Source organism: Python bivittatus, unplaced genomic scaffold (genome assembly GCF_059951505.1).
Source record: "Python bivittatus isolate LINGU-HERP-01145 unplaced genomic scaffold, Pbiv_v1 ctg000470_np1212, whole genome shotgun sequence".
Classification (NCBI taxonomy): Eukaryota; Metazoa; Chordata; class Lepidosauria; order Squamata; family Pythonidae; genus Python; species Python bivittatus.
The window spans coordinates 676,724-820,902 of record NW_028277065.1 but is presented as its reverse complement, the minus strand read 5'-3'; the positions used below and the strand labels follow the sequence as shown (position 1 = coordinate 820,902).

Sequence of the window (144,179 nt, the reverse complement as noted above, 5' to 3'; positions counted from 1 at the left end):
AGGACAAAACAAACAAACAAAAAATAATTATTCTGAGTAGTTCCCGTACTTCTGACTATATTTCCCACAGCTATCTTTATTGACAAAATGACTCTGGTAAACAGAAATTATGTAAAGGATGGAAGCTATTCAATCTGATTTGGCATCAGCATAGGCACTGGGAGCAACGGTGCTGAGAACAAAGATATGGAATACCTTGAAATAAAGAGTGGGGGAAATATTGGGAGATAAAGGATGAGTCCTATTGCCCTTATGACTAAATTTTAATTGTTGCTTCTTGACAGCATTTAGAAAGGTAGATAAAGGAATGTAAAGTGGATTTTTTCCAATCTGTACCAGTTGTGGCATCTTCTATCGATACACCAATTCTTAATCTAAACAGTGTAAAGAGGACAAATAAATATTTCAATCATTGCGGAATTATAGTGCCCATTATGGAACATGTCTATTCACCAAAAATGGTCTGAAACAGGTTTTACTACATAAATTAAGTGCATTATATTTATAATACACAAGTCTAAGGACAACTATTTTATTCGAGAATATTTGTCACTGGGTAACTTAAAAATAGGAGAGCCACTTTGGTGTAGTGGTTAAGGCACCAGGCTAGAAACCAGGAGACCATGACTTCTAGTCCCACTTTAGGTACAAAGCCAGCTGGGTGACCTTGAGCCAGTCATTCTCTCTCAGCCCTAGAACGGATGCAATGGCAAACCATATCTGAAAACCTTGCCAAGAAAACTGCAGGGAATTGTCCAGGCAGTCGTCAGGAGTCAAAAATAAGACATCCCTCCTGCCTCCCCCCTCAAAAAACGTAAAAATATAAACAAGCAACTTATTTTTGGTTGAGGAAATAAAACTTTGGGGGAAAAAATGTAACTTTTAAATAATGTATTACTTTGTGACGTTTTAATTTTAAAGTACTTTTTGGGCCATATACACATGGTGATTGAGGAGAACTTTGTGTTCTGTTTTGCTGCTGTTGTTGTTTTTTTATCCTGTGAGATACAACATATCCAGTTGTTAGACAATTGCTATTAGCAGATACTGTATATAGACCAGAAAGCAAACTTTTCTGTCTGTGCTCTCATCATTCATTTGTATTAGCTTTCTGAATGAGTCCTCCAGGAATAAAGTTTTTGGTCTCTGTTGAACTTCTGAGAACAAGTCTGACAAACATAAAACATATATTCATAATGCTCCCTGTGTCCCATAGTAACCACTTGATATATAAGTGCAGACAAACCTTTTGATTGTCTGAAGGAGAAAAAGAGAAGAAGGGATTATATATAGCATGTATGCCTTCATGAGTGGTCTAAAAAAAGCACATTGCTTTGAAGGAGCACAAACTTGGAGAAGAAATTCCATCTGGAAGTAAAGAACATGAAGAGAGAAAGTAAGACTTACATTTCATAATTTTACTGATAAACTGGACATTGCTCTTAGAACAGAATGAAAATAACTTGGTACTCTGCAGTTTTTTTAGAATATTTAAATAATGTATTTATGGATCATCAACACCAAACAGACTTCTGTAAAGTATTTTATTATCTCTGCTGAGCCTATATAATATTCCTAATCTACTCATGCAAGACTTATCGTGACAAATAAAACCCACCAGAGAAATATTATCTCCTGTCCAATGTCTATAAAATAACTGGGAGCTTGTGCTGGACACTCTGTGTATGTAATTTTGGACAAAGTAAGAATATGTTGCCCTGAAATGCCATAATATATTACCAGTAGAGTACATTCAACTGAGGAGATTGTTCTTCTGAATGGATCTCAGTGATTTTCCTTTCCTTTCCTTTCCTTTCCTTTCCTTTCCTTTCCTTTCCTTTCCTTTCCTTTCCTTTCCTTTCCTTTCCTTTCCTTTCCTTTCCTTTCCTTTCCTTTCCTTTCCTTTCCTTTCCTTTCCTTTCCACAAAATGACCAAGAGAACAACTTAAATAACAACGAAAGAGAAATGAACAAAGAACAATGCCTAAACTAAATTAAAAAAGAGAATGTAAATTTATGATTATGCATACATACAGTCGTGTGAAAAAGATGTACACCCTATTTGAGTTCTATGGTTTTACTTAGGCTACTTAGCCTCTTCATACCTATGGAAGCAGTAAGGGTGTACTTAGTTTTTCACACATGGCTTCTCCATTTTGGCTTTCTTTTTGTAAAATAAATGGTGACATGGTGTAATATGTCACGTGTTGTTGTTCATCTGAGGCTGTATTTACCTACTTTTGAGAACTGTTAAGGACCAGATGATTTTTATTATGTCCTGATACGTAAAACCATAGAACTCAAAGAGGGTGTACTTTCTTTTTCACACGACTGTATATACGCTAGCATTTGCATTCAGATAAGTATCTACCTACCTACCTACACACTATACTGTATATACGCTAGCATTTGCATTCAGATAAGTATCTACCTACCTACCTACACACATACATATATATATATATATATATGCATATATAGCTTCAGAATGGTAATTCTTATCTTTTTATAGTTTTCTTTGATATTCTTTATTCCAGTTAATTTATTTCTCTTATGTTCTCCTTTAAAAATGGAAAGAGATCTTATATACTATACACTATTCAATCATTAGTGTAGTTGAAAGAATACTTCCCAACAAGATTCTATTAGACCAATGATGTTATGGATTCTAGTGTTTTCTGCATTTTCTTCTTAATAACATGTAACATCTGTTCAAGAAAACACGATTAATTAATCTGTCATTCATTTACAGGGATCATATATCTGGATTTAATTATTTTCACTTTTATTAAATGCAAAATAACAGCTTGTTTGTTTGTTTGTTTATTTATTTTTAAAAGTTCCTTGTGGACTATTCACTTTGTGACTGTTTGGTATAATGCAGAGAGTTATTTCATGAGAAGGAACATCTTTATAAAAGAAAGAGAATGGTAGAATCATGGAGTTGCAATGGGCTTTTAGATCTTCCAACTCCTTATTCAGTGCAGGAATCCAAACTGAAACAGGGCCGAGTGATATCGGTCTTGCTCCAGTTTGAACACTTTCATATGAAAATAACTCACTGCCTTTCTGGATAATTGGTTTCACTGTTGAATTTTTCTTAATGTTAGGAAGGATTATTTGCTTGTTTGTTTGTTTTCCCTTAACTTTCAACTGGAGTCTGCTTGCCTAGACCTTAAATTGTTTTGAGCTCTGGAAATGTAAAAGACAGTTCTTTAGAGCAGGTGATGGAAATGATAGTCTTCATCAAAGTTGAGTTTCAGCAACCATGTAAAGCTTTCTAAGACCTTTGGGCTAAGCCTTTCGCCAGTTATGCACTATTCTTCTCACAGATATGGACAACAGGAATTGTTATATTTCGTAACAAGGGACTACTTGCTCCAGACATTATGGAATAAAGGTTAGGGCTTTAGAGTTAGCCTGCAACTCCATGATTCTTCTGTAAGTTTGTTTTTTGTTTACTTATGTCCTACTGATATCAGTGGGAGAATATGCATATATTTAATCCTCTCACAAATACTCTCTGACAAAATATTCAGTTAGCTCCCAAATAAAAAATGGTATATTTGGGAAAATGGACATCCAAATATGAAGAATCACTAGAGGTAGAATTCAAGCATAGATAAATTTCTATTTAAAGAGATGTAAATGAGAGGGAGATGATGGCAGCATACACAACTTAATGATCTTTTAAAATGTTTAGTATGTTGGGCAATCAAAGGAAGTGAGTGTAGTGCGACTAGAGGAGGGGGAAAATTCCTCTACCTATCTGTTTTGCTGAGATTTGTTTGTTCGTTATTTTCTTCTTCCAAATATTTCTTTTTTCACTCTTCATTTGTTCATTCAAGTCTGTGACATTTTCACTGGAAATCATCCCCCTTCTTTTCTTACTCTCAAAACACTTACTGTTTTGTATTGGAAGGTAGAGTGCTATGTATACCTTTGAGTTTGCAATGATATGTAGGAAAGACCTTGGGAGATGGGGCAAAGAGATGCTGCCTCGGGAATGTTCAGATAAGAGACACCATAGCCCAGAACAGCATAGTGGATTAAGCAAGAGGCTCAGAAGGGACCCTCCCTAAATTCTCAGGTTGTAAAGGTGAAGGCGGGAGAATTGTACTTTCAGATTTGCAAGATTCTGTTAATGCAACATACAATAAAGTAGAATTAGTTTATCTGGTCAGGTTTCCTATCTCATCTACCTGGTAAGGCTGACAGAGCTCTTGGAAAAAAAGATGGGACATAATACACCAAAAGGGTTTTTAATCTAATTGGTCTTCCTGATTTTTCTGGAAAACCTGTGCAGATTTTGTTATAACAAGACCCATGCCTTGTCTCACCTCCCATGGATGTCACTAGAACCAAGTTCAGATACTTAAGAGAAAAGAACTGATCAGCTATTAGTATTCAGATGTTTGTATTCCTACAACTTCTCTATATTTTTCTTTTTAAAAACTTTCTTAAGAGACATGAATGTGTTATACAATCTATTCTGTGATGCATGAATACAGCCTCAGACCATGTTTCCTTAAAGGTATAATCCATAATGTTTTTAGGATACAAGAATTACCATTCATGCATACACTTGTAAGGAAACATGGTCTTAGATTACAAACACACATCACAAAATAGGTATGATACAGTCAGCCCTTAAGCTGGTTAACTTTACTATCTGCAGTATCTTTTTAATAATCTTGACTAAAGTTGACTAAAGTTAATCTAGCCATAATTCTGACTAAAGTTAATGCCTCTTATATTTAATATAGGACCAAAGAGGAACCACTGATCATTGTTAAAGAGCTTCAGGATATCACAGTAAAATTTTACAGTGAAAAAGCAAGAAATATGCTGAAGTTAAGGTTTCAGATAAGTAAAATTTTATTTGACCAATATCTGATTTCCTTTACTTCCTTTTTACAAGCAACTGCTTGCACCCATAATCCAGTTTAGGAGAGGCAATGTGTAAATTATCGACATATCATTGAATTTTGATATTATATAAAAAAAGTACAGTGAAATGCTACCCAATACTGGCCACATCCATTCCCCCCCCCCCATTTTCATAAACCTTGGCATCATTTTTTAAAGGTTCAAAAATAAGAAAGTTAATTATTTATATATTTAAACGTGTCGACATTTGAAGCACTATGAGGACTTTGAGGACTAAGCGGGCAAATTGGCAATAGGATGCCTATTCTCATTATAGCTAACACCCAAACCACAACTCATTACTGAAAAGTCTACAATATTTTATATGTTATTTGTGTCTCCTTCTACCCTGAAAAAAAACAACAACCACCACCTTTGATAGGCATTCAGTGGCAGGATTTTTTCTTCTGAACCTTGCAAAGCTGTGGGAATTACAGATTCAAAAAAATGCTGGGATACTGGTAGCAACTATGAGAAAGGTAGATATTGTTTAATCATACAGTTCTCTGCACACTTGAATAAACTTGTTGAAAACATTCTTTAATAAGCAACCTCCAACACACAGTGTATAAGTTTTTCATGTCCCACCTCCATCACCAAGTGTTCTTATTTAAATAAAAGTGTTAAATATGTTATAAGAGGCTATGATGTTAATATTTATCTTTCTGTTTACTTGCAGCTGGGACATTCCATTTTAATAATTAATTTTAAGAAATGGAGAATCAATCTTCTGTCTCTGAATTTCTGCTCCTTGAATTTTCAGCAATCCGAGAACTGCAACTCACACACTTCTGTTTATTTCTAGTTTTATACTTAGTGACCCTAACAGGGAATCTCCTCATCATCTCTGCAGTGGTTTTTGATTGCCACCTGCACACACCCATGTACTTCTTTCTCAGCAATTTGGCCATCCAAGACATTGCTTCTGTCTCAGTTCTTCTCCCAAAATTCATGATTAACTATCTGTTGAATAGCAGACATATTTCTTACGGTGGATGTGTGGCTCAAGTCCTTTTCTTTATCTCTTTTGTAGGATGTGATGTTGCCATTCTCACAGTCATGGCCTATGATCGCTATGTTGCCATTTGCAATCCTTTGCAATATGAACTGATAATGAATAGGAGAACTTGCATGCAAATGGTTGGAAGTGCTTGGATTGCTGGTTTCCTCTATGGAGGGTTACACACTGGTGGGACTTTTGCAACTCCTTTCTGCTCCAATGTTGTCAATCAGTTCTTCTGTGAAATCCCACAGTTACTTAAGCTTGCCTGCTCTGATTTATTCCTAGCTGAAATTGGAGCTCTAATTTTTAGTGTTCCAGTTCTGCTTGGCATCTTTACCTTCATTATGGTTACCTATGTGCGTGTCTTCTCTGCTGTCCTGAGAATCCCTTCTGTTCAAGGGAGGAAAAAGGCATTGTCCACTTGCCTCCCTCATGTCACTGTTTTGTCTCTATTTTTCATTATTGTAAGTTTTGCCTATCTCAGGTCCCCACCTCAGAAACCTTCGCACCTGGATTTGGCAATTACTGTAATGTACTCCATTATTCCACCCATGGTAAATCCATTGATCTATAGCATGAGAAATCAAGAAATTAAAAATGGTTTGTCAAAGCTGTTAAGTTTCTGAGGTTGTTCTAATCATATTTTATTCATTTATATTATGGAAAGGTAACAGGTATAGCTATGACTCTGTGTAGCAATGATAGTTTTAGGAAATCAATGTGAAATGTTAATTTCAGCAATAACTGCCACATATATGTAGAAAAACCATGCATAAAACCCAATGAAGATGTTCATAAAATCTTACTAATTTACAGGGGTGGGGATGCATGATGGAAACACACAGTTCTCTGTTTAAGAAATCCTTGACTGAAACTATTATATATGCATTTCAATAAATACATAAATAAATATTTTTTAAAGTTTAAACCCTCAGTCAGTTTCTTGCGTAGATCCAGTGAAACACTATTTTCTAAGCAATTCTCTTGGCCTGTCTGTTGTAAATCCATTTTCAATACCATCTCTATCTTGTTAGATAAAATTTGTTCTACATCTATCATTTCTTCAATAACATCTTTTGGACATAGTCTATCCATAGAAGGAGACATCATTACTGACACTGTTGATATTGTGGCTACTATTTTCTGATTCCTTTCTTCAAAAGTCTCCTTCAGTATGTTTATTGTTATAAGGTTTTGCAACATTTTCAGGCTTGTAAATCTTTAGTTAAAAACTTTAATCTCTCTCTTTTTCTTTTTTTCTTGCACTTTTTATTCTTTCTATTCTCTTTTCTTTTTTCAAGTTTAGTTTGTATTAAATTGTACTATTATAATAAAATTTCTTAATAAAATTATACATATATATTTGTTGTTGTTTAGTCATTAAGTCGTGTCCGACTCTTCGTGACCCCATGAACCATATTGCGCCAGGCCTTCCTGTCCTTCACTGCCTCCCTGAGTTTGCTCAGTTTCATGCTCATTGCTTCAGTGATGCTATCTAACCATCTCATCCTCTGCCGTCCTCTTCTCCTTTTGCCTTCAATCTTTCCCAGCATCAGGGTCTTCTCCAAAGAGATCTCTCTTCGCATTAGGTGACCAAAATATCTGAGCTTGAGCTTCATTATTGATCCTTCCAATGAGCAATCAGGGTTGATTTCCTTTAAGATTGACTGGTTTGACCTCCTAGCAGTCCAGGGGACTCTCAAGAGTCTTCTCCAGCACCACAGTTCAAAGGCATCAATTCTTCGGCGCTCGGCCTTTTTATGGTCCAGCTCTCACAGCCATACATTACTACTGGAAAAACCATAGCTTTGACTATGCGGATCTTTGTCGGCAAGGTGACGTCTCTGCTTTTTAATATGCTATCTAGGCTTGCCATAGCTTTCCTCCCAAAGAGCAAGCGTCTTTTAATTTCATGGCTGCAGTCTCCATCTGCGGTGATCTTGGAGCCCAAATAAATGAAGTCTGTTACTGCTTCCATTTCTACCCCTTCTATTTGCCAGGAATTGATGGGTCCAGATGCCATGATCTTAGTTTTTTTAATGTTGAGTTTCAAGCCAGCTTTTGCACTCTCCTCTTTCACCCTCATCAAGAGGCTCTTTAGTTCTTCTTCACTTTCTGCCATTAGGGTGGTATCGTCCGCATATCTGAGGTTGTTGATGATTCTCCCTGCAATCTTAATTCCGGCTTGTGATTCTTCCAGCCTGGCATTTCTCATGATGTACTCTGCATATAGGTTAAATAAGCAGGGTGACAGTATACAGCCTTGTCGTACACCTTTCCCTATTTTGAACCAATCGGTTGTTCCATGACCGGTTCTAACTGTTGCTTCTTGGCCCGCATACAGATTTCTCAGGAGACAGGTAAGGTGGTCTGGTATTCCCATCTCTTTAAGAATTTGCCACAGTTTGTTGTGATCCACACAATCAAAGGCTTTTGCATAGTCAATGAAGCAGAAGTAGATATTTTTCTGGAACTCTCGTGCTTTCTCCATGATCCAGCGAATGTTGGCGATTTGATCTCCAGTTCCTCTGCCTCTTCGAAACCCAGCTTGTACATCCGGTAGTTCTCGGTTCATGTATTGCTGAAGCCTAGCTTGTAGGATTTTGAGCATAACCTTGCTAGCATGTGAAATGAGTGCAATTGTGCGATAGTTTGAGCATTCTTTGGCGTTGCCCTTCTTTGGAATTGGAACGTAAACTGACCTTTTCCAATCCCGTGGCCACTGTTGCGTTTTCCAAACTTGCTGGCATATTGAGTGCAGCACTTTAACACCATCATCTTTTAGTATTTTAAATAACTCAGCTGGAATACTGTCATCTCCACTAGCTTTGTTGTTAGCAATGCTTCCTAAGGCCCACTTGACTTCACTCTCTAGGATGTCTGGCTCAAGGTCAGTGATCACACCAGCGTGGACATCAGGGACATTAAGATCTTTCTTGTATAGTTCTTCTGTGTATTCTTGCCACCTCTTCTTAATCTCTTCTGCTTCTGTTAGGTCCCTGCCTTTTTGTCCTTTATCATGCACATCTTTGCACTAAAGGTTCCTTTCATATCTCCAATTTTCTTGTAGAGATCTCTAGTCTTCCCCATTCTATTGTTTTCCTCAATTTCTTTGCATTGTTCATTTAAGAAGGCCTTCTTATCTCTCCTGGCTATTCTCTGGAAATCTGCATTCAGTTGCTTATATCTTTCCCTTTCACCCTTGCTTTTCGCATTCCTTCTTTCCACAGCTATTTGTAAAGCCTCATCAGACAGCCATTTTGCTTTCTTGCATTTCTTTTTCTTTGGGATGGTTTTAGTTGCTGCCTCCTGTACAATGTTACGGACCTCCGTCCATAGTTCTTCAGGCACTCTGTCTACCAAATCTAATCCTCTAAATCTATTCATCACCTTCACTGTGTACTCACAAGGAATATGATCTAAGTCATACCTGAGTGGTCTAGTGGTTTTCCCTACATTCTTCAATTTAAGCCTAAATTTTGCAGTAAGAAGCTCATGATCTGAGCCACAGTCAGCTCCTGGTCTTGTTTTTGCTGTCTGTATAGAGCTTCTCCATCTTTGGCTGCAAAGTATATAATCAATCTGGTTTCGGTACTGACCATCTGGTGATGTCCATGTGTAGAGTCGTCTCTTGTGTTGTTGGAAAAGAGTGTTTGCTATGACTAGCTTGTTCTCTTGACAGAACTCTATTAGCCTTTGCCCTGCTTCATTTTGTACTCCAAGGCCAAATTTGCCTGTTATTCCGATTACTCCTTGACTTCCTACTTTAGCATTCCAATCCCCTATGATGAAAAGGACATCTTTTTGGTGCTAGTTCTAGAAGGTGTTGTAGGTCTTCATAGAAGCGGTCAACGTCAGCTTCTTCAGCATCAGTGGTTGGGGCATAGACTTGGATGACTGTGATATTGAATGGTTTGCCTTGGATACACACTGAGATCATTCTGTCGTTTTTGAGGTTGTACCCCATTACTGCCTTTCCCACTCTCTTATTCACTATGAGTGCAACTCCATTTCTTCTAAGGGTTTCTTGCCCACAGTAGTAGATATAATGGTCACCCGAATTAAATTCACCCATTCCCGTCCATTTCAGTTCGCTGATTCCCAAGATGTCGACGTTCAATCTTGTCATCTCATGTTTGACCACATCCAGCTTGCCTTGGTTCATAGATCTTACATTCCAGGTACCTATACAATATTGTTCTTTACAGCATCGGACCTTCTTTTCGCTTCCAGATACATCCACAGCTGAACGTCCTTTCGGCTTTGGCCCAGCCGCTTCACTCTTTCTGGAGCTACTTGGAAATGCCCTCCGCTCTTCCCCAGTAGCATATTGGACACCTTCCGACCTGAGGGGCTCATCTTCCGGCGTCATATCTTTTAGCCTTTTAACATTGTCCATGGGGTTTTCTTGGCAAGGATACTGGAGTGGGTTGCCATTTCCTTCTCCAGTGGACCACATTTTGTCAGAACTCTCTGTCATGACCTGTCCGTCTTGGGTGGCCCTGCACGGTATAGCTCATGGCTTCACTGAGTTACGCAAGCCCCTTCGCCACGACAAGGCAGTGATCCATGAAGGGGATACATATATATATATATATATATATATATATATATATACACACACACACACACACATACATATATGTTTCTATGTGTGTGTGTGTGTGTGTGTGTGTATAATCAGTATCTCTTCATATTTTTCCCTAAAAAGATGGAGGTTTTTCAGAGAGGAAATAACTCAATGTCCCCATTTCCCCTCAGTGAACAGGTTGTTTCAACCCTTAAGAGAACTAAAATATTCCATTCCTAAAACCCCATTGACTCATACCATTGATTGGATTAATAGCCTAACATTCCAGTAAGAAGTCTCTTTTCCCACCATCCAGGAAGCAAGATAAAAAATAAATAATCAGAAAATAAATCAGAAATTGTATCATGCCTACTTGCCTAACCTCCTCCTGGTGACAAAGAAAGCCAGAACAGGGCACATTCTATTCTGCCAGTTGAAATGAAATAATCTGTGATTGTGGGTTGGACAATGTGAGCTCTCTTACAAAGATAATCTTGCTTGGTTCCTTTGTCTTTCAGCCCATTATAGAAACTAGACCTCTTTCCCCCCCACCCCCTCCCCCAAATTCTGTATTGGCTTTGATTTTAATCCAAACCTTTAGCTTTTCTACCTCTTCCTGTGGAAAAGGCTTTCCTAATTAAAAAAAAAAAAAAGCCATACATTTTTACTTGTTTGAACTATTTCATGGAAAATTTATCTGGCTACATGTGTTATCCTACCTTAACTTTTATGCTGTGATCTCTCTGTAGAAACCAAAGTGATGGAATAGTGTGTGACAAACCTGTGACAGAGTATTTAACTTTGGTTGGAGGCGGTGGAAGTAATAACCAAAGTCCATTACACTGATGGTTCTTGATTAAAATCAGAGAATGAATTTATTGGAGAGGGGGAGGCAGCAATGAAACCCATTTTCCCCAAAAGGCTGAAGATTCTCTTTCTGCAGTTCTGTCTCCACATATACATACACACTCCTGTTGAGATCCGTAAGACCCTGACTCTTTTATCATTTTGGCAGGCTGAAAAAAACTGACTCTTTCAGTAGGCCCTGTAACGGGATGCAGTGATCCCCCCCTTAATAGTACATTTGGCATTTTTATAATTTTGACTGAGTTAGTTTCCTCCCCAACAAACAGGTCAGGTTTCATATCCTCAGCAATTATGTCTGAAGATTTCTACAAATATGGCCAACAAATAAAATAAAGTTATTCTTATCCCTTTTAACCACATACACACAGAGAGACACACTTTAAAGTGTGCAGTGCAAAAACATCTTCATATATCCTGGCCTACAGTTTAACAGCCTTCTATCCATTTCTGTGAAGGCACTCTAAACCAAATTCTGACAACACTTCTTTTTTAAAAAAATGTTTCATCTCAATGTTCCCTTGTCAGTGCTTCAAAGGTTTCATAAGCATGTTTTTGATTCAGTGTGAAAGAGGAATGCCAGAAGTGCACTGGTGAAAAACAGAAATGAAGTACAAAAAATTGTTAGCTTTGGTGGGCTTTCTTCTACATCATAGCTAGAATTTGAATTGAGGGTCCCCGTATACTATATGATTATCAATAACCATTTCTGTGGGTGACTTGACTGATATAGTGACCGAATCAAAGTCTGAAACATGTTTATACCTAATTTATCAAATGTAATTCTATTCCTACTAGTGGTTTACCACTCATAAAAAAGAAAGGAGAGGCCTGTTATTGAATACACATTAGTTATAATCAATAATCAATTAATCAAAATACAAGGGAAGAAACCAAGATTTTCTCTGTTGGCTAGACAAAAAGCAGAGTCCTCCCAAAGTAAAGGTGCTGGAAGCTCAGCTTAGTTCTGTTCTTATGCTGTTTTTCATTTATTTTATGAGGTAGTATTATTGTACATCATTGTACATTATCCTGGGGAATGCAAATATGTTGAGTAACCCATAATATACTGTAGAAATGAATGAATGAATGAATCAATCAATCAATCAATGACTCAATGACTCAATGAATGAATCAATGAAGCAAGCCCTGCATAAGAAAAATTCTCCCTGAGTTGAAAATTAGAGGTTCATAGAAGCCCTTTAACTATATGCCTTGTTAACCCAAAGAAAAGGAAGAAGAAACATGGGATATGATGCAATCCTTCTATTCAGAAAGCCTTCCTTTTTATGAAGGTTATGGAATGGGAGCCTCTTTACTATCTTCAGTATTTATCTAAAATATTAATAGACTGAGTATCATTTCATGCAGTTCCATGTGCAACATTTGGGCATTTCACAGCATTGAAATACTTCCATTGCAATAGAAAATATAATAAACAGTGCAATAGAATGACAAAACTTTAAACACAGTATGTTGGATACAAACATATGGTACTTCGTGTAGTAAAAGATGGATTTAATGAATTTCATTTAATGTTCTCTTCAGGATAGTACATATAAAGTATTGTTTCTTTGCATAATCAACAGGAAGTAAAATTAAATATTTTGCCATTGTTTATAGCATTATTATTAGTAGTAGTAATAGTAGTAGTAATAGTAGCAGTACTAATTGTATTTCCATCCAATAGTTTTAATTTGTAGGGCAGCTTATGATATAGTTAGATGATAGATGATAGATAGATAGATAGATAGATAGATAGATAGATAGATAGATAGACAGACAGACAGACAGACAGACAGACAGACAGACAGACAGACTTTAATAAAAAACGGAGGGAAGGAAGGAAGGAAGGAAGGAAGGAAGGAAGGAAGGAAGGAAGGAAGGAAGGAAGGAAGGAAGGGAGGGAGGGAAGGAGGGAGGGAGGGAGGGAGGGAGGGAGGAAACATTTGATATTAAGTTTGCAGTAATTGAGAAGAGTTCATTATGACTGCGTGACTGTACAATTTAGGGAGGTCAATGACACAGATGATGAAGGTTATATGAATACTTAAGATAGATTTTACCCTCTCCATTCTTTCAGGAGGATATATAGGTGCATTAATCTACTCCAAAGTGAATTATCATAATAATAATAGTCTAAACATCTGGCTGACTGTGGGAATAATAATAATAATAATAATAATAATAATAATAATAATACATTTGATAGGTGGATAAAAATGCCAAATCCAGTCTAAACAACTGGCTGATTGTGTGACCAACAACAACAATATATTCTTAGAACAATATTATTAATATTATAGTTAATTAATAATTAATATAATATTATTAATATTCCTATATTCTCAGGCACTACCTTAATAATTCTTAGGTTCTTGGTTAGGACTTGAATTATTAAGTTTCCCCAGTCTTAGACTGTGAATGTAAATGTAGATTACCCACATATCATAATGGAGGGATAGACAATGTTGATGTTTAATAGTCACAATCATGGTAAGAATGGCACAGTAGTAGACACTGGATAGGGTGATGAGGCAAAGTTCTGGGGATTCATCTTATGTGCCTGGACTGAAATTTCCCTCCCACCCCCCACCCCCCAACACATACTTTGGTTGCTTGGAGAAAAGTAGGGATTTTTGTTATGTATTTATTTTTTTTAAAAAAAACGGTATTGTCTCCATAATAGGATTACCTTTCCTATATTCCTTGCCACAAAATAAAACTCAATAACTTCAGGGAGACATGAAAAGGGCTGCTATAGGCAAAACTTGTCATTCCCTCCTCCCTCTCCAAAATTTACAGCACAAAAGAGCGTCTTTCAGCAATTTTCATCCGCTGTTCCCTTTTTCTGCCTAATTCTTCTCTTCATAGTACTGCTATTCAATACATTGCATACAGCCCAAAGTCCCCAAAAGCTTTACCATAAAAAACAGAAGATTATGCATTAAGGAAAGCAACTTTACTTCTTTCTTCCTGTGCATGCAGGACCATGTATTTCTTTTTTGTTTTTGGTTTTTTTTCTCTAATAATATCTCTAGACAGATATACAAATACTATGCAAAATGGCTAAAAATCTTAAAGCATTTATACATATAACTGAGGAAATTTCCATAAGGTATTGGGGGAAATATTGAGGATCAGCTTCCAGAATGCCACTTTGAGTTCTTTGTTCCTCATGCTGTAGATCAGTGGATTCATGACTGGTGGCAACACACAGTAGAACAGAGAAATCAGGATATCTGATGCTGACAGGGAGCTGGATGTGGGTCTCAGGTATGCAAAATTACCACTTACCATAAACAGACAAGTGACAAAGAGATGGGGTAAACAGGTAGAGAAGACTTTTTGCTTCCCTTGGGTAGATGGGATTTGCAAAACTGCTCTGAAGATCTGAACATAAGAAAAAACAATTAGAGAAAAATAGAGAAAACCTAAACAAGAAGCAAAGATAAGAGCCCAGACTACTGGAAGGTATGAGTCTGAGCAAGCGATCTTGAGCAACTGAGGGATTTCACAGAAGAACTGATGGATGATTCTGGAGCAGAACTCCACTGTGAATACATTTCCCGTATAGAGCGTTGAATAAAACAGGCCACCAATCCATGCACTGGCTGCCATTCGGATGCAGGTTTTCTTGTTCAGTACCGTCTCATAATGCAAAGGATTGCAGATGGCTACATAATGATCATATGCCATGACACCAAGGAGAAAGAAATGAGAGAGAATGAAGAAAACAAGAGACATCCAGAGTAAGAAATGGTTTTAGTGTTCATCAAGGAATTCAGCATGGACTTTGGAACTGTAACAGAGATGGAGCCAAGATCTTGCAAGGATAGGTTGACTAGAAAGAAATACATGGGTGAATGGAGCTGATGACTATAAACAATGACAGTGATGATGATGAGATTTTCAGTGAAGGCTACCAAATAAATTATTAAAAAAACAAGGATGTGGACTATCTGTAGCTCCTCAGTATAAGGGAATCCACACAGGAGGAATTCACTAACTCTTGACTTATTTTCCATTCTGCTTTGTAGACTTCAGAATTTGTAACAGGAAGTCAAACCTCAGACCCTTTACTCATGTACCTGTGGCAATACTCATGATAGAGTGAAATGTTCTTTAAAAAAAATTTCTTTGATGTGAGAGTGCTAGATAAAAGCAGAGGTTTCTCTATGGGATGTTTGTAATTATGCTCGAGGGGCCCATTTCTCAGGAGCCTAGTTAACTTTAGCAGCCCTAAGTCCATGTAGATGTGGGAAAATGTGCTTTGAGCTTTTCTTAAATGGCTTTTAATCTATGCAGCAAGTACTTTACTGGCCTTTCAGACTGTTTTGATTGGTGCACACGATATTTTCCATGTTCATCTCAATTTCAAAACTAGTCTCTGAGACAAATGCGTACATCCCCCCCCCACTGCAAGCCTTCCTGTTCATTATCAACCCCCAACTTGGCTAAATACATGCATGAGAAGAGGTGTAGTAAAGGTTGTGCAAATAGCTTGGATTAAAAGAAAGAGAGAGAGACAGGAATGTTTAAGAAGGAATTCCAAATAATACTCCAGATCACACCTATCCAATCTTGGCTTATTTTAAAAAAGCTAAGCATGCCTTAATAATGGTTAGTACTTGGTTGCTACAGATCAATTACATACTCGAATTTAGTTCTATTTTATTATCTGTATTGTTTATGCTTGAATGAAGTACAACCAAGTTATACCAAAGATGTAGACTAGGATAGAGGAGGAGGAGGAGGAGGAGGAGGAGGAGGAGGAGGAGGAGGAGGAGGAGGAATACGCCAATACAAATTTATTTATTTATTTATTTATTTATTTATTTATTTATTTATTTATTTATTTATCATGTTTGGATGGCCACCTATCTTGCCAAAAGCGACTCTGGGCGGTGTACAACAATTGAATAAAACAATAAATACTTAAAAAACAACCATATAAAATATTTAAAAATATTATTAAAAAAGAATATATTATAAAAAATTTAAAATATACAAACCATGGAGAGAGTAAAAAAATATCAATGATAGTAAGGCTATCTAAAAATGTCTCCTGTTCCCAGGGACTCCCAGGCCTGGTGGCATAACGAGGTCTTGAGGGACTTCTGGAATGGGAGCAGGGATGGAGTTTTCCTGACTGGGAGTGGGGAGAATGTTCCACAAGGGAGGCATCATGGCAGAGAAGGTCCATCTCCTGAGACCCAAATGTAAGTCCTTGGCAGATGGTACTCACAACATGCCTCCTTTGCCAGATCTAAGGGGATGAGCTGATGTAATCAGGGAGAGGCGGTCCCTCAGATAAACTGGCCCCATGGCATGGAGCGCTTTAAAGGTTAAAACCATCACCTTGAATTGGACCCTGAAGCAGACTGGTAGCCAATGCAGCTTGAGGAACAGAGGTGTAATATGTACTCTTCTGGGAGGATACATAACTGCCTGGAGCACTGCATTCTGCACCAGCTGAAGCTTCCAGATACTGTTCAAGGGCAGTCCATGTAAAACCCATTCCAATAGTCCTATCTGGAAGTGTCTAGGACATGAGTGACTGTGAGCAGAGCCTCTGGATCCAGGAAAGGGTGCAACTGGTGCACAACATCTTTTATATTTTTTGAAGCAAACTACCTGGATGCATCATGTCCCCGGAAGTCAAACCAGGGACACCCAGATGGGACTCAGAAACATCAAGATAGTGTTTGCAACACACATGCAAAGAGTGTAGGGATTTGATTTCATGGGCAAATCTGCTACCTTGACTTTTTTGGTCCACTGTCCTACCCCTGAAGGATTTCAAATAACTATCTATCTATCTATCTATCTATCTATCTATCTATCTATCTATCTATCTATCTATCTATCTATCATCTCTCTCTGTGTGTGTGTGTGTATGTGTGTATGTGTGCATGTACCTTAGTGTATTTGGATGATGTGGATTTTTCAGAAATGAGTAGTCATGTCATATGGATATTTTCTAAAGTATTTTTTCACATTATTATATGAAATGAGGCAGGATGCTGATTCTTTTCAAAGAAAGGAGTTTCTATAATACACCAGATGAATACAAATCCTTGGCTTAACTGGTATATTCACAAAACCAGAATACTAGAAAGGTAAAAAAGGCATTTAATTAAAAATAGCACAGTGTGCACTATGTTTCAAATATTTAATGCTAAATTTAGTAGCACTGAGATTTGTTAATATGGAGATGACCTGTACAACAGTGTCAAATTTGCTTTTTTTCAGAGACACAGACATTTGTAGCTGGCTGAAAATATTTAGCATTTTAGATTAAACATCTAATTAAGAAGGAGGTAGGAAAGCCTATTATTATTTTTATGGGGAACAGGGGGGTGGAACAAAACTCTTATCTTCAGTGTTAAAACAAAAGAGTGTCCTATGACAGACAGACAGACAGACAGACAGACAGACAGACAGACAGACAGACAGACAGATAGATAGATAGATAGATAGATAGATAGATAGATAGATAGATAGATAGATAGATAGATATTCTCCACAATGGAGAAAAGAGGAGAGTTTTCTTGGGGCTGTGATTCCTAAGCTGGGAGAGTGGCTCCAACAGATCCCAGGAACATCACAGCTCTCTGTCCAGAAGAGTGCAGTGCTAGGAACAGCTAAGATACTGCCTAAAACCCTCAAACTCCCAGGCCTCTGATACAGGACCTGAGATTGAAGAAGACACATACCACCCATAGCAGGTTCTCTGGTCTCATCCATGTATGGTTTGTTCCAGTAACCCACTTATTGTCAGATTGTCCGGGTTCCCCAACATCTGGCATGGACCTTGTTAATCTGAGTGACATCCAAGCCAGCATGACTCTCTTAGTTCATGTCACTGTCATATTTGAGGTGGGCAGGTAAAGCATTAGGGGGTCTATTAAGGTAGGTACCAGCCAGGATTTGAACCTCTGTCTCCCATGTCAAAGGGTGGTGCTCTAACCACTACGCACTAGTAATCCATCTTTCTTTCCATTTTTTTTTTCCACAAATAATATAAAGTCTGTTATAGAGTGGCAGCCATTTTGGTAAAGGCCTTCCTCTACATTACTATTGCAATATGTGCATTGGTACTTTTATATTCTTTCCCTATGTCCTACTGAGGAAAAACTAAGGGGTAGTTACACCACCTGGCACCTTTTTGTTCAGGCTTTGAGTCTCTTTGACTGGTAGAATGTGGTTTCACCAGTCTCTGTCTTCAGCTTCTGACAAGCCATTTGCGATTAGTCAAAAGGTCTCATTGTGCCTCCTTCTTTCGGGGCAGTTGGGTCACTCTTAAACCAGCAATCTTCTAGTAATGTTCTCTGGAATTCACTCTGGAACACTTCAGGTGACTTGAGGTTCCTTCCAACCAAACCCCTTTAAGCAGCTTAAAACTGCCCATTCTTTTTCAGGATCACCAGCCAAGGTTCCTTTTTCCTAATTTCCAAATTTTCAAGAACCAATGCTGTCTAGATCCATCTTGGGTTGGTAGCTCTTACATTTCCATTTCTCTTCTTCCCATTCTTGTTCCCCAAAGCTTCTGTTTTATTTTGTTTTCAGTCTCCATCTTCTTTGTCAACTCTGCATAACACCATCTCCTTTCTTTACAAGAAAATACAGGCTAGGGGAAATTTATGATTATCCATTGTACTCACAGGCATCTGCTGTCAGTTTAAAAGAACAGAGTATTTCCCCCATAAGGTTCAATGTAAATACGGTGAAACAGTTCTGAAACATATGCATTTTATTTTTAAACCTCAAAAACCTTCTAAACGCCACAAAAACCTTCCAAACGCCACAAAAGACCCCACAAGCCTCACCGAATGTCTCCTTGCTACCGCGATCTCACCCACAGGAAACCGCGACCGCGTGGCAGCAGGGAAAATGGCCGCGTATCCTGTTCATAAGTAGAGGCGGAGTTCACATGTCGAGGTAAATTTTTGGGGCCGGAGCTGGTGGTATCTTGAAAAATTTGTAAGGAGGGGCATTCGTAACTAGAGGTACCACTGTAGTTCCCGTACTTCTGACTATATTTCCACAGCTATCTTTATTGACAAAATGACTCTGGTAAACAGAAATTATATAAAGGATGGAAGCTATTCAATCTGCTTTGGCATCAGCATAGGCACTGGGAGCAACGGTGCTGAGAACAAAGATATGGAATACCTTGAAATAAAGAGTGGGGGAAATATTGGGAGATAAAGGATAAGTCCTATTGCCCTCATGACTGAATTTTAATTGTTGCTTCTTGACAGCATTTAGAAAGGTAGATAAAAGAATGTAAAGTGGATTTTTTCCAATCTGTACCAGTTGTGGCATCTTCTATCGATACACCAATTCTTAATCTAAACAGTGTAAAGAGGACAAATATTTCAATCATTGCGGAATTATAGTGCCCATTATGGAACATGTCTATTCACCAAAAATGGTCTGAAACAGGTTTTACTACATAAATTAAGTGCATTATATTTATAATACACAAGTCTAAGGACAACTATTTTATTCGAGAATATTTGTCACTGGGTAACTTAAAAATAGGAGAGCCACTTTGGTGTAGTGGTTAAGGCACCAGGCTAGAAACCAGGAGACCATGACTTCTAGTCCCACTTTAGGTACAAAGCCAGCTGGGTGACCTTGAGCCAGTCACCCTTTCTCAGCCCTAGGAAGAAGACAATGGCAAATCACTTCTGAAATCTTGCCAAGAAAAATGCAGGGAATTGTCCAGGCAGTCGTCAGGAGTCAAAAATAACACATCCCTCCTGCCTCCTCCGCCAAAAAACGTAAAAATATAAACAAACAACATACTTTTAGTTGAGGAAATAAAACTTTGGGGAAAAAAATGTAACTTTTAAATAATGTATTACTTTGTGACATTTTAATTTTAAAGTACTTTTTGGGCCATATACACATGGTGATTGAGGAGAACTTTGTGTTCTGTTTTGCTGCTGTTGTTGTTTTTTTATCCTGTGAGATACAACATATCCAGTTGTTTGACAATTGCTATTAGCAGATACTGTATATAGACCAGAAAGCAAACTTTTCTGTCTGTGCTCTCATCATTCATTTGTATTAGCTTTCTGAATGGGTCCTCCAGGAATAAAGTTTTTGGTCTCTGTTGAACTTCTGAGACAAGTCTGACAAACATAAAACATATATTCATAATGCTCCCTGTGTCCCATAGTAACCACTTGATATATAAGTGCAGACAAACCTTTTGATTGTCTGAAGGAGAAAAAGAGAAGAAGGGATTATATATAGCATGTATGCCTTCATGAGTGGTCTAAAAGAAGCACATTGCTTTGAAGGAGCACAAACTTGGAGAAGAAATTCCGTCTGGAAGTAAAGAACATGAAGAGAGAAAGTAAGACTTACATTTTCATAATTTTACTGATAAACTGGACATTGCTCTTAGAGCAGAATGAAAATAACTTGGTACTCTGCAGTTTTTTAGAATATTTAAATAATGTATTTATGGATCATCAACACCAAACAGACTTCTGTAAAGTATTTTATTATCTCTGCTGAGCCTATATAATATTCCTAATCTACTCATGCAAGACTTATCGTGACAAATAAAACCCACCAGAGAAATATTATCTCCTGTCCAATGTCTATAAAATAACTGGGAGCTTGTGCTGGACACTCTGTGTATGTAATTTTGGACAAAGTAAGAATATGTTGCCCTGAAATGCCATAATATATTACCAGTAGAGTACATTCAACTGAGGAGATTGTTCTTCTGAATGGATCTCAGTGATTTTCCTTTCCTTTCCTTTCCTTTCCTTTCCTTTCCTTTCCTTTCCTTTCCTTTCCTTTCCTTTCCTTTCCTTTCCTTTCCTTTCCTTTCCTTTCCTTTCCTTTCCTTTCCACAAAATGACCAAGAGAACAACTTAAATAACAAAGAAAGAGAAATGAACAAAGAACAATGCCTAAACTAAATTAAAAAAGAGAATGTAAATTTATGATTATGCATACATACAGTCGTGTGAAAAAGATGTACACCCTATTTGAGTTCTATGGTTTTACTTAGGCTACTTAGCCTCTTCATACCTATGGAAGCAGTAAGGGTGTACTTAGTTTTCACACATGGCTTCTCCATTTTGGCTTTCTTTTTGTAAAATAAATGGTGACATGGTGTAATATGCCACGTCTTGTTGTTCATCTGAGGTTGTATTTACCTACTTTTGAGAACTGTTAAGGACCAGATGATTTGTATTATGTCCTGATACGTAAAACCATAGAACTCAAAGAGGGTGTACCTTCTTTTTCACACGACTGTATATACGCTAGCATTTGCATTCAGATAAGTATCTACCTACCTACCTACACACATACATATATATATATATATGCATATATAGCTTCAGAATGGTAATTCTTATCTTTTTATAGATTTCTTTGACATTCTTTTATTCCAGTTAATTTATTTCTCTTATGTTCTCCTTTAAAAATGGAAAGAGATCCTATATACTATACACTATTCAATCATTAGTGTAGTTGAAAGAATACTTCCCAACAAGATTCTATTAGACCAATGATGTTATGGATTCTAGTGTTTTCTGCATTTTCTTCTTAATAACATGTAACATCTGTTCAAGAAAACACGGTAAATTATTCTGTCATTCATTTACAGGGATCATATATCTGGATTTAATTATTTTCACTTTTATTAAATGCAAAATAACTGCTTGCTTGCTTGCTTATTTATTTATTTATTTTTAAAAGTTCTTTGTGGACTTTTCAGCTTGTGACTGTTTGATATAATGCAGAGAGTTATTTCATGAGAAGGAACATCTTTATAAAAGAAAGAGAATGATATAATCATGGAGTTGCAAAGGGCTTTTAGATCTTCCAACTCCTTATTCAGTGCAGGAATCCAAACTGAAACAGGGCCGAGAGCTATCGGTCTTGCTCCAGTTTGAACACTTCCATATGAAAATAACTCACTGCCTTTCTGGGTAATTGGTTTCACTGCTGAATTCTTCTTAATGTTAGGAAGGATTATTTGCTTGTTTGTTTCTTTTCCCTTAACTTTCAACTGGAGTCTGCTTTCCTAGACCTTAAATTGTTTTGAGCCCTGCACCCTGGAAATGTAAAAGACAGTTCTCTATAGCAGGTGATGGAAATGATAGTCTTCATCAAAGCTGAGTTTCAGCAACAATGTAAGCTTTCTAAGACCTTTGGGTTAACCCTTTCACCAATTATACACTATTCTTCTCACAGATATGGACAACAGGAATTGTTATATTTCATAACAAGCAACTACTTGCTCCAGACATTATGGAATAAAGGTTAGGGCTTTAGTTTTAGCCTGCAACTCTATGATTCTTCTTTAAGTTTGTTATTTGTTTACTTATGTCCTATTGATATCAGTGGGACAATATGCATATATTTAATCCTCTCACAAATACTCTCTGACAAAATATTCAGTTAGCTTCCAAATAATAAATGGTGATAAAATGGGCATCCAAATATGAAGAATGACTAGAGGTAGAATTCAGCATAGATAAATCTCTATTTAAAGAGATGTAAATGAGAGGGAGATGATGACAGCACACACGATATTAATCATCTTTTAAACTGCTTAATATGTTACACAATCCAAGGAAGTGAGTGTAGTGAGACCAAAGTAGGGGGGGAAATTCCTCCACCTCTATCTTTTGCTGAGATTGGTTTATTCTTTATTTTCTCCTTCCAACTATTACTTTTTTCAGTCTTCATTTCTTCATTCAAGTCTGTGACATTTTCACTGGCAATCATCCCCCTTCTTTTCTCACTGCATAAGTCACCTCTCTCAATACACTTACTGTTTTGTATTGGAAGGTAGAATGCTATGTATACCTTTGAGCTTGCAAAGATACGTAGGAAAGACCTTGGGAGATGGGGCAAAGAGATGCTGCCTAGGGAATGGTCAGATTAGAGACAGCATAGCCCACAATAGCATAGTGGATGGAACAAGAGGCTCAGAAGGGACCCTCCCTAAGTTCTTGGGTGTAAAGGTGAAGGCGGGAGAATTGTACTTTCAGATTAGCAAGAATCTGTTAATGCAGCTTTACAATTAAGTAGAATTAGTTTATCTGGTCAGGTTTCCTATCTGGTCTACCTGGTAAGGCTGACAGAACTCTTGGAAAAAAAGTTGGGACAAAATAAACCAAAAGGGTTTTTAATCTAATTGGTCTTCCTGATTTTTCTGGAAAACCTGTGCAGATTTTGTTATAGCAAGACCCATGCCTTGGCTCACCTCCCATGGATGTCACTAGAACCAAGTTCAGATACTAAGAGAAAAGAGCTGATTAGATATTAGTATTCAGATGTTTGTATTCCTACAACTTCTCTCTCTCTATATATTTTTAAACATTCTTACAGGACATGAATGTGTTATACAATCCATTCTGTGATGCATGAATACAGCCTTAGACCATGTTTCCTTAAAGGTATAATCTATAATGTTTTTAGGATAGGAGAATTACCATTCATGCATGCACTTGTGAGGAAACATGGTCATAGATTACAAACACACATCACAAAACAGCCAAATCATAACTCGTTACTGAAAAGTCTACAATAGTTTATATGTTATTTGTTTCTCCTTCTACCCTGAAAAAAAACAACAACAACAACCTTTGATAGACATTCAGTGGCAGGATTTTTTCTTCTGAACCTTGCAAAGCTGTGGGAATTACAGATTCAAAAAAATGCTGGGATACTGGTAGCAACTATGAGAAAGGTAGATATTGTTTAATCATACAATTCTCTGCACACTTGAATAAACTTGTTGAAAACATTCTTTAATAAGCAACCTCCAACACACATTGTATATGTTTTTCATGTCCCACCTCCATCACCAAGTGTTCTTATTTAAATAAAAGTGTTAAATATGTTATAAGAGGCTATGATGTTAATATTTATCTTTCTGTTTACTTGCAGCTGGGACATTCCATTTTAATAATTAATTTTAAGAAATGGAGAATCAATCTTCTGTCTCTGAATTTCTGCTCCTTGAATTCTCAGCAATCCGAGAACTGCAACTCGCACACTTCTGTTTATTTCTGGTTTTATACTTAGTGACCCTAACAGGGAATCTCCTCATCATCTCTGCAGTAGTTTTTGATTACCGCCTGCACACACCCATGTATTTCTTTCTCATCAATTTGGCCATCCAAGACATTGCTTCTGTCTCAGTTCTTATCCCAAAATTCATGATCAACTATTTGTTGAATAGCAGACATATTTCTTATGGTGGATGTGTGGCTCAAGTCCTTTTCTTTATCTCCTTTGTAGTATGTGATATTGCCATTCTCACAGTCATGGCCTATGATCGCTATGTTGCCATTTGCAATCCTTTGCAATATGAACTGATAATGAATAGGAGAACTTGCATGCAAATGGTTGGAAGTGCTTGGATTGCTGGTTTCCTCTATGGAGGGTTACACACTGGTGGGACTTTTGCAACTCCTTTCTGCTCCAATGTTGTCAATCAGTTCTTCTGTGAAATCCCACAGTTACTTAAGCTTGCCTGCTCTGATTTATTCCTAGCTGAAATTGGAGCTCTAATTTTTAGTGTTCCAATTCTGCTTGGCATCTTTACCTTCATTATTGTAACCTATGTGCGTGTCTTCTCTGCCGTCCTGAGAATCCCTTCTGTTCAAGGGAGGAAAAAGGCGCTGTCCACTTGCCTCCCTCATGTCACTGTTTTGTCTCTATTTCTCATTATTGCAGGTTTTGCCTACCTTAGGTCCCCACCTCAGAAACCTTCCCACCTGGATTTGGCAATTACTGTAATGTACTCCATTATTCCACCCATGGTAAATCCATTGATCTATAGCATGAGAAATCAAGAAATTAAAAATGGTTTATCAAAGCTGTTAAGTTTCTGAGGTTGTTCTAATCATATCTTATTCATTTATATTATGGAAAGGTAACATGTATAGCTATGACTCTGTCTTTGTCTAGCAATGATAGTTTTAGGAAATCGATGTCAAATGTTAATTTCAGCAATAACTGCCAGACATATGTAAAAAAACCATGCAAGAACCCAATGAAGATGTTCATAAAATCTTACTAATTTACAGGGGTGGGGATGCATGATGGAAACACACAGTTCTCTATTTAAGAAATCCTTGGCTGAAACTATTATACATACATTTCAATAAATACATCAATAAATATTTTTTAAAGTTTAAAGCCTCAGTCAGTTTCTTGTGTACATCCAGTGAAACTTTCTTTTCTAAGTAATTGTCTTGGCCTATCCGTTGTAACCCCTTCATGGATCACTGCCTTGTCGTGGCGAAGGGGCTTGCGTAACTCAGTGAAGCCATGAGCTATACCGTGCAGGGCCACCCAAGACGGACAGGTCATGACAGAGAGTTCTGACAAAATGTGGTCCACTGGAGAAGGAAATGGCAACCCACTCCAGTATCCTTGCCAAGAAAACCCCATGGACAATGTTAAAAGACTAAAAGATATGATGCCGGAAGATGAGCCCCTCAGGTCGGAAGGTGTCCAATATGCTACTGGGGAAGAGCGGAGGGCAATTCCAAGTAGCTCCAGAAAGAGTGAAGCGGCTGGGCCAAAGCCGAAAGGACGTTCAGCTGTGGATGTATCTGGAAGCAAAAAGAAGGTCCGATGCTGTAAAGAACAATATTGTATAGGTACCTGGAATGTAAGATCTATGAACCAAGGCAAGCTGGATGTGGTCAAACATGAGATGACAAGATTGAACATCGACATCTTGGGAATCAGCGAATTGAAATGGACGGGAATGGGTGAATTTAATTCGGGTGACCATTATATCTACTACTGTGGGCAAGAAACCCATAGAAGAAATGGAGTTGCACTCATAGTCAATAAGAGAGTGGGAAAGGCAGTAATGGGGTACAACCTCAAAAACAACAGAATGATCTCAGTGCGTATCCAAGGCAAACCATTCAATATCACAGTCATCCAAGTCTATGCCCCAACCACTAATAGAGTTCTGTCAAGAGAACAAGCTAGTCATAGCAAACACTCTTTTCCAACAACACAAGAGACGACTCTACACATGGACATCACCAGATGGTCAATACCGAAACCAGATTGATTATATACTTTGCAGCCAAAGATGGAGAAGTTCTATACAGACAGCAAAAACAAGACCAGGAGCTGACTGTGGCTCAGATCATGAGCTTCTTACTGCAAAATTTAGGCTTAAATTGAAGAATGTAGGGAAAACCGCTAGACCACTCAGGTATGACTTAGATCATATTCCTTGTGAGTACACAGTGAAGGTGATGAATAGATTTAGAGGATTAGATTAGATTTGGTAGACAGAGTGCCTGAAGAACTATAGACGGAGGTCTGTAACATTGTACAGGAGGCAGCAACTAAAACCATCCCAAGGAAAAAGAAATGCAAGAAAGCAAAATGGCTGTCTGATGAGGCTTTACAAATAGCTGTGGAAAGAAGGAATGTGAAAAGTAAGGGTGAAAGGGAAAGATATAAGCAACTGAATGAAGATTTCCAGAGAATAGCAAGGAGAGATAAGAAGGCCTTCTTAAATGAACAATGCAAAGAAATTGAGGAAAACAATAGAATGGGGAAGACTAGAGATCTCTTCAAGAAAATTGGAGATATCAAAGGAACGTTTAGAGCAAAGATGGGCATGATAAAGGACAAAAAAGGCAGGGACCTAACAGAAGCAGAAGAGATTAAGAAGAGGTGGCAAGAATACACAGAAGACCTATACAAGAAAGATCTTAATGTCCCTGATGTCCATGCTGGTGTGATCACTGACCTTGAGCCAGACATCCTAAAGAGTGAAGTCAAGTGGGCCTTAGGAAGCATTGCTAACAACAAAGCTAGTGGAGATGACAGTATTACAGCTGAGTTATTTAAAATACTAAAAGACGATGGTGTTAAAGTGCTGCACTCAATATGCCAGCAAGTTTGGAAAATGCAACAGTGGCCACAGGATTGGAAAAGGTCAGTTTATGTTCCAATTCCAAAGAAGGGCAATGCCAAAGAATGCTCAGACTATCACACAATTGCACTCATTTCACATGCTAGCAAGGTTATGCTCAAAATCCTACAAGCTAGGCTTCAGCAATACATGAACCGAGAACTACCGGATGTACAAGCTGGGTTTCGAAGAGGCAGAGGAACTAGAGATCAAATTGCCAACATTTGCTGGATCATGGAGAAAGCACGAGAGTTCCAGAAAAATATCTACTTCTGCTTCATTGACTATGCGCAAGCTTTTGATTGTGTGGATCACAACAAACTGTGGCAAATTCTTAAAGAGATGGGAGTTATAGACCACCTTACCTGTCTCCTGAGAAATCTGTATGCAGGCCAAGAAGCAACAGTTAGAACCGGTCATGGAACAACCGATTGGTTCAAAATAGGGAAAGGTGTACGACAAGGCTGTATACTGTCACCCTGCTTATTTAACGTATATGCAGAGTACATCATGAGAAATGCCAGGCTGGAAGAATCACAAACCGGAATTAAGATTGCAGGGACAATCATCAATAACCTCAGATATGCAGACGATAGCACCCTAATGGCAGAAACTGAAGAAGAACTAAAGAGCCTCTTGATGAGGGTGAAAGAGGAGAGTGCGAAAGCTGGATTGAACCTGAACATTAAAAAAATCCAGATGGGCATCTGGACCCATCAATTCCTGGCAAATAGAAGGGGTAGAAATGGAAGCAGTAACCGACTTCATTTGTTTGGGCTCCAAGATAACTGCAGACGGAGACTGCAGCCATGAAATTAAAAGACACTTGCTCCTTGGGAGGAAAGCTGTGGCAAACCTAGATAGCATATTAAAAAGCAGAGACATCACCTTGCCGACAAAGATCCGCATAGTCAAAGCTATGTTTTTTTCAGTAGTAATGTATGGCTGTGAGAGCTGGACCATAAAGAAGGCTGAGCGCCGAAGAATTGACGCCTTTGAACTGAGGTGTTGGAGAAGACTCTTGAGAGTCCCCTGGACTGCTAGGAGGTCAAACCAGTCAATCTTAAAGGAAATCAACCCTGATTGCTCATTGGAAGGTTCGATAATGAAGCTCAAGCTCAGATACTTTGGTCACCTAATGCAAAGAGAGATCTCTTTGGAGAAGACCCTGATGCTGGGAAAGATTGAAGGCAAAAGGAGAAGAGGACGGCAGAGGATGAGATGGTTAGATAGCATCACTGAAGCAATGAGCATGAAACTGAGCAAACTCAGGGAGGCAGTGAAGGCCAGGAAGGCCTGGCGCAATATGGTTCATGGGGTCACGAAGAGTCGGACACGACTTAACGACTAAACAACAAATCCGTTGTAAATCCACTTTCAATACCATCTCTATCTTGTTAGATAAAATTTGTTCTACATCTATCATTTCTTCAATAACATCTTTTGGACATAGTCTATCCATAGAAGGAGACATCATTACTGACACTGTTAATATTATGGCTACTATTTTCTGATTCCTTTCTTCAAAAGTCTCCTTCAGTATGTTTATTGTTATAAGGTTTTGCAACATTTTACACGCTTATAAATCTTTACTTAAAAACTTTAATCTCTCTCTTTTTTCCTTTTTCCTTGCACTTTTTATTCCTTCTTTCTATTTTCTTTTCTTTTTTCAAGTTTAGTTTGTATTAATTTTACTATTATAATAAAATTTCTTAATAAAATTATATACAGTATCTATCTATCTATCTATCTATCTATCTATCTATCTATCTATCTATCTATCTATCTATCTAGATATATATAGATATGTGTGTGTGTGTGTGTGTGTGTGTGTGTATACATAATCAGTATCTCTTCATATTTTTCCCCCAAAAAACGGAGGTTATTCAGAGAGGAAATAACTCAATGCCCCATTTCCCCTCAGTGAACAGGTTGTTTGAATCCTTAAGAGAACTAAAATATTGCTTATCTCACATGAGCTATCCCATTCCTATAACCCCATTGACTCATACCATTGATTGGATTAATAGCCTAACACTGAGGTAAGAAGTCTCTTTTCCCACCATCCAGGAAGCAAGATAAAAAATAAATAATCAGAAAACTAAATCAGAAATTGTATCATGCCTACTTGCCTAACCTCCTCCTGGTGACAAAGAAAGCCAGAACAGGGCACATTCTATTCTGCCAGTTGAAATGAAACAATCTGTGATTGTGGGTTGGACAATGTGAGCTCTCTTACAAAGATATTCTTGCTTGGTTCCTTTGTCTTTCAGCCCATTATAGAAACTAGACCTCTTTCCCCCCCACCCCCTCCCCCAAATTCTGTATTGGCTTTGATTTTCATCCAGACCTTTAGCTTTTCTACCTCTTCCTGTGGAAAAGGCTTAACTAATTAAAAAAAAAAAAGCCATACATTTTTACTTGTTTGAACTATTTCATGGAAAATTTATCTGGCTACATGTGTTATCCTACCTTAACTTTTATGCTGTGATCTCTCTGTAGAAACCAAAGTGATGGAATAGTGTGTGACAAACCTGTGACAGAGTATTTAACTTTGGTTGGAGGTGGTGGAAGTAATAACCAAAGTCCATTACACTGATGGTTCTTGATTAAAATCAGAGAATGAATTTATTGGAGAGGGGGAGGCAGCAATGAAACCCATTTTCCCCAAAAGGCTGAAGATTCCCTTTCTGCAGTTCTGTCTCCACATATACATACACACTCCTGTTGAGATCCGTAAGACCCTGACTCTTTTATCATTTTGGCAGGCTGAGAAAACCTGACTCTTTCAGTAGGCCCTGTAATGGGATGCAGTGATCCCCCCTTAATAGTACATTTGCCATTTTTATAATTTTGACTGAGTTAGTTTCCTCCCCAACAAACAAGTCAGGTTTCATATCCTCTGCAATTATGTCTGAAGATTTCTACAAATATGGCCAACAAATAAAATAAAGTTATTCTTATCCCTTTTAACCACCTACACACAGAGAGACACACTTTAAAGTGTGCAGTGCAAAAACATCTTTATATATCCTGGCCTACAGTTTAACAGCCTTCTATCCATTTCTGTGAAAGCACTCTAAACCAAATTCTGACAACACTTCTTTTTTTAAAAAAATGTTTCATCTCAATGTTCCCTTGTCAGTGCTTCAAAAGTTTCATAAGCACATTTTTGATTCTTTGTGAAAGAGGAATGCCAGAAGTGCACTGGTGAAAAACAGAAATGAAGTAACAAAAAAATGTTAGCTTTGGTGGGCTTTCTTCTACAACATAGTTACAATTTGAATTGAGGGTCCCCATAAACTGCATGATTATCAACAACCATTTCTGTGGGTGATTTGATTGACATAGTGACAGAATCAAAGTCTAAAAGATGTTTATTCCTAATTTATCAAACGTAATTCTATTCCGACTAGTGGTTTACCAGTCATAAAAAAGAAAGGAGAGGCACATTATTGAATACACCTTAGTTATAATCAATAATAAATTAATCAAAATACAAGGGAAGAAACAAAGATTTTCTCTGTTGGCTAGACAAAAAGCTGAATCCTCCCAAAGTAAAGGTGCTGGAAGCTCAGCTTAGTTCTGTTCTTATGCTGTTTTTCATTTCTTTTATGAGATAGTATTATTGTACTTCATTGTACATTATCCTGGAGAATGCAGATAAGTTGAGTAGCCCATAATATACTGTAGAAATAAATAAATAAATAAGTATAAATTAATAAATAAATAAAGCAAGCCCTGCATAAGAAAAATTCTCCCTGAGTCAAAAATCATAGAAGCCCTTTAACTATTTGCCTTGTTAACCCAAAGAAAAGGAAGAAGAAACATGGGATCTGACACAATCCTTCTGTTCAGAAAAGCCTTCCTTTGTATGAGGGTTATGGAATGGGAGGGTCTTTATTATCTACAGTATTTATCTAAAATATTAATAGACTGAGTATCATGTCATGCACTTCCACATACAACATCTGGGCATTACACAGCATTGAAATACTTCCATTACAATAGAAAATATAATAAACAGTGCAATAGAATGACAAAACTTTAAACACAGTATGTTCGATACAAACATATGGTACTTCGTGTAGTAAAAGATGGATTTAATGAATTTCATTTAATGTTCTCTTCAGGATAGTACATATAAAGTATTGTTTCTTTGCATAATCAACAGGAAGTAAAATTAAATGTTTTGCCACTGTTTATAGCAGTATTATTATTATTAGTAGTAGTACTAATAGTAGTAGTAATAGTAGCAGTACTAATTGTATTTCCATCCAATAGTTTTAATTTGTAGGGCAGCTTATGATAGATATAGTTAGATGACAAATAGACAGACAGACAGACAGACAGACAGACAGACAGAGAGACTTCAATAAAAAACCGGAAGGTAGGGAGGGAGGAAACCTTTTATATTAAGTTTGCAGTAATTGAGAAGAGTTCATTATGACTGTGTGACTGTACAATTTAGGGAGGTCAATGACACAGATGATGAAGGTTATATGAATACTTAAGATAGATTTTACCCTCTCCATTCTTTCAGGAGGATATATAGGTGCATTAATCTACTCCAAAGTGAATTATCAGAACAATAATAGTCTAAACATCTGGCTGACTGTGGGAATAATAATAATAATAATAATAATAATAATAATAATAATAATAGATTTGATAGGTGGATAAAAATGCCAAATCCAGTCTAAACAACTGGCTGATTGTGTGACCAACAACAACAATATATTCTTAGAACAATATTATTAATACAATAGTTAATTAATAATTAATATAATATTATTAATATTCCTATATTCTCAGGCACTACCTTAATAATTCTTAGGTTCTTGGTTAGGACTTGAATTATTAAGTTTCCCCAGTCTTAGAATGTGAATGTAACTGTAGATTACCCACATATCATAATGGAGGGATAGACAATGTTGATGTTTAATAGTCACAATCATGGTAAGCATGGCACAGTAGTAGACACTGGATAGGGTGATGAGGCAAAGTTCTGGGGATTCATCTTATGTGTCTGGACTGAAATTTCCCTCCCACCCCCCACCCCCCAACACATACTTTGGTTGCTTGGAGAAAAGTAGGGACTTTTGTTATGTATTTATTTTTTTTAAAAAAACAGTATTGTCTCCATAATAGGATTACCTTTCCTATATTCCTTGCCACAAAATAAAACTCAATAACTTCAGGGAGACATGAAAAGGGCTGCTATAGGCAAAACTTGTCATTCCCTCCTCCCTCTCCAAAATTTACAGCACAAAAGAGCGTCTTTCAGCAATTTTCATCCGCTGTTCTCTTTTTCTGCCTAATTCTTCTCTTCATAGTACTGCTATTCAATACATTGCATACAGCCCAAAGTCCCCAAAAGCTTTACCATAAAAAACAGAAGATTATGCATTAAGGAAAGCAACTTTGCTTCTTGCTTCCTGTGCATACATTCCTGTGTATTTCTTTTTTGTTTTTGGTTTTTTTTCTCTAATAATATCTCTAGACAGATATACAAATTTAATTAATGTGATAGAATCAGTAAAATTGCATAGTTCCTGAAAAAAAATGCAATAAGAAAGCCAGTATAAAAATTATATTTAAAGAAATGCATATATAAAGAAGCATAATCTGAAATATATTTCTATATGTTTGTTCTAGCTTTGCAAGAAAATATAAGTAATATAAATAATAATGAATGGATTCATTTCTCCTTTACAGGAAAAGGTATATGAAATTTAACAGCACAGTTAGCATTCAGCTATCTTTATTTATGTTGTATCACAAAGATATAACGCTAGATGTTGGCCTGTGACAACAATAATCTTTGACTGGATTAAGGCTCATTGGTTGTAGGCCACCCAGGGTTGTTTTAAGGTGGGTGGCTCTACAAATGTTTTGAATAAATAAATAAAGCTACATAAAAGCATTGTACTTTCATCAATTTCACAAGGAGAAAGCCTAACCCACTGATACCATCTTTATTTATCAATTGATATCCACAGGACAACATGGTTGAGTATATGTCCAACTCACCCATTCAAGATTAAATACTATGCAAAATGGCCAAAAAATTTAAAGCATTTATACACATAACTGAGGAAATTTCCATAAGGTATTGGGGGAAATATTGAGGATCAGCTTCCAGAATGCCATTTTGAGTTCTTTGTTCCTCATACTGTAGAACAGTGGATTCATAACTGGTGGCAACACAGAGTAGAACAGAGAAATCAGGATATCTGATGCTGACAGGGAGCTGGATATGCGTCTCAGGTATGCAAAATTGCCACTTACCAGAAACAGACAAGTGACAAAGAGATGGGGTAAACACGTAGAGAAGGCCTTTTGCTTCCCTTGGGTAGATGGGATTTGCAAAACTGCTCTGAAGATCTGAACATAAGAAAAAACAGTTATAGCAAAATAGAGAAAACCTAAACAAGAAGCAATGATAAGAGCACACACGACTGGAAGATATGAGTCTGAGCAAGAGATCTTGAGTAACTGAGGGATTTCACAGAAGAACTGGTGGATGATTCTGGAGCAGAACTCCACTGTGAATACATTTCCCGTATAGAGTGTTGAATAAAACAGGCCACCCATCCATGCAGTGGTTGCCATTCAGATGCAGGCTTTCTTGATCAGTACGGTCTCATAACGCAAAGGATTGCAGATGGCTACATAATGATCATATGCCATGACACCGAGGAGAAAGAAGTGGGATCGCATGAAGAAAACAAGGAAGAAAACTTGGCAGAGACATCCAGAGTAAGAAATGGTTTCAGTGTTCATCAAGGAATTCAGCATGGACTTTGGAACTGTGACAGAGACAGAGCCAAGATGTTGCAAGGACAGGTTGACTAGAAAAAAATGGGTGAATGCAGCTGATGGCTACAAACAATGACAGTGATGATGATGAGGTTTTCAGTGAGGGCTATCAAATAAATTATTAAAAAAACAATGATGTGGACTATCCGTAGTTCCTCAGTATCAGGAAATCCATGAAGGAGGAATTCACTAACTCTTGACTTATTTTCCATTCTGCTTTGTAGACTTCAGAGCTTGTAATAGGAGGTCAAACCTCAGCCCGTTTTCTGTTGTACCTGTGGCAGTACTCATGATAGAGTGGAATGCTATTCAAACAATTTTCTTTGTTGTGAGAGTGCTAGATAAAATCAGAAGTTTCTCTATGGGATATTTGTAATTATGCTCAAGGGGCCCATTTCTCAGGAGCCTAGTTTACTTTAGCAGCCCTAAGTCCATGTAGATGTGGGAAAATGTGCTTTGAGCTTTTCTCTGTGGCCTTTAATCTATACAGCAGGTACTATACTGGCCTTTCAGACTGCTTTGATTGGAGCACAATTTTAATGCTCACCTCAGTTTCAAAGCTAAAGTCTCTGTGACAAATGCATTTTTTTTTCTTGGTTGAATACTTGCATGTGAAGTGCTGAAGTAGAGACTGGGCAAATAGCTTGGATTAAAAAAAAGGGGGAGGGAATGTTTAAGAAGTTCTAAATAGTACTCCTGGTTACCCCCATCCAATCTTGGCTTATCTTAAAAAAGCTAAGCACTTGTTAATAATGGTTAGTACTTGGTTGTTACAAATACATTACATAGTCAAATTTAGTTGTTTATTTTTTTTAATCTATATTGTTTATACTTGTAACTGTTTATGATTGGATGAAGTACAACCAAGCATAACATGAAAATAAAGAAGTCTGTAGACTTTGAGAGAAAAGGAGGAGGAGGAGGAGGAGGAGGAGGAGGAGGAGGAGGAGGAGGAGGAGGAGGAGGAGGAGGAGGAGGAGGAATGTGGCATTAAAAAAAAATAACTTCTTATATTTTTTGAAGGAAACTACCTGCACGTATCATGTTGTCACCGGAAGTTAAACCAGGGACATGCACAAGGGACTCAGAAACGTCAACGTAGTGCTTGCAACACACATATAAACAGTATAGAGGTTAGATTACATGGGTACATTCTCTACCTTAATGTTTTTGGCCCCTATCCTACTCTTGAAGTATTTAAAGTGTTTATATTTTATTTTATTTTATTATTTTATTTTATTTTTGTACCTTAGTGTATTTGGATGATGTGCATTTTTCAGAAGTGAATAGTCATGTCATATAGACAATTCTTAAGCATTTTTTCAAATTATTATATGACAGGAGGCAGGATGATGATTCTTTTCAAAGAAAAGGTTTCTGTATTACGACGGATGAATATAAATCCTTGGCTGCGCCAACATTTTCTTGGATCCTAGGTTGGCCCTACACTAGCACTCTTTCATAAATGGTGTTTATCCAGATCAAGTATTTTTTATATTAAATGGTTATGTCACATTATCAAAAGCAGTACATCTGTATCCAGTCTTTATTATTATCTGGCTGAGGGGGTTCAAGCCTGTGCAGAACAGCAGCAGGGACAGTGCATCGCCTTGATATACGCTGCACTTGATGGCCACCTGAGCTGACTTCCACTGTTGTCTTCCACAGTCCCATTGAGTTCTTGAGGAAAGTCCTTAGTGTCCTGTTGACTTTGTTTAGTGCCAGGCCTTCATAGATCCATGTGTGTGGCGTTGAGTCATAGGCTTTCCTGTAGTCAATTAAGGCTGTGCTCAGGTTGATCTTTTAGAACTTGAGTCTCGCGTGACTGTTCTATCTCTGAACAACTGGTGTTTTGAGCCTTTGGTGTTGTTCCAATGCCCTTCTGAACTGTGCCATATGGTCCGGTAGCTTGGCAGCTATGATGCCTGATAAAACTTTCCATGTTGTGGGGAGGCAGATTATTGGCCAGTAGTTGGACGGTGCTGTTCCCTTGTGGGGATCTTTCTTGATCAGCACTGTCCTTGCTTGTGTTACCCAATCTGGGTGGGAGCCTGCTGCTGGCAGATGGTTCATCTGTGCTGCTAAGGATTCATGCACTGCTGTTAGTTTCTTTAGCCAGTAGGTGTGGATCATGTCTGAGCCAGGTGTTGTCCAGCTCTTCATGTTCTTGACCCGCTATTGGATGTGTGCTACTGTGATGGTGACTGGTTCCTGTTCTGGGGGATTGCTGTGGTCTGCTCTCAAGACCTGCAGCCACTTTGTACTGGAATTATGTGCCTTCTCTTTCTCCCATATGTTCTTCCAATACTGTTCAGTTTCTGCTGTTGGTGGCTCTGCTGTTACTGTGTTGTTGCACTGCAGTTGGGAGTACACCTTTGGAGAACAGGGCATTTATCTTCTGGACCTCTGCTTCTCTAGTGTATTTCTTTAACCTGGTAGCCAGTGCTGTGAGCCGTTCTTTAGGAATCTTTAGGGCTTCAAGTGGGGTCAGGCCCTTGTATTTTTTCAGTAGCTGAGTCTTATCTTTAATCTCCACACCATTCTGTAGTTCCACCAGCTGACTAATGTCTCTCCGAGTTACCTAGATCTTAGCCTCCAACCTCATTTTCTGGGGGGGGGGGGTATGTATTGCTGTTCTTCTTGATCATGCAGCCAAACATCTCCAGGATTACAGTGGCTGTAATGAATATCAGTTTATTGGTTTGAATTCTGGTGGTAGTAGGGATTGCCGTGAGGGCTCTATTGGCAACTTCTAGCATACTATCTGATGGTGCTTCTCCACTGAGCCTTGGTAATTGGTCAATCACTACAGCGAACACTACAAAACTTGCCAAGTTTCCAGCAATAGCTATGGCTGTTGGTTTTTACCCTTTTCATTATTAATTGCATTAGGTTTGTTTCTTTCTGCATTTTAAAATTCAATGAAAAAAATGTTATTTATTATTTTCATGCACTTTCTCTTATTTGCAAGAGAAACAAAAAGATCATTTCCCTGTGCATAGAATTTTTCTGCTATGCCTGCAGTGACAATTCTTTATTTCCAGCAGAGATAGAGTTTATACTGTCTGTTGACCAAAAAAAGAAGAAGAAGAAGAAAAAAAGAAAAAAAGAAAAAAATTCTAATGATATATAGAGATGATGGAGAATAAATGAAAATAAATATGTATAAATAAATATAGTAACTCATTTGTTTTATTGTGAAACACTAGGGTTTTTTTTTCATCCCGAACTTTCCCCAATAAATATTAATCATAGACTTTCCCACTTTCTTCTTAACTGAATATAAAGTCTGAAGAGTAATGCACAGAAACAGGTGTTCCTGGGTAACAATGTCCAGTAGTGTAGCATCAGACAGATATAAATTTCGGTGCTCAGAGAAAAAAGCACATTTTACACTAAGCTCTGTGTCGTCACTGTGCTAACAACTCTCAGTACAACTGACTTTATGCTTAAATAAATAAAACATAGCCCACACTGAGATGTACATGTTAAATGACATTTGACTTTGTTAGTGCTCTGTTTTTATGAATATACCAATTTCCAAAACAGGTAAATTATTTAATTTTTCTAAAGTATTTTATTAATATGCGCACACACTTATGAAGTGGATAGTATCATTCTATGAGGAAGGCAAATTAGAAGAATACATTCAGAACATAAAATATGTCTTATATCCATTAATAAATTGATAATTTTTGGATGCAGAATCAGTGGATCAGGTTCAGGTTCTTTAAAGAACACACTGTAATGGAAAGAAAGAAAAAGTTCCAATAGAGTTTAGTTCAGCATTGTGAACTCTGGCCATCCATATAAAATAATTTGGATACAAATACTCCCATTCATTAGTCATTCATCCCCAGCATAACGAGGGACTTTTGTAGCAAAGGGATATTCTGTCACTCTGCCATTCCAGATATACTGGTACTGCAGTAGTGGACAGAATGCAGAACATAGATATTGTACATGAAACATTTCTAATCTGAAATGGGCATGGCTCTTCGTACACTGCAATCTTTGTCAAAGTCAAATGTCACTTAACATGTACAAAATTGGATGGGTGCCGAGTATAAAAGCAGTGCACTGTGAATGTGTATAATTCCCCCAGTAATTTAGAGGTATCTGTTAATGGCCTGGGTGGTGGGAGGGGAGAGAGGACAAAAACAGCATTCTGATAGCATGATGGAAGCTTCACCACTTCTGAGTTTGCATTGTTACATCATGCATTCCTACATGAAGTCATGTCATGATGGAGTCACACTGCTTTAATCATTTTGATGAAAGCGTTGGATCCTGTGGATGGCTTTGCTCCATTTCATTGCATATCCTGCTGCATTTTCAATAACAGGCCAGCAAATGATGCACTGGACATCTAAAGATGATTTAGAAAACTAGAGTCTTCCAATCTTCATTTTTCCTTCTTATAAAAATCAGGGACTTGGAAGAAATTTAGTATTGAAGTTACTTGAAATTATAATTCTGTAAATTTGCCTTCTGCCATTTGATAAGGAAAGAAAAAAAATCCTTAAATAAACCTTTTTTCCATATGACATGACTAGTTACTTCATAACTAAATAGATCATCCAAATTACTCAGGGGCAAAATATTTGATTATCTTTTGAATAGTGACTCTAAAACTTTCAGAGGCAAAGAGAGCTTGACTCAAGGGGATCTGCAGGAGGAGGGCAAAAAACCAAGATGCCAGCTGTTACCAGCGATCAAACCCCACCTTCTCTTATGTGTGTTGCAATCATCATCTGGAATTTTTGGGCCCCCTGCAAATGCCTTGGTTGAAGTTCTGTGACCACATATCTCACCCATGCAGTTTCCTTTGAACAAATATAAAAGCAGTTTTCATTACTGCCTTCTCTCTTATTCTTTCACACTATGCAGTCTCACTTACATCTTGAGTATTGCCTGGTGATCTTCCATCTGAGCACTAAACAGTGCTTATACTGAATTGGGACAGTGAATCATATATTGATAAACTCAATTTCAGCCCTAACTGTTCTGCCTCATGTGTACCTTTCTTTCTTGTTAGAAGGGCATTTTTATTATAATATTTAGGTTTGTATTTAATAATTTAATGGAAATAAATGGTGATATTCATTTGTATTGGTTTACTCATGTATGTCATTTGTGTAGATTGGGCTATTTATGGTACTATAAGTTAAATAAGTAAGTTACTGAATGGAATGGATTTTTATCATCTATGTACTCAACTAGTAATAGCAAGACATTAGCTTTTTAAAGATACACTAAAATTGGATGGGTACTACCTGGAGCATTATTTGCAATTTCTTGTTAAAAAAGATATGATAGTAAGCCTATTGTGGATTTAAAGAAAGAAACAAATAAATGGCAAGCCGATTGTGGGCTTAAGAGTTTTGAAAATAACAACAGCAAAAAGTCTACCTTCCCCCTAATAACCAAGATATGTATGGGGAAAGGAAGGAGAAAATTTGGGTCAAGACACATACTTGATGTTTCCCAGGGACCTTGCATTATCACCCCTTCCATTACTCTGCTGGGGCTATTGGCCACCATGATTATGGTGGCCATTATGAAGATTACTTACCAACACTTTAAAGGATAGGAGGTAATCTGACTATAATATAAACTTAATAATAGTTTAAGACCACCTGCAAATAAAGTAATGCACCTGTATGAATCCTCCTAGAAAAAATGGGAAGAGCAAAAATATAACTGTAAACGTTCATATAACCTTCATCATCTAAGTCATTGCCCTGCCTAAATTATCCTTTGACACAGACATGGTGAGCTTGTCTCATATATTATGGAAATAGTATTAAATATTTCCTTCCTTCCTTCCTTCCTTCCTTCCTTCCTTCCTTCCTTCCTTCCTTCCTTCCTTCCTGCCTGCCTGCCTGCCTGCATATAATATCTAAAATAATATATTTTTATCATAAATTCTGTACAAAGTGGAAGCATCCAATGGAAATAATCATAGTAATTGTAATCACAACAACAGCACTTAGTATGTGCAAATGGGCAGATTGTGCAGATGGAGTATTTGAAAGCACAATAAAGGTATCACTTCATTGGAATCTTCATAAGAATTATCATTTATCAGCTACACAAAGAATGATTGAATCACATAAATGAAAAGGTGGTCAAGAATGAAGAGATTAAGACCCTGTGGGACTTCAAAATGCACATTGATAAACGTTTAACCTATAATAGTCCAGATATGACTATGTATGTGTGTGCCTTCAAGTCCCTCCAGTTTTCTTGGCAAGGTTTTTCAGAAGTGATATCCTGTATCTCATGGACTCATTAATGGATTCAGTATGAGTGAAATAATGCAATATATTATTGCAATTATGAAGTCAGGGTGGGATGGGCTGTCAGATACGCTCCTTATATAAGCAAAGCGAGCAGTAAACAAAAATATGAAGAAGTGTGGAAGGCAAATGGAGAAGGCCTTTTTCCTTCCCTGAACAGAAGGAATTCTGAGAACCACAGAGATCTCCACATAACTATAATGGGGAAGCAGAAAAATGCCTGCAGCTCCAAAAAGTGAAAATGCACAAGAGAAAAATGTGCAAAACGCCAGTTATAAATTAAATCTGATTAAAGTTGAATTGAAATCAAATCAATATAGTGTTTAGTCCATATCTGTATATCAATAAACACTCCAAAAGTACACCTCAACAAAGAACATATACACACAAACTATGTAATTTCAATAGCTTTATGCCAAATTTATCCCAAATGAAACAGACTTTTCTTTTCAATATGTAAACCATTATTGAAAAATACTGTTCTCTTAACTATTTTGGATTTTCCAATTTAATTTATCCAACATACTTCCTAAAATGCTACTAGACACTGAGGGAAATATTCTATGGTTTCTAGGCAGTAAAATATACAGTGTGTACCATAAACCAGATTCCATACACAATGTATTAATTTCCTTACCTAGCTGGGTAATGAAACATTTGCAAGAAAACAACCAAGCTCAGAGAACCCCAAGGACTCCACAATTTCTTATGTAAATTGCATTAAGCACATTTCAAATTGGTTACCATTTTCTCTAAACACTTCCTTACTTGTTTGATGCATGACCTTCAAACATTTCTAAATACAGCAACATTTCCTCTGATGCTCACTAATTTTAATGTAATGGTCTCCGTTAGATCATCTATTTGACCTATTGGGCCTCATTTTGGCACACCCTGTATATATGAAATTCTCTACTCTTAAATTCTTGTCAGTCTCAACCCCTTTGAAATGAAATGAAGACTTTGGTCAGATCTACCTGCCTTGACTTACCTGGATTAGGAACCATCCTTAATGATACCAAGAATAAGCAGTAGACATGGAGTAAAGGTGGTGACATAGTGCAAGTGGGAATGAGAGACAGGACTTCTTTATTGGAATAATTACAGGCTATATACAAATTCTCTACTGCTCCCATATACATGATGACAATTACCAGCGGTAATTAGAAGAGGGATAATAACCTGTTAAAGCAAGTTGTTCATAAACTATAAGTGAAGAAGCATCTCTGAAATCCTGCAAAGTGTAATGATTATTCATCATTTTTAGTAAGGATGAGGCAATCTGTACAGACTCAAAGTCCTTTTTTTTTTTTATCAGACTGATCATTCAAACTGTTTGTATTCTAATTTTTGTCATGGTTTAATATTTAAATTGGTCAAATGATAATCAATTATTAATATAAGGTTCCATAAAAGGAGATGTATACATAGCATACATATTTGTTCTGTAATAATTTTGTGATTGAAAAAATGTCCACCTAAATTCTCATATGTATTTTCTTGTATATTTCTCACAGTCATCCCTGTTACATGCATTTTCCAAGCAATCTTTCCTAAAAATCCAGCATGTTTATAATATTTTACACTACATTTTTTCTGTGTTTTTCCTAATATACCCATTCTTTACACATTTTCCTAATAGATGCAAGTAAAAAAAGCTTACAGATTCATTCAACCACATTTTACCATCTTTACTTCATTTTAAAGTTGTTTCTTGAGGATTATCACTGAATATGAAACGTTTGATAAGACCTAATTTTAGGTCATAAAAACATTGACAACCTCCAAATTAAAACAACCTATCTCCATTAAATAAGTGCCTTAAAGTGGGGGATGCATTTCACCAAAGTCATTGTTGTTTACTGTGAATGTTTTTATTCCTTTTCCCATTGAAATAGAAAAGCAAGTAGATACAGAGTTCACACATATTTAAAAAGAAATAACCTCAAACCGGGAAGTCTTGAAAGAGCAGCTTTGATGTCCTTGTTTCTCATACTGTAGATTAATGGATTCATGATAGGTGGAATAATGGAATACATTACTGTAATGGCAAAATCAAGGTGTGATGGTTTGTCAGATATGGGCCTCAGATAAGCAAACCAAGCAGTAAACAAAAAAATGGAGAAGACAATGAGGTGTGGTAGGCAAGTGGAGAAAGCCTTTTGCCTTCCATGGACAGAAGGAATTCTCAGAACAATGAAGAAGATCTGCACATATGTAACAACAATAAATATGAAACAACCAAATCCTAATGTAGCACTGAACAATACAACTCCAATTTCAGTTACGTATGAACCAGTGCAGGCAATCTTAAGTAAATGTGGGACTTCGCAATAAAACTGATTGATAATATTAGAGCAGAAAGGAGTAGTGAATGCTTCAGTGGCATGCAGTACCGCATTAAGAACACTTGCAATCCACACACTACTAATCATTTTGGTGCAGGCTGTCCTGTTCATGATCACTTCATATTGTAAAGGCTTGCAAATAGCCACATACCGATCATAGGCCATGACAGTCAGGAGGGCAACATCAGAGCCAAAGAAGAAAACAAATAAAAGGACTTGGGCAACACATCCAGAAAAAGAAATAGTCCTTATCTTTGTAAGACAATTAAAAAGAGCTTTGGGGATAATGACTGAAACTGAACCAATGTCTTGCATGGCTAAATTCATCACAAAGAAGTACATGGGAGTGTGAAGGTAGTGAGAAGAAATAATTGCAATGAGGATGAGAAGGTTCCCTATGACTGTTATTAAATAAAGTATCAGGAATAAAGCTACATACATTGACGTTTTTTCCCAAGTTTTTGAGAATTCCAAGAGAAGAAACTCAGATGTGTGATTATCCATTAATAATCATGATTCATGGTATTCCCTAGAAAAGAAATGAAGGCAATTAAATATTTACTATCCAGTGCATTGGAAAGATACAAATAGCATCGGTTCAATGTTCACTAAACTTCCAATGAATCTTTTGGGAAATGAAAGTGAAACCGACAGATCTTTTTAGCAACACAGATTGCATTCAACCTTCTCCTGCCCAAAATTTGGATTTAAATTGCTATGTATTCCATGATATCAATATCACAGTATTATAGCTGCTAGCAATCACTTTCTCTTAATTGTTTTTGGGAAACTCCATCTTCATTAACTGTATTGCTCCTCTCCATTTCATTTGTTTGTCAACCAATTTCAATGTTGTATAATCCAACATCTTTCTTCAAAAAACAGAGCAAAAAGAATTGTAGAGGTTCAAAGAACAAAAAGCAGAAAAAGGGAAACTGGGAAATTCATTTCTCTAGAGAATAATTATGTTTAAAGTTCCTATGATCTGAAGATATTGGAATTCATCCATACTGAGATACTTAGACCCTCTAGTTTTCTGTTGTGTTGCGATCTATAATAGCTCTAGAAGCATCTTTTACCTTTTCTTTTTGGGATTAGCTTTTGGCAAATGCCAATGGAGCACATATTTTAACATGTTTCATTTTGTTTGAAAAAAATAACACCACTAGCAAGTGCTCTTTAACATTGTGGAAGGCTCCAAATAAAGAATTAGGAAACCCTCCAAATTACAACTAAATGTAGAAAGGAAATTATGAAGACGTGCTTCAAATCAGAACCTACTTCAGCTGCTTATGAATGTAAAAACAATCTTCAGACACCCATATACATAAGTTCTGATCTGATTCAGAGCATCATCTGAATTAGTTGTTGGGTCAATTAGATTCAGATTAAATAAGATCAGAATGTCTGAATTGGTTCACATCCATTGATCTGAAACTAGGTTGCATAAAAACATGTTGAATCTTCTAATCAACAGAGGTTAAGCTCAGTCTTTAAATTTAGTAAATCATGTCTCCTATGCTAATTAGAAACAAGATGGGAGGGAAAGGTGATGCTGAACATTTTATTTTTAGATTATTCTAAAGTTTTATGAAGTTCTTATTTTTATTTCATATCCAAAATAAAATTGCCTGGAAAAAAAAGGTATAAAAGCCCTTAATATTTCTAAACTATTTTAACTAGAATTATAATTACATGAGAAAAGGTAGGAAACCCTAGGCTGAATATTTGCAAGGAAAAACAGAGAAATGACTATAATTCAAAGTAAACTCACCATCTTTATTCATGCAGATTTCTTTATATTTCTTTTCTTTTATTTTTTTCTGTGCAGCCATTGTTTGGATTGTATACTGTGGAGCCATGAATGAGTTCTTATCCAATTTCTCTAGCCTTTCCCCCCAGATATAATAAGAGTTGATCTCCGTTGGCCGTATAATAAAGCTTTGGTGGGTTAGAGGTTTTCTATGCTTCATGGGAGAATGCCCAAGGGTCTGTATTATTTTAAGTGAAGAATTCTACAAGGGAAAAATGCTGATGTTCTGACTTTACACAGCTGATAACAGGAAAGAATACATCAAAATAGTCCAGAAGTACATCTTTCTCATAATGGAAGTTTAAAAGCCTCCATCTGAAGATGTTTTAAAAAGAGGCTAAATGTATAGAGTAAGCCCCTTCTGACACACAGTTTCTATTTTATGTTGGAGGTGGGTGGTTAAGTATCATTACAGTTATTTAAAACTCAAGAGGACGTTGTTGCGATTTACACAGTATCATTTTTTAATAGATGCTTATCCAGTATATTGCTCAGATGCTCTTAGATGATGGTATCAGGCACTATTTCGAGTCCATTATAATAGGAACAATCCTTTGAGACTGATCAATCCTTTTCAGATATGTTTGCTTTATGATTCTGAAAAAGAGATTCTATAATGCATATTAGATATTTTGGACAGGTGGGAAGTGCAATTGGCCAGCAAATCAAGAACATTCATTGGTACCATGTTATGCTTTTTAATGAAGTTAAAAAAAGACTTAAAATAGAAATTTCATTTGTTTATGTTCTAATAGCAGGTGTAAAAGTAGTGCTTAGAGCTTCTTGTGGGCCTCAGATCTCAGATTCCTTTGAGCTCAGTGCAAGGTTTTGTCAATGTATCTTAACAATAAAGTAGAATTAGCCAATCTGGTTTTGTTTCCTGTCTGGTTTACCCTTCAAGGCCATCATTAATCTTGCAAGTCTGAAAGTACATTTTCCCCATGTCTCCTTTACAGTCCGAGAAACTAAAGAGGGTCTCTTCTGAGCCTCTTCCCCCTCCCACTATGCAGCTTCAGCTATGCTGTCTCTTATCTGTCCATTCCCTTGGCAGCATCTCTTTGCCCAGTCTCCTAAGATCATTCCCACATACCATTACAGAAGGATACTATGGTCAATGGTAATGAAAGCAGCTGAGAGATCAAGGAGGAGAAGGATGGATGCACCACCACCATCCCAGATCCACCACAGGACATCAATAAGTGAAACCAAAGCTGTCTAAATCCCATCTGAAAACCTGACTGAAATGGGTCTAGATAACCTGTTTTCTCCAGGGTTCTCATCAGCTGCTGTAATGGTATGTGGGAAGGAGCTTGGAGGACAGGACAATCTGATGGTTCCTTTCGCTGTAACTCATTGCCCTGTCTCCTAAGGTCATTCCCATGTACCATTTGAGTTGCAGTCCAACCACTGTCTCAACAACCTTACCCCAGAAGGCAAAGTTGGAGACTGGTCAATGATTATCAAAGCCGTTGGGTCCAAAGACAGCCTCATGAGGACAGAGTGTACCACAATCCAGGAGGAATCCATATTTGACTTCTTGCAGTAGTGTTGGACTCTTTGACAGAGGGGTGGTGCCTCCAGCCTTAAAGAGGTAGTGGTGTGTCCCCTCCTTAAAACAGAAGGACCCAAAGGATTTCAATAACTATTGACCAGTCTACAACATTCTCACCAAGAAGGTACCCAAGCTGACAGCACAGAGAGCCCTGCCCACTTCCTCAGGATGACTCAAATTCATCCCAGATCATACCACCAGACCATACCCCAGGCCCCTCAAGCTGGAGCTAATCTGAGTGACATTAACTACCAGATAGCCTGAATCATCTTCACAATGGCCCAGCAGATGTTCTGAGTGGCCCTCCCTAACCAGTAGGGTATGGGTCACCCTAACAGGGCTTCTGGACAGCTATCAAGAGATGCAATAAGGACAGAGAAATATTGATGTTTTGCCATCCTTATTACCACAAGGTAATCCCTAATATGGGTTCTTACAAATATCTAATCAGATTCACTTCAAGTCTTCCTGTAACAGTGCTCCAGGCATGTCTTCTGGCACTTCATCTCCTGGAGCTGCTTGGTAAACCAAGGTGTACCCCAGTATTGGTGTATAGGGAGAGGCCTCATAGAAGCAATACAATCCAAGGTCCCAGACACCTGCCCATTCCAACTAATGCCTCAGCCAAACCATCCACCAGATCATCAGGAAACACACACACACACACACACACACACACACACATACACACATACACAGATACATATATATCTGTTTCAGCTGGACAGGCTGAAGTGATCCGCTCCTTAATAGTGCACTTTGGATTTTTATTATTGCAGAGTAGATTTTTTCCTGTAGTGTGTTGTGTTAATTATTATTGTTTGCCTCCTGTTTGCTCTATTATTTGTACTTTGTTGTTTTAATCCTACTCTATGAGCTGCCTAGAGTTATCTTAGTGACTGAGGAGGCATTCAGGTTGTTAGATAAATAAATGTATATTGCAGATTTCATTTTCTCATCAAGCACAATTATGTCTGAAGGCTTGGACAAATGTGGCCAAGAAATAAAAATAATGTTATCATAGGAAGCTCCCTAACAAATGACATACAGTGGTACCTCGGGATATGAACACCTCTACTAACGAACTTTTCGGGTTACGACCAGCTCTGGCCGCAAAAATTTACCTCGATGTGCGAACTCCGCCTTGGGGTACAGTCATTTTTCCGCCCCTGACACGTGGTCCGCGGCCGTTTTCCCGCCGCACCACGCGGCACCCAGCCGTTCTCCCACCCCGCCGCACTGCACCCAGCCGTTCTCCCGCAGCGCCACGCCGCGTGGTGCCCGGCTGTTCTCCCACCCCTGATGCGTGGTCCATGGACGCCAGAATGGATTAACGGTAATTACATTGAAACTTATGGGAAAATTTCCTTCGGGGTGCGACCAAATTCGGAGGGTGGAACGGATTAACCGGATTTACATTGAACCCTATGGGGAAATTTGCGTCGGGTTACGACCAACTCGGGATACGCCCAGAATCATGGAACACATTAAGTTCGTATCCCGAGGTACCACTGTACATTATAAAGTGGATACTATACACCCTGGTTTGAAATGTTGTAGGTTTCTTTTAAAACAATGCACTTGTCTAGGTACCTATGTCAGTGTTTCAAAAGCTTCATAAGGGTATGTTTCAGATGCAGTGTGAAAGAAGAATGTCTATTATCCTGAGGGATGCACGTATATTGAGCAACCAAAATACACATTAGAGACAAACTCTCAAATAAAGCCTTTTCTTTGTAAAAATTCTCAATGAGTTGAAAATTGGGTGTTCAGCAATAGAGATCATTGGAATCTTCCTTTAATAAATGCTGATGCCTCTGAGCTTCTTTATGTTATTATTTATTTATTTAAAAGATTAAAAGACTGCTTATCATCAAATCATTCATTTTTAAAATGCAACATTAAAATATTTCCAATCTCATAGAATGATAATATTTTAAGCACATTCTATTTGATACAAGCATTACAGAAAAGACCTTCATGTAATAAAAGCTGCAATAAAACTTGGGTGGATTGAATATCTTTGATTTAGTAATGTTTTCAAGTTAATAGAAATATAGTATTATTTCTTACTGCAATTAACAGGAAGTAAAATTAACTCTATTGCCACTATACCACTATTACCACTATCATCATCATCATCATCATCATCATCATCATCATCATCATCATCATCATCATCATCATCCTATACTTTTCCTATGTGGAGCAGATTATGATAAAAGAGAGAGGGAGGGTAGGTGGGGGAATATTTGACACTAAACCCATAATTTATAAATTCACCATGTCTGCCTCATATGGCAATTTAGGCAGGATAAGGACACAGATGATGAGGATTATATGAATATTTAAGGTAGACTTTACCGTTCCCATTTTCTCCAGGAGTATTCATATATAGTAAATATACAAACCATAATTTAAAAGCATTTTTCTCTAAACTAGTTTTGGATTTCAAATTCACCTGTTAAAGGAACTAATTTCCTGACCTGAAACTAGGCATTGAATGGTGGATGCACCCTGGAGGTAGAATGGTACCACTGAACTCTTGCTGTCTATTAGCCTCCTTGAAAGGGGATCTGACTGGGTTCAATTTCATCCCCATTGGTGTATGAGTATGAAAAGGCTACCTTTTGGAATAAGTAATAAACATGGACTAATGTTAGTTACATTACGCAGGAATGGAGACAGAACTCGGAGTAATTATAGGCTGAATGTATGCCTCCCCCATCCCATGCTTACTATTATGAGTGTAGGATTTTATTTATTTAGAGAGTGCTATTTATGTATTAAAATCAACTGTTTTATACCATTATTGAGGAAACATTTCTCCAATCCTTCAAATTTTAAGATTTATTGGTCATTATGGATAGTTTCTCATTTTTCTTGGCCAATGTTTAATGTTAGGTACATTAAGTTATTACTGTCAGTAATATACAGTACAGGGAGATTAGAGGAAGGACAGTATTCATTTTCTATCAGTTTCTTATTTGGCTCTTCAGAATTTTGTGACGTCAAAAATACACATAAATATGAATATTTATTTTCTTCTAAGTCATCTCCTAATATATTTGAGGGACCACTTCTCCCCAGTGATTGGTTTGGCTCTAGGAGGAAGTCTTTTTCACCAACATTGTGGAACCTTCTCCCCTCAGTTATGAGATCAGGATCATCACTCCTGAGTTTTCAAAGGCCCCTCAAGACCTGGTTAGGTCAGCAGGCCTGGGGATCCCAGGCAACAAGTAAACTAGTGAGGTGGCTCTATTATTAACATCCCTTTGTCTATTATTTTCCTTTTCTGATTTAGTTCTGTTTTTATAGTTTTTAATGTTTTTAATAATATTATATCATGGTTTTATGTAAAGATGGCTTATGTATTTATTGTTTTATTGGATTGTTGTATGTCACCCAGAGTCACTTTTTGTGAGATGGGCAGCCATATAAATTTCATTAATAAATAAATAATAAATAAATATACAGTGTGGTATCTCCTAATATATACATTTTGCAAACAGTCTATCCTGGGAGGGAGGGAGGGAGGGAGGGAGGGAGGGAGGGAGGGAGGGAAGGAAAGAGAGTGAGAGAGACCATTTTACACTAATTTCAAATACATATAATCTCTGCTTTCTCCTAATATATACATACATCGTTTACATATTTGCCTAATATTTCTTGTTCTAATTTCATTTTAAAATTATTGTCTTTAGATTACCTGTAAAGTTGAAAAATCAGATAAAAGACAAAGGTTTATTTTAAATATCTTCATGGAAAAAGTCAGATTTCATCTCCTCATCATCTGCATCTTCTTTAAAACTGTTGTTCTTGTCATCATCATCATTTCAACTTAAGAGATGTAAAGCTTAGTTTTATCCCCATGTCTCTTTTTTTTCTTTCCCATTAACACAGATAAAGAAGTAGTTCCACAGTTCACAGGTTTTCAAAAACAAATGACCGCAGCCTAAGAAGTTTTGAAAGAGCGTCTTTGATGTCCTTGTTTCTCATACTATAGATTATTGGATTCATCATGGGTGGAAGTATGGAATAAATCATCGTAATTATGAAATCAAGGTTTGATGGTCTATTAGAAATGGGTCTTAGATAAGCAAAGGAAACAGTAAACAAAAATACAGAGAAGACAATGAGGTGGGGTAGGCAAGTGAAGAAGGCCTTCTTCCTTCCTTGAACAGAAGGAATTCTCAAAACAGCAGAAAAGATCTCCACATAAGTAACAACTATAAAAACAAAACAACCAGCGGATAATATAGCACTGAACGCTACAACTCCAATTTCAGTTACATCTAAACCAGGGCAGGCAAGCTTAAGTAAATGGGGGATTTCACAATAAAATTGATTGACAATATTAGAGCAGAAAGGATTAGTAAACGTTTCAGTAGTGTGCAAGGCAGCATTGAGAAAACTGGCAGTCCATACACTGCCAATCATTTGGGTGCAGGCTTTCCTGTTCATTATCGTTTCATATTGCAAAGGATTGCAAATGGCAACATACCGGTCATATGCCATGACAGTGAGCAGGGCAATATCAGAGCCCAGGAAGAAGACAAACAAGAGGACTTGAGCAACACACCCTGAGTAAGAAATATGCCTTGTATTTGTAAGAGAATTAAAAAGAGCTTTGGGAATTATGACTGAAACTGAACCAATGTCTTGCATGGCTAGATTCATCAGGAAGAAGTACATGGGGGTGTGAAGGTGGTGGTCACAAACAACAGCAGAGATGATGAGAAGGTTCCCTGTTACCGTCATTAAATATAACATTAGTAGTAAAGCTATGTATATAATCTGTAGCTCCCAAACATTTGAAAATTGCAAAAGAAAAAAGACAGATGTCTTGTTATCCATTCTTACCCATGAATCATGATACCTATAGGAAAAAAAAAAAAAGTAGAGAAGATAAACATTTTCCATTCAATTCACTTTGAATGGATTTCATGAGCAGCATTTATTTATTTATTTATTTAATTAATTAATTTGTGTCCCACCCATCTCCCCCAGCGGGTGACTCAGGGGAGCTCTTTAGTAAAATTACATCTCTATTTGCAGATTTACGTAAAACATTTTGAACTACAACATCACCTGCTTACTTTTCAATTATGTTGCTTTAGTTTCTGTGTGGTGATGTTCCCCCCTGCCCAGAGGGAGGTATATTTAGCAGTAGTCATACCTTATGACAATATTTTGTAGTTAAAATCAGTGACACATGATTGGGTTGTTATTATTGTTATATGCATTGTTAGTAGGAACTTAGAAATATTTGTGAATTTCTCCATAACTGTGAGAAAAAAGCATAGAAAATAGTGTTTCATAGATTAAAAAAAAGTGAGTATAAAGATAGTCAACCCTGGAAGTATTACTCAATTGCTGCAGCTGTCCATGTCTTTGTCACCATCATTTCTGTTTCCATCTTTAACAGCTACATTGCAAGGATGTACTGTATACTGTGCGTACCTTCATTTGGTAGTTTGTAAAAAAAAAAAATCATAAATAGAACAAAAAGATTTTTTTAAGTTTCAGAGAATGAAATAAGGGAGTAAGATAAACTGGGAAATTAGGCTTTCAGTCTAAAGGGGTCAATGGTTTGAATGCATGTGAGTTCAGCTATACTCAAAATAATTCCCTCTATTTTTCTGTCAGGTTTCTGCCCTCAGCAGGTAGGAATATCTTTCTGTCTTTGCCCATGTTGGGTTTAGTGATATCAGATGCATTTGGCAAATGCAGATAAAATGAATATTTTTGTATTTCTAAAACAAAACAAAAGAAAGAGACAGTTTTAAAGCTGCTTCATAGAAGGGCTGAAATTAAAGGAAAACTGCTATTGGCCTGCCTCTTCCACCAGTATTATAACCAGCCATGTTGATAGAACTTTGTGACATTCAGATCTAATAAAATCTACAACTTATCGGGGCTGTAGGAAGTGCTATTTAAAGATCTTTATTGTTTAACAATTCTGCAAAGGAAGAAAGATCAGTGCTTCTTAGCCCTACCATGTGAAATACAGAATGGAGATTCCAAAGATTTACTTGAGACCTAAACCTTATTCATCTCTTTATGAAATTGAAAAAAAAAATTCATTGGTCCATATAAATAAGTTCTGATATGATTTAAACCATTACTTTAGATTACATTCCAATTGAATCAAATCAATATGTCCAAACTGGATCAAGTCAAATTGTTCTGAAACTAGGTTGAATGAAAACTTAATGAATCTTCCAAATCATACAACTTAATTTGTTTTTTTTTTTTAATTTTGTGGATAACATTCAACCAAGGCAGTGAAATAAGTGCAGGAATTGTTTTAGCTGGAATTGTATTTATAAGGAAAGGGACAGTTTAGTCTACATTGAATATTTTCAGGAAGAAAGGAAGAAATTACTCATCAACTGAGATAAAATTAAGTGAATGACTCACCGTCTTTACTCAAAAATATTTCTTTCTTTTTTTCCTATTATCTTTGTGCAGCCATCAGTAAGATTTTATGCTGTGGAGCTATCAATGACAATTTATGCAATTTCTCTTGCCATTAGTCTCCATTGGCAACATAATATGGTGCAGCAGAAGTTTTACTGAGTTCCTTGGGATGTGTCCCAAGGGTCTCTATTACTTTAGCTAAAGAATTCTATGGGGGGGGGGGAATCACTAATGTCTTAATTTGCAAACCTGATAACAGGAGAGGATACATCAAGACAGCTGAGTGCTACATTTTTTTTTCTCCCCATTTTTGTGTACTAGAAATCTAAAATTCTGCCAGTTGAAACTATTTTAGGATATTGTTAAGGGTGGGATGTTAGCTTCTTCTAACACATACTGTATTGTCCTATTTCATCTTGTGAGGTGGGTGGTTAAAAATCATTACAGTTATTTAAACTAAGATGCTGTTGCTACTTATACAGTGTGTGTGTGTGTGTGTGTGTGTGTGTGTGTACAATTTCTTGAGGTCTATCAGTCCTATTCAAACATATCTTTTGTTTGAGCATAAAAAATAGAGGTTGACAATACCCAGTTTTTTCGACAGCTGGGAGCTACAGTGGGACAGTTGATGATTAAAATTCAGTGGGGCCATATTATTATTATTATTATTATTATTATTATTATTATTATTATTACTATTTGATGAAGACTTTTTTTTAAAAAAAAGACTTATAATTCAAATTTCTGCTTCTTTTACAATGAAAGATTTGGAAATTGTGCATCCATTTCTGTTCAGAAAATTAGTTCTTGGAACTTCTTATGGCCCTCAGATGTCGGATTCCTTTGAATTTAATATTTCTTACTCTTAGCTAGATTAATCTAGGACTGTAAGTTTAATTTCCTTCCATGTATGAATCAACAATTTCCTCAATTATCTTACCAAGATAGTCCAAATTTTAAAACCTTAATTGTACCATAATCATTTAGCTTCTTTTAGAAACACGAAAATTCCACCTATATTTTCATGTCAATTACTGTTTCTTACTTTAGATTTGTAAGATTCAGATCAGTATTAAGACCAAAGGCTGTGATTGGATTCAAGTCTCAATGTCATTATATTAGAGACAGGCTATTTGAAATGGATGCCAGTAAAGCTGCCACTTCAGCACAATCCCCAAAATTTTCATCTTGTACCATCACTATAAAAAGTATAGAAGCCTCTCCTAGTACCTGCTTAATATTACCAGTGCTTCACTGAGAAAGGATTTAACTTCCCTTTGCCTGCAGTCCATGCCCTCCACATAGCTCAAAGGGAGATTTTGAAAGCTCCTTGTCAAACAATGGCTCTGTCCTTGTGGTGCTGAACAAGTAGAGGACTTCATTCATGATGTCTTCCACTGCCCCATTTACAATTACAGTATATCAGGGCCAAAATATCAGTGGTGGGTGAACTCAAGAGCTTGGACCTCAAAAAATAGAATTGCCTTCTCGCAGACATGTTCCCAACTGTCTGCAACCAAATTGCTACTTTTGCTCTGAAACTTAGAAATAAATGTTTAAGTTCCTAGTTGTAACTTTGGCTTTATCTTGCGACCTTTTTACATCTAATAACTATTTTTATTAGTTTATTTTACAATATTACTATTTTACTGTTATTATATTGTATTTTGTTTTTGTGATTACAATAAACTATCATCTCTCTCTCTCTCTCTCTCTCTCTCTCTCTCTCTCTCAAATGGACTATTCAGACCATTAATATTAGTTGAAAATACTGTAAGTTTGTCATCATTTCCAGAAATGCCAATCAGTTGGTCCATGTTCTGATCTGTTATGCCTTTTTCTATTACAGATAAAGAGGTGAGCATCCTCATTGCCTTGTCTAGTTACGCAAAAGCTTTGCCTGCGTCCCAAACAACCTCTGGACAAAATGGAGTAGTCCATCTGTATTTTATCTTTTTATTATGGAGAAACCTTGATTATTTCGAATGAACTTTTTGTCTGCCATTCTTAAAATCATGGGCTGTGGCTGTAATTTTTTCAAATGGATACAGAATAATTATAAAGAACAAAAAGCTAAAATTGTAGTGAATGGTCTTACTTCACAGTAATGCAGTCTTTCTTCTCTAATTTTATTAGCGTTAGAACCACTGGCAATTCAAATAGATTGAGAAAATAGAATCTCAGGACAGAAATTAACTACACATGAACATAAATTGAAATTATTTGCTGATAATATTATGTTAACAATGACTCAAATTAATGATTCTGTAATAGCATTGATGGAACATTACAACAATATGGTTCAGCGTGAACTTACTGAATCAGTAAAGATAATGCTGATGTTGAACATGAATGCAGATGATAGGCAATCTGTGTGTTGTTTGACAGGCTTTAATACTACCTCTAACAAGGTAAAGTATTTATGAATTTTCTTGACATAAAACAATACAGATCAATTTGATAATATTTACCAACTTCAAAACATATATCAACAGCTATTTATAGTCTGTATCTTATTACACAATGCCCTACTACACTTAATTGATCCCAATATTTTCAAATAAGCAGCACAACACCAAAAGAATTATGGAAACAAAGGGAACACTGAGAAATTTGCCTGCATTTGAAAATTGTATAAGACATAATGATGAACATTTGTTAGGAACAGTTTATAATTTACCAGTGAAATACAATTCAGAACTCAAGTAAAAAAATGCATGCAGAATTTGAATACAGTTATAGAGATGCACCTGTAGGAATTTCACTGGAAAAGTACATTCAATTTACTTTTAATATTATACTCAGAGAGAACTGATACAAGATGTTTTACCATTAGTAAATCACTCTAGTCATAAGGATAAAATATGCCTTTTATTGGAAAAAATCTTTGATCTTCCCTTCAGAAGAATGACTAAATAAATTGTAAAAGTATGCCTCGACCTCTAGAACCACAGGAAAAGGGCTGCTATAGATAAAAACTTTCATCCCCCTCCTCCTTTTAAGAGTTCACAGCTGAAAATAATACCTCAGTAATTTTCAGTTGTTCTTCCCTGTTTCTGTCTATTTTTTTTTCTGCTATTCAATACATTGAATACAATCAAAAGCCTCAAAAAGCTTTATCATGAAAAGCAGAAGGTTATAGATACATGAAAACAACTCTTCTACCTGCTTTCTATACATGCAGGAGCATTTTCTCCCATTTAACAGCATTTCTAGACAGATATACCAATTTAATTAAAATGTATGAATCAGTAAAAATGTATGACTGCTTAAGAAAAGAGAGTACAGTATAAAAGATTATGGTATAAAAGCCATTATAAAATATCTTCTAAAAATATTTAAAGAAATCCATATGTAAATAGAGGCATACGCTGAGATATATTTTCTGTATTGCAAGAAATCTAAATAATAATAAGTGGATGTTATTTCTTCTTTAAATGAAAAAGTATGAGTAATTTAACCATGTTTATTATTCAGCTCTATTTCTTTATACTATATCACAAAATTTAATGCTAGATGTTTTTATACAACCACAATCAACATTATTTAGCAGCTTTAATACTACATAAAACCATTATACTTCCCTGAATTTCACAAGGAGAAAACCTAACCCACTGGATCAAAATCATATTTCTTTGCTAACTAATGTGCATATGATTAATTTACCCACTAAAATTGAGGCATGTTTCAAAAAGGCCTGGAAATTGAAAGCTTATACTAAAACACACATAACTGAGAATATTTCCGTAAGGTATGGGGAAAAATAGTGAAAATCAGCTTCCAAAATGCCATTTTGAGTTCTTTGTTCCTCATGCTGTAGATCAGTGGATTCATGACTGGTGGCAACACACAGTAAAACAGAGAAATCAGTATATCTGATGTTGATGGGGAGCTTGTTGTGTGTCTCAGGTATGCAAAAGTACCACTTACCAGAAACAGGCAAATGACAAAGAGATGGGGTAAACAGGTAGAGAAGGCCTTTTGCTTCCCTTGGGTAGATGGGATTCTCAAAACTGCTCTGAAGATCTGAATATAAGAAAAAACAATTGGAGCAAAATAGAGAAAAGCTAAACAAGAACCAAAGATAACAGCCCACACTACTGGAAGATACGAGTCTGAGCAAGAGATCTTGAGCAACTGAGGGATTTCACAAAAGAACTGATGGATGATCCTGGAGCAGAACTCCACTGTGAATACATTTCCCGTATAGATTGTTGAATAAAACAGGCCACCCATCCATGCACCGGTTGCCATTCGGATGCAGGCTCTCTTGTTCAGTACCGTCTCATAACGCAAAGGATTGCAGATGGCTACATAACGATCATACGCCATGACACCGAGGAGAAAGAAGTGAGACAGCATGAAGAAAACAAGGAAGAAAACTTGGCAGAGACATCCAGAGTAAGAAATGGTTTCAGTGTTCATCAAGGAATTCAGCAGTGACTTAGGAACTGTGACAGAGACGGAGCCAAGATCTTGCAAAGATAGGTTGACTAGAAAAAAATACATGGGTGAATGGAGCTGATGACTATAAACAATGACAGTGATGATGATGATATTTTCAGTGAGGGCTACCAAATAAATTATTAAAAAAACAAGGATATGGACTATCCGTAGCTCCTCAGTATCAGGGAATCCATTCAGGAGGAATTCACTAACTCTTGACTTATTTTCCATTCTGCTTTGTAGACTTCAGAGTTTGTAACAGGAGATCAAATCTCAGACCCTTTTCTCTTGTACCTGTGGCAGTATTCATGATAGAGTGAAATGCTCTTCAAATAATTTTCTTTGATGTGAGAGTGCTAGATAAAAGCAGAGGTTTCTCTATGGGAACTTTGTAATTATCCTCATGGGGCCCATTTCTCAAGAGCCTAGTTTACTTTACCAGCCCTAAGTCCATGTAGATGTTGGAAAATATGCTCAGAGCTTTTCTTATGTGGCCTTTAATCTATACAAGAAGTACTATACTGGCCTTTCAGACTTCTTTGATTGGTGCACACGATAATTTCTATGTTCATCTCAGTTTCCAAACTCGTCTCTGTGACAAATGCATACCCCCCCCCCAACTTGGCTAAAAACTTGCATGAGAAGAGGTGTAGCAGAGGCTGTGAAAATAGCTTGGATTAAGAAACAAGGAATTCCAAATAATACTCCAGGTGACACCCATACCATCTTGGCTTATTTTAAAAAAGCTAAGCACTTGTTAATAATGGTTAGTACTTGGTTGCTATAAATCAATTACATATGCAAATTTAGTTGTCTATTTTATTATCTGTATTGTTTATACTTTAAACTGTTTATGCTTGGATGAATCAGGTTATACCAAGGCTGTAGACTAGGATAGAGAAGGAGGAGGAGGAGGAGGAGGAGGAGGAGGAGGAGGAGGAGGAGGAGGAGGAGGAATATGGCAATAGAAAATTATTTATTTATTTGTTTGTTTGTTTGTTTATTTGTCACATTTAGATGGCTACCCATCTCACCAAAAGTGACTCTGGGTGGCATACAACAATTGAATAAAACAATAAATACATAAAAAGAATCATTATAAAAATATAAAAAGTTATTATTAAAAATGAATATATATATATATATATATACATACACACACACACACACACACACACACACAAACCACATGGAGAGAGTAAAGAAATATTCCCTGGGACTCCCAGGCCTGGTGACATAATGAGGTCTTGAGGGACTTCTGGAACAATAGCAGGGATGGAACTGACCTGACCGGGAGTGGGGAGAATGTTCCACAAGGCAGGCATCACGGCAGAGAAGGTCTACTTTCTAGGACCCAAATGTAAGTCCCTGGCAGATGGTACTCACAACATGCCTTCTTTGCCAGATCTAATGGGATGAGCTGATGTACTTGGGGAGACGCAGTCCCTCAGCTAATCTGGTCCCATGCAATGAAGGGCTTTAAAAGTTAAAACCAGCACCTTGAATTGGACCTAGAAGCAGACTGGCAGCCAATGCAGCTTGAGGAACAGATGTGTAATATGGGCTCTTCTAGGAGGACACATAACTGCCTGCAGCATTGCATTCTGCACCAGTTGAAGGTTCCAGATACTCTTCAAGGGCAGCTGCGGGTAAAGCCCACTACAGTAGTCCCATCTGGAGGTGACTAGGACATGAGTGACTGTGAGCAGAGCCTCTGGATCCAGGAAAGGACTCAACTGGTGCACAACACTTTTTATATTTTTTGAAGCAAACTACCTGCATGCATCATATCACCAGAAGTCAAACCAGGGCCACCCAGAGGGGACTCAGATACATCAAGATAGTGCTTGCAACACACCTACAAAAAGTGTAGGGATTTGATTATATGGGCAAATCTGCTACCTTGACTTTTTTGGTGCACTGTCCTACTCCTGAAGGATTTCAAATAGTTACTCTCTCTCTCTCTCTCCCCCTCCCTCCCTCCCTCCCTCTGTGTGTGCGTGTGTGTATCTTAGTGTATTTGGATGATGTGCATTTTTCAGAAATGAGTAGTCATGTCATATGGATATTTTTAAATTATTTTTTCACATTATTATATGAAATGAGGCAGGATGCTGATTCTTTGCAAAGAAAAAAGTTTCTATAATATACCGGATGAATACAAATCCTTGGCTTAAATGCTATATTCACAAAACCAGAATACTACAAAGTTAAAAAGGTATTTAATTAAAAATAGCACAGTGTGTGCACTACGTTTCAAATATTTAATACTAAATTTAGTAGCACTAAGATTTGTTAATATAGAGATGACCTGTATAACAGTGTCAAATCTGCTTTTTCTCAGAGACACAGACATTCATATCTGGTGAAATTTTATATTAAAAATCTAATTAAGAAGGAAGAAGAAAAGCCTATTATTATTTTTATGAGGAACAGAGGGGTGAAACAAAACTCTTATCTTCAGTGTTAAAACAAATGAGTCTCCTATCATAGATAGATAGATAGATAGATAGATAGATAGATAGATAGATAGATAGATAGATAGATAGATAGATATTCTCCACAATGGAGAAAAGAGGAGAGTTTTCTTGGGGGTATGACTCCTGAGCTGGGAGAGTGGCTCCAACAGATCCCAGGAACAGCATCACAACTCTCTGTCAAGAAGAGTGCAGTGCTAGGAACAGCTAAGATACTGCATAAAACCTTCAAACTCCCAGGCCTCTGGTAGAGGACCTGAGATTGAGGAAGACACATACCACCCATAGCAGGTTCTCTTGTTTTATCCATGTATGGTTTGTTCCAGTAACCCATTTATCATCAGATTGTCCTAGTTCCCCAATATCTGGCATGGACCTTGTTAATCTAAGTGACATCCAAGCCAGCATGACTGTTTTAGTTCATGTCACTGTCATATTTGAGGTAGGCAGGTAAAGCATTAGGGGGTCTGATAAGGCAGGTACCAGGTGGGATTTGAACCTCGGTCTCCCGTGTCAAAGGGCGGTGCTCTAACTATTATGCAGTAGTAATCCATTTTTCTTTCCATTTTCTTTCACAGATATTATAAAGTCTGTTATAGAGTGGCAGCCATTTTGGTACAGGCCTTCCTCTACATTACTATTTCAATATGTGCACTGGTACTTTTATATTCTATCCCTATGTCCTACTGAGGAAAAAGTAAGGGGTAGTTACACCACCTGGCACCTTTTTATTCAGGCTTTGAGTCTCTTTGACTGGTAGAATATGGTTTCACCAGTCTCTGTCTTCAGCTTCTGACAAGCCATTTGTGATTAGTCAAAAGGTCTCATTGTGCCTCCTTCTTTCGGGGCAGTTGGGTCACACTTAAACCAGCAATCTTCTAGTAATCTTCTCTGGAATTCACTCTGGAACACTTCAGGTGACTTGAGGTTCCTTCCAACCAACCCTTGTTAAGCAGCTTAAAACTGCCCATTCCTTTTCAGGATCACCAGCCAACATTCCTTTCCCCTTTTTTCCTAATTTCCAAATTTTCAAGAACCAATGCTGTCTAGATCCATCTTGGGTTGCTAGCTGTTACACTTCCATTTCTCCTTTTCCCATTCTTGTTCCCCAAAGTTTCTGTTTTATTTTGTTTTCAGTCCCCATCTTCTTTGTCAACTCTGCATAACACCATCTCCTTTCTTTACAAGAAAATACAGGCTAGGGGAAAGTTATGATTATCCATTGTACTCACAGGCATCTGTTGTCAGTTTAAAAGAACAGAGTATCTGTTTGTATATGTAACAAGATGCTACAGATCAAAGTGCATCAGCAGGCTGTCACACATTTGTTTTCTGATTATTTAAAGGTATTCTACACATTGTATCTCCGTTGCACATTAAAAGCAAAACAAAACAAACAAAAAATAATTATTTTGAGTAGTTCCCATACTTCTGACTATATTTTCCACAGCTATCTTTATTGACAAAATGACTCTGGTAAACAGAAATTATGTAAAGGATGGAAGCTATTCAATCTGCTTTGGCATCAGCATAGGCACTGGGAGCAACGGTGCTGAGAACAAAGATATGGAATACCATGAAATAAAGAGTGGGGGTAATATTGGGAGATAAAGGATGAGTCCTATTGCCCTCATGACTGAATTTTAATAATGTAAAATGAATTTTTTCCAGTCCATACCAGTTGTGGCATTTTCTATCGATACACCAATTCTTAATCTAAACAGTGTAAAGAGCACAAATAAATATTTCAATCATTGCGGAATTATAGTGCCCATTATGGAACATGTCTATACACCAAAAATGGTCTGAAACAGGTTTTACTACATAAATTAAGTGCATTATATTTATAGTACACAAGTCTAAGGACAACTATTATATTCAAGAATATTTGTCACTGGGTAACTTAAAAATAGGAGAGCCACTTTGGTGTAGTGGTTAAGGCACCAGGCTAGAAACCAGGAGACCATGACTTCTAGTCCCACCTTGGGCACAAAGCCAGCTGGGTGACCTTGAGCCAGTCATTCTCTCTCAGCCCTAGGAAGAAGACAATGGCAAATCACTTCTGAAATTTTGCTAAGAAAAATGCAGGGAATTGTCCAGGCAGTCATCAGGAGTCAAAAATAACACATCCCTCCTGCCTCCCCCTCCCAAAAAAACATAAAAATATAAACAAGCAACATATTTTTAGTTGATGAGATAAAACTTTGGGGGGAAAATTGTAACTTTTAAATAACGTATTACTTTGTGACGTTTTAATTTTAAAGTACTTTGTGGGCTGTATAAACATGGTGATTGAAGAGAACTTTGTGTTCTGTTTTGCTGTTGTTGTTGTTTTTTTATCCTGTGAGCCAATACAGATCCAGGTGTTTGACAATTGCTATTAGCAGATACTGTATATAGACCAGAAAGTAAACTTGTCTGTCTGTGCTCTCATCATTCATTTGTATTAGCTTTCTGAATGAGTCCTCCAGGAATAAAGTTTTTGGTCTCTGCTGAACTTCTGAGAACAAGTTCTGACAAACATAAAGCATATATTCATAATGCTCTGTGTCCCATAGTAACCACTTGATATATAACTGCAGACAAACCTTTTGATTGTCTGAGGGAGAAAAAGAGAAGAAGGGATGATATATAGCATATATGCCTTCATGAGTGGTCTAAAAGAAACACATTGCTTTGAAGGAGCACAAACTTGGAGAAGAAATTCCATCTGGAAGTAAAGAACATGAAGAGAGAAAGTAAGACTTACATTTTCATAATTTTACTGATAAACTGGGCATTGCTCTTAGACCAATGATGTTATGGATTCTAGTGTTTTCTGCATTTTCTTCTTAATAACATGTAACATCTGTTCAAGAAAACATGGTTAATTATTCTGTCATTCATGTACAGGGATCATATATCTGGGTTTAATTATTTTCACTTTTATTAAATGCAAAATAACAGCTTGTTTGTTTGTTTGTTTGTTTATTTTTAAAAGTTCCTTGTGGACTTTTCAGTTTGTGACTGTTTGGTATAATGCAGAGAGTTATTTCATGAGAAGGAACATCTTTATAAAAGAAAGAGAATGATATAATCATGGAGTTGCAAAGGGCTTTTAGATCTTCCAACTCCTTATTCAGTGCAGGAATCCAAACTGAAACATGGCCGAGAGCTATCGGTCTTGCTCCAGTTTGAACACTTCCATATGAAAATAACTCACTGCCTTTCTGGGTAATTGGTTTCACTGTTGAATTGTTCTTAATGTTAGGAAGGATTATTTGCTTGTTTGTTTCTTTTCCCTTAACTTTCAACTGGAGTCTCCTTTCCTATACCTTAAATTGTTTTGAGCCCTGCACCCTGGAAATGTAAAACACAGTTCTCTATAGCAGCTGCTGGAAATGGTAGTCTTCATCAAAGTTGAGTTTCAGCAACAATGTAAGCTTTCTAAGACCTTTGGGCTAAGCCTTTCACCAATTATGCACTATTCTTCTCACAGATATGGACAACAGGAATTGCTATATTTTGTAACAAGGAACTATTTGCTCCAGACATTATGGAATAAAGGTTAGGGCTTTAGAGTTAGCCTGCAACTCCATGATTCTTCTGTAAGTTTGTTATTTGTTTACTTATGTCCTATTGATATCAGTGGGAGAATATGCATATATTTAATCCTTTCAGAAATACTCTCTGACAAAATATTCAGTTAGCTCCCAAATAATGAATGGTATATTTGATAAAATGGACATCCAAATATGAAGAATTACTAGAGGTAGAATTCAAGCATAGATAAATCTCTATTTAAAGAGATGTAAATTAGAGGGAGATGATGGCAACACACACGATAATAATCATCTTTTAAAATGCTTAGTATGTTAGGCAATCAAAGGAAGTGAGTGTAGTGAGACCAAAGGAGGGGGAAAAATTCCTCTACCTCTATGTTTTGCTGAGATTGGTTTATTCTTTATCTTCTTCTTCCAACCATTACTTTTTTCACTCTTGATTTCTTCATTCAAGTCTGTGACGTTTTCACTGGCAATCATCCCCCTTCTTTTCTCACTGCATAAGTCACCTCTCTCAATACACTTACTGTTTTGTATTGGAAGGTAGAGTGCTATGTATACCTTTGAGCTTGCAGTGATATGTAGGAAAGACCTTGGGAGATGGGGCAAAGAGATGCTGCCTAGGGAATGGTCAGATAAGAGACAGCATAGCCCACAACAGCATAGTGGATGGAGCAAGAGGCTCAGAAGGGACCCTCCCTAAGTTCTCAGTTTGTAAAGGTGAAGACGGGAGAACTGTACTTTCAGATTTGCAAGATTCTGTTAATGCAACATACAATAAAGTAGAATTAGTTCATCTGGTCAGGTTTCCTATCTGGTCTACCTGGTAAGGCTGACAGAGCTCTTCGAAAAAAAGGTGGGATATAATAAACCACAAGGGTTTTTAATCTAATTGGTCTTCCTGATTTTTCTGGAAAACCTGTGCAGATTTTGTTATAGCAAGACCCATGCCTTGGCTCACCTCCCATGGATGTCACTAGAACCAAGTTCAGATACTTAAGAGAAAAGAGCTGATTAGATATTAGTATTCAGATGTTTGTATTCCTACAACTTCTCTCTCTCTATATATTTTTAAACATTCTTACGAGACATGAATGTGTCATACAATCCATTCTGTGATGCATGAATACAGCCTTAGACCATGTTTCCTTAAAGGTATAATCCATAATGTTTTTAGGGGAGCAGAATTACCATTCATGCATGCACTTGTAAGGAAACATGGTCTTAGATTACAAACACACATCACAAAATAGGTATGATACAGTAAGCCCTTAAGCTAGTTAATTTTACTATCTGCAGTATCTTTTTAATAATCGTGACTAAAGTTCACTAAAATTAATCTAGTCATAATTCTGACTAAAGTAAATGCCTCTTATATTTAACATAGGACCACAGAGGAACCACTGATCATTGTTAAAGAGCTTCAGGAGATCACAATAAAATTTTATGGTGAACAAGCAAGAAATATGCTGAAGTTAAGGTTGCAGATAAGTAAAGTTTTATTTGACCAATATCTGGTTTCCTTTACTGCCTTTTTACAAGCATTGGTTGCACCCATATTCAGGTTTTAGAAAGGCAATGTGTAAATTATCCACATATCATTGAATTTTGATATTATATTAAAAAAGTACAGTGAAATGCTACCCATTACTGGCCACATCCATTCCCCCCCCCCCATTTTGATACACCTTGACATCCTTTTTGAAAGGTTCAAAAATAAGAAAGGGAGTTATTTATATATTTAAACCTGTCGACATTTGAAGCACTATGAGGACTAAGAGGGCAAATTGACAATAGGATGGCTATTCTCATTATACCTAACAGCCAAATTATAACTCGTTACTGAAAAGTCTACAATAGTTTATATGTCATTTGTCTCTCCTTCTATGCTGGGTGGGAAAAAAAAAAACTTTGGCAGACATTCATTGGCAGAATTTTTTCTTCTGAAACTTACAAAGCTGTGGGAATTACAGATTCAAAAAAATGCTGGGATACTGGTAGCAACTACGAGAAAGGCAGATATTCTTTAATCATACATTTCTCTGACACTTGAATAAACTTGTTGAAAACATTCTTCAATAAGCAGCCGCCAACACACAGTGTATAATTTTTTCATGTCCCACCTCCATCACCAAGTGTTCTTATTCAAATAAAAGTGTTATGTTATAAGAGGCTATGATGTTAATATTTATCTTTCTGTTTACCTACAGCTGCACATTCCATCTTAGTAGTTAATTTTAAGGAATGGAGAATCAATCTTCTATCTCTGAATTTCTGCTCCTTGAATTCTCAGCAATCCGAGAACTGCAACTCGCACACTTCTGTTTATTTCTGGTTTTATACTTAGTGACCCTAACAGGGAATCTCCTCATCATCTCTGCAGTGGTTTTTGATTACCGCCTGCACACACCCATGTATTTCTTTCTCATCAATTTGGCCATCCAAGACATTGCTTCTGTCTCAGTTCTTCTCCCAAAATTCATGATCAACTATTTGTTGAATAGCAGACATATTTCCTATGGTGGATGTGTGGCTCAAGTCCTTTTCTTTATCTCCTTTGTAGTATGTGATGTTGCCATTCTCACAGTCATGGCTTATGATCGCTATGTTGCTATTTGCAATCCTTTGCAATATGAACTGATAATGAATAGGAGAACTTGCATGCAAATGGTTGGAAGTGCGTGGATTGCTGGTTTCCTCTATGGAGGGTTACACACTGGTGGGACTTTTGCAACTCCTTTCTGCTCCAATGTTGTCAATCAGTTCTTCTGTGAAATCCCACAGTTACTTAAGCTTGCGTGCTCTGATTTATTCCTAGCTGAAATTGGAGCTCTAATTTTTAGTGTTCCAATTCTGCTTGGCATCTTTATCTTCATTATTGTTACCTATGCGCGTATCTTCTCTGCCGTCCTGAGAATCCCTTCGGTTCAAGGGAGGAAAAAGGCGCTGTCCACTTGCCTCCCTCATGTCACTGTTTTGTCTCTATTTTTCATTATTGCATGTTTTGCCTACCTTAGGTCCCCACCTCAGAAACCTTCGCACCTGGATTTGGCAATTACTGTAATGTACTCCATTATTCCACCCATGGTAAATCCATTGATCTATAGCATAAGAAATCAAGAAATTAAAAATGGTTTATCAAAGCTGTTAAGTTTCTGAGGTTGTTCTTATTCATTTATATTACGGAAAGGTAACATGTATAGCTATGACTCTGTCTTTGTCTAGCAATGATGGTTTTAGGAAATCGATGTCAAATGTTAATTTCAGCAATAACTGCCAGACATATGTAGAAAAACCATGCATAAAACCCAATGAAGATGTTCATAAAATCTTACTAATTTACAGGGGTGGGGATGCATGATAGAAACACACAGTTCTCTGTGTAAGAAATCCTTGACTGAAACTATTATATGTGCATTTCAATAAATACATCAAGAAATATTTTTTAAAGTTTAAAGCCTCAGTCAGTTTCTTGTGTAGATCCAGTGAAACACTCTTTTCTAAGTAATTCTCTTGGCCAGTCCGTTGTAAATCCACTTTCAATACCATCTCTATCTTGTTAGATAAAATTTGTTCTACATCTATCATTTCTTCAATAACATCTTTTGGACATAGTCTATCCATAGAAGGAGACATCATTACTGACACTGTTGATATTGTGGCTACTATTTTCTGATTCCTTTCTTCAAAAGTCTCCTTCAGTATGTTTATTGTTATAAGGTTTTGCAACATTTTCAGGCTTGTAAATCTTTACTTTAAAACTATAATCTTAAATTTATATAGATATATGTGTGTGTGTGTGTGTGTGTGTGTGTGTGTATATATATATATATATATATATATATATATATATATTCAGTATCTCTTCATATTTTTCCCCAAAAAGATGGAGATTTTTCAGAGAGAAAATAACTCAATGTCCCCATTTCCCCTCAGTGAACAGGTTGTTTGGACGCTTAAGAGAACTAAAATATTGCTTATGTCACATGAGCTATTCCATTCCTATAACCCCATTGACTCATACCATTGATTGGATTAATAGCCTAACATTGAGGTAAGAAATCTCTTTTCCCACCATCCAGGAAGCAAGATAAAAAATAAATAATCAGAAAACTAAATCAGAAATTGTATCATGCCTACTTGCCTAACCTCCTCCTGGTGACAAAGAAAGCCAGAACAGGGCACATTCTATTCTGCCAGTTGAAATGAAAAAATCTGTGATTGTGGGTTGGACAATGTGAGCTCTCTTACAAAGATATTCTTGCTTGGTTCCTTTGTCTTTCAGCCCATTATAGAAACTAGACCTCTTTCCCCCCCACCCCCTCCCCCAAATTCTGTATTGGCTTTGATTTTCATCCAAACCTTTAGCTTTTCTACCTCTTCCTGTGGAAAAGGCTTTCCTAATTAAAAAAAAAAAAGCCATACATTTTTACTTGTTTGAACTATTTCATGGAAAATTTATCTGGCTACATGTGTTATCCTACCTTAACTTTTATGCTGTGATCTCTCTGTAGAAACCAAAGTGATGGAATAATGTGTGACAAACCTGTGACAGAGTATTTAACTTTGGTTGGAGGCGGTGGAAGTAATAACCAAAGTCCATTAAACTGATGGTTCATGATTAAAATCAGAGAATGAATTTATTGGAGAGGGGGAGGCAGCAATGAAACCCATTTTCCCCAAAAGGCTGAAGATTCCCTTTCTGCAGTTCTGTCTCCACATATACCTTCACACTTCTGTTGAGATCCGTAAGACCCTGACTCTTTTATCATTTTGGCAGGCTGAGAAAACCTGACTCTTTCAGTAGGCCCCGTAATGGGATGCAGTGATCCCCCCCCTTAATAGTACATTTGGCATTTTTATAATTTTGACTGAGTTAGTTTCCTCCCCAACAAACAAGTCAGGTTTCATATCCTCAGCAATTATATCTGAAGATTTCTACAAATATGGCCAACAAATAAAATAAAGTTATTCTTATCCCTTTTAACCACATACACACAGAGAGAAACACTTTAAAGTGTGCAGTGCAAAAACATCTTTATATATCCTGGTCTACAGTTTAACACCCTTCTATCCATTTCTGTGAAGGCACTCTAAACCAAATTCTGACAACACTTCTTTTTAAAAAAAATGTTTCATCTCAATGTTCCCTTGTCAGTGCTTCAAAAGTTTCATAAGCACGTTTTTGATTCTTTGTGAAAGAGGAATGCCAGAAGTGCAGTGGTGAAAAACAGAAATGAAGTACAAAAAATTGTTAGCTTTGGTGGGCTTTCTTCTACAACATAGTTACAATTTGAATTGAGGGTCCCCATAAACTGCATGATTATCAACAACCATTTCTGTGGGTGACTTGATTGACATAGTGACAGAATCAAAGTCTAAAAGATGTTTATTCCTAATTTATCAAACGTAATTCTATTCCGACTAGTGGTTTACCAGTCATAAAAAAGAAAGGAGAGGCACATTATTGAATACACCTTAGTTATAATCAATAATAAATTAATCAAAATACAGGGGAAGAAACAAAGATTTTCTCTGTTGGCTAGACAAAAAAAAACAGAGTCCTCCCAAAGTAAAGGTGCTGGAAGCTCAGCTTAGTTCTGTTCTTATGCTGTTTTTCATTTCTTTTATGAGATAGTATTATTGTACTTCATTGTACATAATCCTGGAGAATGCAGATATGTTGAGTAGTCCATAATATACTGTAGAAATAAATAAATAAGTAAATAAATAAATAAGTATAAATAAGTATAAATAAATAAGTATAAATAAATAAATAAATAAATAAATAAAGCAAGCCCTGCATAAGAAAAATTCTCCCTGAGTCGAAAATCAGAAGTTCCTAGAAGCCCTTTAACTATTTGCCTTGTTAACCAAAGAAAAGGAAGAAGAAACATGGGATCTGACACAATCCTTCTGTTCAGAAAAGCCTTCCTTTGTATGAGGGTTAAGGAATGGGAGGCTCTTTACTATCTACAGTATTTATCTAAAATATTAATAGACTGAGTATCATGTCATGCACTTCCACATACAACATCTGGGCATTACACAGCATTGAAATACTTCCATTACAATAGAAAATATAATAAACAGTGCAGTAGAATGACAAAACTTTAAACACAGTATGTTCGATACAAACATATGGTACTTCGTGTAGTAAAAGATGGATTTAATGAATCTCATTTAATGTTCTCTTCAGGATAGTACATATAAAGTATTGTTTCTTTGCATAATCAACAGGAAGTAAAATTAAATGTTTTGCCACTGTTTATAGCAGTATTATTCTTATTAGTAGTAGTACTAATAGTAGTAGTAATAGTAGCAGTACTAATTGTACTTCCATACAATAGTTTTAATTTGTAGGGCAGCTTATGATAGATATAGTTAGATGACAAATAGACAGACAGACAGACAGAGAGACTTCAATAAAAAGCAGGAAGGTAGGGAGGGAGGAAACCTTTTATATTAAGTTTGCAGTAATTGAGAAGAGTTCATTATGACTGTGTGACTGTACAATTTAGGGAGGTCAATGACACAGATGATGAAGGTTATATGAATACTTAAGATAGATTTTACCCTCTCCATTCTTTCAGGAGGATATATAGGTGCATTAATCTACTCCAAAGTGACTTATCATAATAATAATAGTCTAAACATCTGGCTGACTGTGGGAATAATAATAATAATAATAATAATAATAATAATAATAATAATAGATTTGATAGGTGGATAAAAATGCCAAATCCAGTCTAAACAACTGGCTGATTGTGTGACCAACAACAACAATATATTCTTAGAACAATATTATTAATATAATAGTTAATTAATAATTAATATAATATTATTAATATTCCTATATTCTTAGGCACTACCTTAATAATTCTTAGGTTCTTGGTTAGGACTTGAATTATTAAGTTTCCCCAGTCTTAGAATGTGAATGTAACTGTAGATTACCCACGTATCATAATGGAGGGATAGACAATGTTGATGTTTAATAGTCACAATCATGGTAAGAATGGCACAGTAGTAGACACTGGATAGGGTGATGAGGCAAAGTTCTGGGGATTCATCTTATGTGTCTGGACTGAAATTTCCCTCCCACCCCCCACCCCCCAACACATACTTTGGTTGCTTGGAGAAAAGTAGGGATTTTTGTTATGTATTTATTAAAAAAACAAAAAACAAAACAAAACTGTATTATCTCCATAATAGGATTACCTTTCCTATATTCCTTGCCACAAAATAAAACTCAATAACTTCAGGGAGACATGAAAAGGGCTGCTATAGGCAAAACTTGTCATTCCCTCCTCCCTCTCCAAAATTTACAGCACAAAAGAGCGTCTTTCAGCAATTTTCATCCGCTGTTCCCTTTTTCTGCCTAATTCTTCTCTTCATAGTACTGCTATTCAATACATTGCATACAGCCCAAAGTCCCCAAAAGCTTTACCATAAAAAACAGAAGATTATGCATAAAGGAAAGCAACTTTACTTCTTCCTTCCTGTGCATGCAGGACCAAGTATTTCTTTTTTGTTTTTGGTTTTTTTTTCTCTAATAATATCTCTAGACAGATATACAAATACTATGCAAAATGGCTAAAAATCTTAAAGCATTTATACATATAACTGAGGAAATTTCCATAAGGTATTGGGGGAAATATTGAGGATCAGCTTCCAGAATGCCATTTTGAGTTCTTTGTTCCTCATGCTGTAGATCAGTGGATTCATGACTGGTGGCAACACACAGTAGAACAGAGAAATCAGGATATCTGATGTTGACAGGGAGCTGGATGTGGGTCTCAGGTATGCAAAATTACCACTTACCATAAACAGACAAGTGACAAAGAGATGGGGTAAACAGGTAGAGAAGACTTTTTGCTTCCCTTGGGTAGATGGGATTTGCAAAACTGCTCTGAAGATCTGAACATAAGAAAAAACAATTAGAGCAAAATAGAGAAAACCTAAACAAGAAGCAAAGATAAGAGCCCAGACTACTGGAAGGTATGAGTCTGAGCAAGCGATCTTGAGCAACTGAGGGATTTCACAGAAGAACTGATGGATGATTCTGGAGCAGAACTCCACTGTGAATACATTTCCCGTATAGAGTGTTGAATAAAACAGACCACCCATCCATGCACTGGCTGCCATTTGGATGCAGGTTTTCTTGTTCAGTACAGTCTCATAATGCAGTGGATTGCAGATGGCTACATAACGATCATATGCCATGACACCAAGGAGAAAGAAATGAGAGAGAATGAAGAAAACAAGGAAGAAAACTTGACAGAGACATCCAGAGTAAGAAATGGTTTCAGTGTTCATCAAGGAATTCAGCATGGACTTTGGAATTGTGACAGAGATGGAGCCAAGATCTTGCAAGGATAGGTTGACTAGAAAGAAATACATGGGTGAATGGAGTTGATGACTATAAACAATGACAGTGATGATGATGATATTTTCAGTGAAGGCTACCAAATAAATTATTAAAAAAACAATGATGTGGACTATCCGTAGCTCCTCAGTATCAGGGAATCCACGCAGGAGGAATTCACTAACTCTTGACTTATTTTCCATTCTGCTTTGTAGACTTCAGAATTTGTAACAGGAAGTCAAACCTCAGACCCTTTACTCATGTACCTGTGGCAGTACTCATGTAAAATGTTCTTCAAAAAAATGTCTTTGATGTGAGATTGCTAGATAAAAGCAGAGGTTTCTCTATGGGATGTTTGTAATTATGCTCAAGGGGCCCATTTCTCAGGAGCCTAGCTTACTTTATCAGCCCTAAGTCCATGTAGATGTGGGAAATGTGCTTTGAGCTTTTCTTAAATGGCCTTTAATCTATGCAGCAGGTACTATACTGGCCTTTCAGACTGCTTTGATTGGCGCACACGATATTTTCCATGTTCATCTCAGTTTCAAACCTAGTCTCTGAGACAAATGCATACATCCCCCCGTACTTGGCTAAATACTTGCATGAGAAGAGGTGTAGTAAAGGTTGTGCAAATGGCTAGGATTAAAAAGAGAGAGAGAGACAGGAACGTTTAAGAAGGAATTCCAAATAATACTCCATATGATACCTATCCAATCTTGGCTTATTTTAAAAAAGCTAAGCATGCCTTAGTAATGGTTAGTACTTGGTTGCTACAAATCAGTTACATACTCAAATTTAGTTCTCTATTTTATTATCTGTATTGTTTATACTTGTAAGTGTTTATGCTTGAATGAAGTACAACCAAGTTATACCAAAAATGTAGACTAGGATAGAGGAGGAGGAGGAGGAGGAGGAGGAGGAGGAGTAGGAAAACGCCAATACAAATTTATTTATTTATTTACTTATTTATTTATCACATTTAGATTGCCGCCCATCTTGCCAAAAGTGACTCTGTGCGGCGTACAACAATTGAATAAAACAATAAATACTTAAAAAAACAACTATTATAAAATATTTAACAAATGTTATTAAAAATTAAAATATTATAAAAAAATTAAAATATACAAACCACATGGAGAGAGTAAAGAAATATCAATGGTAGTAAGGCTATATAAAAATGTCTTCTGTTCTCTGGGACTCCGAGGCCTGGTGGCATAACGAGGTCTTGAGGGACTTCTGGAATGGTAGCAGGGATGGAGCTATCCTGACTGGGAGTGGGGAGAATGTTCCACAAGTCAGGCATCATGGCAGAGAAGGCCCACCTCCTGAGACCCAAATGTAAGTTCTCTGCAGATGGTACTCACAACATGCCTTCTTTGCCAGATCTAATGGGATGAACTGATATAATCAGAGAGAGGTGGTCCCTCAGATAATTTGGCCCCATGCCATGGAGGGATTTAAAGGTTAAAACCAGCACCTTGAATTGGACCCTAAAGCAGACTGGCAGCCAATGCAGCTTGAGGAACAGAGGTATAATATGTACTCTTCTAGTAGGACACCTAACTGCCTGCAGCACTGCATTCTGCACCAGCTGAAGCTTCCAGATACTCTTCCAGATTGCCTTCGACAATACACTTCCAGATACTCTTCAAGGGCAGTCCATGTAAAACCCATTACAGTAGTCCCATCTGGAAGTTACTAGGACATGAGTGACTGGGGGCAGAGCCTCCAGATCCAGGAAAGGGTGCAACTGGTGCACAATATATGTATAATCAGTATCTCTTCATATTTTCCCCCCAAAAGATGGAGGTTTTTCAGAGAGAAAATAACTCAATGTCCCCATTTCCCCTCAGTGAACAGGTTGTTTGAACCCTTAAGAGAACTAAAATATTGCTTATGTCACATGAGCTATTCCATTCCTATAACCCCATTGATTCATACAGTTGATTGGATTAGTAGCCTAACATTCAGGTAAGAAGTCTCTTTTCCCACCATCCAGGAAGCAAGATAAAAAATAAATAATCAGAAAACTAAATCAGAAACTGATTACTTGCCTAACCTCCTCCTGGTGACAAAGAAAGCCAGAACAGGGCACATTCTATTCTGCCATTTGAAATGAAACAATCTGTGATTGTGGGTTGGACAATGTGAGCTCTCTCACAAAGATGTCTTGCTTGGTTCCTTTGTCTTTCAGCCCATTACAGAAACTAGACCGCTTTCCCCCCCACCCCCACCCCCAAATTCTGTATTGGCTTTGATTTTCATCTAAACCTTTAGCTTTTCTACCTCTATCTATGGAAAAGGCTTTCCTAATAAAAAAAAAAAAAAGCATACATTTTTACTTGTTTGAACTATTTCATGGAAAATTTATCTGGCTACATGTGTTATCCTACCTTAACTTTTATGCTGTGATCTCTCTGTAGAAACCAAAGTGATGGAATAATGTGTGACAAACCTGTGACAGAGTATTTAACTTTGGTTGGAGGCGGTGGAAGTAATAACCAAAGTCCATTACACTGATGGTTCTTGATTAAAATCAGAGAATGAATTTATTGGAGAGGGGGAGGCAGCAATGAAACCCATTTTCCCCAAAAGGCTGAAGATTCCCTTTCTGCAGTTCTGTCTCCACATATACCTACACACTCCTGTTGAGATCTGTAAGACCCTGACTCTTTTATCATTTTGGCAGGCTGAAAAAACCTGACTCTTTCAGTAGGCCCCGTAATGGGATGCAGTGATCCCCTCCTTAATATTACATTTGGCATTTTTATAATTTTGACTGAGTTAGTTTCCTCCCCAACAAACAAGTCAGGTTTCACATCCTCAGCAATTATGTCTGAAGATTTCTACAAATATGGCCAACAAATAAAATAAAGTTATTCTTATCCCTTTTAACCACATACACACAGAGAGAAACACTTTAAAGTGTGCAGTGCAAAAACATCTTTATATATCCTGGCCTACAGTTTAACAGCCTTCTATCCATTTCTGTGAAAGCACTCTAAACCAAATTCTGACAACACTTCTTTTTTTAAAAAAATGTTTCATCTCAATGTTCCCTTGTCAGTGCTTCAAAAGTTTCATAAGCACATTTTTGATTCTTTGTGAAAGAGGAATGCCAGAAGTGCACTGGTGAAAAACAGAAATGAAGTAACAAAAAAATGTTAGCTTTGGTGGGCTTTCTTCTACAACATACTTACAATTTGAACTGAGGGTCCCCGTATAATGCATGATTATCAACAACCATTTCTGTGGGTGACTTGATTGACATAGTGACAGAATCAAAGTCTGAAACTTGTTTATACCTAATTTATCAAACGTAATTCTATTCCTACTAGTGGTTTACCACTCATAAAAAAGAAAGGAGAGGCATGTTATTGAATACACATTAGTTATAATCAATAATCAATTAGTCAAAATACAAGGGAAGAAACAAAGATTTTCTCTGTTGGCTAGACAAAAAGCAGAGTCCTCCCAAAGTAAAGGTGCTGGAAGCTCAGCTTAGTTCTGTTCTTATGCTGTTTTTCATTTCTTTTATGAGATAGTATTATTGTACTTCATTGTACATTATCCTGGAGAATGCAGATATGTTGAGTAGTCCATAATATACTGTAGAAATAAATAAATAAGTAAATAAATAAGTATAAATAAATAAGTATAAATAAGTATAAATAAATAAGTATAAATAAATAAATAAATAAATAAATAAGTATAAATAAGTATAAATAAATAAGTATAAATAAATAAATAAATAAATAAATAAAGCAAGCCCTGCATAAGAAAAATTCTCCCTGAGTCGAAAATCAGAAGTTCCTAGAAGCCCTTTAACTATTTGCCTTGTTAACCAAAGAAAAGGAAGAAGAAACATGGGATCTGACACAATCCTTCTGTTCAGAAAAGCCTTCCTTTGTATGAGGGTTAAGGAATGGGAGGCTCTTTACTATCTACAGTATTTATCTAAAATATTAATAGACTGAGTATCATGTCATGCACTTCCACATACAACATCTGGGCATTACACAGCATTGAAATACTTCCATTACAATAGAAAATATAATAAACAGTGCAATAGAATGACAAAACTTTAAACACAGTATGTTCGATACAAACATATGGTACTTCGTGTAGTAAAAGATGGATTTAATGAATCTCATTTAATGTTCTCTTCAGGATAGTACATATAAAGTATTGTTTCTTTGCATAATCAACAGGAAGTAAAATTAAATGTTTTGCCACTGTTTATAGCAGTATTATTCTTATTAGTAGTAGTACTAATAGTAGTAGTAATAGTAGCAGTACTAATTGTACTTCCATACAATAGTTTTAATTTGTAGGGCAGCTTATGATAGATATAGTTAGATGACAAATAGACAGACAGACAGACAGAGAGACTTCAATAAAAAGCAGGAAGGTAGGGAGGGAGGAAACCTTTTATATTAAGTTTGCAGTAATTGAGAAGAGTTCATTATGACTGTGTGACTGTACAATTTAGGGAGGTCAATGACACAGATGATGAAGGTTATATGAATACTTAAGATAGATTTTACCCTCTCCATTCTTTCAGGAGGATATATAGGTGCATTAATCTACTCCAAAGTGACTTATCATAATAATAATAGTCTAAACATCTGGCTGACTGTGGGAATAATAATAATAATAATAATAATAATAATAATAATAATAATAGATTTGATAGGTGGATAAAAATGCCAAATCCAGTCTAAACAACTGGCTGATTGTGTGACCAACAACAACAATATATTCTTAGAACAATATTATTAATATAATAGTTAATTAATAATTAATATAATATTATTAATATTCCTATATTCTTAGGCACTACCTTAATAATTCTTAGGTTCTTGGTTAGGACTTGAATTATTAAGTTTCCCCAGTCTTAGAATGTGAATGTAACTGTAGATTACCCACGTATCATAATGGAGGGATAGACAATGTTGATGTTTAATAGTCACAATCATGGTAAGAATGGCACAGTAGTAGACACTGGATAGGGTGATGAGGCAAAGTTCTGGGGATTCATCTTATGTGTCTGGACTGAAATTTCCCTCCCACCCCCCACCCCCCAACACATACTTTGGTTGCTTGGAGAAAAGTAGGGATTTTTGTTATGTATTTATTAAAAAACAAAAAACAAAACAAAACTGTATTATCTCCATAATAGGATTACCTTTCCTATGTTCCTTGCCACAAAATAAAAATCAGTAACTTCAGGGAGACATGAAAATGGTTGCTATAGGCAAAACATTTCATTTCCTCCTCCCTCTCAAAAATTTACAACACAAAAGAGCGTCTTTCAGCAATTTACATCTGCTGTTCCCTTTTCCTGCCTAATTCTTCTCTTCATAGTTCTGCTACTCAATACATTGCATACAGCCAAAAGTCCCCACAAGCTTTATCATAAAAAACAGAAGGTTATGTATCAAGGAAAGCAACTTTGCTTCTTGCTTCCTGTGCATACATTCCTGTGTATTTCTTTTTTGTTTTTGTTTTTTTTCTCTAATAATATCTCTAGACAGATATACAAATTTAATTAATGTGATAGAATCAGTAAAAATGGATAGTTCTTGAAAAAAATGCAATAAGAAAGCCAGTATAAAAATTATATTTAAAGAAATGGATATATAAAGAAGCATAATCTGAAATATATGTTTCTTCTAGCTTTGCAAGAAAATATAAGTAAGATAAATAATAATGAATGGATTCATTTCTCCTTTACAGGAAAAGATATATGAAATTTAACAGCACAGTTAGCATTCAGCTGTATTTATTTATGTTTTTTCACAAAGATTTAATGCTAGATGCTGGCCTGTGACAATAATAATCTTTGACTAGATTAAGGCACATTGGTTGTAGGCCACCCAGGGTTGTTTTAAGATGGGTGGCTATGCAAATGTTTTGAATAAATGAATAAAGCTACATAAAAGCATTGTACTTTCATCAATTTCACAAGGAGAAAGCCTAACCCACTGATACCATCTTGTTTATCAATTGATATGCATAGGACAACATGGTTGAGTGTATCTCCAACTCACCCATTGAAGATTAAATACTATGCAAAATGGCCCAAAAAATTTAAAGCATTTATACACATAACTGAGGAAATTTCCATAAGGTATTGGGGCAAATATTGAGGATTAGCTTCCAGAATGCCATTTTGAGTTCTTTGTTCCTCATACTGTAGATCAGTGGATTCATGACTGGTGGCAACACACAGTAGAACAGAGAAATCAGGATATCTGATGCTGACAGGGAACTGGATGTGCGTCTCAGGTATGCAAAATTGCCACTTACCAGAAACAGACAAGTGACAAAGAGATGGGGTAAACAGGTAGAGAAGGCCTTTTGCTTCCCTTGGGTAGATGGGATTTGGAAAACTGCTCTGAAGATCTGAACATAAGAAAAAACAATTATAGCAAAATAGAGAAAACCTAAACAAGAAGCAATGATAAGAGCACACACGACTGGAAGATATGAGTCTGAGCAAGAGATCTTGAGTAACTGAGGGATTTCACAGAAGAACTGATGGATGATTCTGGAGCAGAACTCCACTTTGAACATATTTCCTGCAAAGCATATTGAATAAAACAGGCCACCGATCCATGCAGTGGTTGCCATTCGGATGCAGGCTTTCTTGTTCAGTACCATCTCATAATGCAAAGGATTGCAGATGGCTACATAACGATCATATGCCATGACACCGAGGAGAAAGAAGTGGGATAGCATGAAGAAAACAAGGAAGAAAACTTGGCAGAGACATCCAGAGTAAGAAATGGTTTCCATGTTCATCCAGGAATTCAGCATGGACTTTGGAACTGTGACAGAGACGGAGCCAAGATCTTGCAAGGATAGGTTGACTAGAAAAAAATACATGGGTGAATGGAGCTGATGGCTACAAACAATGACAGTGATGATGATGAGGTTTTCAGTGAGGGCTATCAAATAAATTATTAAAAAAACAATGATGTGGACTATCCGTAGCTCCTCAGTATCAGGAAATCCACGAAGGAGGAATTCACTAACTCTTGACTTATTTTCCATTCTGCTTTGTAGACTTCAGAGCTTGTAATAGGAGGTCAAACTTCAGCCCCTTTTCTGTTGTACCTGTGGCAGTACTCACGATAGAGTGGAATGCTATTCAAACAATTTTCTTTGTTATGAGAATGCTAGATAAAATCAGAAGTTTCTCTATGGGATATTTGTAATTATGCTCGAGGGGCCCATTTCTCAGGAGCCTAGTTTACTTTAGCAGCCCTAAGTCTTGTAGATGTGGGAAATTGTGCTTTGAGCTTTTCTCTGTGGCCTTTAATCTATACAGGAGATACTATACTGGCCTTTCAGACTGCTTTGATTGGAACACAATTTTAATGCTCACCTCAGTTTCAAAGCTAAAGTCTCTGTGACAAATGCATTTTTTTTTCTTGGTTGAATACTTGCATGTGAAGTGCTGAAGTAGAGACTGGGCAAATAGCTTGGATTAAAAAAAAAAGGGGGGGGATGTTTAAGAAGTTCTAAATAGTACTCCTGGTTACCCCCATCCAATCTTGGCTTATCTTAAAAAAGCTAAGCACTTGTTAATAATGGTTAGTACTTGGTTGTTACAAATACATTACATACTCAAATTTAGTTGTTTATTTTTCTTTAATCTATATTGTTTATACTTGTAACTGTTTATGATTGGATGAAGTACAACCAAGCATAACATGAAAATAAAGAAGTCTGTAGACTTTGAGAGAAAAGGAGGAGGAGGAGGACGAGGACGAGGAGGACGAGGACGAGGAGGACGAGGACGAGGAGGAATGTGGCAATAAAAAAAAATAACTTCTTATATTTTTTGAAGGAAACTACCTGCATGTATCATGTTGTCACCGGAAGTTAAACCAGGGACATGCACAAGGGACTCAGAAACGTCAACGTAGTGCTTGCAACACACATATAAACAGTATAGAGGTTAGATTACATGGGTACATTCTCTACCTTAATGTTTTTGGCCCCTATCCTACTCTTGAAGGATTTAAAGTGTTTATATTTTATTTTATTTTATTTTATTTTATTTTATTTTATTTTATTTTATTTTATTTTATTTTATTTTATTTTATTTTATTTTATTTTATTTTATTTTATTTTATTTTATTTTATTTTTGTACCTTAGTGTATTTGGATGATGTGCATTTTTCAGAAATGAATAGTCATGTCATATAGACAATTCTTAATCATTTTTTTTTACATTATTATATGACAGGAGGCAGGATTCTGATTCTTTTCAAAGAAAAGGTTTCTGTATTACGACGGATGAATATAAATCCTTGGCTGCACCAACATTTTCTTGGATCCTAGGTTGGCCCTACACTAGCACTCTTTCATAAATGGTGTTTATCCAGATCAAGTATTTTTTATATTAAATGTATATGCCAGATTATCAAAAGCAGTATAAAATTATATCTGTAACCAATCTTTATTATTATCGGGCTGAAGGGGTTCAAGCCGGTGCAGAACAGCAGCAGGGACAGTGCATTGCCTTGGTATATGCTGCACTTGATGGCCACCTGAGCTGACTTCTACTGTTGTCTTCCACAGTCCCATTGAGTTCTTGAGGAAAGTCCTTAGTGTCCTGTTGACTTTGTTTAGTCCCAGGCATTCATAGATCCATGTGTGTGGCATTGAGTCATAGACTTTCCTGTAGTCAATTAAGGCTGTGCTCAGATTGGTCTGCTAGAACTTGAGTCTCGGGTGACTGTTCTATCTCTGAACAACTGGTGTTTTGTGTGATGGACTGGAATGGTGGGGGCCAGAATTGGGGAGTAAAGAATGCTCTTTCATCTCCCGAAGCGCGGGGAAGAGATAAGCGGAGGAGGCTGGAACCTCCCTGAGGAATTTGCTTGGTGTTGACTGGCTGACCCTGGGAACTGGTTTCAGTCTGGGAAAATTCTTGATAGAGGTTGCAGCTAATAAACCTTGTTGGATTGAATCTGCATAGTCTCCTGGAGTTCCTTGGGCTAAACCTGACATTTTGAGCCTTTGGTGTTGTTGCAATGCCCTTCTGAACTGTGCCATATGATCCGGTAGCTTGGCAGCTATGATGCCTGATAAAACTTTCCATGTTGTGGGGAGGCAGATTATTGGCCAGTAGTTGGACGGTGCTGTTCCCTTGTGGGGATCTTTCATGATCAGCACTGTCCTTGCTTGTGTTAACCAATCTGGGTGGGAGCCTGCTGCTAGCAGTTGGTTCATCTGTGCTGCTGGCATTCATGCACTGCTGTTAGTTTCTTTAGCCAGTAGGTGTGGATCATGTCCAGGACAGTTGCTGTCCAGCACTTCACATTTCTGACACACTGTTGGATGTCTGCTACTGTGATCGTGACTGGTTCCTGTTCTGGGGGATTGCTGTGGTCTGCTCTCAAGGCCTGCAGCCACTTTGCACTGGCATTATGTGCCTTCTCTTTCTCCCATATGTTCTTCCAATACTGTTCAGTTTCTGCTGTTGGTGGCTCTGCTGTTACTGTGTTGTTGCACTGCAGTCAGGAGTACACCTTGGGTGGTTCTTTGGAGAACCGGACATTTATCTTCTTGGTCTCTGCTTCTCTAGTGTATTTCTTTAACCTGGTAGCCAGTGCTGTGAGCCCTTCTTTAGGAATCTTTAGGGCTTCAAGTGGAGTCAGGCCCTTGTATTTTTTCAGTAGCTGAGTCTTATCTTTAATCTCCACACCATTCTGTAGTTCCACCAGTTGACTAATGTCTCTCCGAGTTACCTTGATCTTAGCCTCCAACCTCATTTTCTGGGGGGGGGGGGGGTATGTACTGCTGTTCTTCTAGATCATGCAGCCAAGCATCTCCAGGAATACAGTGGCTATAGTGTATATCAGTGTGGTAGTAGGGATTGTCATGAGGGCTCTATTGGCATCTTCTAGCATACTATCTGTTGGTACTTCTCCACTGAGCCTTGGTAATTGGTCACCCACTACAGCAAACATTACAAAACTTGCCAAGTTTCCAGCAATAGCTATGGCTTTTGGTTTTTACCCTTTTCATTATTAATTGCTTTAGGTTTGTTTCTTTCTGCATTTTAAAAATTCGTACCTGTATTTTGTTGGTCTGGGAGGACAAATAAATAAAAAAGAATGGTATATTAGATGGGCATTAACAACTCTCAGTTCTGCTATATCTGTCTTCTACCTTACCACACACACATGTACATGATCCTTTTGAGCACTTGCTTTTATAAAACCTAAAATATCTTGGAAAGGGAAAAGGAAGCATAGAGGAATATTAAATTTAGTGATCAACAGTCCCATTCTTGAATCAGAATCATCCTTTTAAATGGGACATTATTGATCAATCCAGTCATAGTCTTTTGGTCAAAGGGTAGTATCACAGGCACAGGGCCTCTCACCCTTGATCTGGTAACACTGGAGATGACCAAATCAAGAATGGGAAAGGTGGGGAGTGCATTAGGTCAAACTGCACGCAGTAAAGGTTGCAGGGCAAAGGTCTGCCATATTGAAAGGGCAAAAATACACTAGCCTATACACATTATGGGCTGGGCCATATTTATTGTGAATTGAGATGGTACTTCATATGTATATTCATATTCACAATTTCAAAGCAGATCATTAAAACTTTTCATATTTTTATAGAGCCAGTTCATAAACAGAAAATGAGCACATATCATTAACCCAGTCATTGCACTGCTTTTCTGACATTGGACAGGAACCTCCTTTTCATTTTGTTTTGTTGCTGCAACCCATGATCAATAATCCTTAATTCTTCTTATGATAATCAGTTCAAAAATGTGGTTATATAGCTGTAGTCATTTTTGTAACCTCATACTGACACCCTGATTGAGGTCAAAATTGGGGCAAACAGGGCCAAGCCAAATCACATATTTTCAACATATTGAATTTGCAAGCCAACCCTTTTATATTTTTTTTCTGAGGTATTTTAAGATGAATTTATGACCTTGGTTCTCACCTAAGGCTAAGTGGCAGCCTTATTGTCCCTGGACTGCTTTATTGATTAATTGGTAAACTGAAAAAGTATGTGTTCTGATCTAAATTTACTGGCATGTGGTGTTTCCCACTTCATTTATGATGGGCCAATAAACAAACAAACAAACAAATAAATAAAAGACAGTAAAAACAACAATATCCACCAGCTAATTAAGCTGTCAGGCAGGGATGAGACAAAATCTGAAAGATGGCAGGTATGACATTAATGCATATACAAAAGCAGCATGGCTTTGATTGCGGTAACATGCTCGTGATATTGCAGATTTTGACACACACACCCATGGACACCACTGTATAGAAGTCCTGAACCTGACTTGGCTAATATGACTTAGAATGTGATATAGAAATAGCAAAGATTTTTCACTTGTATAAAATATAGAAAATAAGATGCAGAATACATCTTATAAACCATTATGATACTTTAAATAAATAGTTCATAAGCCTGATCAATAAAATTGATGAACCATTTTCATTCAGTAATTCTTTGTGTGTGACTTTATGACTACCCCCAAAATGTTACTTGCATGTTGTGGTAGGCATCTTTAGCTTTGGACAATTATGAAACAAGTATTAGATATGAACAAAGCTAGAAAAAAGAATAGTTTAGTGAATATGCTAGATAAATGGGAACAAAATAGCAAAGTATAGAAGTGATGAACATAGAATTTGTCATGAAATATTTATAATCCAAGGTTAATAACTGTCAGGGAAAAAGAAAAAGAAAAATGTACAAGTAGCAGAATATTGTACATGAAACAAATTATTAAAATACTAGGGCCGATGAGGGTTCAGGTGAAGTACCCACACAAAGTTCTTTTGTGAAGCAGTGTGGTTTTCTTCCTTCTAAGAGGAAAGAAAAAATGTCTGCATTGCTTCCTTCAGAGTGCTTGAATAACCTCTTCTGTTAAACCTCACATTGTAAGTAAGATCAAAAAAGCAAAAGCAACTTAAACTATCATTTAGGTATCTTTAATGTTAGTCTGGAGTAAATACAGAATCTTGAAAACTGGCGTAGGAATTTCCTGGCCTCAGTTATATTAAGTTAATTAAGGCACTTTGAAATACATTCTCCCACTTTCCTCAGTACATAGACTAGGTTTCCTTTTCGGACTAAATGTTCAATTGATACACCTTTCACTTTCCTAATCTGTCATATATTCTGGCATTGTAATACCCCCAAAATGTTTCAGTGCAGATAATGCACATAGATAGAACATTCCTTTGACATTCCAGTCATCCAACATCTGGAAATGTGGAAAGAAGTTCCTGTATGTGTGCAATCCTATGCAGAAGACTCTTCTACTTTTTTTGCAAATGATAAAAAATATGAGATGACATGCAGGGACATCCATGTTGGGGTAAAAAATGTCAAGATGCCAAATGTGATTACACAAAGTCCCATACTTTTTAAATATATATCACAAGCATCACACCCATCATCTTGACTTTTTTTTATCCCCCCTGGAGATACTTCTGGGGACATGAAATACTTTGTTGAGACAGATTGTTTTCTTTTTTAACCTTGATAAAAAGAACTATTATACCTATAGGTGATGAAATTTGTCATGGAGGCAAACCTAAGTTACCTTGCACAAGTCTACAAAATACCAAATATCAGACAATAAAATTGGAGCTGAGCTAGGATGAATCCCCAAAATTTAACAGCTTCCACAAAGCAATTTTGATCTCTTTGTTCCTCACACTATAGATGAATGGATTCAGTATTGGTGGAATTATGATATAGATCACAGCAAATACTATATCAAGATTAGAGGAAATTTTAGTCGGAGGCCTTTCGTAGGCCAGAATTAAGCTGAAAATAAAAATGGAAACAACTATGAGGTGAGGAAGACAAGTAGAAAATGCTTTTTTAGAAACATGCTTTGAAGGGATTCTAAGAACTGTCATGAGAATTTCTCTGTAACTTTCAAGGATGAAGATAAAACATATTAGGCCAATGCAACAACCTAGTACAAGGAATCCAACCTCAACTAGATATAAATCAGAGCATGAAAGTTTTAGTAATTGTGGGATTTCACAGAAGAACTGATTGATATAATTGGAGCAAAAGCTAAGGCTAAATGTTCCCAAGGTGTGTAAAGTTGCATAAAGTATGCCACTAACCCATGCACTGATTGCCATCTGAACACAGGCTCTTTTGTGCATAATTCTTTCATACTGGAGTGGATTGCAGATGGCCACATAGCGATCGTATGCCATTACTGTTAGGAGGGCAAGATCTGATCCTGCAAAAAACACATAGAAGAACACTTGAGCAACACATCCAGAATAAGAAATTGACCTGTTGCTCAAGAGAGAATTAGCCATAGATTTGGGAACTGTAACAGAGATGGAACCAAGATCCAACATAGCCAAATTCATTAGGAAAAAATACATGGGTGTGTGCAGATGGTAATCAAGGACCACTGCAAAAATAATTGAAAGATTTCCTGACATTGCCACCAAGTACACCACTAGGAACATAAAGAAGTGCGTGATCTGTAATTCTCGGATCTCTGAGAATGTCAAGAGGAGAAATTCAGCTGTGGAGGTGTGATTAAGCATGTCTTGAGGCTCAGCTGTGTGCTACCTGTTGAAGTAACAGAAAATAAGAATGTTTCATCCACAGATCATGATTAAAATTAATCAAAATTAATTTACTTAAAACTGTCCTCATTTCCATATTCAGTGGGAATGGAAACATTTTTTGTAATCTCTTTAAAAGAGATTTTTGCAGTTATGTTTATTTTACTCATTTAATTTTCTGATTTATTTAGCCTACTGCTATACTTTCATCAATGTAAGTATAAGCTGCATGTATGACATCCCCTTTACTGAAAATGAGAATGTAAGAAAATTCTGGGCTTACTGCTGTACTCTACTGAAAACCTGGGGAGAAAGGTTCCTTCAGGAGGAATGCAAAGAAGATTATTGGCAAAGACAAAGATATAAGCCTTTACATTAATATTGCAGGAGAAAGAAACATAATTAAGGGGGGTGAGGTGGGAAACAGCAGTAGAAAACTACTATCTGTAGAGAAGACTAATATCTGTAGCTGCTACAAATTTACAAAGAAAGAAGAAAAGAAACAGTGAGGTCCTCAACTATTTGAATCTTTATTTCAAACTAGTTTCTAAATAATTATGTATAAAAATTATGTATATGTCTGCATTTGTATAAAAATGTATATGACATTGCCCAAATTAGCCTCCCACCAGTTCTTGGCTCCAATTATTTATCTGCTTCTTACTTATCATAAAAGGACATCTGTGAGAAACATCTAAAGTAAACTTCATTGGCCCTTAAAATGAAAACATAGAGACAGGAAGCATGACAGTTATGGAGGAAAATAATTAAAGGACATATAAAGGTGAATCTGACACAGTTCATTATAAAATTAAAACTCAAATGGATCTTTCTCACCCCATAGTTTCTCAGTCATCCTGGGAGAAACTAGGAAAATGTTATTGCTTACAAAGATATGTGGCTGAACTGTCTTCTATAATGCTATTTATGTGTACATAAAATGGTAGAATTTGGGTTGTGTGTGTGTGTGTGTGTGTGCATGTCTTGTAACTAGCTTTTTCTTCTTTGATTTCATGGCCAAAGTTTTGTACACCAAAGATCTCAGGTTCATTCCCTAGTGATGGCCAAAAAAGATTATTGTCTGGGAGAGTCAATGTTAGTTCAGACTAAATTTAAAGGATGTTGACACCATCATACTGCATGAGCATTTTCTAAAGTTTAATATATAGAACTGAAGTTGTGAATAACCATCAAGCCACAATAAACAAAATGCAAGATTCAAATATATGCTCATTGCTGAAGGACAACAGCACAACCTTATCTGCTGGGTCATACCACTGAAAATCATTTAGATCCCATGATTCATTTGCTAGAAACAGCCATACACGGACTATGTTGTCACAGCCCAAATGAAAGGATGGACTGCAACACATACTATTTTTTCCCCCATGGGTACCAAGTTCTCCATTATGAAATAAAATGTATGCTCTAACATTTACAGAGCAATAGAACTTTTTCATGGTTATAATCTATTTTCCACCTGAAACCACTAGGCAAAGTTTGCACTTGAATGCAGAGGAATCTTACCACTGAAAATGGATAAAATTCAGTTAACAACGTACTGGTAAAGTAGACTGTTAGACAGAGAATTGTATGATGAAGAAAAAATAAGTAGTTCTGGGAATCATCAAATGCTTTATCTCCAATAGAAGAGAATAGAAAGTATTTCTACATGTGTTAAGTATTAAATAAAACTTCAGATATGTTTATGCTGAATTCCAAGACCAAAGCAATAGGACAGTTTAAAGGCAAGAAGATTTGGCTTCTGCATTCTTTAGAGGTTCTATGATGAATAAAATAGTTCAGTGTAATGGTCACATTGATTGACCCTTTTATTCATAACAGAGATGAAGATAGATAATGATGTGTTTTGCTGTAGTACCAATATTTCTGTTTGGTTTGTGTGAGGGTAATGCTAAAATATATATCCATCAAAATTAAGAAAATAAACAAACACATAATCACACATTCCTATCCTCTAATATATTTCATAATTATGTGTTTTTTTAAGCAGAAACATCACTCACCAAGATATTTGGAATCCTTTGTAAACTTTTTTCAATGTAGTATTCATTTTTACTTCTGGTTGCTTTTTAATTACTTGCATAATTTATCTAGGTTACTTTTCTTTGAGAGAGCCAGTTTGATATAGTGCTTAAGATACCAGGCTAGAAACCAGGAGACTTTGGTCCAGTCACTCTCCCTAGCCCTAGGAAGAAGGGAATGGCAAACTATTTCTGAAAAGCCTTGCCAAGAAAACTGCAGGGGCTTGTCCAGGCAATCATGAGGAGTCAACACTGGTTTGAAAGCACAAAGATATACTGTAGATAGATACACAAACAGATTGTATAGCACTCTTCTTTTGAGTGCTATTTAAAAAGTTGTATGCATAAAGTTAGCAATGTAAACTTTGTTGCCATGATCCCTAGAGCCCAGCACACAATAATTAAAATGAAATATTTTTCCCTTGTGCAGGAAAATTAGTTCTCATGCAGGCTGTTTCTACAGACAAAAAGAAAGAATATACAGGTGTAATTTCCCATTATTGTTATTATTTATATCAGATGTATTTGATTATATTAAGGTTTCATGGGCAAAGAATTTCAGAGAAGATATAAAGATAGGAAATATTAGTATAAGAAACAACAACAATGGACTGGAATTATTTGTTTTCATTCTTAGATTTCTATCACAATTTTCCACTCAAAGCAGTTTTGATAAAGAATCTTCCTTCAGAGTGACTGGCCAATCATTCGCTGAACTTCCATAGCTAATAGTAAACTCAGTTGTGGGTTTCCCTAATCCAATTCCTTAACCTAAACATCACACAGGCTATGTGGCCAGAATGTGAGGTGGTACTGTACATATGATAAAGAACTTCCAGAGCCAGTAATGGAGCAAAGAAGGACATAGGCCATTTATGGGTTCACTAGTCTTCCAAGGAACTTCCTAGTCAAGCTCAATTTATTCTCAGTTTTTTAGGGGGAAAAAAGAAAAACAGGTAATAAGATTCAAATAGATGCACATCTTTAAAAGATGACTGGGATTGAAAATGTGAAGATATTCCAATTCTGAAATCCTACTGAAAGACAAGAGAGGTGACTCAGATTACTTTCTTCTTGGTCTAGTTGAAGCTAGAATGAGGAGTGATCTCAATGGATCAATGTCTATTACAATAGAATCTAAGTAGGATGACCACTCTTCAAGTCCAGCTATGTTACTTCATTATGAAGGGGGATTTTTCCTGGGAGGGATGAGCAAAGAATGTCATGAGTATACACCAAAAGTGTATAATTCCAGCAGGGTCACCCAAGACATGAAGACAACCCAGCTGCCCAGCTAAGGTAAGCAAGCAGCTACATCAGACAGCAGCAATATAGGAAGATTCTGGAGGTGGATGGCCACTTTACTGACAACAGTAAACGCACACTCTCATATAGTGTAGGAGAAGGCAATGGCAAATCACTCCTGTATTCTTCCCAGAGAACTACATGGATAGACAATATAAAATTATTGACAATATAGTGCCTGGTTGATTGACACTCAACATACTACTGAGGAAGAGCTGAGGGTCTTTGGAATATTAATTTTGTTTATGACATGGCTAGATTAAGGCAGTAGGTATGACTAGTTGCTGATGTTGCCATGCAAGAAAAGAAAACCCGGAAGTCAGAATGACAGTGGGAATTTGAAGTGTATGAAGCATGAACATAGGAAAGTTCAACATGTGAAAGATGAAATGAATTGACTACACACTGACATTTTATGAGGATTTTGAAGTGGTAAATAGTTTCTGCCTTTAGGATTGACTATTGACAAGAAAGGAACCAGCAGTCAAGAAATATATCACAAGCTAGCACCTGGTAGAATATCAATGATGGCCTTGAGAAAGATATCCAGTTACCGTGATGTACTGTAGCTATACCTGCAAGGATTAGAATCAAGCACAAAATGGTTTTCCCTGTAACACTCTATGGAAGTGAAAGTTGGACTTTGATAAAGCAGGAGAAAAATAACTTTAATCCTTCTGAAATTGGTATTGGAGAAGACTCTTGGAAATATCATGGATAGTCAAGCAAACAAATAATTGAATCGTGGAACAAATGAATCCAGAGTTCTCACTCGGCACAAATGACCAGGCTCAAATTTTCATATTTTGAAGACATAATGTAAAGACATGCTCTCTTGAAAAGTCTATAATTCTGGGAAAGGTAGAAGAAAGAGAAGAACACAACCAGGAGCTATGGATGGTTTCAGTTACAATGGTGATGGGTGCAGTGCTGGAAGATTGGAAGGATCAGGTAGGGGAGAGTTTATCCTGGGGAAAATCTATCTACATGGTTCTAGGAGCCAACACCAACTTGACTGCAGATAATCAGTTGGTAATGAGGGTGACCAAGATAACATGCATTTAGGGGATGCTTTTCTTGTATGATTGTGGTGGCTAAACCTTTAGGATTTCAAGGATCTGTAATCTTGGAGATTTTCCCACAATTTATGCGGAGGCCTCAGCTTTTACATTTTGCTACTCATTTAAGCAAAATATGAACTGATTTGGTCATCCAGCAAGGACAGAGATGAAGGCTTTAAAAAAAATGAGAAAGAAAAGTGATCTGTTTTATTAAAATATGCACAATATCACCATAGATGTTCTATGTTATGGTGTGATTGTTGCTGCTGTTGTTGTTATTATACCATCTATAAAGCCCTCCAGTGTATGAGGCTGTGTTATTTGTGGAACCACCTTTCTCCAATTGGTCCTGCCTGGCCCATTAGATCCAGCAGGGTCGACAAGCTTCAGGTCCTGTCTAATAAGCAGTGCCATCTGCTCAGGACTCAGGAAGGACTCAGGAAGCAGCTCTCTGTCACAGCACCTACCCTTTGGAAAATCATACCCCCCCCCCCAAAAAAAATCATTTGGCACTGACCCTGCTGGTATTTTTATAAGTCCTTGAGGACCTGAATGTTGCCTTGGACATGAAATCTGGAGATGGGTGAGCCTGTTGATGTGATTTTTCTTTTTTTTTAACACAACTGAGATAGTGTAGATTGAGTTAGATTGTCCTCAGGTGCCATTATGTTGTTATTATTAATATTATTATTGGTGGTGATTGGTTTTAATGCTATGCTTCTTACCCTGAGTCATAACTGGATATAGGTGGCTAAATAAATAAATAAGTATTAGAGTGATTTTCTTCACAAAGTAATCTACAACAGAGAGGAACTGCATTACATTGTCTCAAATCCTAGTTATCCCACTGTTTACTCTTTATTCACCTTGGAATTTATCATTTGACCTACTGTTCAAAAGTAAACAATGCTCAAAAGGTTTGGGTAAAATATATCTCTTGATTCCTTACTTAAAATAAGATAGAGCAGGAGCTAAGTATAATTCCTATGCACTGTAACTGGCTATAGAGAGCCAGTCTAGTGTAGTGGTTAAGGCACCAGGCTAGAAACCAGGAGACTGTGATTTCTAGTCCTTCCTTAGGTACAAAGCCAGCTGGGTGACCTTGGGCCAGTCACTCTCCCTCAGCCCTAGGAAGAAGGCAAGGACAAGACACTTCTGAAATCTTCCCCAGAAAACTGCAGGGACTTGTCCATGCAGTCACCAGGAGTCAGCACTGACACAAAAGCACAAAAAATAATATGCAGATGAAGGGCCTGAAAATCAATCTTTTAGACAGCCTTTCTTGCTAATCCTAATATTCAAACAGGTAGATGGGTAGATGGATGGAAATCCTGAGCAATCTGCCACAGCACACCAAATCCATATTCCCAATCAATATGCTGCATATCTGCATTCCTCAACCTATTGGCATACCTTTACCAAGCCAACTGAGGCTGCACAGTTGTGTGAAAAGCATATTGCCTGATAGGCTATGCATTATTTCAGAAGGATGCTTCACTTTGCTGGATTCAAATAAGGCACCATCTCAAAATTGCTTTGCAAAGCAACAGAGCTTCCTTACTTTTAAAACTGAAGTGTTCCTGTTGTGTCTCTTGGCTCTTCTTTGCAGACCCTCCTCAATGTCCTCTGGCACTTTCAAAAATTGGAAGATGCTTCTGCACGTCTGCCCAAAAGCCTTCTTCCAACATTTGCAAGTACTAGAGAATGCCAAGAGGAGTCGGTGAGGCAAGAATCTCCTCTTAGCTTTCTCTGGCCCTTCTAAATCTGTACAAAAGTCCCCCCTCCCTGGCCTTGGTAAGACAAAGGAGATGAGAGACAATCAGGAGGAGCTGAAAAGATGTGAAGTGCTTCACAGAGGCCGAATTAAGTCAGTTTGTGCAGACTGTCTTTCCTAATGTTGTTTCCCATTTTTCTTAATGTCAGTATCAGAGCCATTGCTTGTTGACTAGAAAATGCATTTCATGTGTATATTTCTTATATGGAGATATGGGTGTTCCATTTTGTGCACAATTCATTCTATTTGCCTACATATGCACACATATACAGTATATGCAGAATATATACCCAGAGACATAGCCATGCTTTCCACATTTTCCCTGTTCATCAGCAGAGTCATAGAGAAATTGCATGTAATACTATCAAAAGCTGGAACTCAATCATTAGTTAAAGATTCTGAATCAGCTTTCATCTGTTTTCATGCAGAACAAGTTCTAAACCACTTTGACACATCAATAGAATTTGTTGACACAATTTCTTGTCTTTGGAATTGCCATCACATGCTAAAATTACCTGAAATACTTGTATTACTATTCACAATACTAATTGGAACAATTATTGGTCTGAGATGTGACCATAACATGTTAAATCACAAAAGACTTTTGATAGAATTTATGGAATTTAGAATGTTATAATTATGGAATTTAAAATGTATGTTTATGGTATGTATGCCCGCATGTGATTCTCTTTACCTCTCACCCCCAGGCGAATGCAACAAACATCAACAACATTTAAACAATTTTTTTTAAAATATTTGAGAGAAATTATTTAAAAAAAGGCTTTATAATTTTAGTTTTCAGATCTATATACATATAAACATACAGAGAGATAAGTGTACTCCTGTCTTCAAACTGTTTTAATTAATCTCTTGGGAGAATGACAACAAAGTATAAGAAATACATTTTTCTCATTTATTTACTTGACAGATCTTCAGTTTTGCATAACTCAGTTTCAGTAAAGTTTAACATAGATGTCTGTTTTTATCTCTATGAATTATTGTCCTGAAATGTAACCTCGTAAAAAAGACACCTTAAACAGAAATGTTATTCATTTTTCTAAAGAGAAAGCAAAATGAAGAAAGCACACAGATTCTTGGGAATACATTGCTTTCCAATTATTATAATGAAGACTAATTATCCAAAGAATTTTCCAAGTATTTCTGGACTCTTGGAAGTTAACAATGTTAATTGTTAACATTAATTATTCCTCTAGAGATAATTTTATATCTTTCAATCAGCTAGATCATACATTTTAAAGTTATGTTATGAAGTTATTTCATCTTAAACTGAGTTTAATTATTGCAAGCTAATGAAATGTATGGTGCAGTATTTCATTCCATGCAATATATTACCTTTTATACATTCATTTGAGCTTCTTTAGTTATAGATCATATCTCTCATAAACCCTGAAATGGCAGAGATCCAGAAAGAAAGAAATGCTATATTGATGGCTCAAAAAAACTGTGAAGGAAAGTAATTTAGAATGATGTAGTAATCTCTTCAGTAACATATTTCTCTGAACTCAATTTTTGGATAGAAATGAAATTAACCTTCTTTATAACATGAAATGAGATGCTGATTACAAACTAAATAACATTTTGAATTAGCACCAGAAGTAATTTATGTCTAGGACATAAGATTATAATTCCAGTTTTAGAATTATATGTAGTGAAATTAGATGTTTTTCCACTTTCAATCAGTCTCTTGAAATTGAAACTTCATATAGAAATTTCCAGTTATAAAAAAATAGAAATGTAAACCTGTAAAGAAAGGCACATAATCCATACAGTAGTAAAGACAACTAATAATATATTACTACTGTTGGAAGGCAAAACTGTACCATGATTATGAGGAGACCTGTACAAGATGGAAAATCCACTTAAGGTAGGCATTCTCAGTCATCATTCTCAGATCTAGGTGCTGTGTCCTCATAAGCATATACTACGTGATGGTCCAAGCACAGGAGATGCTCATCCTGTCAGGAAAGGAAACTGAGATTTAGAACCATGCCATCCTATCATAGAGTGGATAGCTGACTGGTTTCTGGCAAATACTGTTGTTGAAGATGTAGTGTAAGGAATGACTAAACTTTTGACAAAAAGTCCCTCTGTTGTAATTCCTATTGGTTGAAATCACCACGAGATATGCTTATTCCACTGGACTGATAACCCAGCTAGGTGCTTGGTTATGAGCGACACTTTGGTCTGGATCTGCAGTTTCTATAGGCCTAGTGGTAGAAATAACACCAGGTATTGCAAGAACTTTTTGGCTGCCCTTAGCCTCAGGTCCAGTTTGCCATGCACCCATTCTGTCACTGCTTTCTACTGGAACAGGATGCATTACAGTACTTTTTTTGTTTGTTTGTTTAACCTCATGGACCATATAAACTTATTGACTTTATCCTTGAATTAACTATGAGTAAAGCCAAAAGAGAACTTTAATTTTGATTATTATGTCTAGTCCTTAGGACAACAGGGGAGCTTAGATACAGGTTTTTCTTTTTCTTTTTTTTTTTTAGATTTGGCTTTATTTTTAATACTTTTTAAAACTTATTATTATTATTATTATTATTATTATTAAGCTGAAAAATGCTGTTGTTTCCTCATATTTTGGGTATGTGTATGTGCTGGGAGAAAGTCTGTTACCTGGACATCTAATCTTTCCTGTTGGATCCTTCCATGGGAGAATTAGATGCTTATGGATGAGACACTTGTAGTTATAATAAATTAAAAAAAATTGTATATAAGATCGCCTTGTCAGAGTACCATCTTGCTCTTGGTTTCTAAAATGTTACAACCTTAGAACTGGTGAGCCCTACTGAATTTTGTTTATGGGGTGTTTTCTCTCAAATCTATGGCCCTGGGTAAAGGCTCCAGGAGGCAGATAACAAACTCCAGGCATGGTGTTTCCTGGGAGAGAAGCAGTAGGAAGGTCATCTCATTGACATGATAAAACAGTCAGATGCAGAATGTTGATGCTATTGTATTACCGATATGTTAACGGGGGTGTTGGAACCTTGGAGTGATGGCTTCAACACATCAATATCTCTAGGCTGAGGATCATCTGTCTACCTTAACTGCAGGATGCCCCTTCAAGTCATGAACATCAATCAATTATTCATGACATGTTTGTGACACTATTGCCTCCTCCCATCTGTATATAATCTTGTCTGTGGAATGTTTGGGGCTTGTTGGCACTTTCTTGGGTGCAGATCCAGTGATCTCTGTATTGTTTGCATGCCAATAAGTAAACTTTGTTTTAGATCTCCAATTGCTTTTTGGTTCTTTAAAGATGAGAGCTAAATTTTCCACATTCTTGACTTTTTTGGGGGTGGGGGGGAGGAGAAGTGAAAATAGAGCTTGTTTAAAAAAACAACAACAACCCACTAACCTGTACATATTGAACTCAATCTAAATTGCCAACCACTGGGGAATGTGTAAGTATCAGAAACATAGAAATGCCTATATTTTATTCCTATAATTCATTATCTTACTGAAGAAGAAATTCTAAGTTCTGGGGAATGGAGTTTCCATTCCATGGTGATGGGATTCAGACTTACAACCAATATCAGATACACATAATGGATTCAATATTACAAATCTCCAATTCCTGCCAAGTTTCAGGTGGAGAAAAAACAAAAGTGTTATTGAAACATCAGAATAATAATAGTTGACTGAAAAGGGGGAAAAATCATGCAATTGCTATGACAATATCATGATCCATACAAAACCGCAAACTAGACATGATACTGGGTAGAGAATTCATATTACAAATCCCATAGTTTCATATTTCAAAATACTTTTTTAAACAATGAAAATATCCTCAGTGGTCAGGATATTCAATGCCCTATGTCCTTCTTTGTTCATCTTCCCTGCAAAAAACAGCAATGCAAACTGTATAAGACTGAATCAATGACACACTGAAAACATACGTCCTTTATATAGGCAATTGAATCTGTTTTTCCTGGTTTGTTTTATGTTAGCATGAAATCTTGCACAAATCAGAATGCAGTTTTTTGGTTTATTTAACTAATTTATTAGATATGAGACTTTTTTTTAGTGGAGATGAAAAGGAGTCTTATAAACGGGATGATATTTCCTTAGTGCTGTTTTGATCTGTTTGTTCCTCAAGCTGTAGATGATTGGATTCATCAGTAGAGGAACCAAAGTATAGATTGCGGAAGCTACCAAGTTAAGGCTACTTGATGAGTTTGAGATGGGCTTCAGATAGGCAAATGAAGTGGTAAAAAGAAATAAGGAGATTGCAAGGAAATGTGGTGAACAAGTGGAGATGGTTTTCTTCTGTCCCTGCATAGAGGGGATTCTTCTCACTGCTCTGAAGATTTGCACATATGAAAAAATTATGAAAAAAAAGCTTATGAACGATAAACATGCACCAGTGAGGTGAACCACAGTTTCAATAACATAACTATCAGAACAAGATATCTTAAGTAACTGTGGGATTTCACAGAAAAATTGATCAATGACTTTTGAACAGAAAGTCATTGTTAAAGTCCCAACAGTGTGTAACAATGCATACAAAAGGGCAGCAATCCATGAAATGGCAGCCATGCGGACACAGGCCTCCTTATGCATCACAGTTTCATAGCATAATGGATTACAGATGGCAACATAGCGATCATATGCCATCACAGTGAGGAGAGCAAAATCACTTGCCATGAAGAAGATCAGGAAAAATACTTGGCTGCAGCATTCAGAATAAGAAATCCATCGTGTATTGAAAAGTGAATTGAACACAGATCTAGGAATAGTGACAGAAACAAATTTGAGGTCTGCATGAGATAAATTCATCAGAAAGAAATACATGGGTTTGTGGAGGTGGCATTCAAAACCTATGACAATAATGATAAGACTGTTCCCCACCAGAACTGCTAAATAAATGGCAAGAAAAATCACACCGTGTATAACCTGAAGCTCTCACATTTCAGAAAACCCAAGAAGGAGAAATTTATTCACTCTGGTTGTGTTGGACATTCCACCTTAATAGCCACTGTGGGTAAAAGAAGAAAGGGTTAGGTAATTTCAAAAACATATTTATCTGTTCAACATTCTAGTTAATTATCTTCTTTGGCTACAGAGAGAAGCTCGATCTAAGTGGCTTTATAAACCAGGATTAGAGTGCATAGGATGAAGCTGCAACTTGTCAGCAGAAATTATGGATGGTCCAGTAACATAGTAGACAGTTAATTGGATAAATCCAACAATCACAACACTAGTAAACAGCCATTGTTCCAGCAACCACAATCCTATAATTGCAGACTTTTAATCCTATTGTCTCAGAGTCCTGTCCAAGACTCAGCTGCAACTTAATAAAAGGGATATTACAAAGTTCCTCCTTTTAGCAGGGCTTTGTTTTCAAATATATCTTATAAAGCTCTTCACAATAAAATAAAACAGGTTCCTCTTGTATTTGTACTTGCTTTTGAATAAATATGAATACATTATCCATTCAGATCTCCTAGGTGAACATCCAGAAGATGGATAAAGCAGATCAGTGTTCTGTTGAATGCTGATGATGGCTTATATATTGGATATATCTTGTACAATAAATGCTTTCTCTTTGGACAAGAAATGATGTATTACCTTATATGAAAAACGTTACAAGATGCTGTTCAGTTACTTGAAATATGGAAGTATATATTCCATATAGCCATGTAGTATGTAGTTAATATGACATGGAAAATAGGAAAAAAAATAATACACAAACACCTGTGAAAAAAGCAGTAGTACTGCATACATGGACAAATTAAAAAAAAAAGTGAACTTGACATGGGCAGAAAAGACTATTTATGGAAACTCATATCTGGCTATTGAAGCAAGTCAGATGGTCCTCATGTAATAGTAGTCTCTCTCTCTCTCTCTCTCTCTCTCTCTCTCTCTCTCTCTCAATAATAATTAGATCATTTTACTTCATTTTGAAAATCCTGTCCTGTGAAAATACATTATTGTCCTTAGTAACAGTGATAATATTATGGAACAAATACAGAGACTGAAAATTAGGTTAAGCCTTTGGATAAGTTGAAATGCATTCTTCCCTCAGGAAAATAAAAAAGGTATAATTGTCCTCCTTCAAATTTTCCATTTCTTAAAAAAGGAATCCTCATGCACAAAGTCTGTAAATGCAGTTCCAAATTTTATTTTTATCCCAAAGGCTCTGAAGAGCTGACATGATTTCTTTATTCCTTATGCTATAAATAATGGGATTCATAAAAGGAGGTATGACAGAATACATCACACTAAGTACTAGGCCCATTTTTCCTGAGATTGTTGAAGATGGTCCCAAGTAAGCAATGCCTCCTGTGAAGAAGAACAAGAAAAGGACAAAGAGGTGAGGAAAGCAAGTAGAGGTAGCTTTCTTCCTTGCCTTTGCAGAGGGGATTTTCAGCACGGCTTTAAAAATCTTCAGATAGGAAATGATGATAAAACTGAAACACCCTACAACAAACAGCATGGCCAAACTCATCATTCGATCTTCAAGAATGTAGGAGTCAGAGCAAGAGAGCTGTAGAAGTGATGGGATTTCACAGAAGAACTGGTTGATGAGGTTGGAGCAGAAGGTAATTGCAAATGTGCAGCTGCTGTGCAAGACAGCATAAAAAAGGCTCACAGTCCACATACTGGTCACCATTTGAATGCAGGCTTTTTTGTTCAGAAGGGATTCATATTGCAGTGGGTTGCAGATAGCAACATACCGGTCATAGGCCATGATGGTCAAAAGGAAGAATTCTGAGTTCCCAAAAAGGGTAAAGAAGAAGACTTGGGCCACACATTCAGGATAGGAAATTTGCCAGGTAGCCATTAATAAATTAGCTATGGCCTTAGGGATAGTAACAGAAATATAGCCAAGGTCAATGGTAGATAAATTTGCCAAGAAAAAGTACATTGGAGTATGAAGAGTATTGTTCAATGCTACAGCAACAATCACCAGAAAATTTCCAGTCAATGAAGTCAGATAGATGATGGAAAGGGCCAGAAAGTATAAAATTTGCAGTTGTCGAATTTCAGAAAATTCCAAGAGAAGAAATTCTGTCACGGTGGTTCGGTTAGGCATTGCCTTCTTAGAATTCAGTACAGCAACTGAAGTGGATAAGGGGGAGGGAAAAAAAGACACAGAATAGTAGAAAAAACATTCAATACAATTACAAGAAACTTAAAAAAGCAGAGATTTTGCTTTTGAAGTTTTGAAGATGGGGTTGCAACTAATTAATTAATTAATTTTATGTGTCACTTAATGGGATACATAATTTAGAGTGGCTTACAAAACATAAACCCACCTTTATGAACAATAATAATAGCACTGAGACAATAACAAAGCTGATATACTTAAAAAGAAAGCATCTAAAAAGCAACATTGATAATAAACTAACTTAACTGTCCAGAGTTACTGGGAGTTGGATGGGATGATGATGATGATGATGATGATGATGATGATGATGATGATGATGATGATGATGACGATGACGACGACGGAAAGGAAGAGCTTTGTTTTGTATGCAAATATAGACAGTGGGGATGCCAGAAGGATCTCTGTAGGGAGGATCTTCCCCATCAACTGTAAAGGTAGATGCACTGACTGATGAAACTTGCCTCATTCCTTCAATTATAGATGCAGCTTAGAAGCATTTACTCTGCATTTTTTATGCTATTGACCACCACGGGGGTTAGAAATACATATAAAAAGCAAGGAAGTCTCTCCTTAGTTTTCTCTTTGTCTCTCTTCTGTTAACCCAACTTGAAAGGCTTTTAGATCCTCACTCTTTTCTCAGCCTTCTTTCTACTGGAATAAAGAAATCCTATCTTCTCCTTTCCAACCATGTGTCCCTATTGCCTTTAAACGTTTTCTGTAGCTATTCTTAATAGGATGGGTTCTACGGAAACACGCATACTGTGCTGAATACAGAGCCTGTGAATGAACTGAAGGATTCCAACGAGGATTATTTCAACATCTTTTTCAACAAATTTACACTATAATCTGCAACTTGTCAATGAAACTTATTAAAAGGCAGATGGTTCAGTCACTGAAATTCTTCATTTGACACCAGTATATAATTGGGGGGGGGGGGATGCCAAATATGGAGAAGTATATTTCTTATGCAAAACTAAATGCTACTTAGTTTGTGCTTGTGACCGTTGAGCTGCCTCAGCCGCCTTCAGAAAATCCACCAGAGAATAAGTATTTTGAGAATCTGGATATATTCTTGCTATATCCATTCGATATGATAACAGAACATATGCAATTAAAGTGAGGAAGAAGGGTGAAACTCCAGTAATCTGTAACCAATATTGTTAACTGTGTTAATGGGCAAGTTTTGAAATCCACTGAAACAGGCTTTTTTTTTTTTTCTTTTTTGTCTCAGGACTTTTAATAGTCCACTAATGATCCATCTGTTGTAATTTCTGCCCACATACTTAATATTTGGCCATGCCCATCTAAGTATCAGGTGTGAACAATTCAATAAATCAATCTATCAATCTTCTTTTAATGCCTTCTCCTACCAGAAGTTGGTAACCATCAGTACTATTTCTTCTTTTAATGTTACAGTGTTACAGGCTGAAACAAAAACACTGAATTTTTGCCAATCCATGTGCATGGATTTTCCAGCTAGGATATATGTCATTTTCCAGCACTGCATTTTCCTTGAACCTTTCCTTGCATTTCCCTGATAAATTAAATCCATTTCAGTCCCATGATTTGATCTGAGGTAAAAGTGAAATTTTACTTCATGAAGACATCTCTCTATCTATCATCTAGAAAATAAATATATAACTGATGTCTATGGTTTGGAGATAAAAACAGGAAAATCTTACCCAGATTCCAGAGGAGGTGGAGCTGTTTAGTCTTTTAAGAATGAAGTTTTCACTAACTCTGTTGGAAGAAACTTAATCAAAGAAAAAATCTGGTGAGAGGGTGATAACTAAAAAATACTTGACTGTATTTTTTAAAATTCACCCTGAGCTAGCAGGTAATTCCTTTTTCATTTGCACTGTTCTTTTGGAATAACCAGCCATCCAAGAATATATATCTACTAGCTAGCCATTCCATTCTAAAACAGGCTTTAACATAGTTGTATTTCTTTTTCTTTTTAAAAATACTTCTGCATCTCAGAATCTATTTTTAAAATCAATCCATGTCTGGATCTTATATTTCCTGCAAAATTCTATGTATATCTACATATTCATCTCATTCTACTGGAAAGCAAATCTGCTATACTTTGCCAAAGGTGTGTATAATAAATTTCCAAGATAAAACTGCATCAGAAAGACATTTTTTTGCAGGAAGCCTTATGCATATATTTTCTGACAAGATCATGTGAGATATTTACCCAGGAGCTCAATCTAGAACATGAGCAATGGCCCAGAGGAAATTGGAAATGTGATGAAATAGCTAGAGAAACAAGAGACACAAGAAAACACAGTACAAATATTGGCTCAAGTTGATTCTTGAGTTGATCAGTCTTCAGGCATGTTTTTAATATTATAATTCACCCTTGGGAATATATAAAATTATCTGAATTATCCTGAAGACATACAGAATGCATTTCTAAATGCTATGAATAATTAGAGTGTATGTAGCGTGGTGGATTAAATAGTGATCTTGATTAAAGGATTAAAAGAAGACCATCTAAATCCCATAATTGGGAGGGAGAAACGGCTGTTAAATACTGGAATGATTGGGAGTGGGCTATTAACATCTCTGGAAAAACAGTGAATGGCCATCACCCAATTTGTATGTGTGAGATAGGTAGCCATGTCTTTTAATAGTGATTTTAAGTAGAAATTATGCATTGGGATCACCTAGTCTTAGTATTTGCTTCTCAGGACATAATAGAAGAAGAAGAAGAAGAAGAAGAAGAAGAAGAAGAAGAAGAAGAAGAAGAAGAAGAAGAAGAAGAAGAAGAAGAAGAAGAAGAAGAAGAAGAAGAAGGAGGAGGAGGAGGAGGAGGAGGAGGAGGAGGAGGAGGAGGAGGAGGAGGAGGAGCAGCAGCAGCAGCAGCAGCAGCAGCAGCAGCAGCAGCAGCAGCAGCAGCGGCATTGCTTTCATAGTCTGGAAGGGTACTGCAACAACAGTAGTTGGCTACAATGCAATGTCCAAATAATATCAACTTGACTTAGAGGACAACCCTTTAATATGACAATGGTTGACGTTTATGCTCCAACCATTGATGCAGAAGATGAGGTTGATGAGTTTCATGATCAAGTGCAATTTGAAATCAACAGAACTTGTAAGCAAGATGTGCTTTTTGTGATTGGAGACTGGAATGCCAGAGTTGGAAATATGAAGGAGGAAAATGTAGCTGGATTGTATGGTTTAGGAAACCAAAATGAAGCACAAGGACATCTGCTTGCTTAGTACACTTGCATACCCTTTGTTGTTGTTTGGGGTACCTGATTAAAGAGAAATGATAAAAATGTTTCCAGTCTCTAGACGGGCAGATTTACCATGGATTTTTTTTTTTTCCTATCAGATGCCAAGGAGTAAAATTGATGGAACGGCACTGAAGTACAAAATACATTTTTCCAAAGTTTGAATCTACAATAACAGTAATTTAAAATTTGATTTTGCATAATACTAGTAATAGTAGTACTACTAGTAGTAGTAGTAATTTGTCATCTGTTCCATTTCAAAGATAATATTTCACTTAATTTTGTCCTTTAAAGCTAATGTTCAACTAAGCAACACTTGTCTTTTTATTAAACTGCTTTATTTGGAGGAGGAAAGTAAATGAAGGAAGCAATATCGCATTATAAACAAAGAAGAAAATACATTTAAATGTAAGTGAAGGATACATCATTTTACAGAATATGATTTCCAAAATACATTAGTTTTCACAAAACCACATTTCTGAAACATGGAATAACACTTATTTGAAGTTTATACAAACACATGACTCCTCTATTATGAATATTTTATTTTTTAAAGAAATACATGAAGGATTAAATGGTTAAAAAAAAGTTCCATTGATAGCACTAGAAGCTCATCATCTGGAATAATTTGATAGCTGATTCAAGGCTGACATCCTTTTTCTAAACAAAGATCAGTTTTCTGATTTTATATGAAAGCCTATGGAGTGCTTCTATTATTTCTTTGTTCCTCATGCTATAAATGATAGGATTTGTGAAAGGAGGGACAACTGAATACATCATGGCAAGTGGTACATTCAAACCTGAGGAGAACTTAAAGCCTGAGCTCAAATAGGTGTACATCCCAGTGAAATAGAATAAAGAGAGGACCAAAAGATGAGGCAGACAAGTGGCAAAGGCTTTTTTCTGTCCTTGGACAGAAGGGATAGTGAACACAGCTCTAAAGATTTGCACATAAGACATTACTGTGAAACAAAAACAGCTCAAACATATTAGTACAGTAAAGATGAGAGCTCCAATTTCAGCTAGGTAAGAAGAGTTAAGACAGGAAAGCTTTAAGAGTTGTGGTATTTCACAGAAGAATTGATTGATATTATTGGAGCAGAATGTGATGGTAAAAGTGCAAGCCGTGTTCAGGACTGCATCTAGAAGCCCAAAGATCCAGGCACTGGTTGCCATCTTCACACACATTCCCCTGTTCATTTCTTTCACATAGTTTAATGGATTGCAGATGGCAACATATCGGTCATAAGCCATCATAGTCAAGAGAAATAATTCTGATCCTCCAAAAAGTAAAAGAAAGAAAGTTTGAGCCACACACCCCCTATAGGAAATCCTGGTAGTTTTCTTCAGAGAGTTCACCATGGCTTTGAGAATGGTGACTGATATGTAGCCAAGATCAGTAACAGACAAATTTACCAGGAAGAAGTACATAGGGGCTTGAAGATGATGATCAAGGACTACAACAATGATTATGAGAAGATTTCCAACCATAGCTGCCAGATAGATAAGAAATAAAATAACGAAGTATAAAATGTGCAGCTCCAAAATTTCAGAGACTCCTAACAGCTGGAATTCAGTCACAAAGCTTTGGTTGACCATTTCTTGCTTGGCAATGGGATGCTTCCTATTGTGAGAAAAGAAGATAAAAATGCTGAGATATCATGATGCAGAGAAGTGATAGTCCTACAAAATTTGTCAGGTATCCCTGATGATTGTATTCCAAGTTTCTCCATACCATGACAAAAATAGAGGCTTACAACAGAAGGAAGGAAGGAAGGAAGGAAGGAAGGAAGGAAGGAAGGAAGGAAGGAAGGAAGGAAGGAAGGAAGGAAGGAAGAAGAAGAAGAAGAAGAAGAAGAAGAAGAAGAAGAAGAAGAAGAAGAAGAAGAAGAAGAAGAAGAAGAAGAAGAAGAAGAAGAAGAAGCCCTAATACCAGATTAATTGGTTGTATTTTGTTTAAAAGCCTATTTTGTGGACATCATATTTCTAACTTAGGCAAGCATGCATGAGTTATATGAAAAGTCTATCCATATTAGTAAGATAAGAGGGAACATTCTCTACTTACAGCATTTTCAGTATGAAAATATATGCCTGTGAAAGTAACATTCATTGTACTCAGCAGTTGTTGTTATTGTTGTTTAAATATAATTTTATTAAATAATTTATATTCATGCTAATGGATTTAAATTGTATTCCTTTGCTAAAATGTCTTGCCAAAGGGAAGGAGGTTGGTTTGTAGTCATCTGTAAAGACTAACCCAGCCTCAGGGATGATTGATTTGTTTTTGCTTGAGGGTGTTTGTGCGTATATGCAATTCTGTGTGCACATCTTTGTGTGTGTTCATGTCTGGGAAGTGGGGAAGTCATGTGAATGTTAAAGAATTTATGAAGTACAATTTGTTTATTTTGGGACTGATCTGAATTCTTTGACCAAAGGGGAAGAAAATAGTTTCAGTGAAGATAATATTCAGATCACCCCCCAAAAAACCCCTGTATGAATATAATATTAGATAGATGGATAGATGGATAGATGGATAGATGGATAGATGGATAGATAGATAGATAGATAGATAGATAGATAGATAGATAGATAGATAGATAGATAGATAGATAGCATTACAGAACACATGTATCATTTTCAGCAGTAAAAAAGAGAGGATAAAGACAGGAAAATATATAGCAATTGGAGCAGATAACTTTAAGTGGCAGAAGAAAAAAACAGCAATAGTAGGAAACAATAACAACAGGAAAACACCTCTGTGTATTGGAAGCTACAGAAATGGTTTGATTGATATGAATTATGGTTTTTTCAAGTGAGATTCTTAAGCTTTGCCTTCCCCAATTCCTATTCCCACATAAAGTGGAGATATTTTTTTTAAAGAAATAAAACATAAACAACTTCAGTTGTTCATACTTTCTGTCATTTTAGTGACAGATGAAACATAAGATTCGGCAAAATGTGGTAATTGTCCATAATAGTGGTACAGACTAAGAGTTAGTGCTCTGACTCAGTCCATCCATTTTTGATGAACTTGTCCAAGTAATCATAGTCTACATTATATTTTTAAGTGGGGAAATCTAAGAAGAGTTTACATTTTGCAGATAAATTGGTTTCTGTTTCAAGGCAGCTCTTTTCACATATCAGAGATTTCTGATTATGCCTCTACATGTTGAAGGAGAATCATGATTAAAACTTTATTATTAGATACTAAGAAAACAGTACATTAGGTGGAGGGTCTTTAAAAAAAAAGATGGAAAAAAACAGTAATTGCTAAGTAAATGAAATATAGAAGTAAACTTACTATTTTATAGAAATCTTTCAGTACTGTAGAATCTTCTCATGCTTCTGGCATTCTTTCACTATATTACAAATATATTAACAATGAAGGTTAGCAAGAAAATGTTTCTTGCTTGGGAAACTTCATTGTCTTTCCCATCTTTGCCACCCTTCAGTATCTGTCATAATCTTGTCAATCTATTTATGAATCTTGCATAAATTTGGCTAGATCGAGGTGGGTTGTCAGATACTATAATCATTAAATTAGTTTTAGTAACCCACTATATGATATTTACTAATATTGTTATGAACTGATTTCTGAAATGTTTCTTCAAGAAGGAAATTTATAGGTACATCTTCTGTTTGGGCATTCTGAATATCCTATTGCTGAGCTCAGTCAAAATTCATTATGAACAAAGTCTCAAGAGATCAGAAAGCTATGTTTACGTGGTTTAAGAGCCAAAATAGGAAAAAGTCATAATATATAGAGTTCTTCCGTGAGAGAATTCAATGAGGCAATTTCTCCATTCTCCATACAGAATTCATTTTTGAACATTTCAAAATGAAGAGTACATTCACCCAAAATAACATATTTTATATGAAATTCTGATCTGCTTGAAGTATCAGTTCTAATGTTTTAATCACTGACTCATGTTTTTATGAGCCAGCCTGATGAATTTTATTTAATAAATATAGGATTGCACATTCCATGCTGGTTCACATGATGTAATGGTCCCCTCATTACTCGTCTTCCCTGCCCTCCCCTATATAGTTGCTTCTGAGTGCTCCTCAACACTCCAGAAAAGATGGGGAGGGGGCACTGTAGGAGTGAAGAGTGGGAAAAGACTATTGCATATTGTTGTTTGTTCCATTAGTGGACAGAAATCATGGTTAGAACAAAGGCTTCTGCATGACCCCTTTACCCTTTCTAATTCATGTATTTGATGATGATGATGATGATGATGATGATGATGATGATGATGATGATGATGTTGATGATGATGATGATGATGATGATGATGATGATGATGATGATGATGTTCGGGGGGGGGGGTGTTCCTGTAAAGGATGAGCAAAGAATGCCAGAAGTATATGCCAAGACTATATATTCCCAGCAGGGCCACCAAAGGCATAGTCATCCCACCTGCCCATTTAAAGCAAGCAGGCACCTATACTGAACAGCTGCAGTAGCAGAAGATGCTGGAGGCAGATGACCACAAGCACCTTTCCACAACTTTATCAGGTGTGCCAGCTGCATTTTGGATGGCTTGGAAGACTTAACTCTTTGGCTAGGATGGGTGTAGCCTCCTTTAAGGAGTGGGTGGGTGTTTGTTGCTGCCCAGTTTTGCCATCTTTACTTTCTCTTTTATTGCTGTATTGATTTTATTATTTTATAGATTTTCATGTTTTCTGTGAACCACCTAGAGCTGTTGGAAGTCGGGTGAGGCACAAATTAAAATAAAAAATAAACAACCAAACACTAGCTATTTATGTGAGAGCATACTTACCAAATTTCAGACAAATCAGTTGAGAGAGGATTGAGTAAAGTCTCCTGTACCACCAGCAACAAACAAGGAAAGATGGTCTTTTTAAATGATTATTTTGGTATCGATTCTCAAGTATCAGTGCTTTGTGGAGACCCAAAATCAGAAAGGAAGAGGTTTAATCATACTTGTTCATTGTATCCTGAAAAGATGAAATTGCCTGCCAATCCAAATTGAAAATATAATAATTTAAGGTTCAAAGAAGTGGGAAAAAAAGACTGTGTCTTACTGATGGAACTGTAAATGAAGGGGGATGTAGTCTTATGAAATATAGCCCTAATCTCTAACAAGAACTATCTGAAAGTGCCCAGAGAAAGGGGACTATTCTCACAGAAAAGAAGATATGTGGTCAATCAGGCTCTGTTCCTCACTGTACACCATCCATACCAAATGGGTTTACAGAGTAAAGCACTGCAATGCTATCAGACCTGTACACTTTTCTGATTATAACCCTTGGCAGAAGTGTAACTGATGTTGACAGGTACATGCATGATGTTATCATCCCTATCCTTGGAATCAGACAATGAGACAATCTTAATGGAGAGTGAAATGAACTCGCAAAAATCCCAGTGTATCTTTTATTTAATCAAGATGACAAAATTTAACCAGTCAGTAAAGACCATTCCCCTTAGTGCATATTAAAGTAGGACAGCCAGCTCCTCAGTCCCAGATCAATGTTGCCAGGATGCACCATCAGAACTTACACCAGAAGGCAGCTTCCAGTAGGATCCCATATTTTCCAAGCCAGTTAATACTGGACAATGGGAGTGTGCGCTAACTACATAACCAAATTTGGATCCTGAATGACAGATTCAGAAAATAAATCAATTTTCCTTGAAACATTTTTGAAATTTCCCCATGTAATATATAGCTGAATCAGAAGTACATGATTGTAGAAGGAAATCCATAAATTATTATAACTTTTTTAACAGAAGGTGTGTATGTGTGTTTGTGTGTGTGTTATGGGAGATGTGCATATATGATTAAAAAAGACACAAGGTAAGAAAACTTAAAATGCATGTATCATGGCATAATGCAATTCATGTTCTCTCTTTCTCTGTCTCTACCGATAGTTTATGTAAAAAAAAAAAGAAGAAAACTATTGCAACCATGCTTATCCACCATCAATATCAATTATTACCTTGATTATTTTAGAGTTATTGTATATTAGATTTATGAAATGGAGTCCCCAAGAGCAGCTGATATGTTTAAATAAAGCAGTCCCCTGATGACAACTATTCTGTGCCCTGGAGAAATACAGTTCACTATTCAAATGTCAGGTGATATTATAAAAAAAATAAAGCATACAGGATAAACATGAGATTCACAACTTTCTAATCTTCAGGGTCAAGAGCAATAGAGAAGAGTTAATATTAAGGATGGGAGAAATTGAAATAACAGCAGGTCTAATTCACACTTTACTGAAATGCAAGTTGCCCTTTGTTTTTCTTATTTCTCACTTTTCCCCAAAAAATGTATACAAAGCTGTATATAAAATGTATCCATTGTGAGAAATGTGCACAGAGGTAGTTTACATTTTTTTTCTGCAGCCTTTTTCTTCACAAATCACAAACTTGCACTTCCTAACATTTGGAGCAGGTGAAACAGACAAATTCATCAGGTCCTAGGTGCACTGGGCAACTGGACTGGATTGGACTGGACTGAAAAAATATTCATGCAGAGAATCCGTAAGGTATTCCTAAGCCTGACATTTTCCCCCTATTTAATTATCCATTTCTTTACATTACTTTGATAGTCTGTCTTTCTTCAGGGCAGGGCAGGAGGCAGAGAGGGGTTCTCTTTCATTCGCTTGAGAATCTAGTGAGGGAGGCTAAGCTGTGGGATATGACAGGCCCAAATTGATTCAGTGAACCCAACAGTCAGGCAGGGAGATCTCCACTCTCTTAGTCCATTACTGACTAGCTATAATAATAACTGAAGTTTGGCTTTGGTTCTTGTGTGTGTGTACTGTTCATGATGATGATGATAATGCCAACAACCTATCAGATTCTTAGTGTTTAAAATATTAATATGCTCTATGACAAAATGTAAAAGTAACAATATAACACTTATTGTGCCCCAACTAGAAGCCATTCTCTCCAAATGCTATGCAGAAGAAAACAGTTTTCACCCATTTACAAGCAGATGAAAGGGTAGGGGCTAACCTGATTCCAGGGTCAAGCTGTTCCACAATGAGGGGACATTGTTTGAGTGGCATCGGCCTTCTCAAAGCAAGCATCTGCCCAGAGTCCTTGTTCTCTATATACAGTTTTATTGGCACCCTCAGCTATTACTTCAAGGATTCCTTCTATGTTATTCAGCGTAGGATAAGTCCTCAATGTCTGGGAGGCGATGAAAGTCATTCTAAGAAATAAATAACTCCAGCTATGCAACACTTCAGATTTCATTCCAAAAAGATGGAACAAATGTAGCACCTGTCTGTAAATTCTTAAAGGAGACACAGAAAAGAAAAAAAAAGCTGTTTAAATAGTTTTAATTTGAGGGATGAAGCTGTATATCTCATCACCAGTTTCTGACCAGTGCTTCTGGCATAGAGCTACAGGTCATTCCACTAGACTGAGGAGGGATTAAAGATTGTTGATTGATTACGTGCCTTTAAGTCATTGTCAGCTCTTAGCAACCACTTAGATAAATTTTCTCCATGGCGATCTGTCCCTAACCTGGTCTTTCAGGTTTTCCAATGGTAGGGATTAGAAAGATTTCTCTAATAAGGAAAAAAACACTGGTGATGTGAAGCCCAGCCTCCATAAAGTACCATCTTCTCCAGAGTCCTTCTGTTGCTGGTATCGGTGGTGTTTCATCTTATTTACCTGAAATGTTTCACTTTGGGGGTGGGCATTGCTAATGTTTCATATATAGCCTACCAGCATCCCAGCTGTGTCCCCATAGAAAGCCAAGATGTCATCTCCAAAATTCAGCTTTTGTTGCAAAATGCTGTGATTTTGACTGCATGGCTTTATGTGAAAAATAAAAGCAGGAATGAAATTTGAGGGCCTCTGAGAGGTAAACTGCACTCATTTGCACACTTATCCCCTCCAAAATTCTCTGAAAGGTTCCAGAATCATTCTACTGAACTTCAGTCATTTTGCTACCAAAATTCAATGAGAGATATTTTGGTGGGACCAGGGAAGGGGGCATAAGACTTGAAATGGGAGAAAATTTGCCTCTATGAGACCTGTACTTCCCATTGCCTCTGGAAAGGCCAAACAATGGGTGGGAAATGTTGGTCTTCAGTGACTCTCCAGATGAAGATATAAGCACATGTCAGCTGTAATAAAATAAGTTACTCAAGCCATTTTCCCCTTCTGTTTCTTTCTCTAGCGCTGTGAAATTATTGCTGTGCACAAAATGTTTCAGAACACATCCATCTCTACATTTCTGCTTCTAGAATTCTCAGAGACTCGGGAACTGCAGATTCTTCATTTCACGATGTTCCTGATACTATATTTAGCGACTGTAACAGGGAACATTTTTATCATCGCTGCAGTAGCATCTGACCGCCATCTTCACACACCCTTGTATTTCTTCCTGATGAACTTGGCTGTGCAGGATTTGTGCTCTGTTTCAGTCATTCTGCCCAAATCCATGCTGAATTCCCTCCTGAATACCAGGCAGATCTCTTATTCTGGATGTGTTGCTCAGGTTCTTTTCTTTTTCTTTTTCTTGTCATCAGATTTTTTTCTTCTCACAGTCATGGCATATGACCGGTACGTTGCCATTTGTAATCCACTGCACTATGAAATGGTGATGAATGAGCAAACTTGCATCCGAATGGTTGCTGCCGTGTGGCTTGCTGGTCTTGCTTATGGGGTTTTACACACGAGTGGAACTTTTGTGACCCCTTTCTGCTCTAATGTGGTGAATCAGTTCTTCTGTGAGATCCCCCAGTTACTTAAACTTGCCTGCTCTGACTTATACCTAATTGAAATTGGAGTTGTAGCTTTAAGCGTTGCCATTGGGTTAGGCTGCTTCTTCTTCATTGTTGTGACCTACGTACATATCTTCACAGCACTCCTTCAAATTTCTTCCATGCAGGGAAGGCAAAAGGCATTTGCAACTTGTCTTCCCCACATCATTGTATTTTCCATGTTTTTATTTACAGGTAGTGTTGCTTATTTGCGACCCACCTCTGACACTCCGTCATATCAGGATTTGGTTTTTACAGTGATATATTCAATGCTTCCTCCTCTGCTGAATCCAATTATTTACAGCATGAGAAATGAGGCAATTAAGAAAGCTCTCTCAAAACTATTTCGTGGAAAACATGTTCTCTGAATATGCTATCCAGGTCAAAATAGAATTTGGATTTGTACATAGCTATATCTTTGTCACTGTAATCCATGATCCACACATTTTTAAACTTTTAACATTTTAAAAAGTTATTATGTTCTTAGTCTGGAAGCTGTAACTGATAGAGAATGTAGCAGCCAGGATGATGGATAGATTGCCCTAGTGCATTATACTGCTGTATTTTGAAGCAAAGGCATTAACTTCCAATCACAACAATTTGGAGATATTTTTGCAGAGGAGGAATTACTTCCTGGTAATTAACCTGATGGTTGCCTAGAACTGTGGAGGAATCTTGAAGGTCATATTTTGCATGCCAGCAAAAAACTCAGAAACTCTTGATATACAGCTGTCACTACACTCTCCCATTTTATGACAAGGCACCATATGTCAGTCTAAAGATCCAGGCAATACATAACCTAAGGTTTCTGTCCACAACTTCTATCCACTAACTTTATTGTGAAAGACCCACTGCTTCTTTCAGAATAGAAATCCCATAAACCTGACTACAAATGTTTTACATGAAAATAGATTTATCCTGCTGATCATTTTGATATTTGGGCTGCAATTGTTGGTTCTGAAAGAAATAGTCATGGGAATCCAGAGATTGGAGCAAGGGAGAACAAATAACAAAATGTGCATTGTGATGCCACAACACAAACTCTGCCCCTTTTGTACTTTAATCATGATATTGTACACAAGTACTTAAGAGACAGAACTTGTGCCATGACATGACAACATATTTTGTCATTTTTGCACCATCACAATTTATACTGGACATGGCTGGGAATAGTTTTTTTCTTTTTTCTTTTAATAGACTCTAGACTGAAGAATTATCTTTACATAGGTAGTAGTAGGCTTTCTGCTGCAGAGCTAGCTCAGAAGATTTCATCCAGAGTGTATTGGTTGTTCAAATGTTGTACACAGCCCAGAGTCACTTTTTGTGAGGTGGGCAGCCATATATGATAGATAGATAGATAGATAGATAGATAGATAGATAGATAGATAGATAGATAGATAGATTTGAAAATGGGAGAGAATATATGTAGCTCAGACTTGAATTATGGAGTCATTAGTGCCGTCTGAGCTTGGTTGTTTCCTTGCAGACATTTCATTACCTGACTAGGTAACATCACCAGTGCTAGTGAGTGTGGGGCTTGCTCCCTATTTATAAACAGTAGCTTGCCCTGCCTGTGTTGGTCAAGGTCTGGTTTTTCTCCTTGGTAGTTGAAAATGTATTTGAAAAATATATAAAAAGCAGAATGAAGAATAATTTGGCATCCTGTATTTCAATCTTGCTAATCTAACAAGTGTTAGGATAGATCCCTTTTTGCAATTGGCAATAAAATATCTTAGATAATGAACAAATATGCAATACTTGAAAATACATTTGAAGAACCCAGTATCTGTTAAGGAAATTCTGAAAAAGGAGTCTGCATTCACATGATGGCCACTGTATGTCTATTTAGTCTCCTCCTCCTTCTCCTCTCCCTCTCTCAGTCTGGACAGAAACTAGAAAGGTGCCTAGGTATGTTAGCAGAAGAGATAGGGAAAACACGATGGCCAGGAGACTTTCTTGAACTGTGTGGTCTGTATAGGCTGTCATTGGATCAAAACCCAGGACAACCCAGGCTGTAGAGGGCAACATCCAGCTGCTGGAGGGAAGGGGTGTGCCAGGCACTGTAGACTGTTGGAAATGAGTATATCACTACATTAGAATGAAGTGGGTTTAGGCTACAGCTTGGAAGGGCTTAAAATAACTCAGGACAGAAAGTAGTACTTTTGAACAGAGCTTCAAAACATACTGTAGGTAGAGAGTGTATTTGGTTTGCCTGGTGTGGGTGGAGAATAATCTCATGTGTTGCTTCACTGAAGAAATGGTGGGATAACATCAGATCTCAAGAAGGAAGGATATTAAGGGAAAAGAGAAACAGAATTTGAAATGCTCATACAAAACCAGCACCACCTATTACAGCACATACAGTATATAAACTTTTACTTAAATATGATATAGAGGAAGAACCAAAAAAAAGAAAAAAACTGTTTGACAAAATGGATGCACAATTTTAAAGAAACAGGTAAAACACAATGATGGGAACAACTACTATATGAATTAAATCTATAAAATTTAATAGTATACAACTCCATCAATAATACCTAAGATAGACATTAATAAATATTGGAAATGCCATGAAACAGAAGGAACATTTTACCACATGGTGGACATGTAAAAAAACTCAAAAGTACTGGAGAGACATCTAGAGTATAATGCAGAAAAACTTGGAATTTAAATTTGAAATGAAACCATAACTTTTTATTAGGTATAATTTTAGAAAAAATCAAGAAATATAATAATTTAATGAGATATATGTTTAGAACAGCAAGGGTAATTTTTACTCAATGTTGGAAGACAGATACAACTCCAACAATATCTGTTTGGGAATTTAAACCTGTAAAATAAGCAGCAGTGGCAAAACATTCTATATATGTAATAGAAGTTTAACCAAAATTAAGCAAGAATGATTCCCATACATGCAACACATTACACAGCATGGAAAATATAATCACTTACAGTATGGCTTCTAAGGGGGCCTAAATGTCTACACATATTGTAAATATGTACAGTATATATTAAATATATGTGTATGTATATATATATACACACACACAAACACACTACAATGGAGTTTAATATTAAATAATCCACTGGAGTTTAACACTTTTAACTTCTTGGGAGGCATGGTGAACTAAAGACATTTCCGGGATAACAAGCCAATGACCATGGCAAAGACAAAAGGACCAGTGAGTAGACCAGTTCTTCAGAATGTCTCTGGATAAGAAGAGGACAGAAGATCACCCACATTTGCTCCTGATGGCTGCTTCTCATGAGGAGATCACAGGACAGTGGTCTTCCATGGGTTTGAGCACTGGGAGGTTATGGGACCAGTCTTCTTCCTCACAACTGAAGTGGACCCTTTTAATGGACTCTAAGTTCAGAAGCCTCACTTTCTAATCACTTTCAGAAATTGCCTATTAACCATCTTAAGCTATCAGAGACCTTTGGAAAGACAAGTTTGAAAAGTCGCCGGGTGAGTTTAGATTCAACTCTGAATGAAAGAAAAATAATTACAAGCTTAAGAACTTAAAGAATTTGAAATAAACAGCAAAAACCTGAATAACTTTACCACCAATTTACGACCACTTATGACCTTCACGGTGTCCCTCAGTCATGTGATCGCTATTATAGTCAGTACACATTGTTCTGTGCCTGACCTTCCCCCTTTTCCCCCCCTTGCAGAGCAGAGAGATTAGGGAAGAAAGGATTGCAAAAGAGTAAGCTGTTTGCTCTTCTACTGTAATGGAATGCGATAAAGACTTTGGAAGATGGGGGAAGAGATGCTGCCAAGGGATTGATCAGATAAAAGGGGGAGGCACTCGGAACTAAGTAATGGCAGAGAAAGAAACTTAGAAAGGACCTGCCCTAACTGATCAGGCAGTAAAAAGGGATGGCTGAAGATTTATACTTTCTGACATGCAAGATTCTGTTAATGTAGCTTGACAATACTGTAGAAGTAGCTCATCTGGTCATGTTTGCTGTCTGGTTTACCTAGGAGGGCTGACATCTACACATCAAAAGCAATGAGATCAGGTCAGCAGCCCAAGACTAGGAGTCACAGGTGTACTATCCAAACAGGTTACTCTCTTGAAATTCCTTCCTCTCCAATCTCTCTGCTGGGGGCGGGGGGAGAGAGGAAAATAAAGCCAATGATTTCTCTCTTTTGCCTGATCCTTTTCTACTGCTGGCATGATCATATTGCTTTCAATGGGTAGAAGAGGAAACAGCTTACACTCTTGTAATCCCTTCCTCTCCAGTCTCTCCACTCTTGGGGGGGGGATTAGAAGCAGACAACTGAGTATTCCATAGGGCAGGGGAGTGGTTAGGAGGCAAACAAAAGCCAAAGGTGTGAAACTCTCTTGTCTCTTTCAGCTGGAAAGCACAGTTGTGGTCACATGATTTCTTACTTAGTGACCACTTCATTTAGTGGCAGAGTTGTCAGTCCCAATTAGGGTTATTAAGTGAGGACTACCTGTATCTAAATAATTCAAGGCTAATAATCTCTAATTACCATTTTATAAACATAAACATATACAACTATACATATTCTCTTCACTTGATCAAAGAAATATAATTCCTGTCCCACTACTAGGCACTCAACAGGATATAATATGCATTGCAGGTGAAATTATACATATCTGGCACTGAAGGAAAGAAAAAGTGATTTGTAGCATAGTTAACTATATATGGATGTGAGGGCGATCTGGCTGCGACATCTGTCACCCCATTGATCACCAGGGTTGATTCGGCTGATCTGGCTGGCTAGGTAGGTGTCCCCTTCCTCCCTCACCACTCCATGTGTGTCCCTCCTGAAGCTCCGCACTTGATGGAAGAGGATGACCATCCCAGATAGAAGGAGTGTACTGATCTTCGGTCAAGGGTATATGATAGCTGCGCTCCCCTGCTAGAACCTCCAAACTGAGACACTTGTTTGGAACAGTTCAAAACAGCTCTGTCTTTCCTAAGCTTCTGCTAGTGTTCTGTTCAAGTACATGATCCCAGGAAAAGATGCAGTTGTTTCAAGAATTGCTGACCAGTGTTACTTGATTGCCCTATACACTCTGAAACAGATTAAAAATGAATTTTAAGAATAATGAAATCAAAGAGAAACAAAGAAAGCAGTATTTGACATTGGGGTACATTCCCACATTTGTTTTCTTACCCTTGAAGTAATACATAGGAGATGAAAGAGACTAATGTTTCATTTGTTTTATTGAAAGATGGAAAGTAATATTTCATTTGTTTTATTGACAGAATCTATTATCAAAAGATTTCCAACTTAATATAATGTGTGAAATTGTGGGATGGAGTTCACCTAATCCTACTCTTCGGTTTTATACTCTATGTGTGCTTTTACTCCTTCGTATTGGTATAAGTTGTCAGATTCAGCCGGCATGGCATGGCATGGCAAAGCACTGCTCAGCTACACCTGGTCAATTTCACCACCCGGGCGCTAGCCGAGGAAAAGAGAAAGTGAAAACCGTGAACTGATTTCAGCCAGGTGGCAACGCTTAAGGCAAACCGCAAGCGGATACTTTGTATCAGCGCCAGCTGCCCTCAAGTGCTGCAGACAAAGGGGAGCGCAGTGGATCGGAAGGGAAGCAATCAACAAGTGATTGAGTACTCCCAGCTTTGCATGCAAACAGGAAAGCCCAAGAAAGGCAACAACAGCACAACCCATAGACGACAATCCGAAAGACAAAAGAACCAGACTGAATCTGCCATTTGGGTGAGGGGGGATTACTGCGGGTAATCTGTAACTAAGCAATGGGGCACAACGCGGGAACGGGGAAGCTCTAAAATACATTGTAAGATGTGCCAAGCCAACCCTGGCTTTGGCTGTACTTACTTATGTTACACTTGAGTAAACTTCCTTGCTCAACACACGTGTCATGAGAGTTTCTCTGAGACGAATGGGTAAACCTTACATAAGTGACTTCAGACCAAAAAGCCTTGACAGAGCAATTTTTATGTCATTGTTTCTCATGCTATAGATTAATGGATTCATCATAGGTGGAATAATGGAATACATTACTGTAATGGCAAAATCAAGGTGTGATGGTTTGTCAGATATGGGCCTCAGATAAGCAAAGCAACCAGTAAACAAAAAAATGGAGAAGACAATGAGGTGTGGTAGGCAAGTGGAGAAAGCCTTTTTTCTTCCTTGGACAGAAGGAATCCTCAGAACAGCAAGGAAGATTTCTACATAAGTAAGAACAATAAAGACAAAACAGCCAAATGCTATTGTAATGCTAAATACTACAACTCCAATTTCAGTTACATATAAATCTGAGCAGGCAATCTTAAGTAAATGTGGGATTTCACAATAAAACTGATTGATAATATTAGAGCAGAAAGGAGTAAGAAAAGTACCAGTGGTGTTTAATACAGCATTCAAAAGGCTGGCAACCCACACGCTGCCAACCATTATGGAGCAGGCCTTCCTGTTCATTATCATTTCATAATGTAAAGGACTGCAAATGGCAACATACCGATCATATGCCATGAGAGTAAGAAGAGAAATATCAGAGTCTACAAAGAATAGAAACAAAAGGACTTGAGTTACACATTCAGAATAAGAAATCTGCCGTGTGTTCATAAATGAATTGATAATGGACTTGGGAACAATGACTGAAACCGAACCAAAATTCTGCAGGGCTAAATTCATTAGGAAGAGGTACATTGGTGTGTGAAGGTGGGAGTCAAAAACAACTGCAGAGATAATCAGGAAGTTCCCAGTTAGTGTCATTAAATACAGGATCAGAAATACAGAGGCATACATAATCTGAAGTTCCCGAATCTTTGAGAATTCCAGGAGAAGAAATACAGACGTGCCATTATCCATTTTTTGGTCACAAGTATCACAACCTTAGAAGAAAAGAGAGCACTGTTAAAATATTTCCTGTTTATTTCTATTTGGAGAATTTTGAATAGCAAGTTATATAATTTCAGTGAAGATTAAATTAAATTTTGATCTCCCCAATTTAGATAAGCAGTTCTAAGTATAAGCATTACATCCATATCACTTCAATTTTCTTGTATTAATTTAAAGTTCAGGGTTGTGATGTCAGTTATAGCTCTTTAGCAAGCAACTGTGCTTTATGATCATAATCAAGATAATCAAAGCTAAGAGAAAAACTGTTTTAGTCATAGGAAATAAAGAAACTGCATATTTCTACATACTTTCTACATAAGTGAGATGGACTGGCAAGAGTTTAACTTAACAGTGAGAGAAAAGCTAAACAAATAGATATTATTATGGTTGGTCTCACAGTCTGCCAGATATCTAGACTGGATTTGGCATTTTTATTCACCTATCGAGTCCTTCCCAAGGACCTGGGATAGGTAGATGTTGCTGCTTGATGGTGTTAAAGGTCTCATCGCAGGATGAAAGCTGTTCCAAATAAAGTTCCCTTTTGCAATTGACTGATGGTGATTTTGTCACTGCCAATGGTCTTCAAGTGGTGCTCCAGATGTTCTGGGATTGCAGCCAAGGCACCTATATCTATTGATCTATCTTTGCTTTATTTTGCAATAGTCATTCTACTCCTGTTTACAGTTCTTTATATTTTGTGATTTTCTCCACTTCTGTCTCTTCTATTCTGCTGTCTCCAGGTATTGCAATGTCCATTATCCAGACTTTTTTTTGTTGTTGTTGGTCTTTATCAGCAGATGTTAAGTCTGGGGTGTATCATTATTATTAGAAGTAGCTTTGTATCTCTTGCTGGGAGTTTGTATTTGAATTGCCTCCTGCATAGACCAATGTTAAAATTTGTACATCTCATCCCATGCAATTCTTTTTCTGTCTGTCACATCAACAAGTATGTGTGTGTGTGTACACACACACACATATATACACATATACAAACAAGGTAAATATGTAGATTTATACTTTTGCTATAATATATAGCAAATGTAAGAGAAGGAAAAAATAAGGACACATGAAGAAAAAGATAGATGGATAAACAGGTTAAGAATATGAAGGATGAAAAAAGACAAAATGGAGATCATTTCTTACTTTCCTCATTAATTTTCTTCTAATCTGATTTTAGGTCATTGGGTGTTCATGATCATCTGTTTGTTGAACTTCTTTTATTCTTTCCTGAGATGTTACCAATGAAAATTCTCCAGCTATTCCTGAAGAAAACATGAAGACATATGTGGGTTTATAAGGTCATTCCAAGAAACAAGAGAGAAGTGGTGAGGCATCTCTTCAGTGAACTGAGCACAGCTATAAGGCTGTTGGGCTTTTGAAAGATTAAACTTTGTTAAGTTCCTGTTATCATCATGAACAAATACATACCCCAATCAGTCTGCAGATTTTTCTCTTTCTTTTCAAGAGGAGAAAGGAAATATTGTAGTTTGCTTTTGCTTAGGAGAGGGGTTAATCCAATCATGGATTCTGTTTCAGATAAAAATTCCCAAAATTCCACATATTGGAATTTCTAATTCTTTTGCACATCCATACAAATAGCTTGTTGTCCTGCTTCAGGTTTCATTCATGTACACTCACATATGGTTGCTATGGCATTGTATCTGTTTTGGCTTTAAAGGTTTTTTTCTGTATCATGATAGCTTTATCAAGTCTTCTTTAGCTTCACAGAAACTTGATCAGCTCCCAGGAGTCATGCACAGCTCATGAGAATGACCTCTAAGGCCCTCTTCCCCCTTCCCTTTGTTTTTTATTTCCCTAGTTAACATGATAAACTAATAAGCACTACAATCCATATAATTCAGGAGATTGTTATGCCTTTTTGAAGCTTGTATACTAGATTAAATTGGAGATTTTTCAGATGGTGTTGAATTGAAAGTTACATATCTTTATTACATTTACTTTTATTTTTCATATGCCACAGGAACTATTGTTTAATGGCATGTAAGTTTGGAAAAAGGAAAATGAAGATAATTCTTTAAACTTCTGTATATTCTGAAACTCAGCCATCTCTTTAGCAGAATAATTTTCCAGTATGACATAATGCATGTTGTTTTAAAAAATAATTCCAAGTTGGACAGGCTGAGGCTAAAGGTGTGCCTATATTTTCAAAACATAAGAGATGGCCAAGACATCACTTTGCTTTTTTAAAAAAACCTGTAAATGCCCTGGTATTCTAATAGCAGGACTCTAGAACCACTGAGCTGTTACTAATGAGACTTCTCCAGCTATTCCTGAAGAAAACATAAAGGTATATGTGGGTTTATAAGGTCATTCTAAGAAGCAAGAGAGAAGTGGTGAGGCCTCTCTTCAGTGCACCAAGCACAGCTATAAGGCTGCTGGGTTTTTAAAAGATTAATTAAACTTTGTTAAGTTCCTTTCTTCTTCTTCTTCTTCTTCTTCTTCTTCTTCTTCTTCTTCTTCTTCTTCTTCTTCTTCTTCTTCTTCTTCTTCTTCTTCTTCTTCTTCTTCTTCTTCTTCTTCTTCTTCTTCTTCATCATCATCATCATCATCATCATCATCAAATACATACCCCAGTCAGTCCTTTTCTTTTCCAGAGAAGAAAGGAAACATTGTAGTTTGCTTTTGCTTAGTAATCCAATCATGGATTCTGCTTCACATGAAAATTCCCAAAATTCCAAAATAGCTTGTTGTCCTGCTTCATGTTTCAATCACGCACACTCATGCACAGTTGCTATGGAGTTTAGCAATTTTAGTCCAAGGTTGAAGAGATAACAGCGAACAAAGGAATGTACACAAAACTGAGGCTTGCCTGATGAGTTTGCTTTTTAAACAGGAGTGCATAGAACAGTAGTCCAAAACCAAATCCAGGGTTTTGAGAGCCAGGTCAGAGTTGTCAGCCAGTACAGAGGTCAAAGGTTCAGGGTTTCAACCTGAATGGGATTTGCAGGTACATTATGCAAGAGCTGGAGGTCAGATGTTGTTTCCAGCAAAGGGAGCATGGGTCAGAGTTGCTTCTTAAATAAGGCTGCAGCCAGCTGTCACTACTCAGGAGATTTACTCCCTTGCTTGGCAAGAAGCCTCATAGACCTTTGCTGCTCTGCTCTCTTCTCTGTTCATCAGGTGCAGGGTCTGGGAGGCTGCTCAGGCAGTGCCTGCATTTGATCAGCCTCATGTTATTCCTGGGTTTGTCCAGCATAGACCAAAACCTATCTTCATATGGAATTTTGTTATATCTCTCTTTGCTGGAGTTGTTAGAAATGGATCAAAATATGGCAATGACATAGTTTACCTGTATTTTGAGATTTTAGTTTCACTTCAATATCTAGATGCACTAGTATTAATAGCCTCACTATTAAGGTAAATCCATCTAAGCAGATATTTATATTTCTTGCCCTCTATATCTAAGGCTCTTTCACCTAGTTCTGACTTGCCTTGATGATAGCTAAGAGCTAATAGAGGTTTTTGTGAGTATTGGCATTGGTTCAGCTTTTTCCAGTTTAGAACCTCTCCATTTAGGAATAAAAATATCTGCTCAACATAAAGAAAACAAACCACAAAGAAAAAAAAAATAATTTGAACCAATAATTTAAAATATTGTTCCATCTCACAGTTTCTATTCTGATTGCACCTTATTCTTAATGCAGAACCAATTTTTGGATATACTAGGCTAATTGGACTATAAATTATTGGAAACTATGGATTGTGGTATATATTCACTTATAATGTTTATTAGGAAAAGGAAAGTAAAATTGCAGGTGAAGAAAATATCTCTGGAGCTTTTCATATCATCTCTGCAGGTTCCCTGGCAGTTGAGCAAGTCTCCAGGATGCTAAAGAAGACCTGATAAAAGTTTCTTCTGACACAGAAAACCTTTTAATACTTTTATTGATTGCAAAGGATTACCACACACAAGGTCAGCATCCATAGGAGGGCTAAAGTCCTTCAAGAAACAGATGAAAATGAAAATCAGGTTAGACACATATTACTAAGGAAAGTAAGGAAATATTTTCTGATTTATCTCTCTATCATTCTCATTCCCATGTTCTAAACCTGCTTTTATTCATTTATCCTTCTAATATTTTCTTCATATATCCTTTTAGGTTTTTCCTGCTGCTTCTCTAACACTTGTTAAAGATCTCCATGTTGATGGGACAAGAACAAGGAGGGGGGTACCCCAGTTTGCATGGGATGAGATCTCCATGTTACGGGGCTTATGTATGCAAAAGACAAATAATTTCTGTTTGCTTGTTTTTGTCAACTGATTTCTTTTCCTTTTGCTTCCATAGACTTTTTTTTTACATTAAACTACAACCTCTCATTATTTTTTTACAACTCTGATTTACAAGTTCAAAGTATACAGCAAGTTAAATTAAGGGGAGCCAAGTTTCCAAGTTTAATCTCCTTTAGCCTCTTTTGTTTTGTCACTTTTTCAGTCTATTGTCTCCTTGTTCTGTGTCATCTTATTATTTATTTTTCTACCTTAGCAGCAATTTCAGCTTTTATGATATGTGATTGTTTGACATCCAAGAGAAGTAATTAAGTTTGAAGGAAAAGATAATGCTATTCTTGAACCTGTTTCAAGGTGTCTTTCTTTTTAAACCTTGTTAATATGGTAATTATCTCTCCTTCTAGGTTGATTCTAGACACTTGTTTCTGTTTTATTTGTGAAAGAAACAGTATCTTATGGTAAATTAATCTTTTCAACAAATAATCCAAAAGGGAAGCAATGTTATGTACCTGCAATGCATTTGTAAAAGAAAACCCCCGTGAGAAGGGAAAGAGGCAGAGAGAGAGGTAGCAACCCTGATTTCTCTAACATGGACATCATGGAATATATAGGGATTCCAATCTCCATATTCAATTCAGCAGCTAAAGATTAAAGTTATTGGCTTTGATATAAACACCTTTATGTTTCAGTTTTTCTCCCACTTAAACATTTCAAACTGGTAAGTCATCTGTTATGTTTTTTTCCTTTTTAATCCAAAAAGAATGGTGACTCACCAAGTGGAATTCTCTTGTCCTGCTGCTCAAAAAATCTCTCTTCAGCTGTAAATTAATTACATCCAAAAGTGTTTAAGAGAACAAGGCTTTTGTGTCCATATAGAATGCAAGACCTCAGTTCCTATGGTCTCTTCTCAAGGAGCAGCTGTTCAAGTGGGCAATTTCACGATCTCTCCTTATCCAGAAAGACTGTGGCAGCCAGAATTCACCTTTTGGCTGCCAATCTTTGCCTCAATGCCATCCCTGCTTCTTAAGAGATGTCTAGTCCACCATAGATCCTCATCCAGAAATTCAAGAAATTTCCAGAGAAGATAAGTATTTCTCAACAAATTAAGCTTTTACAATGACAATTATCTATGTTAACAGTAAGAGAAATGGAGATAAAAATGAACTATGTAGAGCAAAAAAGAGAGACGGGGGGAGAGAGAGAGAGAGAGAGAGAGAGAGTTTGCAAGCAAACCAGAGAAGTGGTTGGCATATAAATTATAAAAAGAAAAAGAAGAGAAAATGATATTGAAACTCGAAGAGTGAGATACTGTATTTACAGATAATGTGACTATGCAAAAAGCATGTCATCAATATTATTCCAACTTATATAAAGGACCAGACATTTCTCTGAAGAAAATAGATGAATACCTAAAGAAACAAAATTTATTGAAGATTATAGAGGAACAGAAACAGAGTATGAATGAACCTAAAATAGTAAGGAAAGTTTCTGAAGCTATAAAAAAGATCAAACCAGGAAAATTTCCAGGACCACATGAATCACCAGGTTCTTATTATAAATGTTTTGAGGATGAACTTTTACAATCTTTACAAAATACAATGACTTCTATCCTACAGAGAGGAAAGATGCCAGAGAGTTGGAAAGAGGCGAGTATAGCCCTAATACCTAAAGTGATAGAAGATTTGACTAACAAGAAACTTTAGGCTGATATCATTATTGAATAATGACTACAAGTTGTTTACAATGATTTTGGCTGATAGACTGAAAACAATTTTGCAAGAATTTATTCATGAGAATCAATGTAGGTTTTTAGCTAAAAGATAATTAAAGTATAATATTTGGAATATTTGGAGCAACATAATGAAAAATAAGCCACATTGATTTTCTTAGCTGCAGAGAAGGCCTTTGACAATTTGAACTGGGCTTTCTTGTTCAAGGTTTTAGAAGATATGAATTTTGGAGAGAACTTTATAAAACAGGTAAAGTCGATTCACACTTCACAGAAAGCACACATAATTGTTAATGGAGATCTAACAAAACCCTGTGAGATACAAAAAGGAACAAGACAAGGATGCCCACTGTCTCCTCTCTGGTTTATTTTGGTTCTTGAAATACTGAACAGAGATATAAGACAAGATGAGAGGATTGTGGGAGTAAAGATTAAAAATGAAATTTATAATTTAAGGGCTTTTGTAGATTATTTGGTGTTGGTTTTGGAAGATCCTTTAAAGGGAATTGAAACATTAATGGGCAAATTAAAAGAATTTGGTGCATTAGCAGGTTTCAAGATTAACAAACAGAAGATAAAGATGTTAACAAAAACATGAAAATAGAAGATCAGACTTGATGAATAAAATGGGTTTTAAGACTGAGAAGAAAGTAAAATATCTGGGTATAACTATGACAGATATGAACTGTATGCTATTTCAAAATAACTATGTTAAAGAAATGGAACAAAATTAAAAAAGACATGTTAAGATGGGAGAAACTACTGTCATTGCTGAGGAGAATTTCTGTGATTAAAAAGTAATGACTTGCCTAGAATGAAGTTTTTGTTTTCAGAAAATACCTATTTTGACAACTGATGTGCCATTTCAGCAGTGGCAAAAGGATATATCTAAGTTAGTGTGGCAGAGGAAAAAAAATTGAGTTAAATATAAAGTATTGTCGAAGGCTTTCACGGCCAGCATACGATGGCTGGTGTGGGTCTTCCGGGCTGTATGGCCGTGGTCTTGAAGTCTTGTTTCCTAACGTTTCGCCAGCACCTGTGACCGGCATCTTCAGAGTGCAGGAGCACAGACAGGAGCAGAGAACTGTGCCCAGAGAACTGCTCCTGTCTGTGCTCCTGTGCTCCTGCACTCTGAAGATGCCGGTCACAGGTGCTGGCGAAACGTTAGGAAACAAGACTTCAAGACCACGGCCATACAGCCCGGAAGACCCACACCAGCCATTAAATATAAAGTGTTACAAGATGCAAAGGAAAGAGGAGGATTGGGTCTACCTGATTTGAAATTGTATTTTGCAGTTTGCTATTTGCTTGGGATGAAAAAGTGGATGCTGCTGAGAAATAGAAGGCTTTTGGAGTTAGAAGGACATGACCTGAGATTTGGGTGGCATGGATATTTGTGGTACGATAAAGTCAAGGTTAATGTGGATTTTAAAAATCATTATGTTAGATGTGTCATATTGAGAATATAGAATAGATACAAACCCAGGTTGTGCCCGAAAACACCTTTGTGGCTTTCAGCACAAGAAGCATTTTAGAGATGAGAAATATAGACAAACACAAATGTTTAACTTATTGTAAGATAATGGAGGGGATGTATTGGATGCATTCAAGGGGAATATAAAATAAAATCAAGAGAACAACTGGTGGAAGAGGAATATAGTTGCCAGTGGTTTTCTTATTTACAGTTATTAGAAAGATTTAAAGTAGACAAAAGAGTTTATGGTATTAAACACTGTAAGACTGATTTTGAAATAGAATTGTGTACAAATGATGAACTTGTAATTGCTAAAATGAATAAACTTTTATTGAAATTTAAAACAGAAGAAGTGAAACAATGTATGATAAAGTGGGCTAAAAGGAAATAGTTATAATATAGAGATTGAACAGTGGGAAAATGTGTGGTTGAAAGGATTAAAATTTACATTGAGTTATAATCTTAACTTCTTATTAATTTGTCACCAGAGGAATTGTCTAGAAAGTATAAAGGCACTTCAAATTTATGTTGGAAACGTGAACAACAAGAAGGGACATTTTATCTTCCTTGGTGAACATGTAAAAAAGCTAGAACATTTTGATTCAAATACACACACTGATTCAGAGGATTTTAAAGATTAATAAACAATTGAGTCAAGAAGACTTTCTTTTGGGACTGATGGACAAATAATTGGCAACTTTGTTTTTGTATATGATAACTGTAGTGAGATTATTGTATGCATGATGATGGAAAAATGTGGCAATACCTACAATGGAGGAATGGTTGGTGAAAATGATGAAACTTGCTGAGATGGCCAAATTAACTTCTTTGATAATAGAAAAGGCAATATCTATGTTTATTGCCTGCATTTGCCACTAGAATGATAATCAGACAGATTTACAGCAATTGGTTACTTATAGCAATTTCAGGTTTAGTATAATCCTCCCCACAATAGAGCTGTAGGAGTTGTTATTTTAAAGAAAGGAAAATAATTCTAAATAGAATAACGTTCAGTTGGGGGAAAATGCCCACTTTAGTAAAGTACCAAAGAGATTGGATATATTTGAAAAAAAAGTATCTTTACTTGATATGAACAATGACAGCGATGACTCACCAAAGGAACTCAGGAGCCCTGAACAAAGCATGATTATGGATTATATCTTTGACTTGTTACATAGGAATGATAAAGAAAATTTTAGAATTATAGTTTATATGATTTGAACTTCTCTACAGTTTGAACTTGGGAATGCATGTGCAGATGAAAAATATAAAACTAACTAAATAAAGTGAGTTGTAGCTGAATATGCAGAAAAGTATTTGGAAGGAAAGGAGAAAGAAAAAAAGGGGTGAATTGGGGGGGAATGCCTTCTGCCTTGATGAATCCTGAAATATGGAGGTCATACTCCATTCAAACAGTTCTTTCTTGTTATCATATTAAAAATGGAAAGATATGGATTTCTCCAGCAAGCATAAAAGGAGGAGCAAGAGATGAGGACATACGAAGAAAAGGATAGATGGCTAAATAGATAAGTTTACAATATGAAAATGTGAAAGTGAAGCAAAATGAAGATGTTTCTAACTTTTATTTTTCTAATAAGTAGTTCTGAAACACTTTTTTCCAGTTCATTTTCATCCCAGCTTAAACATGAAGAAACAAAAATTAAATATACACTTCAGAAAGTAAAGTTACTTAGCTTCCCCCCCCCTTAAATAAAGAAGTGAGAAATATTTTTAGTCAAAGTATTTTTTATTGATAAAGAAAATTCCAGTATCATCTATATGATGTGGGAAAATGTGATTGCTTGAACAAAATATCTTCATTCAAAACAAGCTTCTTTAGCAGAAGTAAATTTAAACCGGGTCCAAATTTATCCCCATTGGTTCATTTGTACAAAGGACAAGCTGTCTTGGAAATAAGCAATAGATATGGACTAATGTTAGTGGGAGATTGGTAGAAGAAAATTATAGACTCTATATAGCTTTCTCTCCCCTACATAAAACAACCCCTGCACAAAAAAACACACACACATGAACACTTGATTTCAAAATATTTACTGCTAAACGATTCCTGATTCTTTTAAAGGTATTCTAAGATCAACAAATGTTTTTTCTCGAAATTATTTTTGGACTTCCACTTTACTTTCTCAAAGGAACATATTTCCTGAACTGGTACTAGCTAATGACCAGGATATAGATCTATAGTATATTGAAGGTGGAATCAGGAACATCTGAACAGCTCCACCCTCAAACCCTTGGTCTATTTCTGCCTCCTTCAGTTGGAATCAGACTGGACTCAAATCTGCCTTACATGTATCAAGGACAATCCCAGTTAGATGTAAGCAATGAATCTGGAACCCTGTTAATAACATGGCATGTGCAGGAATGAGAGACAGAGCTTGAGTTTGGAAGTAATGAACAGCCACCTAGATTCAAAGGTGAATATTTGACTTGGGTCACATATTCTCATGCCTGTAACCACTATTGGGAATCCTTTAAAGAATCTCTGGCTTTACCTGAGTCACATTTTTGCCCTATCCAACCACCATGCTAAACAAAAGAAATGTAAATTTACTTCAGAGTTTAAAAAGTTGAGAAACAGGACTCCATTCTCATAAAAAAAAGCTTTCTAATATAAGACAATAAGAGTATGAAACTGTGGGATAAAATTTCATATTAAATCTATTGTTCACTTTTGTCCGTCTCTGCAATTACATTTTCCATTAAAATGAATCTCCTCAGCCCAAGAATTCTTGCCAGAGCAACTTTGATATCCTTGTTTCTCATGCTATAAATTAATGGATTCAACATGGGTGGAATAATGGAATACATTATTGTAATAGTTAAATCAAGGTGTGATGGTTTGTCAGACTGAGGCCTCAGGTAAGCAAATGAGGAAGAAAACAAAAATATGGATAAAACTGTGAAGTGGGGAAAACAAGTGGAGAAGGCCTTTTTCTTTCCCTGAACAGAAGGGATTCTTGAAACAACAGAGAAGATCTGTACATATGTAATAATAATGAACACAAAACAACCAAATACTAAAGTCAAAGTAAATATTATATATCCAATTTCAATTACATATACATTTGAGCAAGCAAACTTAAGTAACTGTGGGATTTCACAGTAGAATTGATTGATCACATTAGAGCAGAAATGATTAGTAAAAGTTCCCATTGTGTTTAACACAGCATTGAAAAAGCTGGTAATCCACACGCTGCCAACCATTTTCGTGCAGATCCTACTGTTCATTATCATTTCATATTGCAAAGGATTGCAAATGGCCACATACCGATCATAGGCCATGACAGTAAGGATGCCGACATCAGAGCCCAGGAAAAAGACAAACAAGAGGACTTGAGCAACACACCCTGAATAGGAAATATACCTTCTATTCATGACCAAATTAACAACAGCTTTGGGAACGATGACTGAAACAGAACCAATATCTTGCAGGGCTAAATTCATCAAGAAGAAGTACATGGGGGTGTGAAGGTGGGAATCCAAAGCAACTGCAGAGATAATAAGAAAGTTCCCTGTTATTGTCATTAAATAGAGTACCAGGAATAAAGTTAAGTACATAATCTGTATTTCCCATATCTTTGAAAATTCCAACAGAAGAAATACAGTTGTGTCATTATCCATTTTTGTACAACCTAGGAGAAAAAAGGGAGTTGTTATAGTATTTTTTATTGATTTCAGTCAAGAGACATTTGAACAGAGAGTCATATACTTACAATAAAGATTACATTAAAATGTGAACCTTGAAAAATATATGCAAGAATTTTCAATAAAAACTTTACATCGTTACCCCTATATTATCTTGGCTTTCTTTGAAGTTTGGTTTTTTTATGTTTTGTACTGAACTTTAGCAGCAATGATCCAAATGGCAGCCTTTTCAAACTTGAACTGAGATATTTTTGTTGTTATTTTAATTGGAAACTTTACAGATTTCTTCATAAATGGAACAGAGTTATCCATTTGAAATAAATCTGGGGGAGATGGGCAGCATATAAATTTAACAAACAAACAAACAAATAAATATTCAGTGACAATTGGAATCTCTATATATTCTACTATATTGAAATTAATTAGGGTTGCTCCCCACCTCTTCTACCAGGGGTTTTATTTTTTAACAGCTACTCTGCAGGGATGTATAAGATGCTCCCCTCATTCCGATTCTTTGTTGAAAAGAACCATTTTCTATAAGATACAAATTTCTTCATAAATACAAAAATAAATACATTATATTATAAAACAATGAATTGCAAGAAAAAATGTAATTGTCAATATATTCCTCTAAAGAGTTATTCAGTCAAAAGTGACTCAGTTGAAAGTGAATTTAGCCGTACTCAGAAAAACCAGCTCTATTATTTTGAAAGGCCCCTATCTGTAATAGCTCTAGGAGTATGCTGTTTGTGTCCAGGCTGGGATTAGCCACATCAAATTCTTTTGGAAAATGCAAATAAGGAGAATTACTTTTGATTTCTCTCCCTTCGCTCTATCCCCCCCGCCCTGCATATATTTTAAAGTTTCTTAGAAGAAGGAAAAAGTACTTTGGTTTGATCTTGCTACCGATATTATAACCAGTTACATTTTTAAGAATTGTTAGGAATTATAATTAGTGTAACTGCACCTCACTAGAGAAGAGGAGTTAGCTATTTAAAGGATGGTCTTTCCATCACAATAGGTGGTCTGAGTTCATATATTTGGGGGGGTCTAATACTGCAATGGTAGAGTATCACCCTATTATTTGAGGGATTTTTAAAATAATAATAAATAGCCTCCACTAAAGCTTGGTAGAATTCTGATTCCTTTGTTTTCCTATCAAATCCCTCAAAGAAAGAATAAGAATATCCTCCAAATTACCTGCTCTTTTCAACCATCCTTGGTAAAACAGAATGGAAACTCTAATGATTGGCTTCAAATCTAAACCTCCTAGATCTGTGCTTTATATGAATAAAGCATTTCTGAAATCAGAAATTCAAATCGTTAAGTGAAATTGTTGAATTAATGAGAGACAAATCAAATCAAACCTTCCCAGTTGAATCTGGAAAGGTTTTGTTCTGAATTGATGCAGGTACTGAACCGACTGTGAATATTCAGAAAAGGATTTTGTTCATTAATTCTATTTGGCTTCTTGAATTAAATCATCAACCCAGTTTGAAAAGTACATTAGTTTCATGATTCAATCAATTTGTTTCAAATAATAATTCCAAACTATTACCATTGTGCTGTTATTTAAGGATACATTAAATAGAAACATGATAGTATATTTAAATTCATAGTCGTGGGATTATCCTGATTAAAATAAAGATACAGGAAGGTATAGTAAGATAAAGATGAAGGTATAGTACAGTAAGCCTTCTAACTGATGACAGTTTCATCCCAGTCTCTCACTGCACTGGTTGTCCCATCAACAAGGTAAATATATGGATTTCTTTAACAAGTGTCAGAGGAATGCAAAGAAAAAATGGAGAAGCAAATATGAAGAAAATGTATATGGATGAATTAAAAAAACAAACATGGGACATTCAGAACATGGGAATGAGAATGATAGAAAGATAAAACATTCAGAACATGGGAATGAGAATGATAGAAAGATAAAACAGAAAATATTTGTTTACTTTCTTGAGTAATCTCTATCTAACCTGATTTTATGTTGCTAGAAGTTCTTTTTTTTTTTTAGATGATCATTTTTGTCTGTTCCTTGAAGCACTGTTACTCCTCCTTTGGAGTGGCATTGAGTGTGATCTTGTCAAAAATCAATATTGGTTTAAAGAGTTTTCTGCATTGGAAGAAATGTTTATCAGTTCTTTCACATCTCAGAGACTTGCTCAGCTCCCAGAAGTCCTGCACAGGTGATCAGAAAAAACTCTAGAGACCATCTTTCCTTCACTTATATTCTCACTTTGCTTTTCTAATAAACATAGCATGGTAATAATTACTAACTTCTATACAATTTAAGAGACTATTGTGCCTCTCTGAGTTCAAAAGTGGAATCTTTGAGATGAGATGGTTGAGAGGGAAGCTAATCAATCTTTATTACATACTATGATATGGCTTAACTGTATGTATACTGTGAATTAAGACAATTCTTTAAAGATTTGCAGATTCAAAAAAAGGTCTTATATTGATTTCTTATGTGCATTTGATATACATTATACATATTTATCCGGACAATATAAAAATCTTACTGGAGAACTAATTAATTTTTTTGTAATAGAATTCCATCATGAATGTATCTCCCATATAGTTCGTTACATAGAGAGAGAGAGAGAGAGAGACAGACAGACAGACAGACAGACAGACAGACTCAACTCCTGCCAACTACATGGACAAAACTGCACCATATGACCTGTCTTCAAGAACCCCTTTCAAGAAGAGTCTTACAAATGGTTTGATCCTGTTTATGTCAGGCCTAGCCCAAGGAACTCCAAGAGACCATGTAAATTCAGTCCAGCAATGTTTATTAGCTACAACCTCTAGCAAGAATCTTCCCAGACTGAAACCCCAGCTCCCAAGTAATGCCAGCCACAACATTGTGAATTCCTCAGGGAGGTGCCAGTCTCATTCTCTTATCTCTCCCTCTCGCCTCAGGCGATGAAAGAAAATGTTTTTCTCCCTGAGTCTGGCCTTCATAATTCCATTCCATCACAGTTTATCAGCTTTTCCATTGTGTTCTCACTCTTTTACTTGTTTGTTTATTAGATTTATATAGCCATCTATCTTCTGTACTACAACCCTGGGCAGCTCATAGCAATAATAAAAGCCATAAAAAAAAAAAAAAAACAGTAAAACCCAAACCTGGTACCTCAACTAACACTCTCCAATGCATCAAGAAATATAATCCCCAGGCTCCAACCTTGTCCTATCATAACTTTTATTGCTACCCTTTTAGCCTTCTGGAAGGCCATAAAAACCTAGCTCTTCCCCCAAGGGGGATTCCAGGGGTAAGGGTTTTCCACACTGCAGGGGCTGTTGTAGAAAATGGCAACATTTGAGGGAAGGGAGCGGGAACATGCCCACCCTAGCTAACCCAGTGAAATGGGGAGATACCCTCAGGAAAAGGTGGTCTCTCAGGTAAACTGCCTCTGTGCCATTAAGGGCATTAGAATTGCACCCAGAAAGAAACTTGGAGCCAGTGCAGCTCACACAGCAGCAGTGTGATACTGGCAAGCCATGGAATACCCAGAAGTGCATGCAGTGCTGTATTCTGGACCAGCTGTAATTTGCAGATGGTCTTCAGGGAAAGCCCCATGTAGAGGACATTGCAGTAGTCCAACTAGGAAGTGACCAAGGCACAAGTGACTGTGATAAGTCCTTCAGGTCCAGGAATGGGTGCAATTGAATCTGTGGAAAGATAAAGATGAATCTGTGCAAAGATGAATCTGTGAAAAGGCCTTCCTAGCTCCGACTGCCACCAGGTGGAGCCACAAGACCAGGAGGACCCTCACATTTTGCACCATCTCTGTCCTACACCATCATGAATCAAAGATATCACATCACCAGATTTGGGGGGGGGGGGCAAAAAACAAAGCCACTCCATCTTCCAGGGCAGTTGGAGCTGGTTCCTTCCCATGCAGACAGTTACAGCCTCCAGGCATTGGGTCATCATCAAAACAGCATCACCTTCCTGGCCAGGGGTATAGATCTATAACTGGGTATCATCAGCATACTGGTTGAATATCACCCTGAGGTAATAAATGACCTTATCCAATGGTTTCATGTAGCTATTAAAGAGGAGTGGTGAGAGGTCTGAACCCTGAGCTACACCACATTTTGGGGCTTAGGGTTACAACTCTCCCCCCCCCAAAACTGACTAGAACTGGCCACAGAGGAAAGAGAAGGACCACTACAAAAAGGTGCCCCCACTCCCAACACCCAAAGTTGTCCAGAAGGATAGCAAGGATACCATAGTCAGTGATAGCAAAAGCCATTAAGGGGTGCAGCACCATCTCCTTCAAGGCAGGCAGTATCACCCCCTCCTGCAGAGGCATTAGCCAGTCCTTGGACCCAACCACATGACACCTCTCAGGAGGCCTCCACCAAACAGGAAAAGCATGGGTTCAGGAAAAGCTTGCTTTGTTATAACCTATCCTTATTTTTTTGTAAAATAAAAATCTCCCCAGCCACTAACAGGAGATACAAAAACAAACCAACTGTCTCAGTTTCCTGGGCTTTTCTGTCTGTATTAAGTCTGAGTAAATTCTGATTAAAGTTCAAAACAACCTGTGACAGTTGGTGGCATCAGTGGGATAGCTTCAGACTCAATGGAGACTCACATGCCAACAATGGTTTAGGTATCCCTAGGGAACAAAATCATGGCTCTGGCCAAAGTCAATGAGTACTTCTTCAAGGTCCTTAGTACATTCATGTCTCATAAGGGAAGTGGCATATATAGATAGAAGGCCCTTACAAGTATTTTGGGGGACATTAAACAAATCCTCTTAGTCAAGCTATGGACTAAGAGGATAAGCAAGTCATGGTGATACAGGTAATCCCTAAATTGCCTTGTAATCTTGTAACTGGAATTAATTTTCCAACTACAAGTGATTGGGTTCAAATAGAAGTAATTATGGAGGACTAGGGTAATAGGAGTTACTACTAGAGCCTAATTCAAAGCAAAGGTGGAGAAGGAAGAGATCCAAGAGGAGAAAAAATTGGGATTTTTCCCAGCCTTGCAGATTTAATAGAAGTAGGCAACCTGAAAAAAGAAAAGGTTCTGAGTAATACTGATAAAGCCTGAGATAAACATCTATGGGAAAAATACTCTAAAGTGAGAGGTTAACTTGGGGCACCTCCAAAAGAAGGATCCTCCTTTACAATTATGTTGTAATTATTTTGAACATAAACTACATTTTCTTATTTAAGTTAAATAAGAAATAAAATGAAATTACAATCTTTTATCCAGATTTATGTATGTACAATAAGACAAACACTTGAAAACTACAACTCAACATACACAAAAATGCACACATTGGACTTCAATATCTTTATTGTTAAATTTCTGATTTTTTAAAAAAAATTAAAAAGGCAAACTAAGATTGACAAAATAATTTTCTCGGTATGATTTTTGGATTTCCACTTTAGTTTCTCAAAAGAATATATTTTCTGCTGCAAGCAGAGAACAAGTTATCTGTTATTTGAAGGTAGAATGAGGCATATGATGTATGAAAAGTTCAGCCATTCTCAACCTCTTTCAGACAGAATGAAACTGGACTCAGGTCTATGCACATTGGCTTATATGAATCGAGAACAATCTCTTTCAGACATACTGTAAGCAATAAATACAGTATGTGTCAGTGTTAATAATATGGTATGTGCAGGAGTAGGAGACACTTCATGAGTTTGAGTTTAAGGAAGTGCTGACTGGTGCTATATCATTATGTATATGTATTATGAATGTCAAATATAAACATGAAATTATAAACAATTAAAAACAACATTCTTTTTTTTTAATGGAACAATAAGTATCATGCCCATTTTCCTTTTCTATATATTTCATCTGAAATGAAACAGGTGAAGGTTTACTTAAGTTGTAAAAACCTTGAGTAACAGGATTCCATTGTCTTGTTTTCCAATAATAAAATAAAGATTTTAATCTAATATGAATGTGAAACTATAGATAGAGCTCACATGAAACCTAACTTTCAGTTTAATTCCCTATTTGCAATTACATTTCCCATTTTCTATTTTTCGCACTGAAAATTTTTGAAAGAGCAACTTTGATATCCTTGTTTCTCATGCTATAGATTAATGGATTCAACATGGGTGGAATGATGGAATACATTATTGTAACAGTGAAATCAAAGTGTGATGGTTTGTCAGGTCGAGGAATCAGGTAAGCAAATGAGGAGGCACCCCAAAATATGGAGAAAACTGTGAGGTGGGGCAAGCAAGTAGAGAAGGCCTTTTTTCTTCCCTGAACAGAAGGGATTCTTGAAACAACAAAGAAGATCTGTGCATAAGTAACAGTGATGAACACAAAGCAACCAAATACTAATGTTGTTATAAATATTATGTATCCAATTTCAATGACATATATATCTGAGCAGGCAAACTTAAGTAACTGTGGGATTTCACAATAGAACTGATTGATTGTATTTGAGCAGAAATGATTAGTAAAAGTTCCAGTAGTGTTCAGCACAGCATTAATGAAGCTGATAACCCACACACTGCCAACCATTTTAGTGCAGAGCTTTCTGTTCATTATCATTTCATACTGTAAAGGATTGCAAATGGCAACAAACCGATCATACGCCATGACAGTCAGGAGGCCCACATCAGAGCCCAGGAAGAAGACAAACAGGAGGACCTGAGCAACACACCCTGAATAGGAAATATACCTGATATTCATGACCAAATTAACAACAGCTTTGGGGACGATGACTGAAACAGAACCAATATCTTGCAGGGCTAAATTCATCAAGAAGAAGTACATGGGGGTATAAAGGTGGGAGTCCAAAGCAACCGCAGAGATGATAAGAACGTTGCCTGTTATTGTCATTAAATACAATAGCAGGAAGAAAGTTACATACATAATCTTTATTTCCCATATCTTTGAGAATTCCAAGAGAAGAAACACAGATGTGTCATTCTCCATTTCTGGCCGCAGATATGACAGTCCTGGAAGAAAAACAAAAACCGTTAAAGTATTTCTGATCCATTTTGGTCTGGATATACTGACTGGCAGCATTTTGTCACTTTCAAATGAGATTTTTTGTTTCTTTCTATTTTAATTTGTACTTTTATAGATTTCTCTGTAAATGGAAACAGAAGAATTAGCAATTACCAATGTTTAAATGGGAGATAAAATGAAACTTATAGATTTTTAAATCAAAGCAGAAAGGACTGTCAGACTGAGACTGAATTAAGTCTGAAAGCAGAGGAGGCATTTCACCTTGAATTCCAACAATCTCAGCAGCACAAACAATTTCATTTTGAGGTCTAATTCCTCTATGAATGAGGGACTGAGTATTTCCTCCTTGGCTTTGCTTGCCTTCATTTTACAAAGCAAAATTAACACTACTCCTCAAAGAGTACAAGAGTTTCTTGTACTTAGCAAAGTAAGAAGCAAAAACAAAATGAAAAAAGAGGTGCCAACTGAAATACTTGAAAGAAGGAAGAGTAGAGAATCAAGCAGGAAGCTACTTAGATCTCTGTGCCGTCAAAAGTCCTTCTTCCATGAAAGAATAAGAATATTGTGCAAATGACCTGTTCTTCTGAGTCATACTTTGGAAACAGAATGGAGTTTCTGAAGATGGTCTTCAAATTTGAAGCTTCTCATTGTATTTATAAGATTAATATAATTCTTGCATTTTATCTGATTTAACACATTGAGTGAAATTGTTGTTGAGTTGAGCAGAGACAAATTAAATCAAAACATCCCAGCTGAATCAGATGTGTTCATTTTGAACTGATTCCTAAATTTAAACTACTGTAGATAAGCAGAAAAGTATTTTGACTATCAATTCTATTTGACCCCTGAAGTCATCAACATAGTTTGAAAAGTAAATTTGTTTTGATGATCCAATCAAATTCCTTTTGGATAAAACCTCCAAGCTGCATTTTAGCTTAATATTTCAGGATACATTTAAAATGAACATGGGACCATATTTAAAGAGAAAATAGAGGAGGATAAAGGAAATATATATTATTGAAGAGAAGGAGATGAAACTTGCTACTTAGTTCCATTAATTTAAATCAGAATTTCTAAAATAAAGTTGTAAAGATAATGAGAGATTGAATGTGAGAAGAAATCTATGGAAGGACAAGGAAAACAAATGAGTGGAATGTTGTGGCAAAAACAAACAACCAGTTGCTTAATTGATAGATCAGCCCTGTAACATGGAGGTCTCATATCATGTAGATACAGTTTTTGTGATTCCATGTAAAGACTTTTTTTGGAGGGGGGTTGCTTGTCTCATCAATAAACATATGAACTTTAATACGTCTCAGGAAGGCAGGAAGAAAAAGTAGGAAGGACATTTGAAGAAAAATATAGATGCATTAAAATGAAGCTTTAGAACAGTTCAATGAGAATGGGAGAAAACCAAAATGGAAAAGGCATTTGCTTACTGTCCTCATGAGCACTCTTCTGACAGGGTTTTATGTCATTAGGTGTTCATTTTCATCTTTCATTCCTCCTTTACAAGATGGCATTGCGTGTAATGTTTTTCACTATCATTATTGGATTTAAATGATTTTCTGAATTGGAGGAAAGATTAGCTGGTCTTGTTTGGTACCTCAGAGATTTGTTCAGCTCCCAGGAGTCCTGCACAAATACCAGAATAAACTGGAGAGTTTTTTTTTTTTAATCAGTGTGTTTGCTTTGCTTTTTCTAATAAACATAACATGCTAATAATTACTTGACTGTAAAGAATTCAGACTGGTATGCCTTTCTGAAATTTGTATACTAGATTCAGGGGCATAGTCCTGAGATAGAGTTGAGTTGAAAGCTGATTGCATCTTTATTACACACACTTTTTCATATTTAACAGGAGGTACGATTTAATTGTTTTGAACGAAGAAAAATGAAGGCAATTCTGTAAAGTTCTCCAGATTTTAAACACAAAACAATCTTCTAATAGAACCATTTCCCCGCTTGAATACAATTTTTTAAAAAAATCCAAGCTGGAAATGCTGAGGCCAATTTTTTTTTCTACAGTATTAAAATGTAGGGATTGGCCCGGGACCTCTCTATCTTTTATTTCACATGTAAATGCCCTTGTTTTTTTATAGCAGAACTGTAGGACCACAGAACTCTTGGCAATCAGATATTTTTATCCCATAAAATGGGATAAATAACCAGGGACTTGTGGGTTTAAAAGTTAATTCAGGAAGCAATGGGGTGCGACTGTTCTGCAGTGCTAAATTCTTCATTCTGCAGATCTTTCTCTCCCTCTTTTTCTTTTTCCAGAGGAAAAAAAGATTGCAGTTTTGCAGGAGGCTTCAGATGGAACCTCAAAATTCAGCTTCAGAAGGAATTTCTATTAAGAATCTTTTATGCACCTGCTTAAGTATTTTGTACTATGTACACAGTACACTGCAGGCATTGTTATTCTTCTTTCATCCCAATGACTATCACATGTGAGAAATGTATGAGGTTTCCTCCACCCCTTCAGCAGTATGACTGTAGGAGTTGCTAATTCTAGTTAAAATATTAATAAACAGGTTTCTCTACCCCCAAGGCTTGATAAAGATATTCTGAGAAAGTAAGGTCATTTTCAAAACCACTTAATAAACCAACTGTATGATACATTTGGATCTGTCAGAGATTTCAAAACACCCACAATGCCTTCTGAAACCCCTTTGTTTCTCATGCTATCAATATAGGGATGCAGCACAGGAGGAATGACAGAATATTCTACAGCAAAGTTACCTCCAGGGGAAATATTTTTAGATTGCCTTCTTTAAATCAAGAATTCAGCAAGGAGAATCAGAGAAACAACAGCCAGGAAAGAAAGGCATTTGGGTAAGGCCTTTTACTGTTCTTGACCAGAAGGAATTTTGACAAAGCTAAGTTGCAACGATGAAGAGAAAGCATTTGAATACTATTGAACAACTAATGACAAGACGTCAAGCTTGAAGAATAGCACATTTTGAATAGCACAAAGCCAATGGCCAGTCTATTGTGTAATATTGCTGTTCTTAATTGTTCCTGCTCTTCATTTAGGAGAGCTATAGCATTTGAAAATTAGTTGATGCCTTTTGTAACTAAACAGGCCAATTTTCTGAGATCCAGGTAAGCACAGGTTGCTAGACCTGGTGTTCCAATTATGGATATAGCAAACTCATAAACATCCTTGGTGTTCAACAGCCCTATGTGGTCATCACAGGTGCTGTCAAGTGGAGGGAGCCTCTATATGGTATCTGTGCACTCACCTGGGCTTGTGATGAGTGTAATTTTGAACAGGTGGTACTGTGTGAAATGAAGTTAAACACCCGACTGCACAGGGGCCTCCTGAGGACTTTGCTGGGAAATATGAAAAGGCATAGTTTCCACACAGTAGATACCAGCCCTTAGGTAAGTAGAGGGGAACTCTTATAAAGTTAAGCTACATTACGTCTGAGCATTTTTCAAGAGCTGGTAGGGAAAGGCATGTCTTTTTGTCTTCACAGCCAACCACTCACATACAGTTGGTCCCTGGCAAATTGCCCTTGGTTTCTACCCTGTATAATGCTTGATTGGCCCACTGGTGTTTGGTGGGTGTGGAACAATAGTACAGGAGAGTTGTCCCTAGGGAATCAAGGGTAAGTGGGTCATGTGTAGGGAGTGGGGCAGTAATGGTATGAACCACGTTGAAAAACAGTTCAGGTACTCCTACAAAGCATGTTTTAAGCACAGAATCCCAATTTGTTCCCTCGAGAGCGCAAAAGGGTTCACTCGGAGGGATTATAGAATGCACTATAGTCAAGTAGGAATTGTTTGTAGGCAACCAATCTAGTGGGTATTGCATCTTATATCCTTGCAATTGTAGATAAAGCACACTGACCATTACAACTACAAAAGAATATAGAGCCATGGTTTTGCTGTGAGACAGTAAAGGAAAAAAAAAAACACAGTAAAATAGTGATCAATCTGAATAACTGTAGGAGCCTAAGTGTTAATGTTAAACTAACAACAAGAGTCCATTTAAACCTTATCTTCAGAGGTCTTCAGGGTTTCGTAGTCAAAACTTCACCCTTCTTTCTTCTTTCATCTATTTGTTTTGTGGGAGCCTTGAACACAGTCCTTGGTAGTGCTTGCTTCTGGGGCTGGAGCTGGAGCACGCCTGAGATGGCTTAGGTGAACCCACGAGGTCAGACCTTCAAGCTTTGCACTGCTGCCAGCTACTAACAGCACTTGGTGTGGGCCTTTCCACCTTGAGGAGAGACAGTTTTTCCTCTGATGCAGTTTTCGATACACCCAGTCTCCTGCTTGCAGCTGGTCAAATGGTTCAGTTTCAGGAAGCCCACTCTGATTACAATGTTGTCTGACTCGCTCCTGGGTTCGGCGCTGCTCCTGTTGAAAAGATGGTATGGCACGTAAGTAATTTGAACATGGGTTAGGATAGACACCTTCTTTGGCACCAGTTCAGTTTACATATGGCTACTGTGCTGGCATATGCTTTTCTGGTAGCAATTACATACTGTAATTACTGAGGGTGCATATTACAATCAATAGGTGCTTCTTCTGCTGACATAGGGGCATGTCAGCAAAGTCAATTTGTATCATCTGGAAAGAGCAGAGGCAGGCAGTCGGGAAGGACTTGGCCTCAGTCCTCTTCCCTTAGAATGGGTCAGACAAACTGCACAGTTGCCAACTATTTGCTGTGCTTCTACACAAATCCCTTCACCTGCCCAATGTTGCTTAAACCTCTGAGCTAATGCTTCTTCTCCTTCATCATTTTTTACTGCTTGGTTCTTTTTCCATTTCTCTTTTTCTTGGGTAGTGGCATGTTCCTGCACTCAAGCTGCATCTATAGGGACAGTGCAGAGTAACAACTGTAAAAACTTCTGTTCTGGCTGTGGTTTGAGAGCGGCTTGCTTTGCTGCACTATCAGCCAACTCATTGCCTTTAACTCCTGAATGTGCTTTGACCTTGACTCTTGCCAAAGCTTTCGGATTCTGGATGAGATCTGAAATAGCATGAATTAATTGGCCATGTTTAATTTTTGTTCCACTGCTTGTCAGGTATCCCCTGTTCTTCCACAGCTGATCATAATCTTGAGCTATTCCCCAGGCATATCTTGAATCAGTATAGATGTTAGCTGATTGTGTCCCTACATAAGACAGGGGTTGATGTAAGGCTACTAGTTCTGCTACTTGGGCTAAAATGGGGGGGGGGGGTCAATGCTGTCAGCTTCTATAACAGAATGTTCTGTGGTGACTGCATTGCCTGCCTTCCACTCTCCCCCCTCTGTGATGAAACTAGTACCATCACAGTAAATTTCAAGTGGTTGAAATTTCAAATTTCAAGTCTGCATTAAGAACGGGTTCATCTTTTAAATCTTCCCTTGCTTTTGTTGCTGCTATTGTGAAAGATAGACAGTCTTTGTGCTCCTGTATAGGAGGTAGGAAAAATTCAGCTGGATTCTGAAGAGGAGCTTTAGAAAGTGTTACACTTGGATTTTTCAAGAGTTGCATGTCATATGATGTGAGGCTGAAATAGGTAGCAGATGTCCATGATTTAAAAGGGCCTGAACCTCGTGAGGCACATGTACAGTTACATTGTGTTGAAGCAAAATGTCCTTTGCATGGGTTAATAAATAACTTGCTGCTGAGACTGCCTGTAGACAAGGTGGTTAAGCTTGGGCAACTGGATCCAACTTGTAAGACAAATAAGCTACTGGTCTTTTTGAGTCCTCATGTTGTTGAGTTAAAACACCATGAGCATGGCCTTCTACCTCAGCAACAAATGAAGAAAAGTCCTTAGTATAGTTAGGGAGTCCCAAAGCTGGGGATTGTTCAAGGTCTGCTTTTAATTGTACAAATGTCTGTTGTTGGGTAGGACCCCAAGTAAAAGGATCAGTGGTGACAGCTTTATAAAGTGGCTGTAGCTGGGCAGCCACCTATGGAATCCATTGCCTGCAGTAGCCCAGTTTTCCGACGAAAGACCTCAGTTGTCTGACTGAGCTGGGGGGTGGCATTGCATAGATGGCTTGAATCCATTCTGGATCAATAGCTTTCTGGCCATGTGATGTTATGTGGCCTATAAACTTAACTTGAGTCTGAGCAAACTGTAGCCTTCTTCATAAAGGAACCATAATAAGGCTAGAGTGACTTCTTTGCATGCATCTTCCTCTGCAGCTGCAATTAGCACATCATCAGCATATTGTAAAATTGTAGTCTGCTCTGGCAAGGGGTTTGAAAAAGCTAGCAGACTTTTTGTAAGAGTCATTGAAAACCATGTTGGGCTTCCCTTCTTCAGTTATCCACACCCCCCTTGGCGCTGTTAGCAGAAATGAAGGCAGGGGCAGTGTGACAACTTTAGCAGATAAAAACTGAAACACTGCTTCATGAACCTCTTATACATTAACGTCATCATCTGGAATCAACAATTCCAATTTACCATCAAGATGACTAGCAATCTGGCACTTTCCACAAAGAAAACATCCTGAATTCCATCTATGATTCTGAAAACCTCCTCTTCCTCACAATTCATGATTCTGAAAACTTCCTCTTCCTTTCCATTCAGATCCTCTCCTCCTCTTTGCAGTTCTCATACACATCCTCTTCTCCTGTCATAAACACCTTTACCTTCAGAATTTCTGGATGACCCATATTTAATTACAAGGCAGCTATTCTGACTTTATGCTTTTTCCTTCTTCTCATGTGTATTCACTGATGCCAATGATGACTGGCTTCCTCCCTGAGTTCATTGAGTGACTTACTCTCCCATCCCTGGAGATGGGTTCTCACTTTGTTTTCTAGCCATGGCTCTAGCTGGTTTACAAAGTGCTGACAAACAGCATTCAGCATGCCTATTTCCTCACATCTGTTAGACTTAAGTGATGAATATGGGTCAATGTGATTCAGGGTACACTTATTCATGCCTGTAACCCCTGTTGTGAAGCGTTTAAAGCAGTTCTGTGTTTTCCTCAGCATGCACAGTTTCCTTGTCCCTGCCTCAAGTAAAGGGTACATTTGGTATAAGGAATTGCTGCCCGATGATAAATGATTTCCAGTATGTATTATGAATGTCAGATAAATGCATGAATTTATATGAACAAAAACAAGTTTTCTAAAAAAATAATAGGGATCATTTACATTTGAAATCAAACATGGAGGTACAGTCTACATAAATTTTATTCACATTTCCCCCTTCCCTTGAAGAGAGAGACATTATCTATCTAAAATAAATCAATTAAAGGTTTACTTAGACCTAAACATTTTGAGAGACAAGACTCCATTCCCATAAATAACTGAAATAAGGTTGCTAATGTAAGATTATAAAAGTGCAAAACCTTGGGGTAGAACTTACCTTTCTTTCAAAATTCCTTTTCCGGGATTACACTTTCCAAATGTCCCCAGATCAAAAATTCTTGAAAGAGCAACCTTGATGTCCTTGTTTCTCATGCTATAGATTAATGGATTCATCATGGGTGGAATAATGGAATACATTATTGTAACAGTGAAATCAAAGTGTGATGGTGTGTCAGAAGGAGGCTTTAAGTAAGCAAACAAGGTAGCAATGAAAAATAAGGAGAAAACTGTGAGATGTGGTAGGCAAGTAGAGAATGCCTTTTTCTTTCCCTGAACTGAAGGGATTCTCAGAACAACAAAGAAGATATGTATGTAAGTACCAATGATAAAGGTGAAACAACTGCATACTAATGTTGTAATAAACATTTCATATCCAATTTCAATGACATATGTATCTGAGCAGGCAAACTTAAGTAATTGTGGGACTTCACAGTAGAACTGATTGATTATATTAGAGCAGAAATGATTAGTGAAAGTTCCAATAGTGTTTAAAACAGCATTAAGAAAGCCAGCAATCCACACACTACCTATCATTTTGGTGCAGGTCTTTCTGCTCATTATCATCTCATATCGTAAAGGATTGCAAATGGCAACATACCGATCATAGGCCATGACAGTTAGGAGGGGAATATCTGAGCCCAGAAAGAAGATAAAGAAGAGAACTTGAGCAACACACCCTGAATAGGAAATATACCTGATATTCTTTGCCAAATTAAACATAGCTTTGGGGATAGTGACTGAAACAGAGCCAATATCTTGCAGGGCTAAATTCATCAGGAAGAAGTACATGGGGATATGAAGGTGGGAATTAAGAACAATTGCAAAGGCAATGAGAAAGTTCCCTATCACCGTAATTAAATATAATACCAGGAATAAAATTAAGTACACAATCTGCAGTTCCCGAATCTTTGAGAATTCCAAGAGAATAAACACAGAGGTGTCATTATCCATTAGTGCACAGCCTAGAAGAAAAAGGAGAGCTGTTAAATGATTTCCTATTCATATCAGTTTGGAAATATTTGACTACCACGTCATATACTTGCAGTGAAGATGAAATTAAGCTTGCCCTCCAAAACATGTAAAGAGCTTTAAGAAAAAATGTCACCTCCTTACCAGTACTTGTTCTTGCTTTTCATTGCTGTTTGGGTTGTACTGTCCCTTAGTGATGTTTAGTGGTACCGGTCTTATTGGCAATATTTTGTACTGTTAAAATGTGGTGGAGGTGGTAGTTCCTTTTTATCAGGAAAGTGTACAAATTTCTTTATAAATGGTAACAGAAGACTTACCAGTTTGAAATGTTTAAATGAGAGAAAAACTGAAACATAAAGGTATGTATCTCAAAGCCAATAGCTTTAATCTTTAGCTGCTGAATTGAATATGGGGGTTGGAATCCATATATATTCCACCATGTCAGTGTTAGAGAAATCAGGTTTCTACCTCTCTCTATGCCTCTTTCTCTTCTCACAGAGGTTTTCTTCTTTAACAAATGCATTGCAGGCACATAACATTACTCCCCTTTTGGATTATTTGTGGAAAAGATTAATTTACCATAAGA

General features: G+C 36.8%; 16 protein-coding genes and 2 pseudogenes across 16 annotated transcripts; 4 read left to right on the top strand and 14 right to left on the bottom strand.

Annotated features, from left to right (window-relative positions):
• Positions 1 to 5,643: 5,643 nt before the first annotated feature.
• LOC148215526 (olfactory receptor 14C36-like) lies at positions 5,644 to 6,558 on the top strand. The gene has a single exon (XM_088143050.1). It carries the CDS (start codon positions 5,644 to 5,646, stop codon positions 6,556 to 6,558), a length of 915 nt encoding a protein of 304 aa, XP_087999176.1.
• A 7,895-nt stretch (positions 6,559 to 14,453) lies between these two features.
• Positions 14,454 to 15,394, bottom strand: LOC148215525 (olfactory receptor 14A16-like; annotated as a pseudogene).
• Positions 15,395 to 24,340: 8,946 nt separating this feature from the next.
• Positions 24,341 to 25,255, top strand: LOC103052261 (olfactory receptor 14J1-like). The gene has a single exon (XM_015891213.3). It carries the CDS (start codon positions 24,341 to 24,343, stop codon positions 25,253 to 25,255), a length of 915 nt encoding a protein of 304 aa, XP_015746699.3.
• An 8,141-nt stretch (positions 25,256 to 33,396) lies between these two features.
• Positions 33,397 to 34,349, bottom strand: LOC148215524 (olfactory receptor 14A16-like; annotated as a pseudogene).
• Positions 34,350 to 42,358: 8,009 nt separating this feature from the next.
• Positions 42,359 to 43,291, bottom strand: LOC148215523 (olfactory receptor 14A16-like). Its single transcript, XM_088142920.1, has one exon. It carries the CDS (start codon positions 43,289 to 43,291, stop codon positions 42,359 to 42,361), a length of 933 nt encoding a protein of 310 aa, XP_087999046.1.
• A 6,785-nt stretch (positions 43,292 to 50,076) lies between these two features.
• On the bottom strand, positions 50,077 to 51,009 carry LOC112543051 (olfactory receptor 14I1-like). Its single transcript, XM_025177162.1, has one exon. It carries the CDS (start codon positions 51,007 to 51,009, stop codon positions 50,077 to 50,079), a length of 933 nt encoding a protein of 310 aa, XP_025032930.1.
• A 5,283-nt stretch (positions 51,010 to 56,292) lies between these two features.
• Positions 56,293 to 57,252, bottom strand: LOC112543070 (olfactory receptor 14A16-like). The gene has a single exon (XM_088142919.1). It carries the CDS (start codon positions 57,250 to 57,252, stop codon positions 56,293 to 56,295), a length of 960 nt encoding a protein of 319 aa, XP_087999045.1.
• Positions 57,253 to 65,284: 8,032 nt separating this feature from the next.
• Positions 65,285 to 66,199, top strand: LOC103067366 (olfactory receptor 14C36-like). Its single transcript, XM_007444644.4, has one exon. The coding sequence runs from the start codon at positions 65,285 to 65,287 to the stop codon at positions 66,197 to 66,199; it is 915 nt and encodes a 304-aa protein (XP_007444706.3).
• A 4,452-nt stretch (positions 66,200 to 70,651) lies between these two features.
• LOC112543257 (olfactory receptor 14A16-like) lies at positions 70,652 to 71,608 on the bottom strand. The gene has a single exon (XM_088142918.1). The coding sequence runs from the start codon at positions 71,606 to 71,608 to the stop codon at positions 70,652 to 70,654; it is 957 nt and encodes a 318-aa protein (XP_087999044.1).
• A 5,899-nt stretch (positions 71,609 to 77,507) lies between these two features.
• On the bottom strand, positions 77,508 to 78,464 carry LOC112543050 (olfactory receptor 14A16-like). The gene has a single exon (XM_025177160.2). The coding sequence runs from the start codon at positions 78,462 to 78,464 to the stop codon at positions 77,508 to 77,510; it is 957 nt and encodes a 318-aa protein (XP_025032928.2).
• A 4,507-nt stretch (positions 78,465 to 82,971) lies between these two features.
• Positions 82,972 to 84,994, bottom strand: LOC103052161 (olfactory receptor 14A16-like). The gene is made up of 2 exons (XM_007442219.2): positions 84,093 to 84,994; positions 82,972 to 83,044 (listed from the first exon to the last, which is right to left on the bottom strand). The coding sequence occupies exons 1-2, from the start codon at positions 84,992 to 84,994 to the stop codon at positions 82,972 to 82,974; spliced, it is 975 nt and encodes a 324-aa protein (XP_007442281.2).
• A 10,262-nt stretch (positions 84,995 to 95,256) lies between these two features.
• Positions 95,257 to 96,195, bottom strand: LOC148215522 (olfactory receptor 14A16-like). The gene has a single exon (XM_088142917.1). It carries the CDS (start codon positions 96,025 to 96,027, stop codon positions 95,257 to 95,259), a length of 771 nt encoding a protein of 256 aa, XP_087999043.1. The 5' UTR covers positions 96,028 to 96,195.
• A 1,126-nt stretch (positions 96,196 to 97,321) lies between these two features.
• On the bottom strand, positions 97,322 to 98,272 carry LOC148215521 (olfactory receptor 14I1-like). Its single transcript, XM_088142915.1, has one exon. The coding sequence runs from the start codon at positions 98,270 to 98,272 to the stop codon at positions 97,322 to 97,324; it is 951 nt and encodes a 316-aa protein (XP_087999041.1).
• Positions 98,273 to 101,356: 3,084 nt separating this feature from the next.
• LOC103053094 (olfactory receptor 14A16-like) lies at positions 101,357 to 110,702 on the top strand. Its single transcript, XM_088142914.1, has 3 exons — positions 101,357 to 101,523; positions 102,676 to 102,697; positions 109,785 to 110,702. The coding sequence occupies exons 1-3, from the start codon at positions 101,357 to 101,359 to the stop codon at positions 110,700 to 110,702; spliced, it is 1,107 nt and encodes a 368-aa protein (XP_087999040.1).
• A 5,552-nt stretch (positions 110,703 to 116,254) lies between these two features.
• LOC103053331 (olfactory receptor 14J1-like) lies at positions 116,255 to 117,178 on the bottom strand. Its single transcript, XM_007442224.2, has one exon. The coding sequence runs from the start codon at positions 117,173 to 117,175 to the stop codon at positions 116,255 to 116,257; it is 921 nt and encodes a 306-aa protein (XP_007442286.1). The 5' UTR covers positions 117,176 to 117,178.
• A 10,158-nt stretch (positions 117,179 to 127,336) lies between these two features.
• Positions 127,337 to 128,299, bottom strand: LOC103053567 (olfactory receptor 14I1-like). The gene has a single exon (XM_007442225.2). The coding sequence runs from the start codon at positions 128,297 to 128,299 to the stop codon at positions 127,337 to 127,339; it is 963 nt and encodes a 320-aa protein (XP_007442287.2).
• A 6,031-nt stretch (positions 128,300 to 134,330) lies between these two features.
• Positions 134,331 to 135,260, bottom strand: LOC112542948 (olfactory receptor 14I1-like). The gene has a single exon (XM_025176969.1). It carries the CDS (start codon positions 135,258 to 135,260, stop codon positions 134,331 to 134,333), a length of 930 nt encoding a protein of 309 aa, XP_025032737.1.
• Positions 135,261 to 140,107: 4,847 nt separating this feature from the next.
• Positions 140,108 to 143,236, bottom strand: LOC148215520 (olfactory receptor 14A2-like). Its single transcript, XM_088142913.1, has 2 exons — positions 142,623 to 143,236; positions 140,108 to 140,387 (listed from the first exon to the last, which is right to left on the bottom strand). Exons 1-2 carry the CDS (start codon positions 143,234 to 143,236, stop codon positions 140,108 to 140,110), a joined length of 894 nt encoding a protein of 297 aa, XP_087999039.1.
• Positions 143,237 to 144,179: the final 943 nt, after the last annotated feature.

Excerpts from the sequence above, each read along its gene's own strand:
- LOC148215526 (XM_088143050.1), top strand. The coding sequence starts at position 5,644 with ATGGAGAATCAATCTTCTGTCTCTGAATTTCTGCTCCTTGAATTTTCA.
- LOC103052261 (XM_015891213.3), top strand. The coding sequence starts at position 24,341 with ATGGAGAATCAATCTTCTGTCTCTGAATTTCTGCTCCTTGAATTCTCA.
- LOC148215523 (XM_088142920.1), bottom strand. The coding sequence starts at position 43,291 with ATGGATAATCACACATCTGAGTTTCTTCTCTTGGAATTCTCAAAAACT.
- LOC112543051 (XM_025177162.1), bottom strand. The coding sequence starts at position 51,009 with ATGGATAACAAGACATCTGTCTTTTTTCTTTTGCAATTTTCAAATGTT.
- LOC112543070 (XM_088142919.1), bottom strand. The coding sequence starts at position 57,252 with ATGGAAAATAAGTCAAGAGTTAGTGAATTCCTCCTGAATGGATTCCCT.
- LOC103067366 (XM_007444644.4), top strand. The coding sequence starts at position 65,285 with ATGGAGAATCAATCTTCTATCTCTGAATTTCTGCTCCTTGAATTCTCA.
- LOC112543257 (XM_088142918.1), bottom strand. The coding sequence starts at position 71,608 with ATGGAAAATAAGTCAAGAGTTAGTGAATTCCTCCTGCGTGGATTCCCT.
- LOC112543050 (XM_025177160.2), bottom strand. The coding sequence starts at position 78,464 with ATGGAAAATAAGTCAAGAGTTAGTGAATTCCTCCTTCGTGGATTTCCT.
- LOC103052161 (XM_007442219.2), bottom strand. The coding sequence starts at position 84,994 with ATGCTTAATCACACCTCCACAGCTGAATTTCTCCTCTTGACATTCTCA. Across the intron at positions 83,045-84,092 it reads AAAATTGCTTTGTGGAAGCT|CATATTCACTAAACTATTCT; the intron begins GTTAAATTTTGG and ends CCATTTATCTAG.
- LOC148215522 (XM_088142917.1), bottom strand. The coding sequence starts at position 96,027 with ATGTATTTCTTTCTGATGAATTTATCTCATGCAGACCTCAAATTTGTT.
- LOC148215521 (XM_088142915.1), bottom strand. The coding sequence starts at position 98,272 with ATGCCTAACCGAACCACCGTGACAGAATTTCTTCTCTTGGAATTTTCT.
- LOC103053094 (XM_088142914.1), top strand. The coding sequence starts at position 101,357 with ATGGTTGACGTTTATGCTCCAACCATTGATGCAGAAGATGAGGTTGAT. Across the intron at positions 101,524-102,675 it reads GAGGAAAATGTAGCTGGATT|ATTATTGGAGCAGAATGTGA; the intron begins GTATGGTTTAGG and ends GAATTGATTGAT. Across the intron at positions 102,698-109,784 it reads TATTGGAGCAGAATGTGATG|AACACATCCATCTCTACATT; the intron begins GTAAAAGTGCAA and ends AAAATGTTTCAG.
- LOC103053331 (XM_007442224.2), bottom strand. The coding sequence starts at position 117,175 with ATGGATAATGGCACGTCTGTATTTCTTCTCCTGGAATTCTCAAAGATT.
- LOC103053567 (XM_007442225.2), bottom strand. The coding sequence starts at position 128,299 with ATGGATAATGACACAACTGTATTTCTTCTGTTGGAATTTTCAAAGATA.
- LOC112542948 (XM_025176969.1), bottom strand. The coding sequence starts at position 135,260 with ATGGAGAATGACACATCTGTGTTTCTTCTCTTGGAATTCTCAAAGATA.
- LOC148215520 (XM_088142913.1), bottom strand. The coding sequence starts at position 143,236 with ATGGCCTATGATCGGTATGTTGCCATTTGCAATCCTTTACGATATGAG. Across the intron at positions 140,388-142,622 it reads AAAGGAATTTTGAAAGAAAG|ATATGCCTGGGGAATAGCTC; the intron begins GTAAGTTCTACC and ends TACTGATTCAAG.